We start from the raw sequence: 111,050 nt of genomic DNA, 5'->3' as shown, positions 1-111,050 counted from the left end.
TAATCATCTTGGGCTCAAAATCCTACCAAATTTCTACCCAGCTGAGGTACTCAGTTTAAGACAAAATGAGATCTAAGCTATATAGGGTAGGTATGCAGCAGTATGAGCCAGAGCCAGCAGAGCACTGATGTGTGTGATAACAAGGGATGAGTTTAATAATTTGAGCCACAGTCCAAGCAGTCTCTGCATGTCTGGGGGTCTGTGTAAGGACAGAGTGATCACAGAACAGTCTGAGTTTGAAGAGACCCACAAAGATCACATCCAACTCCTAAGTGAACAATTCATGCAGGATCAGACCCACAACCTCGGCATTATCAGCACCATGCTCTGACCAGCTGAACTCATCCCATACAGTGATTCTTCAGGCTACTAAACTCCCAGCCTCCAGCAATCTAGTTCAGGAACTTTATGACCAGGTATGCACATCCTTCTGCTTATTTTTGATACTTTGTCATTATTCACATGGCTAAAATGCAGTTTATTCTTACTTATTTTGTGAGCACAAACTTATCTCTCGTCAGGTTTGAGCCACAAATATGTCACCCACAATCATATGGTCACATCAAAGCATGTGTCTCTCATCTGACAGGCCTGAAATAACATTTTCACAAGAACTGCACTGATTTGAGTCAAATGGCAGGCATGCACAGTAAAGATGACAGCAGAATTAGATGGGCTTTTGCTAGACTTAATCTCATGGGCCCAGTTAAAACATTGCTAAAGTCACCTGGCACTAACTATATCGAGGACTACAAAAAAAGATATAATCCATTTAATGGACACACACTTTGGCTGCTGCTCCTTGCTGGAACCCACCTACATGATATCCTTGCCTCTGCTGCTACTGAAGATAAAAGCTAACTCAAGTACACATATATAGGTTACAAAGGCACTAAAATTTTGAAGCGTCAATGTGGCTCAATCCCACTTCCTAAGCAATATAGGCATTTGCAGGTGGAAATATTTCATTGAAAGCTACTGGGGCTGGGTCACGTGAGCACTTCACTGAATTTCTGTTCATACAACCAGTCTGTATGTTTCATTTTCCTTAGACACTCCATCTTTTACTGAACCTGTCCTACTTCTTTGTTGAAGTAAGCAGAAACAGTGGTTGCATATACTTGGAAGTTTGGAAACCAACAAAATATTAATCTTTCTATTAATGTCACCCTTGTTAGAGTCACTGTTAAGTCAAAGCACATGGAAGTTCAGAATGCAGAAATGTATTTTGCATGTTAATACACCAGAATTTTTCAACTCTCAATTAGTAAAGCTGATAGTGAAAATCTTTATACAATGCATGTTATTCTAACTTGTACTGCATACAATATATGTCACAAGCAATAATGCAATTATGTCTTACTTCTTTGTAGTGGCACTTGGGGACTATTTGGATTAAATATAAATTTCTTAATCACCACTTCAGTGAAAAGATTTAGCCACTGTTTTGACATGGTACAGCATATCACAAAGCATCTTGATCCTCACTTACTAGATTTACACAGCAATGTCTTGGGTAAGCAATCACAATATATAGACACCTGTTATCTTTCTTATTCAGACAGCTCCAGAGGGAAAAATTATTATACAGCGAGATTTTCAAAGGTAGAAAGGGAGTGAAGTATTCAGTTAATACTGATTTTCAGTCAGATGTCTAACTGCCTTTGTAGCTTCAGAAATTCTCTCATACATATTTAGGTAGTCCTGTGAGGAGCAGGGAGTTGGACTTGATGATGCTTTTGGGTCACTTCAAATTGAGATGGTTTATGATTCTGTGATTCCATCCTCACCTGAAACCCTGAACCATTCTGGCCAGTATCAAAAAAAGTGACATGTATCAGGGAGTTCATCAGTCTAATGACAGGGTCAGCACAGAGGTAAAAGAAGAAATAAGATGATTTCGGACTTAGCTTCAAAAAGAAAGTAATACAAGCTAACAAGACAAAGATTTTAAAGTTTTGAACATGAATTGTAACTCAGACACTGTTTTTCACCTGCTTCTTTAAACAAAAAAACATTCTCTCATCCAATCAGATGAAAAGCAATATACCCAAATCTTCCAAAGGCCATGTTATTTCCAGGCATTTTTTCCACAATAATGAATTGATCAGTACTTACCTTTGACAGTGAGAACACTGAAACTTGCAACCAAAGACAGTAATATTATTTCATAGAAGTAGATGTCATTATTTTTAGTAGCAACCACACATTAGGACTTCAATTACCAAGGAGCTTTAATTTTTTGTACCTTTTTGTAATTTTCCTCAAAATCTTACACCCTTTCAACACATTCCTAATACAATCTGCAATCATGCCCAACGTTGTTCTAAATTGGTTAGTTTGGAAGCAGACCATCTACTAGCACAAAGCACAGGACAAGTTTAACCTGAAAATATTCACCTGAAACCTCAGCAAGGGCTACAGCTTTCCCTAAGTTCTGTGAGGGAATTAGTGTCTCAGAACAGTCAATTTGTCCAAGACAACAATACACTAAAGTCCCTGCATATAAATCATTATAAAAATAGATGAAAACTGCCTCATGCCTAATAATACTCTTGTCGTTATCACAAAAGAGCTTTTTCCATAATTTTAAAGATTTGAATGAAGAAAATTTTTATAAGTTTACAGGGCATAAATATGTCCTAATCAAAGGCAGCTTGAAAGAAATCATAAAGGTTACATGAGATTTACTTAGTCTCTTCTATTAATGAAAACTTGGTTGATGAAGGTGGGAGGCACAGACATAAAACACTACAATTGTTGTAAGATTTTTGATTAATAACTGTTCTTAATTTCAATCAATAATTAGAACTAAACAGGCAAACACAAGTGAATTAAAAACTGAGTCATTATTAAGATGAGATGAATCTGTGGTCAGTGGTTTTTCATGTTTTTAACACTGACAAAGAAGAAAATACATAATACATTATAAAGTTTGCAGGTAGCAATATGTGGAGAACTGAATCATAACAAGAGCCAGTCATTTATAATAAAGAACAGATATAAAGAAAGCCAAATCACAGATCTTGAGCATCTCCTTTTTGACAGGATTAAATACTGTCTGGTGTCACACTTGTCTCTCTTTCTCCAGAGGATATCTAAGTGTCCTTCTTTTGAAGCAAAGAAAATGGAAACTCAACAGAAAAGAAAAACATTTCATAAAAGAGAAATACACGTGTTTACACTCCCAAAAGGATTGTGGAATCCTGTCTTTTTGACAGTTTCTCAAAAACAGAGAAACAAACATGCTTCTACAAGTAAAATTAGTAAAGTAGAACGTGGGATATGTTTTCCTTAAATAGCAGGAAAACAATTGAACCAACTTATTTTCCACATCTTCAGTGCAGAACAAAGAAGTGAGACAGTTTGCTGGAGGTCACAGAACACCTGACATACCCATCTATGTAGGATACTGTTGGGCAGAGTGATTACTACTATATACAGATCTAGAGGGCTCCCTGTTGTCAGGCAGATTGCTGTTGAGAATTTTAGGATGCTTAGAGTAGTTAATTAAAGAGAAGCACTGGGAGCATTGCGAGGCCATAAATTCCTCCCTCATAGCTTATGGGGCTCAGGGCTGGAACTTTCCATATGGCTGTTTTTAACTGGCATAAACTTGTTTTGACCTTAACCAGCATTTTAGACTAACACTACACAGGGCAAAGAGAGAAAAGGCAGGGAGAAGTTATTAGTCAAAGAGGCTTGAATATATATGCAATTATATATATACATATAAAATGAGAAAATCAGCACTCCTGATTTATCCACTAGTGTGTTAAAAATTCACAGCAAAGACAACATGGCATTTTATAATCTAACTCTTCTACAAGAACATAAATTAACACACATTTTACAATCAAAGCAGCAAGCACTTGAAGAACAGGTTTGTTGTATCTGTAGGTATCAAATATCATAAAACATAAATTAACGAGTCTGTAGATTATTAAATGACAGTTGAGATGCCAGCTTTCCTTTTTTTATCATGGAAGATATTCCCAGGATCTGTGACATCTGTGGTGGCTAATCCCCCATAGAGAAACTGACATTAAAAGGAATTCACACTGTGGTAAAGCCATACACCATTACAATGTTAGCTATGGGTTTCCAAAGCTCTCCTGGATTCTACGCTGCAGAGCAGAACTGGAGTGAAAACTGACAAGGTTGGTTTCCACATTTGCATTGCAAACAATAGCTTTATAAACCTGGGCTTTGAACTACCCCACTGTGGTGAAGATTTCCAACACATTTCACAGGAAAAAAGAAAGATTGCTACACACCACTGTTCTCATCTGGTGTCCTGAATGTCTTGCATTTTTCAAGAATATTTCTTTTCAATTGCTACGCGCTTCATTTTCAGGACTAATTGTAATTTTTTTAAAAGCTTGATAAAAGTGGGAAGATATCACTATGAAATACCACTGTAATCTCTCCAAACAAATGGTGTAATTGACAAATGTATAGTTATTCACAACAGCTTCTCAGAGAAAAAAAAAAATCGCTAAGAACCAAGAATGATCAAGTCAACTTTCTGTACCACCACCTCTCAGGTGGTTAAGTTTGGTCCTGCTTCTAGGCCAAAGTCATGCTCCACTGGTCTTCTATTCCTAACTTCATTCTTGTTCTTGCTTCCTCTCATAAAACCCTTCCATTCAACTACTTCTTTCATTGCATTTCTGGTAATGACAGTTTCATTACCTTTTGTCTTCTATCTTGTGCTTTTGGATTGCAAATCTTTTTTCTCTTTGTCACCTCATTCTGTCTTCATCAGAACCTTGCTGCACTAAAAGCTGTCCAGCACTCAGTGTGACCTTTCCTTTTGGATAGAAGGTTAATTTTCAATGATTCCATCATTTTTCCCAAAGGGAAGAAACCCAGAAACCACCAGACCACTTCATAAAACAGCGGTGCTTAAAGTGAAACTTCATTTGTCATTTCTCCACATCAGCTGTACTCAGCCACCTGCTTGTAAGTACCTGGGGCAGCAGCTGCAAACCAGCAACTAAACAGAGCAGGAATCAGGAAGAAAACAAGCAAGTACCCCAGAACCAGTAAAAACAGAACTGCCATGGAAACCAGCTGCATCTGCATCCAGTATTTGCCTCTGCTAGAAAGATTTGAAATAGGAAGCTATTTCTGCTCCATTACTTTTAGAAATAAAACTTCTAAAAGGGACATGACCCTTAAGGATTTTATACAAGGAACTGCAGAGCTCAAGCTCATTTACAACCCAGGACTAAGTCTTTTATAGTGTTATGGCAGTAACTCCACACATAAAAACATCAAAATACTTCATTTCTACAGCATTAATCATACTTTCGCTAGCCTTGAAACATAGCATTCTTTCATCCAAAACAGCATCCCCAAAGTAATACTACTACATATTTTAACTTTGCTGCTATGATGAGAACAGCAATTACTGACTATGCACATAGTTTCCACTTATTTAGTAAAAATTACCCACTCTTTTTAAAGTTAGTACTTTTTACTGGCTTATATGACAGCAAGTACACAAATGAGACCATGTTCACTTGTCATGTACATTTAAATCACCCATTATGTTTATCTGAATTGCAAACTCTCCCTTCATTAAATATTCATATCTCTCTAGACCTTCATTCTTTCTTCACTACAATAAATAATTTGCAATGGCTGTTGCACAATGAAGTGTATTTATATCAGGATTAAAGCATCAATAATTAGCACCAAGTATAGAGAAAAAATGTCAACAAAAAATCCAAAATAATTAAATAATTAAAATAAAGGTTCAAATTACCTCACAGGAATCACATCCAAAAAAAGGCTGAACATATGATATTCTAAAAGAATACAAACAATGTAAATAAAACAGACACAATTTTGTTCCCCCAGAAACATCTAAGAAGAAGACCCCCAGTCATTGGCTGGTAAATACTGTAACACCACCAGCTCAGTCCTAGTCTGCCTCAACAAGGTTCTGCCCCATCTCTTTAATCTGTATAAGCACAAAATGAACATATTAATTGCTCCTCAGAAATACTGGATCTGCTGGGCACAGTGACCATCTCAGGGAACTGGCGGTGCCTGAAAGCACCTGTCTCACTGCACATAAACACAACAGCAACCCCATGCAGGGCTGCACTTTCTATTTACTCTAAATTTCATTTATTTTTAACCCAGGCATATGACAGATCACACAAGCACAAATCTATGGACAAATGAAACCATCTAAGTCAAAAGCTTTGGATTTCTACTGGGAGCTGATGTAAATTACATTTTGAATCACTGAAAACACAATTAGGTAATGGTGCAGGAAAATAGTCTGAGCAATAGCAACTCAAAATATAAAAATTTGAAGCCCCACTCTGGTTTGCATTTAGATGGCAGGGTATTTTGGATAAGGACCATCTTTCTGTGGGTAATTATAACACCTAGCACGATGAGCCCTTGGCTTGTATAGTGATGAAGCATCTACCAGAGCACACATCAGACTGACAACCTTTATTTGTTATAGTCTATGTTAACTGAAGCTAAACAATAGAACTAGGGATATCAAAATCCACATGAAGATCCAACATGCTGCTAATTTGGTCCAATAATCACAAAGAACAAGAAATAGTGAATTCTAGATGATAGTGGGTAAATATAAATCCACAAAGTATATTCTCCCAACTACTAAGAGAATGTGCATCGGACAGTGAACTAAGACAATGAAATATGGAACTTCAGTTCCACTTAGAAGCAGTAGTTCCTGTATTATCAAATTTGAAATCATGTCAGATATCCTTGCCTTTATATCCAAATCTCAGCATTTCTGGAGAACCAATGGATATTATTCTCAAATATAATTAGTCAAAAAGGGGATAGCACAATCCTGACATTCCCTGTACACAAAAGCCTCCCAGTTATCTTCCCAAGGTCCTTAGGAGCATGAACAGGCATTTGAGCTCTTCAGTGGCCTTATGGATAAACTGTTGTTACACTGATGATCAGGCAGCTCTCTAGGAGGGGGAATTGACTTAGTGGTGGTCTTCTAAGCTGCCTGCAGGCTGGCAGATACTGGAGACACGTGACATTATGAGAGCAGCTCCATGGCACTTTTTTTATGGTAACAGCCAAGAAAGGCAGCCACCATTCCCAACAGCCCTAAAGTTCTAGGAGTTGGGCCAGGTGGACTGAGGTTTTCCTTCACGTTTCAATGCTAAAATCAGCCTGAAGATTTTTGGCAGTCACATCCAACTATATAAAGGCAACTTGAAGCAGCCAGAGGCAAAAAAAAAAGTAGGGCGGCTGGAAAGTCAAGGGCACAGGAAGAAAGGCATGGTAATACATCCCTGCAAGAAAGTAGGAAAGCAAATGCACTCTCTGAAACAAAGGACTAGGAACTACAAGCCAAGAATTATTTGCTGTAGTTTGATCCCAGCCATGTTTGATAAGCAGTATTATATGTATTTTCTGTGACTAAGGAACAGCTTTTATGTGTCTTCCCATATGAAAATTTCTACTTTAAGCAGAAACAGTCCATAAAACTCTGAACAAGTAATAAAGCTCTTTGGCTATTAATAGCCTACATTTATGAAGTACCAGTTGTCATCAAGAATAGTCAGTGTGCCAGTCACTCCCAGAGTCACAGGACCCATCGTTAACTGTCCAGCAAGTGGGTTATGTGAATAGTAAAGGACTCTGAAATCTACATTTGGCTAAAATAAATAGGAAAGAAGGAATATGACCAAATTCGTTATGGACAGCAGAAATTTCTACATCTCTGTTTTAGGATATGTTCTTCCTAAGTACCCACGTAAATGGCCAACAACATCTCTATGTTCTAATGCATTTAGATAATCTGTTTTAAAAGTGTGTGATTTGCCATAGCACCTGCAGTAGATGTAACACAGAATTAACCACTGAGAGGTCACTTCAGCATCTCCTTTCAGAAAAACTCTTTTATCCAAAAGACACAATTTTTTCATTCTGATAAGTCAGATATTTTAGGGACTACTCACTTAACAGTGGAATTTACCAGAATTTCCCTTTCGTGCAAACACTGACCAGTCCTGTCCTCCTATGCCTTACATTACACTGAGCTCTAAAGCAAGAGCTTCATCACAAAAACCCTTCTTTGGACATCTTCACAGCCTCTGCTTCAGGAAACGTTTGGAGCACCTGCAACTGTTCTTCTAAACTGCAGTGCTATCTTGCATTTAGATAAACTGTTTGAGTGTTTTGTATTCTTAGGGAACCACATTCCCATGTCAAAAAACCAAGATCCATCACTTCCAGTTCCATTGACCAGCAGAGTTCTATGTAACCAGTCCTCACCAATAAATATCCTTCTACACATAGGAATAATCAGTAGGACTAACCTGAGAAAGAAAGCTGATGTTATTCAAATTAACTAGAATCTGTGCTAAAATGAAAAGGAACACAACAATCCAGAAGTCCAATGTACTTGCCAACATTTTTCTCTTTTGTGTGTCCTCCGAGAATGACCCAAAAGTGAACCAGGAAACCAACATAATAGCATGAACTGAAGTTTCTTTCATCAAAAATGACCCAAAATGCCCTCCTGGAAAAAGAAAAAAAAAGAAAAAGGTGGGGGAGGAACTTGTCTTCCCACACTACTGCTAAATCTCTGGGTTAAAATCCATGCAAATCTAATGCAATGAAGAAATGTGATGAAAATGAAATTAATGTACTTTTGTACATTTGAGGATTTGGAAGAATCCCCCTTTCTTTTGAACATATAAAATGAAAAGATCCACAACACCCAGAAGGCTGTGAATAATTATTTTTACTAACAGGACTGCCAGAAATTTTTAAACACTTACTAAGCACAAGATTTCAAGATTTTAAAAAAAAATTAACTTTTAAGTTTTTTCCCCAGATTCCTTTCCTCAACAGACTTCACATAAAGAACTTATTTCAATTTTCCCCTCTATTAAAAATAGATGACATTAATAAAGCCAAAGAGGAGGCATTTCTATTCATCTAAATTCTGCAAAGAAGCATATTTATGCAGATGGATTTGGAAGCGAACAGTACATATCATTCAGAAGTGTGGTTGCAGTGCCTCAGGTTTGGCCTTCCTTGTGATGTAAACAATAAATCCAATTCTGCTGTTAACTTACTGATTGCACAGGTGCCACTCTAACAGCATATTCTCACAGCTGATACAAAATACATCTTCCTCTTATTTCTTGTGAGTTTTCAGTAGCTGAAGCTTTGTATCACTCAGTGGCAAATGAAGGCTACAGCACAGAACTCAGAATTATTTATAATGAAAGCCAACAGAGAGCTCAAATTCTTCTGTTGTTTGCACTAATCCTAAAGTAACTTGATTTCCAGAACAAAATTGAGTTTTGATTGAATTTTGTCTAAAATACTCCAGGAGTCGTGTTAACAATTAACTGTAAAAGAGTGAAATGGTCTTTTTTCCCTTGTGGGCTAAGTTATACTCTTCCAAGGAGGAAGCACTTAACTGTTTATGAACTAGAGCATTACTGAAGAGAAACAATCTATCCTCTTTTGCTCTTCTTACATGGTTATCAGCAAGTATTTCTATCAACTTGTAATCTCTAGAACATGTTGGGGTGGGCTGGGAAATCCTCAACCACCAAGGCTGACAAGGACTCAAGTACAGTAATTTCACGACTATAAGGCGCACCCTTTTGACTAAAATTTTCCCTCGAACCCGGAAGTGCACCTTATAGTCCGGTGCACCTTATCTGATGTACAAAGTTGCGAAATTTGCAAACTGGAAGTGTGAGCCGTGAGCCATGGGGGGAGCCGGAAGTGCCAGGGTAGCTGGGTGGAGGCGGACCTGGGGACCCATGGTTGCCGGTGAATGCCGCCCAGGGGGCCCGCAGCACCGCCCCTCCCAGGTCCAGGCAGTCCCGGGGCCCATGGCTGCCGGGTGAAGGCGGGCCCCGTGGCTCGCGGCACCCCTGCCAGGTACAGGCGGGCCTAGGGGCCAATGGCTGCCGGGTTGAGGTGGGACCTGGTCAGCAACGCGCGGGGTGAGCTGGGGGCAGAGCCTAACTGCAAAAAAAAAAGTGCGCCTTATAGTCCAGTGTGCCTTATATGATCTACAAAGTTGTGAATTTTGCCAACTCCCAGGGGGTGCGCCTTATAGTCCAGTGCGCCTTATGGTCATGAAATTACTGTACTTTTACCTTTTGTAAAACCTGATCTCAGTTCCCTTACACGGTAGCCAAGATGGTGGTGTAACAAAAACAGAAGGTCATCCTTGCTGCAAAGTGCCTGGAATCTCATATACACAGAATAAACTTTCTTGGTATAAGGAAAATCACAGAAAGCTTATGGTCAAAGCTGTTTCTAAAACAAAGAGGTTTCAGATTCTATTAGCAGAGTCTTTCTGACTCTAACTGATCAGGTTTAATCAGCTGTTGGCTAAAAGAGGTCATCACATCTACACCCTTGCTCCCTAATTTAGCCAAATCAAGCCAGGTGCATTTTTTCTTTGGTTATAATTGTAAAAACCATGGGTATCTAGTGTCTGTACAGCAAGACAGGCAGAACTCTGTCAGTGAACAGCTGTCAAAGAATTTCAGAAAAAAACAGTATTTAAGAACAGCCCATACAACTTCTTTACTAAAAAAATGAAATGTACTTGAAGCATATTCAAGGCAATTATTCACCTTGAAACCAGGTGAAAATACTGGGACTGTCACTGAATTTCAATGCCAAATTTACTCTAGAAAAACAACTACTCTGGTTTATTAGATTGGTTAGTGAGGTATATGAACAGGCATCCTTGATACAGTGATAAAGTTCTGACAGTCTGCAATAGCCTGGGGAGACTATTTGACACGTCATTGTGCTAAGGAAGTGCTGTACTTTTGTGAAACACTTTAATACATTGATATTGACAGGACCAGAGAGCCTAAGGTAAATAAATACTGTGTCCCTTTTGAGAGAGCTGTTTACTTCATGGTATCTTCATCCTTAATAAATGCTTAGACTCATTTTATGAGTTACAGTTTTTTCACAAAGTAAGGATTATTTTAATCACTTCAGTGAAATACACCATGACACCCCCAGGCAGGTAAAAAGGTGTTCAGGCATTGTTGAATCAGGCATCAACAAGCAGCTGTAGAACATTTGCATGTTAGTTGTGAAGACATAATCTTTATATATCCAAAGAACAGGATAAACCAAGAAATGGTGATTTATCTACCTAACAGTTTTCTTCTGTATTATTTCTGTATTTGCCTACATGAGAAACTGTAGTAAAAGCAGAAAATAATTTCAAATCAAGTAGAATAAAGCTGTTCTACTTCACATCCTTCAGTTTTTAGCAGATATTATCATTTCACAGAACAGGCTGTTACTTTTTGTTTATATTTAGTGTTATACGTCTTTCAAGATGTTGTGAGCAACGATCTAAAATAAATTAATACACTCAGCAAGAGATGAAAGAAAATAAAATAATGAAGTGGCAACATGGTGTAATACTTGTTATAAAACAAAGACTTTGTGAATCAGAGGGAGGAAAAAATCAGGTTCAGGTGAGATTTGGGGTCAGACTCTACCTGTCCTTTGATTGTTTTTTCTCAACAGACCTGAAGCCCCAGCAAATAATATGTGCTTAAGACAAGGCACCTGTATAATTGGAAATGTTCTATCCTACCCTAGCTCTCTGCCCATAGTGGGCCTCTGTGCCTTAGATCTGACATTAACTCCTCATTCCACCACTCCTTGGAAAAGCTGATAAAATATGGAGCATCTTAATGGGCTCAATGGACTACTGCGTATACTAACTTCATCTTTATTGCATAGCATATAAAAATACAAATTAAAATAGCCAAACTGTATATAGGAAATACCATTAAATTTTCTGGTATACTAAAACCATTAAGAATTTCATGCAAGAAATCTCAAAATTGCACACAAAATTGCACCTATTTCTTTCTGCTCCAACCCAAGCAATGTAAGAGCAAATATCACAGTCAACATTGCATATACAGTTCTGCATCTGAATTCTGAACCCTGGTTCTTAAAGTCAGGCTTAACTGCTATCTTGAGCTGGGAGTAGAGTTTCTAAATTAACTATTATTACTTTTGTCTGTACTTCTTCACTGTTTATCCCCAAGGCAATGTGGCAGTTTGTAGCTGGAAGGCCAAGGCAGAAAGATGTTAAAACAGCAGCTTTTGTAAATCTTAGGTAGAGTGGCTCCTACTGCTGCTCTGGAAACAGAGCAAATCAAAAATGCGACTGCAACACAGACCCAAGGAAAAGTTCTGCAGAGACTGTGAGTTAATAGTGCCCCATCATTTCTGTCTTCATTGCTGTTCTGTTAGATGCAGCAACACAGGACCGAAACACCACTTTACAGATGCTGAATACCCTTCAACTTGTCTCATCTATGTGTACTCACATCAAGCACAAAGCTCCTGAATGTCATTCCTTTTTGACCATGAGGTTGTCTTAGCAATACACCTCTGGAAAATGTTCTAGTTTTTACCATATTACCTCCTGCTGTATCAGCATTATTCCTTCCCCATGTTTTACATCACAAATTATGTCAGAATAATAATGAATCAAATCAAAACACAGAATGACAGTGTTTACCTGATGTGAACATGCTCTGAGAGTGAAATTAGACTTGCTAAAATGCACATGCATTAAACTCTCATCCTTTTTACACATCATCCAATGTTCTTAAAAATATATAAGTACATATTATGAACAATTGTCATTCAGCACAAAATGAAACCATGCTGGACTTGCTACAAGTTCAGTGTCCAACAAAAATTAACTTTTACATGTTGTGGGAACACCTCTTGCGTCATAGCTTAAGTGTTATGGACTTTTTTCTATTTTGTCATGTCCTTCCTCATCAAGCTTTTCTCAATGGTTTTCTCACAACTGTTAACAGAAGTCCAAATTTTCCAATTATCTGTGAGTTTTGTCCCCATTTGCTCCATTTACCAAGACATGCTTAGCTATGGCCTTCTTCCTAAGCAGTGTTTTCTTAAAACCTTGCTATTTTCATCCATTTCTTCCCTGAGTAAAGTAAGTCTGTGAAACAAAGTAATTTTAAGCATATTACCTGTCAGGATTTAGTCACTGCAATGTAAACATGTATTTGTCTTCTGATGGTTGCTGTGGTGAATTAAGTCAAGTAAACTCAGATCCTAGAACTTTCTAGAAACTACAATTAGACTGAAAAAAATTTAATGATCTTGCAACCTGCTGGTGAAAACTTTCCTTTAAATTACAGTCTTGTTAACTTCTCTTCCTTCACTCTAGTAAAAGCCAAATTATAAATGGGGGAAAGGAAATGAAGTAATACAAATTATACAGAGATATGTTTAAATGGTATTCATCAGTACTACAGTTAAATATCCCGAAACAATCATTCAGAGTGGTTTTTGGTGTTAACACCTTTAATCATTTTGCACATCCAGAATAGATTCTATGACATTTTTACTTCAGTTTTTTTCTTAAAAACAGCAACAAGCCAAAAAAAAAAAAAAAAGAAAAAAGTATTTCAGTAAATATTATCATAAAATATTGATTTCAATTTAAACAAAATATAAACAACCTAGCAACCTGACTGGCACACAAAACATTAAGAAAAACACTGTAAACTTTATCTTATTTCATCCTGCAATTCTTCTCAATAATGTTTGTTTATAGCAATAAAAATAAGTATTACAATGTGCTAGATAAGAATGTTTTAGGATGATTAAATAAACCTAGTCCTATTTTATCTTTAAAAAGAGATCAGACTTGCAAAGAAACACTCATTAGTAATTTGAAAACCATGTTATGCTACACTTGCATTTAATAAGGTAAGGATTTACATTTATGCAGTACCTTTTATCCCAAAGCAATTTACAATTTACAGCCAGAGATTATCACTTCATCTCCAGTGGAACTCAGCAACTGTGGAGTGTTGCTCTGTACAATTCTGGTAGGTAACAATAAATATAAGGTTTCAGTCAAATAACTGTGATTCTTATATTTATTCCTCCAATTAAATCAAACAAAAATATTGACTTATTTTTCTGAAGTTGCATTGTCCTTTTTACCCACCATCCACTTGCAAAATGAGAAACAGGTTTACAAGAAGCAGAATAACATTTGCTCATTACAGATTATCTCAAATACAGCAATATTGCTGATCCTGCAAGGATTCTGAAAGTGTCATCTAAGATATGGGTAGAGCTTCTTCCTGAACTGTTTCCTATGAACAACAGCATTTAGGAATAGCTTGGGATCAGAAACCACATTTAGATATACCTCTGATGTTCAGACATGTCAATATAGGCAATGTTTAACAGAAAAAAAAAAAAGATAGATATACAGCATTCAATATATATACAATATATAGCATTCAAAATGTAACAAGTTCAACTTTACCACTAGAATAATCATATTACCTTAAAACAAGTTGTATACTTCCATTTTCTCTTAATTTGCTCTCTGGAATACACTCTTTCCCCTTATACCCTGTAAAAACAAGGTTGAAAAATTGCTCCTTTAAAAACAAAGAAACAAAACAAAAAGAATTGAAGGCAAGAAGTTATATGACTAAAAATACATTGGTTTTAGGGTAAAAACACTGGATAGCTTAAACAAAAGATTAAATAAAATCAGGTTTGGTTTTCCTAGAAAATTTGGCATGACCATAACTATGACTGAAATTCAGGCTTTTCTGTATAGAAAAACAAGGACACAAATGAAATTCACAGAAAATATAAAATACAGATAAATGTGAAAACTCCTTTTTGTCCAATTAGCCTGTGGAACCACCTGACATTAGATATGGTGAAAAACAAAACATGAGCTTAAAATTTCAGACACCGGTGGATCATTTCATCCTCAGCATGCAAGACAAAGTCCTTCAAGAAATAAATGCCCAACATTGGGATGTAACATCTAGACCTGACCACGCCACCACACTTTTATATTGCCTAACACAACTCTACATAAAATTTCATAAAATGTTAAGTAATTTCAGAATTTGTAGTCTACTTTGGAGATGCAATGACCACAGAAGGGAAAGAAGAGTTTACAAAAGCCTACATAAAAAGTGCATTCCAGTTCCAAGATCAGATTGTGATTCTTGCCCTGGGGCCTCCAGAGGGCTTGTGGCTCAGTTGACCTTCTACCAGAGCTGGAATAAGGAAGGCACTGCAACAAGAGGCAGCTCTCTAAGAACCTGCTGGTGACAGAGCCAGAAAGATCACTGACCTGATTGATTTCATTTCACAGGATACACAAAAGTCCTGCAAGAAGTGGCCATATTGTCATTTCCATGTTTTAAATTAATAGAAAGAACAAGTAAGGCACTAATTGATCATCGACTGTGAAAAGATCTGGAGAAATACTTAAAGCAGCAAGTGAATACCCTGTCAGAATAAATCATAAAACATGCATTTCTATATATATCTCAGAGCAAATACTTCATGCAGTCTGACATGGCCATTTTGAACTGATCACACCCAGTTCTTCTCGGACACTCATGCATAAACACTTCCTACAACAACATTAATGAGCAATGACATAAGGAATTTTGGTCTAACCAAACAGACTCCATCTGAACAGTTCCATGCTTAAACCCTTAAACTCCTTTCCTATCTCCCTTAAGCAAATGGAGGTTTTTTTCTTTGAAGGTGAAAATAATTTATCATATAGCTGTCATTTAATACACTTCTTTCAGTAAACCCTCTTATTAGAAGTGTAGTATAATAAACAGAAATATAATTAGGCTACAGCAGAGCTTGTTCCTCCTCACAGACTGCATTCACCTCCCTTCCCATTCCACATCAGACTGGTTATTCACAAAAACTTTGAAAGAACTACAATTGCTTCAGAGTTTTAGTAAATCAACCCAGCCAGACAAACCTCTCACATTTTTCACTTAATTTCATTTTCTCTCCAACTGTCTCTTTCACACCTCAGCCAATCTTTTCTAAAAACTGTATTCTACCATGTGGGTTTAGAACAAAACAACACAAACCAAAACAAACCAAACAAACAAAAAAAGGCAGAAGCTTAATCCAAAAGTTCTCAGTAATTTCTAAGAGATTTATGGTTTGCACCAGGTCCTAAACATTTGGATATTGAAATAATATTATTTTGGTTACATATAATCAGTAATCTAAAGGGTCAAGTGACCTTACAGTACATTCTTTTTATGCTGCTCTCCTCCAAGCTTTCACGCAGAGAACAAAATTGCAGAGCATATCACAGGAGTTATAGAAGCACGTTACAAATTGAGTTCCCATCCACACTACATCTTTGGGTGTCAGTACCACTTGGAAGTTTCAGGAGACAGTATGTGTAGCATAAGAAGATCAGTCTGCCACCTGGCTTGTGGTCAGAAAGTTTAAAATATTCCAGCTCTAATTTACACAAAAATTGGTGGAGTGCAGAAGGTATTCCAGAAAATGTGATCCAGGATGTCATTATCCTTCAGAACAAGCATTATAAGCAGCAGATAACCATCCCTGGTGCTGTCTGTCTTCTGAGTACCAGAGTACACCTGTACCAATTGAAAGAGTCATCCTCTCCTGTGAAGGTCTCACTTCTACTACACATTCTGGATTGCCAGGAAAATGCAGCAAAACCTAAGACAAGGTCCCAAGCATGTTAGTACGTACTGGGACACTATGCTGGTTGCTTGTTCTTAACATCAGCAGCTACTACTACTTAGCATGAGAACTGCTACTTCTTTTAGTACCTAAACATGCTACAGTCATCAAGGAGAAAGCTACATCAGATCTTCAGTTTATTCAGCCCAAGCTGAAGTTGTTCTTAATTTTTATTTCTTTCTAGGTTGTAGACTAAAAAGCCAAACCAAACTCAAGCCAAATACCAGTCAAAACATCTTTATTTTTTCCTTCCTCAATCTGAAAACTTAACTGTTAGTTTAATGTTTCTGTCAAACAGGAATGGAAACTTCTTCCATTTTCCCTCAATTTTTCTTTCCCCCAGAAAAGAAAACCATGTTACCACTTCAGAACAATAGTTTGACTAACACTGACATTCCTTAGTGGACCCCATTTAGCAAAGAAACTGTTTGCTTCTGCTAGAATTTGCAGAGTGGCACTACACTGATTTTATAATCTTCATTTTTCTCCCTTAACACGAACACCAGTGCATACAACATAAAACTTAGTCTCTACACATACTGTTCTGTAGACACCATGGCATCTTTCTGAGCTCAAATACTTTCCTTAAAGAAGTTTAAACTAAAGATGACAGAAAGCTGAACCTTTAATTCTTCTTATTGCATGGAGAAATATAGATAGGCCCCACCAAAGTGCCCTTGCACACAGCACCCTCCCCTGTGGTGGTCACTGCACAAGTGTCCATGTGTTTCACCTGCACTTGCACAGGGCTCTTGTGGCCATTCCCTGTGCTTCCTGGTCACAGCCCGTGCAGCTCAAGGCACCCCCAAAGCATTGCAATGCCAGGGCTCCTGCCAGCTCCTCAGTCAGTGTACAAAATACAAACACCTGGGGAGAGGCTGCTGCACCTGTTGGGAATGTGAAGGACACCAGACCCCAGCAGATGAAAACCAAAGCTGTTACACAGTGGGGGGACGCTGGAGACCCCATGTGGCCCTCCCCCTCTTTAAATTATACATTTTCCACAGAGAACTCAGGATTTCTGAGCCGACTACAGACCATTAATAACTTAAATGCAAACACCTTCAGAAAGAGCTGAGCTAAACCCAGAATTTATCCTACAAAATCTGCTCGACTACTTGCATGAAAATAAAGGTCTTTAAAAAGTAACCATTCATGGAATGTCTTGTACTGTGCTTAATCAGATAATAAGCAAACAAAAATGGTCTATTATGTAAATTTCCTTCTCTTGAACATGACAAGTTGCTTTTCCTTTGCATATTACACCACCAAGCGGCCTAAATGCTCTTATTTTCTGTTCAGTGTGTTTCCTCTAGAGATACCACTATACAAAACAAAATTTAATTTAAAAAGATTAATTGCTACCTAAACAAAAAACAACTAACTGGAGTATAATCTAAGAGATTCAGCTGGACATTTGCTTTAAACTTTCTCATATTATAGTTTACACGTGCAAATTCAATAAAAGTACAAATTTCATCATCTTTTTTCCTCTTACAGCAACTTAAAACTTACTAGGGAAAGGTTTCTCTCCACATTATTTAGGTAATACACATATCTAATGAAGGACTGTGATATATGCCTGCCACAGGCATTTCCAGATATTTTATTCAATTTAAAACACTACAAAAGTAATTAAAATACATATTCAGGCAAAACAAATATTTAGGACTTTGACTAAAATCTGGCCAAGTGTGTGAATCAAGGAAGTTCAGAACTGGCTGGTAATATCTTTATTGAACAACCAAATCTTGCATGTATTTGAAATGAGCAGGACTACACACATGAGTGGGGGCAATGGGATCAGGCTTAGAATCATGAGTACAGTAAATTCACGAATACAAGCCGCACGGAGTATAAGCCGCATATCCGGTGTGTTGGCAACATTGATGTCTTTGTCAATAGATAAGCTGCACCCGGAATATTAACCGCACTTTAGTTCGCCGCGAACTTTCACAAAGTCGTCATTTAGTAACACAATCGCGGGATCGCCGGGGCTTACTGGCTTACTGCCGACCTCGGAAACATTGTTTCCAAGTGAAAAAAGACACACCCTTTATTTACAAGCCGAAAAAGACAGGAACAATAGTGTGGTCATTTTGCGAGCATTCCCAATGGATCCGCGTTGCCTTTAAACAGCCGCTCAGCCGTGCGGGCAGGCAGCTGAGCTCCGAGCGGAGCCACATCTCCGTGCTGGCACAGGAGCGGCCGTTGTAGCCCTCGCAGCCCACGGGGCGAGCGCCGCTCTGGCCCTCGCAGCCCCGCGGGGGGAGCGGCCGTTGTAGCCCTCGCGGCCCACGGGGCGAGCGGCCGTTGTAGCCCTCGCGGCCCGCGGGGGGAGCGGCCGTTGTAGCCCTCGCAGCCCCGCGGGGGGAGCGGCCGTTGTAGCCCTCTCCCTGCGAGCCGAGTGGCCGTTCTACCCCTCTCCCTGCGGGCTGAGCGGCTCCCCCAGCCCTCTCCCTGCGAGCCGATTGCCCGCTTCATCCCTCTCCCTGCGGGGAGAGAGGCTCCCCCAGCCCTCTCCCTGCGAGCCCAGCCAGCCCCGTAGCCGCACAAGACTGAAAACACTTTAAAAAGTACAGAGAAATATCACACACTTTTATCGAACTGCCGAGGTAACTCACCCCGATAACAACCCCCGCCTCTCAGTAACGCCGCCATCCACAGGCAGGCAATAAGCTGTTCTCTGATTGGTTCATCGTCGGAACAACGGGAAACCATGGATTTCAGACTGTTTTGGCTCGGGACTGGACCAGCATGATACTAGGTAAGGGCAGATATCACATTTTTGTCCATAGATTAGCCGCACCGGAATATTGGCCGCATTTCCGGGTTTCCACCAAAATTTTAGTCTTCTTGTTGCGGCTTGTATTCGTGAAATTACTGTAAATATAACTTGGTTACATCTCAAAAATTATCAGGTTGGATCCATCAGTTCAACCCAGAGCTCAAACTTTTCATCCTCAATTCCAGTGCCCAGTCTTATGCTGCTACCAGATGGTGTGGTTTTATCTGGAAATCCACTCCATATTTTGACAAAAAAATATATATATACATACCTATAATCTTCTGGCCTCTGCCAGTAACATCTCTCCTCCCCAAGAAAATTACCTGCAATTGCTAAGACAGACTTCAGATATAACTTGCTGCTCAGACTTCCCCAAATCTTCCATTTGACCAGGGAAAAGCAGGGATGATGGATAAATCCCATTTGTCCATCAATCTCCTCTCATGAGGATCCAGCTGAATCCTGTTTAATTTTCCCAACCTGTGCAGTGATAGCAGCCAAGAACCAAAGCAATAAATGTTTAAATTTCATGCAATTTCATGCATGTCTAGCAAAAATTTTGCTATTTTAGTCCAGAGGTGTGCAACTAGGTATTTCTTCAAGTGCACAAAATCACTTCAAAAGAGAGCTATTAGAAGAGATGCCAGCAGGATTTGGGCAAGGTCACAGGAAAGATATTTACAAAACACAGGCTTGTACAAATATACACACACACAGATCTTAGAGCATGATTCATATGAGTGCTCTATGGACAATAAGATAATCATCCCTATGACTAAATTACAACCTTGTTATGAAGTTTTTTACTGTCATAAGGACCTTGGGGTAGAAACAGATAATTGCCTATTTTCATGAGTAAATGAATTAGACACTTCAGTGCTAAAGTGAAAAAAAATAGAAAATGCATCCTAATGATGAGACTGCCTATTCAAATTAAGGGAAAAAATTCAATCTGTCACAGTGGATTTTGTCAGGACATGGAAAAAGACAATGTTCCTGTAATACTCACAGAATCCAGAAAACAGTCATATTGATCACATTTTCAGCTGTAACTGCTTTAAAAGTCATATTAATAACTCAACAATCAATAAAATGTTGGCTACATTCTTTACTTTAGCCATATGTATTCAGGTATTTTTAGAAAGGTGTATTGGAGTAAAATACTAGTTTAAAAATGAATGTCTGTCACAAAAACTTTATTCCAATGTTTCCATGTGTCACAGACTACAAACCAAACCCACTTATGAAAGACTGACAGTGACTTTAGCATCCCAGGTTTCTATATGCTTATGCATTCACCTGATTCCAATGACTTTGGCACACTCTCCTCCTGTGCTTTGCAGCAGCCTCTGCACCTTTCTGCTCTCACCAGGATCTACCTCTTCCTCCTGAAGCAGTGATTAAAGCAACAAGGTTTCACTAAGATTTTTATATCTCTGTTAACACATTAAATTTTAATGTCTATGCTAAAGAGAAACCCACAAATGACCCTGCTTATTGCATCCTTCTTCTTTTATTTGGGGAAAAACAAAAATCAAAACCACAATACAAACAAACCCAAATGAACACAAAACAAAAAAAATCAAACAAAAAAATGACCAATTTGAATAATTAGGTATTTGATGTCTAGCTAAATTAATAAACACTAATATGATCTAATGCTTTCCACAGGTTTCCATAAAAGTTCTTTACAAGATGGAAAAGGTATATATGGAAGCACTTGGACATCCTGGAAGTGTTGAAGGCTAGACTGGATGGTGCTCTGAGTCTAGTGAAAGGTATCCCTGTCCATGGCAGAGGGGGTGGAACTCGGTGGTCTTTAAAGTCCTTTCCAACCCAAACCATTCATGACTCAATGATCTATTTTAAAACATTTTCCCTGTTAGTGGCTCATACTGATAACAACACACATTATTGTCTCTCACTCTTAAATGCTAGCTGCTTTAGAAACTTGACACAGATTAAGAACATGATCCTCAGAAAACATACAATGAATTTAAATTATTCATTCTGCACATTTAACCAACAAGAATGAGACCTTGCCTTTCTAATATCAAACAGTGATAAATCTTCATAGGTTTATAAATGTTTTTTCAGACACTTTGCCCAGCTGGTATATGAAGGGTTTGAAGAGGGAAGAAATAATGGGAAAGCAGAGCTAGAGACCAGGATGGCAAAGCCAGTGTGTATTCTAGATGTGTGTGAGGAGTAAATGTTCAGAAGTATCCTTCTCTGACCCAGAGGATGCTATTGAAGGACACTCCTAGCAGCTCTCAATATTGGCCAGATCTCACATTACTCGCCTGTGTGCAATTCTCTGAGATTTTATTAAATTCAGGACAAGATTAGTCAGGAAATTTCAGAATAACAATTGAACAAATGATCTTACCATATGACATCTAAAAGAAAAAAACCTTAGAAAGTCTGCCAATCTTCTTGTGGGAACAGAGGATATAGCAACATTTTTTTCATTCTATAAAACACGTCCTTTAAATATTTACTAGTCTTGTATTTTCTACATGTGGCCACAGCCCAAGCAAAAGCCCTCTACCTCTCACTAAAGTATGCTTAAGAACATTCACTGCATATGTAATAAGAGTTTTAAAGGATCCAGATGTGAATTAGAAAAACAACTGCATCCATTATAACTGAATTTCAAACTACTGGAGTAAGACCAAGCAGGAAAGCTGTGGTTTATTCCAGAGCACCACCCACACAATTCTCTGAGTAGGATACCAAATGACAGCAATGTAACCAGCAAAATGCAAAACAAAGCTGTCACATCTGATTACACTCCCAGTGACTGAATGGACAACAGAAAAGAGATTTTCTCGATCTTCACAAGCTCTCAAAATAAACCTTGTATCGCTATACAGCCATACATATCATAAATTTCTAGTTAACAAGATTTTTTTTTCTTTTTGGCTATAAACATCACATATGATTCAACAAAGTTGAGGAATACTTACAGGATTATTGTGTGGGAATAAATTAAAGTTTCTCTTTTGAAACAGAAACAGTTTATTGTTGCACTCCAAACTTCAGTGAAGTGAAATTTCAAGATGTACTATTGAAGAGGTCTTGGCAGAAAACAATACCTACACAGTGTTTTTGAAACAGCAATGACTGCAGCTTAAGCAATAGCAAAAAATATGCTATTAACTTTGAAAGACTATACAATCAGCATCGCATTTAATTTTGAAAACCAATTGCTTGCTTTGGGAGCACTCCCAGGCAAAGGCAAATGGGCAAATTCCAACATTTCTAGGAGGTCAGAATTTCTAAGTTATTTTTGACCTGTCAGGGACAATTATATATGCTTTCCTTAGAGTTTTACCCTGATTATAAAGTATTTGCTTTTGAAACTAGTGAGCACTAGTTTAGGCACTCAGCCAGCAAGGCTCTATCCTGTCCCAGCCTGTGCAGGACAGGGACAAACATCACTGCTGCTTGTCATGGCACAGGAGAGACGTGTCCCTTGGATGGGTACAGACTCTGCATGCCTCTGCCAACCCTTCCTCGGGTAGACACATCCTCTGCTCTTCTCACAGGTACAAATTCAGGCACAGGCTCTAAAACTCCAGGAACAGCAAGCCTTTGTGCTGGACTGAGGGCCTGTGGTGAGCTGGAGCTCAGCAGCAGCAGCTGGGTCGTGGCCACATCACAGCCAAGAACCGGCAAACCTCGCAGGCCTGTCGGCATCCAGCCAGGTGCAGAGTAAACTCTGCTGTCAGGACAGGATGCCACAGCACCCTCCTGCTGCTGTCACCTTGCCCTGGCACCCACAGCCATGGCAGGGACATTCTGTGGCACCGGGGTCTGTGAACACAGCAGGACTCAGGCTGAGTACTTGGGTAATGGAGTCACCGTGCCTGGGGGTGTTGAAGGACAGACTGGATGCGGCTCTCCAGCGCCAGGGTTGACATGGTGGCGATCAGTCACAGGTGTGACTCGAGGCCTTTTCAGCCTCAAGGATTCTGTGCTCCCATGAAACCTGCCGAAGTGTCTGAAACGCAGCAGCACCCAGGATCCCTAGGGTGGGACAAGCAGCAGGGATGGGGCACAAGGGGCAGGGACATGGATTCACACTTCAGGGATGGGACATAGGGCAGGGATGGGGCACAAGGGGCAGGGATGGGGCACTTGGGCAGGGATGGGACACTTGGGCAGGGATGGGACACTAGGGCAGGGATGGGGCACAAGGGGCAGGGATGGGGCACAAGGGGCAGGGATGGGACACAAGGGCAGGGATGGGGCACAAGGGGCAGGGATGGGGCACAAGGGCAGGGATGGGGCACAAGGGGCAGGGATACAGCACAAGGGCAGGGATGGGGCACAAGGGGCAGGGATGGGGCACAAGGGGCAGGGATGGGACACAGCCCCCTCAGGCCCGGAGCAAGGGGCACCGCCGGGGAACAGCGAGGAGCCGCGGGCGGCTGCGTGAGGGGAGAGGGCACGGGAGACTGCGGGCAGGAGCGGGACAAGTGAGATTCAGACTAGATATTAGAAATAAAACATCACTATTCAGGTGGTCAGGGCTTGGAACAGGTTTCCCAGGGAGGTGGTGGTGCCCTAGAGGTGTTCAAGAGATGCGTGGATCTGGCTCAGGGTGATTTGGTTCAGGGGTTACAGCGGTAGCGCTGGCTTGACAGCGGGACTTTGTGATTTTAAAGGTCTCTTGCAGCCTAGAGAGGCGGCGCTGCCCGGGGAGAGGAGGGGGTTGCCCGCAAGGGAAAATGCCCCGAGCTCGCCTCTTACAGGCGCAGAGCGGATCGCGGACCGGGGACGGCGGCTCAGGGATGGCGGCTCGGGGTTCGCAGCTCAGGGATGATGCTCGGGGACAGAGGCCCGGGGACCGCAGCTCCCGATCCGGCCCCGCCGCCCGGCCCCGCCGCCCGGCCCCGCCGCCCGGCCCCGCCGCCCGGCCCCGCCGCCCGGCCCCGCCGCCCGGCCCCGCCGCCCGGCCCCGCCGCCCGGCCCCGCCGCCCGGCCCCGCCGCCCGGCCCCGCCGCCCGGCACTGCGCCTGCGCGAGCCCTCCAGAGCGGCAGGGGGCGCTGCCGGCCGCCGTCGCCTGCCGCGGGCCGCGCGGGGCCGGGCCGGGCTCCGCCTCAACAGCGCGGCCTCTCCCGGGCGGGCCGGGGCCATGGGGAAGAAGCACAAGAAGCACAAGTCGGACAAACATCCCTACGAGGGTGGGTCCCTACGGGGTGGGCGGGCAGAGGCCGCCGGGCAGCGCGGCCCGAAGCGGCCGCGGGCCCCCGCCCCCAGCGGCGGCCGCCCCGCCCCGCCGGGCCCAGCCGGGGCGGGCTGAGGGCTCCGCGCCGAGGCTGCGGGAGCGGGGCCCTCGCTCCGCCCGCGGGCCCGGGGTCGGGGGGTGGGCGGCGGGCTCGGCTCTGCGCCGGGGACAAGCAGCTGCAGGAACTGGAAATGAGGACATGAGGAAGAAGAGGAGCGATCGCGCGGGGTTGTTGAGGACGGGAGTATGTTTTGTTTGGTACTCACACAGCTTGTTTCTCTGCTGGTTTAAGAATACGTAGAAAAGCCGCTGAAGCTGGTGCTGAAAGTTGGTGGAAATGAAGTTGCTGAGCTCTCCACTGGAAATGCGGGACTTGATTCCAGCCTCTACGAAGACAAATCTGAACATGAAAAACACAAGGACAGAAAAAGGAAAAAGAGAAAGAAAGGAGAAAAGCAAGTTCTTGGCGAAGAAAAGGAAAAAAGAAAGAGAAGAGTTAAGTATGTGTTCGTGCTACTGAATTTTAGCAGAAAAAATGTTTTGACTTTCTCTAGGTTAACATCAAATGTCAGCAGACATAACTGTAACTTTTATCCTTAGACCGGAATGCATTCAGACGGTGTGTGAGGCATCCCTGTCCTCTTTTAAAGGATACACACCAGATAGCTGTCATATTTTCTAAAACACTATTTCAGTGATACATTGCATTGTATGGCTGAATTATTTCAGTGTCCAGCAGATGGAGACAGTACATAAAGAATACAGAATTTTTAAGCACTTACAAACTGTTCTTATTTTTTAAACGTTGTGAATTTGTTTTGAAAAATCTAGAGAGCGTTATGTGTGGTAATAATGCAGGGTTTGCAGGTGCTCTTACATTTCCATAACAATCTTTTCAGGAGGATAAAAAGAAACGAGATCGAGACCATGGAGACAGTGAGGGAGAACAGGAAATGAAGTGTCAGACCCCCGTCAGAATGGAATTGTCACCAGAGAAACCACTGACGAGCACTTTATCAAAGCAGGAGGGTAGGGGAAAAAAGAAATTTCTTTTGCTAATTCATGTTTTCTACGATTGACTTGTTTCATTTTTCTTTGTTTCTGTAGTGAGTGACTTGACATTTTGTTCCATGTCAGTGTTTTTCTCCATCCTGTGTAAAAGTTTGGATAGTTGCAGTACACTCTTTTGCAGAGTGGTATCTAGTACTTCTGTCAGAGTGAGCAGAATGTCAAGTAAGGGCAATGAGGAGGGACTTGCCATCATAATCTTTTCTTTATACTGAATTTTCAAGGTGCATCAGTTTTGTTTAGTTGTTTTCTAGTATCTTAGAAGTTTCATACCTTGTGCAGTCAGTTCTGCCTCACACCCCTTCTCCCTCCCCTTGTTTTTGGTCTAGAGGTGGAGCAGACACCACTTCAGGAAGCTCTGAATCAACTCATGAGACAGCTGCAAAGGTAATGTCCGTGCTACAGGCTTGCAGAACTGTGAAAATAACATCCAGTAAGGATGTTAAGGATTCTTTCACATAAGGCTGAGTGAAAATATTATTGCTAAATATATTCCTAAGAGTGCTGTTTTAGGAACTTAAGTGCTAGTTTAAGAAAGTGTACTTACAACTTCTCTTCAGCTTAGGCTTCTTGTGAACACCTCCAGTTTCAAGTTCATAGTAGTTGTAAAAAGCTTTCAAAACCAGGAAGATTTTGGATAATGTGATACTTTCTTTAGGGGACCTTTTGGAAGGAAGGCACAAGACATTGTAATTAACTTGCAAAGTTTCTTTTACCTTGAATTCTCCTATTTTAGCATTGTTTACTATGAAGAAGAAGTACGCACTTGGAAACTTCAACCATGTTCTCTTATTGTTTTACTATCCAAATGACTTTTGGTTAAAACAATCAAGTCTGCAGTTCTTTCAAGTAGTCTTTTTAAGTTAATCTTTCTTGACTTTCAGAGTATCTGCATCTTGTGCAAGAGTGGTTGAAAGATCTTCCCTTTAGCTGTCTCACCAGACTGAGTTTGAAACTTTGCTAGTTTTCTCTTACCTGTAAATTTTCAAGACCTAAAAATGCCTGTGTTAGTTTTGGCTCCCTTCTGTCCATACAAAAAGCAGCACTTTTGATTCTGAGCCCTGTCTCTTCCCCTTGGTAATTTCTGAGTAAGCAATGAATGACAAGAATATTTTTAAGATATATATTTCTTTTATTTTTTAATTAATTCTAATATGGTATAAGATGTCTGTGTAATCTAAAACCTTAAAAAAGTTGGGGTTTTTTTTCATCTGCTCAGGAACACAGGTGGTTATCTAAATATAGAAGTAGCTTCTGAAATACATTTGTAGTACTTTTTTGGCATATGGGTTTGCATATGAGATATTTTCAACCTTGAAAGGGAAAGATTATGCTGACACAAGCTGTTTCTCTCTTTATAGTTCTGGTTTCTTTTCAGCTTAGTTATTTCCTTTCTATTTAATTCCAAACTCAGTATGTTCTTTTTTGTAAGTTGAAACATAAAAACTGTCTTTCTTTTTCTTACAGAAAGGATCCAAGTTCTTTCTTTTCATTTCCTGTGACTGACTTTATTGCCCCTGGCTATTCCATGATCATTAAAAACCCAATGGATTTTAGTACCATGAAAGAGAAGATCAAGAACAATGGATACCAGTCCATAGAAGAATTAAAGGTAATGCTTTGAATTTTCTTCAGACTACAAAGATATATTATGCTTGATTGACTTGAAGGCTTGTGTTTTATGGGAATAGAAAGATGACAAGAGCCAGTACTTCTGCCTCAAGAAATGTTTCCTGAATTTTTGTGAGCAAATAAGTTCTGACAGTAAAAGAGAAAACACTTCTGGTTTGTAAATGTGCATCTCTGAAAGATGCAGATGGTTTCAGGTTTTGTGCAGGATTGCATGGAATCTGTCAGTTTGTCCTTCAGCCTGTTTTTTTAGATTTATTACTTTTTCCAGGCTAGTCTGGTCATGGAGTGAAGGCACCGTGAGCTTGGTCCTGTTGGCAGCAACCACTTGTCCTGGTGCTGTAGTGTGCCAATGGACTCAAGGGCCTGTTTTGAAAGCCTCCTAAAGCTTTTTAAAGATGTGGGGGCTAGTTTTGTTTTGTTTTGTTTTCTTCATCAGAAATACTCTGGTTCTTTAGTGGGCTAGATGAGGACCTGAGAGGTGTAATTAACAATTAGGCACATAGTTAATAGTATTAGTTGTATTTTCTTGCACATTCTTCTTTAGATCGCCACAACTTAAGAAGAACATTCCATTCCCTATTGTTACAGCTGTTTCTGGTTAGTTTTAAATTTTGACTTTGTAAATAGATGAGAATGTGATAAAACATATTCACTTTTAGAGTCTGCAGCAGGTATGGAAGTTTCTAGCTCACTTGAATTTAAACAAGCACACATTTCTTCATTGTAACTAAAACTTTGGGATAGTCTTTGTAATAATTTAACTTTGAGCTGCAGCTTTTCATTGTCTTTGTTATGTTGCTTCACTTTGTTTTAGTGACTGCTGATTGGCAGGAGGTGGGTTGTTGTAGCTAAGAGGGCTTCTCTTAAAACTTTAAAAACTACAAACAATACCGAACACTTTAGAATACTTTAAGGATGTTAGTTGGGTTGATAGATCCAAACAAAGTTACATGCCTATCCCTGTTTATATTTTTTAAAGAGTTCTTAAATTCATTCATTAAAAGTATTCTTCTAAGTTTTTTTTCCTAAAGCTTAAGACACCACATTTGCAACAAGAGTATCAGTATACTATGCTGTAAAATTAACTTTCATTCCAAAATTATTAATGTTTAAACAGGATAACTTCAAACTGATGTGTAATAATGCAATGATTTACAACAAACCGGACACCATTTACTACAAAGCTGCAAAAAAACTGCTGCACTCAGGGATGAAGATACTTAGCCAGGTAATAAAAAACACTAACCACAATATTAAAAATATACTGCTTCATTTTTTGATCCCTGTTTATTCTTTTGCAGGGATTCTTGAAAATTAATGAAACCTTGCTTGGTATTTGTCAAATGCTTGTATATTGGAATATAAATAGTACATTGTTTTAGTACTGCTGCCACAATGACTGCTACAGTCATTGTAGAAATAGTTGCACTTAGTATTTCACCTTCTCTGTTTATATTTGCTAGTGTAAGAAAGAAAGAACTGAAATAAAATGATTCTCTATGGATAGGTTACAAAAAGATTCCTTGGAGCAGCAAGTAAAAGGATTTTGATATTATTTAGGAGAGAATTCAGAGCCTGAAACAAAGTATAGAATTCATGGCTGACCTGCAGAAGACAAGGAAGCAGAAGGACAAGGCAGAACTGCAGCAAACTGGGGAAGAGGAAAATGGTCCTGGGAAAGACAGAGGAGAACCTATGGATGGTGACACCAAAGCATTCAAAACACCCAGCAAAGAGCACAAAAAGTGAAGTATTATCTGAGTCATTATAGGGTACACCTTTTAAATGCTATAGAAACAAGATTACTTAGTAGTCCAGTGGATGTGGATTTCTCTCTTTCTGGTACTGCTTAGACATTTTCATCTCAAGGGATCAACTCTTACATCCTCATCTACTAAAACCAAATAAGTTTAGAATAATTTATGATACAATAATTTTTGCACGTAGATAATCTTGTACTGCTCATCAACTCCATTCCTTCAATTATTTTTTTTTTAGTGTCCATTTCACAGAATTTGTATAGTTTTGGAGAAGGCTTGCAAATGTGCTTTTAAACATTTTGGTACAAAAAGCTACACAGCCAATTTCAGTTACTGTTTGTTTACATAGTAGTTGTATTTGAAACATGCAGCTACCTAGTGACAGAAAGTGTGTTTTGTGAAATACTTTTCATGTCTAGAAATACCATATATGAAGATGGTAAATATTTAGGTAAATAAATACTGGATACTAAAACCAGAGTATCTAATATACCAAGAGTACCTTAGTTTTGTAGGAAACCTTTGCAGAGATCTGTGCAGTTACTAACATAAGTCACACGCCTTCCCCAGCTCTATTAAATACAGTATATTCAATAGCACTTTTTTTTGGATTTACTTGTTTTGCCTACAAAACCAGGTGCAGAGTTGGCTAAAACAATATTGTCACAGTATCCTGTTGTGTTATTTAGCCAGTTGGTGTTCCAGCTAGTCCCTAAGTCGTGTGGGTATATTCACAGGAAGGATAAAGACCTGCTTGAAGACAAATTACGAAGCAATAGCTTGGAAAGGGAACAAGAGCAGATTGATCGGATTGTTAGGGAGTCAGGAGGCAAGTTAACCAGGCGCCTTGCAAACAGCCAGGTAAGCACTGGGGGCTTTGGTAGCTCCTTTCACTTTTCCATAAACCAAGTTTCCTTGGCTTCTTATACCAGTTGAAACCTCACATCTGCTTTTACTTTTATTGATCATTTATGTAACATCGTAAGGTTAAAAAAAAGTGCTATTTGTATGTATGCTGAATTTCATCAGCAGAGCAAGCTGAGGTAAAATTTTCATAAAGTAATAAATAGGGTAAAGGATGAATAGTAGAAAGCTCAAGAAAATAATTCTGATCTGCAAAAATCTCATAGTTCTGAAACAGACACATACCTGATCAAAGGTTATTAACGTTGCAGGAGAAGGAACTCAGTTTAGTAATACTATGCTCTTCATTTTCTACATTTTGGTCTCTTGACCTCTGCAAAAACATTAACATTTATCATAGTATTTTAATTCTTTGTGCCCATACCAATAGTAAAGTTATCTAGTGAAAGTAAAAATTTAGAGCAGCACTCACTTCTGAGTGACTGATTTCTTCTTATTCCTGCAGACCAGTTTCATTAAATGTTTTCTTAGTTTAAGGACCAGGAATTTCAAGTACTATGTAAATTAAAATATCTAATCTTATTTCAGTGTGAATTTGAAAGAAGAAAACCAGACGGTACAACAACTCTGGGCCTTCTTAATCCTGTTGACCTTGCTGCAGGAGGTAAGTTGGCACGGTTCGGGTAAGAAGCCACTTCACATACCTGGCCCTTTGCATCTTTGCAGGGGCAAATGAGCAAATCCTGGCCAAGAACTGAATGCCTCTTTCCAGTCTGATAAAGATCTGGAATGGAAAAGCTGCAGCTGAGGGATCACCTAGATGGGTCTCAGCTGTGGCTGTTGGGAGCAGATGGTGGGAGCTCTCAGTGCTGTTGCTTCTCTGGTTTGTGGAAGCTGCAAAAGAATGCTTTTGCTACTGTAGAAGAGAAAACTTTTGTTGCTGGAGAATTTCCCAGGATCCTCTTATTTCTGGTCTGTATACAGAGTGCAGTGTCTGCTGACCCAGAAGGTCACAGATGTTTTAGAATTGGGAACTGTCTGGGTCCCAGATCATTAGTATGAAGCCTTTGGATAGGAAAGCACACTTTGAGAGCCATGTCCTGTTTATTTTGAGTTTTTTCACTGTAATGAGTTTAGTCATCTTCTTATGCCTTCTCTGTTTCTGTGTTTTGATACCTTTTATTGCAGAACCAGGCTACTGCCCTGTAAAGCTGGGAATGACAGCAGGAAGGCTTCAGTCAGGAGTTAATACATTACAGGGCTTCAAAGAAGATAAAAGAAACAGGGTTACTCCAGGTAAGTGCTGATTTTTTAAAAAATACAAATCCTTCTTCTTATATAAACAGTGTTTTGATCTTGTTACCAGTGCACAACTTTGGAACAAGGATTTCTAAAGATAAAGCACATTATTATGTTTCCCTGCCCACAGCAGGGAGTTGGAACTGGATGATCTTTAAGGTCCCTTCCAACCCAAGCCATTCTATGATTCTTTGTATCTATTACACAATTAAACAGCAGATCACAGATTCCAGCTTCAGTTACACATACAAAAGGGGCAAGATATTTAACTTTTTATCTGTATTGAGAAGAGAAGCTACCAGATAGAGAAAGGTTTTTGGTAACTTTGAAAGAGCAGGGTTTGTGCCTGAAAGCCTTTTTCCATCATCAGACTGTTCATGTTGTGCTAAGGCACACAGTAGTGTTAATGACATATTTGCAAATACAAATGCATTTGGTTTAGATTTTAGTAAAAGTTGTTACACTGTGAACAGATGGTGTTCTTTGAAGGCTTGTTTTTACCTTAAGAAATACATTTCTTTAGAGTTCATTCTTGGGGATTGTTTTATAGCCACTTCTCGTTTCTCTCTGATGCATGCAAAGCAGGGTAATAATGCTATTGTTGTTATTAGTGACATACTTGAATTATGGACCCTTCAGTTCCTATGCACCAACATATGATTCAACGTTTGCCAACATAAGCAAAGAAGATTCTGACTTAATCTACTCAACATATGGGGAAGACTCTAACCAAGGATCTTCCAGGTAATGCAGCAAGCAGGATGTACGGTATAGCTCCCATGCACAGAAGCAGTTATGTGCAGCTCTTTGCAGGATGGGCTGCTTGCTGTGGAGTGATGGCCTCGCTGTCTTTAGAGCTCACAGGGGTTTTTTTGTGTAAGAAAAAATACCTCAGTAGAGAACCTGCCTCTAAAGTGAAATTAGCCAAGATGGAAGAATTTTGATGCTGCTGATTCCTAGGAGTACACTGCCTAAACTTAGATGTATTTATAAATGAGAACTCATGCTCAAAGACATAAAAAATTGAGTTGTACAAATGTTTATACAAACTGGATTTTTTCACATTAATTACTGCCTTGAATGAGATACAGCTTTGTACAAATAATTCTATTGGCTTATTGTTCTTGATTATAAAATTTCAAAGCTCTTTTTTTTTTTTTAGAATTTCACAAGGAGCAGGCATAGTGACATAAATTTTTAGGAAAGGGAAGAATACTTTAGTAATAGTGTGAATGTGAAAGGCCTATGCAAGTTTGATTTTGTGTTGATGCAACTGCCTGAGACAGTACACTTCTCCAAGTTTTCCAGTGTCCCATTCAGAATGGATTCCTCAGCTGCAGAAGGCAGGCATGATTAAGCTAACACAATCCATTTCAGTCAGATCCTGTGCTGTGCATACTGGTTTGACCTTATGTAACTTTTTTACATTAAATGTTTGATGTGAAAGTAGTTACTTAACTATATTTATTCTTTCAGTATTCAGGATTTTTTTATGAAATCCCAGGATTATCCTCTCTTAATGGCTGATAGTTTGCTTGATGTTCTAACTAAAGGAGGACATTCTAGAGCTCTCAGAGAACTGGAAATGGTAAGAGTGGATTTGTGTACTATCTGGTCTTTGGTTTCAGCACATAAGCTCTAGAGTGAGAGAAAGATGATGCTGTCAGATTGATGGGCTGCCTTTTAACTGATAGGATTGGAAAGCAAAGATCTTTGCCTCCAGTGGTAGGATTTTCTGGAAGGGAATTATTGTATTGTTAATTAGTGAATATTAACATATTCACTATGAATATGAACATAAATACAGATATAATTACCCATTCTTTGTCCATTATCCTATGCCCATTATCATTAATTCCTGTTTCAAGACCAATAAGCAGTTGTTTAAAAATGAGGTGATCATTGACAGGCTTTTTTTCCACATTCCTAGCTGCCACTGTGTAGTTCAGATGAATTAATATGTAGTTTTTCCCTTTACTTGATACTGTGCTTTTAAACTCAGACATGTGCTATGTAAAAATACTGAACAGTGACTCTTCAAATTCTTACAAGATTCCAGTCCTGTCCATGCCAAACATAACAGGAATCAAAGGGGCTCTGTTGATAACCTTAATTGACAATCTAAGAATTGTTTGAAAATCTCATCAGAACAGTTCTGTTAACTAAAAGTCTTGCTTTGAATTTCAAATCAATGCCAGTTATTGAAATAAACAGATTGTACCTTTTACTAATGGGTGATATTACCTAAATTAATAGTAGAAATAGTTCATGGACCTTTTTGCCTCAGTTCACACTTTTCCTTAGCATTACAGGTTTAGCTCTTTGCTTGTAGCCAGTAGTGGCACTGACTGTCAGGGTTTGGCCACTTACTCTTGGCAGTGTTGCATACAGAACAGAAAATATTTAGCCTCTAATAACCACCCTTCCTCTTCTTTCTGCATCCCAGTAAATAGTCTCTGATGTGACATTGCTGTGAACTTTGCAAAGAGAACTAAAACCTGAGCTGAAATTGAAAAAGTGTATTTCAGTAAACATTAATACCCCAAGAAAGACCCTAAAAAATTTATAGAATTATAACTTGCTTTACAGTGAAAGCACATTATGACAGTGCATACTTCCTCCTAGAAATGCTGCATCTTGTAAGATTTTACTTTGAATTTGAATAATATCTTTAACACCTTGAAAAATCCTTTCTTTGTTCAGCCAGTGGAGGAAGCTGAAGGCCCACAGGAAAGAAGTGATGCAATGAAAGATGTAAAGGTAAATTTTTCTGTATTAATTAACTTCTCCAACCAACCTGTCCAAGCTCGCTATATAAAATAGCCTGTACAACAGCAGTGAGACTTGGACAAGCTGCGAATCCTGTGAAAATGGTGTGTCCCTTTGGAGGCATGAGGAGAATAAGGTTCTTCAAAACATTAAGTTTTAACTGACTGTTAAGAGAACTGGAAGAAAATGTTTATGTAATTTTGTTTGTGATTGCTTGGAGCTATAGCTTTGTTTCTATCTTAATCATTTAACATGAATTTGTAATGTAAGTCTGAAAAGTTCTCACTTTATGCCGCTGTAAGCAATACATTATAGATCTCAATTAATTTCACCCAAACTTTGCTCAATTTGAGGAAGCAGTTATTGGGCCAGGGCTGCTCTCCTGAAGCATCTCTTCATTTACACCAGGGCCAGATTACTTTTCAATTTTGGCTTCAGATCATTGATAAAATTCCTTTAGGTGAGCTGAAGGAATTTTTATCTTGTTTTTTAATTGGGATGCTGGTCTTAAGTTACTACATCATTTGTGCATAGCCCCAGTGGTTTTGGCAGATGCCATTTTCTATTTGCGTATGAAATAGAATAGTAAACACTAACTGTAGGACACCAAGTTTTACAGGGTGTCTTTGCAGCTTTCCCTCTGTATGGTCACTTTGTGTTCTGATCTTCCTCAGACAATTTTATTGTTTCAAGGCTGAGTTAGTATTATCTAAATTATTACTTGCTGATTTTTTCCCCCCAGATTATGGAAATTGATATTGCTGCCAGGTTGGATGCTGCTAATAGCGACAGACTTACAGCTCTAAAAGCAGTTACAAACTTTGGCATGCCTATGGAAGAGTTTGATTCTGAGGGTGAGTCTTCTTGGTAGTCATTGGATATGCCTGTAACTCCTTTAATTTCTCAGTGCCTTGCTATCTTTTATATCATAAAGTAAGTAAATAGACTTTACTTACATCTTACTATTCAGGACTTTCTTTTCTATTTAAACAGAGGCTGAAATCTTCCAGAGGAAACTTGATGAAACAACAAAGCTGCTCAGAGAACTCCAGGATGCTCAAATGAACGACTGAGTACAAAACCACCCCCTAATATGATTTGTCTTCTGGGTCCATCGTACAGAGAAATGCACTTGGGTAAATACGCTTTTTCTGATCATCTTGCAGAATACATGAAGTCCCAACTGGTATCAACTCCAAGAAAAAAAAAAAGTCTCAAGGGCTGTAGTGCAGATTATGTGCCCTGTTAGGCCTGGAGAATTAATTCAAACATTTTTGGATATAAAGCCAGATGAAAATCTTGAACAGTAGTTACAAGTATTTCCTCTTTATTCCTAAATGTCCCTAGAACTGATTGAAGCTTCTGTATGCCATAGGGCAGACAACATCCAGTAATGCCATGAGTTTTGCAGTGTCTTTGTACAAGGGTTGCTTAGGTATTACCAAATTCTTATTGCAAGGCCAACTTTGGTCCGGATGGATCTGGTTATCAATCTGTTGAGTTACACTAATTAATATCAGTCTTACATTCTTTAGTTATTTAAACAAACCTGCTTGTCTCACAGATCAGCTACACAGCTTGTGTTAATGGCAGCCCTCTATACAGAACTGTGTGCAGAGTGCCCGTTTGGCAAGTAAAACTGACTTGTGCAATACTATTCATGGTCTAAACTAAACCACGCTGATGTGATTAGATAAATTGCCCATTATTGAAGAAATATGACCAAGGTCATACCACACCAAGTTGAAACCAGACTGAATACTATCTTTTAAAAGTTTTGGTTTTTTTAGTTTCACTATTTACAGCTTCCTTCTTGAGGGAAAACCACATTTGTAGCAACAAGAACAGTCTCTCTTTCTATCCAAAGCTTTGTGCTGATTCCCAAAATCCAGCTATTGCTAACAGCAGTGCTGTGTGGGTGCCATCAGCCCTCTCCCAGCTGCTGTGAGTGTGGCCCAAGTTTCATTAACTTACTTTTTAACTTCTGGTGTTTCCTGATGGCAGCAAGCCTTGGGCAGCAGCTGTTTCATTCCTCCTGTTCTTCTGAACCATCTCTTGCTTGTCCAGGATGTCTTGCATGGCTGCACACAGCACAACACAGCTCTTCTGGTCTAGAAACATTATTTAACTTAGTTCCCTTTGTACTAAATAATTGAACTATTTGCAGGGTGATCCAGCAAGTTGGTGTCTATATATAGCACATAAACACATCTTATCTTTCCCAGCGGAGAGAGTAACCAATAACCTGAAAGAACTCGCCCAGCAAGTGACTCCAGGGACATTGTCAGTACCTATGGAATCCGGAAAGCAATGGGAATCTCGGTTCCTTACCTGAGACAGAAGACAGCTGGGTAGATTTGACAGAGGGTGAGTATACAAAAACATCTTGTAGCATCTGTTCAGCTCAAACAAAACCACATCTGCAACTCCTTAGATTGGCTTATGGGGAACTTGCAATAGTGTGGTTCCAATTTTGAGTTCTTCTCTCCTTTTTAAATTCTGTTTCAAATGGAAAGTTGCTGTCTTTGGTCTCAGTCCCAAATGAATCTTTTGTGTGTATGGAACTTTGGTTCAGCTACATGGTTACTTTACAATCCATCTTACAGCGCTGCCAGATTTTAAGCTCGGTAATTCATTCAATTTTAGTTTTTCCATTTCGCGTGAAGTTGCAAGAGAGGAGTGAAAATTCCTCATTTGCTAAAACGAGAATGTCGTGATTCCTCTTCTCCAGGCTTTTGGCTGTGCACTCCGTTTGCTTAGTTTGGCCAGCTGTCGTGCTTTGGAATTTGACAGTGTGAGTTCAACTCACCTCATCCAGCCAAAAGCAGTGGCTGTTTCTGCTGATTAGAAGGTCTGGTCAGTGGAGTCTCAGTGCCAGACCCTGTCCTCCCCATTTGCAACATGCACAGCAAAAGAATACCCAGAGTTTAGGGTAGGGCAGGAAGTATTTCCTCTCACAAAACATAATTCACACAACAAATTTATTCAATCTGTGCTATTGGAAGTTTTCATTAAATACATTTTAACTGCAAGAGCACGATTAATTCAGGAACTCATTTTAAGGAAACTGCTTAAGAAATTTCAATTTCAAAATTATTGAGCCTTTTCCATAACATTACGCAGAGGCGTTGTAACAGAACCAGCTGAAACAGAAGATTTTCTGGGACTGTTGCAGAACAAACAGCTCCAAAGGGCTATCTGCATAAATATCAAATTACCTGAGGCATGCTCTGCTGTATATGCATGTCTTCACTTGAGCATTCTGTGGTCACTGACCTGCTATGTGTTGTAAACTTTCAGACTTGAAGAGCCTAAAAAGACCATCACTGTCCCTGAACATGAGTGTGGTGCAGTTACAGGCTGAAGATTCTGTTCAGCTTACAGCTGTTTGATTCTGTTTAAGAACCAGGTAAATGTCTTCAGGTGCACTCACCATGCGTGTTTATTGTGTATTAAACTACTTTTGTTTATTAAATTTTGGAACTGATGGCTTTTGGAGGATTTGTATTAGTTAATTCTGCTATGTAAATGCACTAAATTATTCTTTTTGCATTCTCTACTATTTTTAAGCTCCTCTGCCTCATTTAAGTTTTCCTAAATTACCAAGTGTCTGGAAAAGTCAAAGCATAATGAAAATGTGCCTATATATGGTGCAGGACTCAACCAAAAGTTTCTAGAAGCAATGTACAGACATCTCTGAGTCTGGTTAGTGCAAACGTCATTAGTGTCTGAACATGCTACTTCCCCTTTTTAAAATCACTGTGCAACTCCCATGGACATGAGGAAGAGAAATAAACTTTTTGTAAAAACTGATGCAGTGTGATGAATTAAAAAAAGCTCAGCTTTGTGAGACTTTGAATGTGGATGAATCTTCTCTTAGAAAAACCTTGCTGAGTACTTAAAGTATCCTAAAACTGGAGGGCAAGCTCAGACCCATGACCAGAAGTGAGACTAAAACCCACCTACTGTCAGCAAGTAAAAGTAGCCCTTCAGTCCATGATTCCAGAATAACCCTGGAGTCAAGAGGAATGAGCTGTAGGGTTCCAGCCATCCCTGATGTGTGCAGTGGCAGGGAACTGAACTAAGAGGTAACTTACAGAAAACAGCATTGTGAATTCCATCCTCTCCCCTCAGTCTTATGGCCAACGTCATTCTTGCTTCCTTCCTCTCTAAAAACGCTGCAGAAAGATTTAGTTTTAATCTTTCACAATTACTAAAATACATCATAAAATTTTTAACTGTTAGCCTGGGTTTTCTACAGTAGTTTCAATTGTCTCAGAAGAGTTAATAGTCACCACTGGAATTTTTTCAGTTCTAGGTAATAGCAGCTGAATTATTACTCCAGGGAATGAATTTTTCCATTACTACACAAATCATTTTCATGCTACAAGAAACAGACAAGACTCAGGGCAAATGTGCCAGCCAAGTCCTTACTGGCTCCTGCCATAGCAGCTCATTGCCCACCACTCACCTTTTAGATGGTGAAGAGCTGCCTGCCAGGGACAGAAGTATTGACATTTCTCATCAGCTGTTGAACATATGGATGTCACTCTAAGCATTTTCCACTGGCAACATTTTTTAAAAAGATAAATACCAAGTTTAATTTATGAGTAAAAACAGTCCCATTAAGTCTGCAGCACTATAAAAAATAAACCTCCTTTTCATGGGTATCTCCATCAAAATAATTGCAAAACCAGACGTTTCAAGAAGTTTTTTATTTCATAGTAAAAACAAAAGTTTGTTCTTTAAAACAGATTCCTAGTTCCAGATGTTATTAGCTCTTCAAATTAGATAGTGCCATTTTTTCCATTTAAGAAAAAAATAATGCTGCAAGGAAGATTTTGCCACCAAATTGTTTTCTCAATGTTGAGTTTCACAGTTCACTCTCGAAGGACTGCTGAAAACAATTAATAGAGTTGCTTGTTAAATTGAACTTTTTCTGTGGTTGAATATAGCTCACATATTATACAGTTCCAGTTCTGGTGAGAAGTTAGTCATCCTCTTTTTCATTACACACAGTTTCTAACTTCCCCAAGAAGGCTGTGCACAGCACACCAAGTGAGCATTCTTTTTAAACCTGCACCCAACTCCTTCCCCTTTAGAAGTTGCAGCTCTTCCTGCACTTCTGCAAATGAGGTTGAGTTGAAGTTACACCCAAACAAGTTACCAGCCTGACAGGCAACATCATGTAAACAAAAGCATTTCAAAATGCTGTTACAGACAGCAAATGTTTCATAGATAACTTACATCTACAGTCTACTAGTTCTGTGAACAGAGCACTTCAGAGCCAGCTCTATTTATAGGCATAATGCACTTTTCAAAATACATTTACGAGACAAATGGTCACTTTACCTAACATGACATCAAAGACTGCTGAAAGGAGCCTTTGACACATGCATGGTCCTGTAAAACAATAAATATCTCAAAACAAATACTTGCTGAGCACCTGTAACTACAAATACATAACATACAAAAGTAGCAAAAGCTGTTTGAAGGTTTATTCAACTACAACACTGCACTAACACAACAGCAAATATGACACTTCCCTCTTCAGCAGAGCCCATGTGTGAACCAGACAACCGCAAATGCAGGTTTTCTTACATGCTGTTTTCTGTTGGAGACCTACTACATACACAGATTTGATCTACAAAATTGACAAACTACAAGCATGATTTTAATCCACAATTGGACAATCTTTAGGTTTGTTCCTCTCTTGAAACATAGTCACTTCCTCTTCTAAAGAAATTACACAGTAATTAGAAAGCAGCAGTGATGCGCAGGACTGCTTAAACACTTGTCCAGGATGGGTTGGTACTAAATCCAGAAGCATTAGGAAATGCTGTTTGTGAGAGTAAGGCTCAACCAAACAGGTGTTGTACTCGTCACTGTGCTGTCCAGCCCTAATGTGGTATATGGGGAAAGGGGGAATCCATCCTTAGTAATGGACATGACTGGGCACAAGACGTTAGCCTGACAGACTACTACCATCTCCAGCAACAGCAAAAAGACTTAGAGATTGCAGGAAGTAAAAAATACCAGTATAGAAATTAGCAAAGGCCACTAACAGCTTAAAAGCCTTACAAACTAATTTACACCATGTCCACAATGATCTTATGAATGCTCTACTCATACTTCCAGTGTTGGGGCTCTGCTGAAGCATTTCCATTATGAATACATTTTCTCCATATATCCTTTTGTAACCTTCAAAACCAGTTTATGAAAAAAACTGCATTGCCTTTGAAAGGCAGAAACCAGCCAGTGGCTAGGCAAACTGTAAAATAAGAACAGCAAAAAGTAAAACAAACCCCACCACAGACACAGTTCTGCTTATACAGTATCTACTATTGTTTCCAATACTATCTTAGTAATTCTGTTCTTCAGCTTCCTAGCAATTCAGAACAGATTGTTTTTTCTTCCCTAATTGCCCTCAAGAACACAGCACAGAATCAGAATTCCTGCTGGGACCAGCAGCAGCAGCAGCTGCTGTCAGAGCCTGTCCCCCATGCTCCTCACCATCACTTGTACTTTCCAAAATTTAAAGTAAAAAATTTAAGATGTATCATGACAGAACAAAATGCACATGCAGATACTAACTACAGGGAAATACAAAGGAGAACATATAATATAATGTAAACATGCTGAACTAGATGAAAGTTCTTGGTCATGAGAACATCTGCATATAACACAAAGTACTGCTGTGGAGGAGGCGAGGGTGGTGGTGCCCCCATACTGTGCAATTCAGGTTTTTCCCAAAAGAGCTCAGCACAGTTACCACGTGATACACTTGAGTGTCCTTGCATTCCTCTTCCCTTATTCAGCTGTTTTCTGCTGTGAAGTCTGTTCAGCATTAAAAGCAGGAGAGGCAGTGCCCTCAGTATCACTGCACGTGTCAGGACAAACACAATACTGTAAGCAGGTGTGTGTCAAGCAGGCAATGGAATGTTTTAACATGGGAATGAGTTCTACAGTGCATCCACACCCGTTGTCACTGGAGCTGTAAAGACTCCCAGTGCAGTACGGAAAGCAACTAACTGAAAATGCTTCATGGCAATTCAGGTAAATCTTCAAATTACTTCAGGCAAAAGTAGTCTTTTTCAGACTGACAGTTGTGTATCTTCTAGGAACTTCTCAGAATTCTTCTTTATTAAAAAAAATTCTCTCATCTTGAGATGTAGAAGAGATAGGAACAGTATATACATGTTTCTAGAATAAAGTCCTTCACATAAGGAGGGAAATTCTACTTCTTCACAGAAGGGAGACAGATCTAAGTTTATTTTTATTAACTTCATTGTAGCCTCAGTTCAGTCCCATGCCTTGGAATTTGGCTGTCTCAGTGCAAACAAAGTAAGTCCTCAGTTCTCCCTTGCCTTTGACATTAATGAGTCCCCTACATTCACATGAGTATCCCAGCTCCTGTAGTATTTTGCTTGTTTCTTCTGTGACCTTTGTGTGAAAAAAATTGGAAACTTGTGAAATTCTTCTGATTATTCACATTAAAGCAAAATTCCACAACCAATTAGAAATAATGCCTTGGACACTGCAAGGCTCATAGCTTTACCTGGATCTTGCCAAGCTCCCCCGTGCTCTCCATTCGGCTGGCAACATTAACAGTGTTGCCCCAATGTCATACTGAGGCTTCCGGGCCCGATCACACCAGCAATCACTGGGCCGTGATTGATCCCTGCACAAACAAGCAGGTGTCATTACTGAGACAGGAAGGGATGTGACTTCCAGCTTCATTGTTAGCTGTAGCTTCAGGGGAAATAAAACATCCCAGAACTCTACTCTGCAGCACCTTTCTAGCAATAAGTAGCACTGTTCTATAAATATCGTACTGAGGCTAAGGGGATGTGAAGTGACTCACTCATTGCAAAACGGGAAGTCTAGGGCACAAAGCAAAATTCTTCTTCTACTTTTAATATATAGAAATGAGCATTGTAATGACAATACTGCCTTTAGTCAACAGTACCAACAGGGTACTTCACTCTTCATCTGTATCTTTAATTTTCTCCAAAAATCCAGCTGCACTCTTCCTGCTGCTCCCTCCAAGTGATGAGAAAAGCCCATGTGGGGAGGAACTTGGCCTGTCTGAAAAGCTGACCAGACAATCCTGCCTTGGCTATCTAACACCTGGACACACACCATCCTACCTCATTTGTCACTTGTCTGAGCTGAGGAGTTCACGTTCCCCACACACAGAACTCACCAACACGTAGGCGGAAGTTGTTGAAGGAATGTCGGTTGATGCCATCCAGTTTACTCATCAGGGCAATTCCATACTCCACCATAATCCCAATGTGAGCGTGCTGCCTTTCCCTGTCCTGTGCAAGTCATAACACATATCATTACAGGTTACAACACAAAAGGCTGTGTCAGGCTGCTATTCCAAAGCAGTACTAGAAGTGTTTATAAGGAGTCCACTCATCCTTGTAAGTGCAGAACTGCAGAATTTCAAAACTCCATTAAATTCAGCTGGGATGGCTATGAGGTAATAAGCGTGATATGATTAAATTTTGTAACAAATTTGTCTGTCCTTTCAGCTTTAATTTTACATATTTTGGGTATATTATTATATGCATCTTAATGTCAATACACAAACCTGCTATACTAAAAATGAGCCAGAGAAATTGGTGTTAATTCTTCTGGCTGACAGCTTCACACCTAGTGTGGCACTTGAGGATTCTCTTTCTGTGCCAGTTCTCAGGTATCACAAAAAGCCTACTGTCCAGGTCTGAGATGGCCTTTTCTTTGGCTCCCTTCTTTGACTCCCCTGTTATTAGAGCCCTTCTGTTATGCATCTAGGAATGTTAAACTATTGGAATCAAAGACAAAAATGTAAAAAGTATGCTGGGATTACAGACTGAATACCTTAATTTGGAAATAAAATGGAACCAGGAGATAAACAGTGAATTCAGCAGTAGACAATACAATTTTGTCTTTTTTTTTTTCCTGTATTTTAGGAAGTCATCCTTCATGATTTACTTTTTCATATCATGTTACATTTTGTTACTTAGAACACACCTATGCACCCACAGAGTACTGAAGGCAGATTCAGAGCCAACATACCTGGTTGTTCTCCTGCCTGGTGTAACACTGAGACCAGCTGCTGCCATGTAAGTGCTTCCAATGGTTTTTATTTTTTCAACACCACTAAATTTAGGTTTTAACAAGAGCTGTTTGAATGGAAAGAAAACAAAAACTTAAGATTTTAGTACCATATTTCAGTGTAGTATTTAATCAGAAACTTATACTATCTACCATAAGCACTCAACATCTCTAGCAATACTGTCACTCACATGAAGATTAGATTAAATACTGGAAATTAGTTTCACAGTTTTGCTCTACCCAGTCAGTCACAGGAGAAATGAAAGTACTGAAGTATTAAAATAAAGTCTTTAAATTCAGGACTTTCAAAGCATATTTCTAGTGGATTAGATGAAGTGCTTGAAAATCCAACCAGATGTGAAAATATCTTTCAAGATTGCAAGGCTGAAGTCAGAATACACTACAGCATAAAAATGGTTTTCCCCCCTCTAATGCTCACAGATCTAGTGAAACATTTATTTTGCAGTAAATATGTAATCCGGTGCATTTCTGACAGAAGCTTAATTACCTCATCAAAATCAGCAATGATTTCATTTAACAGCCTCAAGCATTCCAAGCCTTCCTTATTGACATCACATTCAGTGTAAAACACCTTAAAATCTGGTACTGATGCAAACATGACACAGACACAGTCGTAGGATTGATGGTACCAGTCCTAAAGGAAAGCAATAAACCCACAGATTGTCAGCAGCCACATTCCCCCACAGGTACTCATGATAATTGTTTGTAACCAGTAATCAAATTACAGCTTTCCTATGAGGTCAACTACATCTCTTATTGTACCAGAAACATTAACAAAGTGGATTTGCCGAAGGAAAAGCTGAGATTCCTTAAAGATATCTTAAACATTTTCATCTACTTGGACACTGTCACTCTTCTGAGACACAGCATTGTTCTCTCTAATGCTGGCAGAATGAGATTTCCTTAAAGAAAAAAAAAAAATTATTATCAATGAACTTCTCTCTGGGAGATACTATTTGCTCCTCAACTAATTTCCCCAAAAACTATGACCTAGCTTCTGGTAAAATACAGTCTTTGGAAAGCAGCAACTCTCATTTAAAATTAGAGAATTTAAATTAATTAAACTGTGCCAAACTTAAACTGTGTCCTGAAGCTGAACTACTTATTCTGAGAAAAGATTTCAGAGACTGACACTAAAAGTTTCAATTTTTTTTGAGGCCATCTGGTTACCAGGTTCTTGGGTTTACAAAGGTTTTGGAACACAAACAAGAGGCAAAGATGGCAGAAGTTTATAGTCTGTTCTTTTTCACATCATGTGCAATATATATCACAGACATCCAATTTGCTGTCCTTCACACAGGAGAGACTCAACACACCTCATTTCGTTTTTCCCCAATGAAATATGCAGCAACGTGTGCTGGAAGTACATTTTCCAGTAAAAGCCTGTTAACATTCTCCATGTTTCAAATTGTTCATGTTCTTTTTTAAACTTATTCTTCCACAGACAATCCAGTCGACAGTAATAATCAATCTGCAAAGAGATCAAATATGACAAATTAAATCCATAAAATAACTCACAGAAAAATATAGGCAATTTTCTCAGGAAGTGTAGTAGCAATAGTTTTTTCAGGGTCTTTTGAGTCTACGTAGTTATGAAAAATGTGATTGAGAGCAAAGGTCAGAAAAATATGAAGCAGCCACTAAGACCAAATGTCATTTGGTACCATCAGGTGTATTTCCCAAAAGACACTTTGGTGATATGATTATTTTTGTCTTGAATTGCTATGTTGATTTAGAATGAATACTGTTATATAGAGATAGATCAAAACTGGAAGAACCAGGAAGTTCTCACGTCTGTGATGCAAACACTGTCGACAACTAGAAAGATGTTCCCATCCTTTCACAGAAATATTTTTTCATTACTAAAAACTAATTACATACATATCTGCAAGACCCAAATATTAAGATAAAAATATATACTAATTTAGAGCACAATTTCAAGGAACAGCCATTCAGCATTTTATTTAAATCAACTTGCTGCAAGTAAAGGAAATCTGTGATTGCATTTTAAATACATACCTGTTTTGCAAGTAAAACTAGGGTTACGTAAAACAGAACCAGATATAAATTAGTCATTATCCTTGGCTCTTTGATGAAAAACCTGAAAATAAGAGACAATACAAAGTCATCTCTATGCTTTAAGAAAATCTGCAGGATGGAGGGCTGGGGTGGGAGGTGGGTGTCTATCCAGACTTGCCCCACAGTGTGTCTTCATTTGTGCCAGTGGCTGGCTGGGGATAGGTCCTGTCCTAACAACAAGAAAGGATTGCCAGCCAGCCCATCACATGGAATGATGCCTTGCACATCAGGACACACTGGGTGTTGAAACCTTGTTCAGTAGCTCTTGTAGTGAGATGCTCAAGTAAACATGGCTTTATCTTAATGGAGCCATCTTAATTTCCACCAGACTGAGTTTCAGCTCCCACCCCACCCCCTATAAAAACACAGCCAACAAAACCTTGAGGTAGGAAAAGAAACTTTCTTATTTGTGGAAGGGAAGACAATAACAAATTAAAAACCTGAATTCCTAAGACAAAGACAGCAGTTATATCATACCTGTATCTGAATCACCACTCATATTTCATAGTAAGATCAGTCTCACCACATCAATTACTTTCTACAAATGCAAATTAAATTCTCATCATATGAATGATTAAGTTCACTCAAGCTTTCTTAAGGTGTGCTGACAGGTTACAGCCCTACAAAATTTATTCTTATCTTCAGCTATGAGACTACGCTGAGGAATCTGAGAAAGACTTCAAAACTAACAGTAAAACCTTTGTATGTGATTTATCTTCAGTATTTTCAGTTTCTGCAATTAGATCAGGTAAATTGCTGTTACTTTTCAAAATACCTGCATTAGGTTAGTACGTGAAGAGTTCACCATCCTACTGACTACCAAGGTCTCACTAGCACAGCTTGAGCCTCAGACTTTTAGCAAGGTTTTTCTTTGTAACTTAACATAAGATCAACCTTACTATGCCATTAATATTCTACTCTCTAATCCTTAATGGAAGCACATTACAGAATTTGTTCAGAGAACATACACTGTTTTTAAAAAGGTAAAAAAAGGTGAGCTGTGTAATAGGATTTCCGTGTTGTTAACTTTACAGAAAGGCTTGCAGTGTCTGACTTACATGATTTTGGTATTTCATTATTCATATATTCAAAATATGTAAGTGCACAAAAATCTAACACTTCCTTAAATGAAACATTAATGGATGAGAAACTTTACAGTGCACCTGGTACTGTTGCTGTAGATGTCTTCATGCTGGAGGGTATTAAAAATGATGAGGTAGACAGTCACAGCAATGGATAGGAGGAGAACTTTGAGCTCGAAGCTCATTTGAAGAAATACCGAGCAGGCAATGAACCCCAATATACAGCAGTAAGCATAATACTGTAAAAGAGGAATGTAAAGAGCCTTTGCATTATTCAGAACTCATGTCTAGGAGACATTCAAACCACAGTAAATGCTCTGAGTTCGTGGTCACTCCAATTTAAAACAAAGAAATAGCAATCACTTAAAGCTTTATTTTTAATGGTGCTAAAAGGATGAACTTCATATTGATTTTAGTTCACTTTTTTAATTAGTTATGGTTAAACAAAAATATTTAAACAAAAAAAATCAACATAAGTAAGCAATGCCAGATAAAAACTGAAGCATTGAAAATTTATCTCTTGAAGTTTCTTAATTTAAGCAATTTATTTAAAGTTCAAGTCTAATCTAAAGTAGGTTCACAGTCCAGTGAACCAGCTCTGAACCAGCAAGTCCAGCACTCTAACCCTATTTTGACTGACATTGTAACCCAAAGCAGACACCCCATTCCCCCCTCCCACATCAGTAATGTGGAGACTGTGAACACGACCCAGCCTTAGGCACAGCTCCTTCACAAGAACTTTGATGCTAGTAAACATTATCAAGCAAGGCCACTATCCCCATCATGGAATTACTGAGCACTTTTCCAGGGGGATCCCAGCTCAGCCGGTCAGCCTGCAGCTGGCAGCACCAAACATGGTACCAAGTGTGTGGTGCAGACAGGATTGCTGCCTGCAGCCATGGGCACAGCTGTGAGGTGCTCAGCTGGCATACTTTACTCTACAGGCAGCTCCAAAATTACCTCAGCTTCTGCTCCTCAAGAATTCATGTCTCTTTATGCACAAAGCAGTTTTTCCACCTGTAATAGCACAGGCCTACCACAGAACTGTGAGATTCTTGGCTAAAAAATTAATATTTCTGATGAATTGAATGAAACCCAAACAATTTATGAGGAAACTCCTAATCAGAGCCCATATATAACACATTATACAACTCTGTCGTCCTAAAGGCATTGAGTCTACCTCCAAAAGATACAAACACCCTCCATCAAACCAAACCTCTGAAAAAGGAACTACTAGGTAGAGAGCACCAACAGGGTCTGTCAGACACTTAAGCCCTTTACTCTGTACACACTTTACTGGGACACTTACAAGTACAGCTCTCATCTTTCAGACTCAAATATTATCATCACCCTCTTCTGCTGGCTTTTTCCTTAAAGTTTTAGACCTGCTTCTAAGTCTGAAATTTCTAAAAACTGCAAAGCCATACTCTACTCAGCACAACAGCAGTTGAATAATCTTGATTTCATGATTATTTTTTCTGCTATCAGATACCTTAAAAAGCTGCCTTTTATATAGCAACAGAACCTGCCATTTGTCAGTAATACACACAACATTCAAAGATCAGGCTTAAGTAAGATGCATTCACTACTTACAGTTTCCTCTATGCAGGAATGAGTTGTGTTTCCAAAAGTCTGATTTACAAACATGCAAGAACAAAAAAATTACCATGTGAGTACAACATGCATTTCATATGTGTAACTTATCATTTGTCATAAGCACCTGAATGAAAGGCTCCTCACACAACCTGCTACTATAATTCAAAAATATGTCCATCATCTAATGGGATGGCCAGGTGACAAAAGAGCATCCCAAACATTTGGATGAACTCAAAATAGAACGCTACTTTGGCATTAAAGACATAAAAAGTGAAATAATACTTCTATGTCACTAGTAAGTGATAAATTTACACTTATAGAAATGCTAGAGAGCACCTTTCAATATGCTGAGAGACCAAAATAAACCCAAACTTATTTTTTATAATGAATATTCCAGACTTCTGAAAATCTCTAAAGGTGCACAAGAAAGCCATATATAAAAATACAAAATATCCCTTAAAACTGCCTTGGGTCATGAGCAAGTCTTCATGTACAACAATTTTTAAAAAAACCCAAACCCTATCTTTATAAATAAAAAATTTTAAAATATTGCCATCCATGTACATGATAGGAGTTGGATTTTGATGAGTCTTGTGGGTCCCTTCCAATTTGGATGTTCTATAATTCTATACCCACCATCCAAGACTTATTTCATTTTAGTCCTAGAAATTAAGATGGTACTCTACTCACACAGGTGGTAGCACTCAGGTCACTTGATCCAGTAAAGTTGGCAGGCTTGTTCTTTTCAGTAGGCTTGATTTATTGGAGGAGAGGAAAAAAAAACCACAAAACACAACACATCAATAAAACTACCATACAAACTTATTAGCAGGTAATCACTGATTTTTTTTTCTCCATGTATTTTACAAAGAGTGCTGATCTGGTTGTCTTTTCAGTGCTACTGAGTAAATTGAAATATAATGGCATCCCATGTAGTTGTGTTAAACACATATACACACACAGGCTGCAAGAAGGTTAAAATTTACTTATTTTCTAATGGGGGTAAAGTTTTACATTATGGCTGTGTTAATTTAGCAGCTATCTGGCACAAACATGTGGTTTTGTCTCACCCCCAGGTTCACAGCTGCTGTTCATGTTTTCTTTCAGGCTGTCTCTGGTGGTGGTCACATGACACCACTGTGAGTCAATTCAAGGACTAAGCCACCAGAAAAAACACTCTATGGAAGAAAATTAAGCATTTTCTGCAGTATTGCTTTCAGAATGAACTCCCCATGGAATCAGAAGAATGGCAAGGCAAAAAAACCATGGGATCAGGAGGACATCAGTTTTAGTAGCTAATTATCAGTTAGGTGGAACTGTTAACACAGAGCTTGTTTAAATAAAAAACACAGCACAGTTATTCAAATGTGCATACCCCAGGTGCAATATAATACTCAAACTAAATTTAAAAGAGAGATGCTATTTCCACCTTACTCCAGCAGTATCTATCTTCAATGCCTTTGCTTTTAAAAGAGAGTCAAGCTCTATTCTTCTCTCTCTTATCCCCATTACTACCAGTGAGTGCAAATACCACAGTGAACTGCTTAAAGTGCTGCCTGCCACTGCTAAACATTTAAAGCCACATTAAAAAACAGAAAACATTTTAGTGTTGGGGTTACAATCAAGAGCTGTTGCAAGTGCTATCTTGAAAACAAGGAAAGATGGTGTAACTAGAATTGAAGTCTATCACGTGTACTTTGAGTTTCACAAATTAGGAGCTTGTATTTTTAATGGTTTTAATTGCATCATGCACTATCCCTGTGCAAATCAACTCATGTTGCAAATCAGGCATTAGAAAAAGCAGCAAAACTGGTACTCGATGAAAAGAATGCACGAAGTTACTTAAACTGGATTTTACAATAAGTTCATCAATTAATGTGATTACTTACCAAATTAAAAATGGCTATAATGAGTAAGGCAGCTATAGTGATGGCTGCTAAAGGCAGCCTAAGTAAAGGCATTGTTTCCACCTTTTCTGAGACAGCACACAGATGGCGCAGGAGAGGCCACTGATCTGAGCAGCACTTCTGAAAACACAATTAATTCATTTCAATAACAGGGATAACACTTTGATACAGGGCAAGAAATATTTCCAAGTATAAAGCTGACCTTTTTTTCTGAAGGAGAGTGTCAAGAGCCTTTACTGGAATTCTAATTTAGAACTTTGAATCTTGTCATTCAATGTCTAAGACCTTTCCCCAACTGAAAATAGAGACAATTCTTCTTTTTTCAAAGGGGTTGAGTGCTAAAATTTTCTGAATTTATGCTTTAATAATACAGAATTATGGTCTGTTTGAAAGTTCTAGAGAAAAGTTAATAAAATGCAGTAAAAGCGTCTGTGTGGTTTTTTTTAGTTATAGAGGCTATAATGTTATATTTGGAACTACATTTTCATATTACTAAATCAAAAACCAACCCTAGCCAGTCCCCATTCTTGCCGTCCCTATATGCTCCAATTGTTGTTATAGAGAAAATATCCAGTAAAGCATATCATTTTAATGAAGGCAAGCATTATTCCATGATGCTGCACCAAAACACTCCCAGCATAAAACTCAAGTCTGATGCAACTGCAGTCCTGGAATTTTCTGTTTTCTCCACACGTTTCTACACTTGTAGAAAAAACACATGAATGGATATGCACACATTCCTCTTTCTCTACAGACATATATGCAAAAACCCACTATATACATAAATACCATGCATATATAAAATGCATACATCTAACTATACAATTAAATTAATCATAATCTTTATCCAATGTCCTGAGTGCAATTTTCGTTTTTTTTCCTTTCCCTTGGTGCTGCAATGCATTGGTGCTCCGGCACAGTGCAGGTTTGATGAGTGCAAGGAACACTCTAAAATCCCATCTCTAAAATCTCTTCCCCGTCTCCACCCTGCCCCCAGGCAGTTCTTGAACTGACGACTTTTTTTTTGGTTTTTTTTTTAAACAGTATCACTGAACTCTCCATCACTATGGGTAGTCTCTATCATTATATATTTTTAAAAAGTAATTGCATGTGTTTAATAATGCAAAGGAAAAGAACTACAAGTGCAAGTGTCCTAATTGATGTAATGGTGAATTTGGAATTCTAACAGCCATGAAATTGTTGCCAATAAATTATTCATGTCTGTAATTTTCATTACACTTCATAAAATTATTATGAAAACTGATCTTCGCTCCAGCTTATTTCAGTATTGTTCCAACACAGAGGATAACAGTATTTACAACCAAAATTACTATTAATGACAAACAAAATAAAAATACATTTAAAAACCAACCCCATGTCCTCCCTCCTACCCATCTATTCTTGCACCCAAATAATTCTGAATTACTGTGAGAATTTTCAGACATGAAAATCTGTCTGAAACCAAATCCATTTCAGGCAATGGAATCTTCTGGTAACCTGAGGTTCAAGGCTTTCATCAGCCTAAAAGACAGGCCAAGTTGCTGAAATATATCCATCCACTTTTGAAAATAGGAAGTGTATTTTTAAAAGTAAACTTACCAGACATTTATCAGCAAAGCACACAAACAAAACAAGCAAAATGATGACTGCAACGACTCCAAAGGAAATTCCCAGTTTTGCAGTTCTAAAAAGAAGAAGAAAGCACTTACAAAACCAAGTTTAAATACAATTTTTCTTCAAATAGCACTGAATAACCCTGGCATCACACAGGTTTGGTTGCTCTGTTGCACAATCACTGCTTTAAGAGATTCTGCTCCTGATGGTCTGAGCCACTGCCCTGTGCAAAAACCACATAGAAACTGCACTGCAACAGCCACGAGAAACAAACATGCCATAAACTTCAGAATTCTCCATCATCTGCTTCCTCAGAGGTGTGACAAGCCCCTCAAAGTTGCCTTCTTGCAGCTCTACAGAAAAGGATCACTGAGTACAGTTTAACCAGCTAAATCCCATTTTCTTACTGCCCAATGTCCTTACAGCCAACTGTTCTTATAAAATAGTATTTCTTACTTAATCAACCACCTCCCTGTGTGAACTAAGCAAACAAAATATTAAAAAAATATTTCTATTTTCTTTCATACTGCTATCTTGGCTCTTATGCCAGAAATGTGAATGCACTCCCTTATCATGGGGTAAATTAATATGTGTTTCTTAAATTTAACCCCTCAGGAACTCCAAAAACTTTCATGCACATGGGGTTCACTTTAGCTGTTGGTTAATTTTACTTACAAATAATGAAAATACCAGCACTTACTTTGGCATGATTAACATCTGGATCACAAATATACAGAGGAACACAAAACTGGCACACACAAAGTAACTCTTGAGTTTTAGAATAGGAATGGTGCGATACTGAAACAGAAAGAACAAAGCATTAGGGAAATTTCAGGGTGTTTTTTCTTAATTTTATTACATCCTTGAGATATAATATATACATATATATATACAAGTTTATACTGTATTATTACAAATATACCCAGGAACAAAAACAGAACAAAATAATACCACCATCAAAAAAAAAACCTATCACTTGAACATCTTTCAAGACAAACAGACCAGTCCAAAGAATAATTTCTGAATTTCCAACGTAAAGGGAAATCCAGGCAGTATTTAAATCAGCTCTCCACAGACACCCATGGTCAAAATCCTTATCAAGAAAGGACATACACAGAAGTAAACCTAAAGTGTGTGTACAGACCCACACCAGTAACTACATCCACAGCACAGTACATTTAACAGCAGTTATTCAAAGAGAAAAACTACACTGCATCTAACAAATACCAGCATTATATCTACACTGAAACAGTCACAGAAAACAAAGTGTTTTTATTATGGATGCAGAAATCTTTTCTTTTTTTCTTTCCTTCTTTAAATCTCATTACTTTTGAGGGAAGTAGTTTATTTAGAAAATTATCAAACTCCAACTAACTCCCTTATGGCAAGAATTTGACCACAGATTAGAGACAATCTCATTTAAGCCCAGAATTTGCGTTCTCAAGGAAGAATGACCAACTCAAACAACTCCTGAAATCTGCTTTCCATTAGTTACCACAAACCTCTTAGGATGTGCAGTCATCTCCAGAACCCAGCTTCAGAATGAAAAGTTTCAAATGTATTCTTGTGCTGCTCTGAAGGGCAAATCAAAGACCAAAAAGGGTTATTTTGCTCTTACCAACCTCTTTTTCAAGACCAGGTTCTGCAAAGATCAGTGAGAATCCACAGAAGTCATCTGATCTGCCACACCATGGACTGCAGAGAGAGACAGGGGTTATCAGGAGCACACAGAGCCAAGGACAGGACACAAAATCATCACTGCACTTGAGACCCCACAGCCACTCTCAACACACATCTGATGCTTCTGCAAGCTCCTTATGTTTCATAGCAGAACAAACCAGTGGTGATGTTCTTACTCATCTGACAGGCAGATCCACAACATTCACAGACAGCAACATCTGCCAGCTACACGAAAAATGTAGCTCCAAACCTTCCTGAAGTCTTAGCAATAGTAAAGTGTAGGAGCAGATGTTAGAGAGGGCTCACAGCCTCCAAAAAATTCCCCTAAATAATATCAGATTCCTATTAGGAACACCTGAGGTACAGCCTTCTAGAATTTAGATTAAATAAAGAGTTTTTCTTCTCTAATTTAGTGTTTTAGGAATTTGTTAAATATTTAAATATTGTATTTTAATTAAAACAAAACAAACAACAATAAGAAGAAAACCCAAACCACTACCATTGCCTATGTTTGTCTGCTTTTAAATGCACATGTACTGCCAAAGGAATTACCTGCCCTGACAGACCATTTGCCTTCAGTGGACCAGACACTAAAGCAACTTTATTACCCATTGTTTTGCCTTCATATGTAGATTTTTGTTCAGGACAGCACCCCACTTCATGAAACTTCTTGTTTTAATAAAGAAAATACTAAACAGCAAGACTGATCACTGGCTTCTTGCTAAATAATGCGGTAACACACTTATATTGAAATTAAACCCAAAAAGAAACTAAATAATAAACAAAGACAAAAAAAAGGCAAGACAAAAATCCTGATAACTTTTGTACATAAATTTTACATCTAGGCTTAAACTGAGAATGCAAATTAATCTCAAAGAAAAGATGAAGAATAAATTAAAGTACTGCATACGTAGTTGAACTGAGGCCTTCAATGGTTGACATCATTTCATCATAAATATCTTCCTCTATCCTTCCCTTCTGAGATGAGTTTCTGAGAATGAAATGAAGTTTGTGTGACAAACGATACTCAGAAACAAGCAAGGGATACAGGGCACACTTTTTCAGCACACAGTGGGGCAAGCTTCCAGGGAAAAGTAAAACCAGAAAGCTCCAAACTGATTTAAAAATACACCCATGAGCACTTTACTAAGCATTTCTCTAGTTACTCCAATCATGCATTTTCGTTTTAACAAACTGAGGGAATGTTCCACAAGTGAAAATCCTCATTTAACTCAGTGCTGCAGATACCATTGCATGTGACAATTCTTTATCACAGTGTAATGGCAAACATCAGCAACACCAACCAAACCCAAGTCTTTCCACTGCTCTTTAGGGCTCTCCCTTCCCAATTCCCTCCCACTCTGCTGCAGCTCAGCAAGCAAAATGGAATCTGAATGACTGGGGGACAGTAAGAGAAGAAGCTCCTTTTAGAGTCTGCCAACAATAACAAACATGAGCTGAGAAATCTTCTAAAGGCCAAAGATTTAGCTTAACCTCCCTAAGGCAGGACTACCATACACACAGTGATTAATCACCCAAATGATCACATTCTTACAGCACACTGAACTGCAAGAGGAGCACAGGAGCACAAATAAAAAAGAAAATAAGATACTTGACAAACCTATCAGAAGATCTCTGGCGCCCAGTAGAACACAAAGGTATTTCCTAAATAAAATAGGAATTAAGAATAAGTTACACACTCTTTGAATAACAAACAAATATGGGAAACAAACACCAAGAAACTGCCAAAACCATTTTTATTCAGAAATAAAAGAAATCAAGAACTATTCTCAAACAGAAATGTTTACAAAAATCAATCATTTCCAGCAATGTTTTCTGATTTAGCAAGCGAGAAGTGAGTGTTTTCTGACAAAAAAGTTCATTAGAAAATAATTAAATAGATCTTCCCTCTCATTTTTCTCTACACACCAAAGTAACTAAGCAAGCACCAGCAGAGGCAAGCAGACTGGAAACCACTTCCACACACCTGAATGGATGGATGCTTAAATTAAAATTGACTACAGCTGTGGCTCCAGGACTATACCTGAAAGCATGTATGTCTCCTACTTCCAGCTTTCAGGAAGGGGACATGGAAGGAAAAATTAGTTTTCTTTAAAATCTTGAAAACCTTAAGAATTCTTGATCTTAAAATTCTTTATTGATAAAATACAGATGCAGGGAGAGCATGTGGAGGGAATATTTCCATACATTTCAATTAAGTATTGAGATTGAGTGCATCTGTCTTTTTTTTTTTTTTTTTTTTTTTAGAAAACCACATGTACCAGGCCAGATCTCAAGATGGAACAATAATAGGAAAAAGAGATAGTTTTGCTTTGAAGATATACTATGATTATAGTATGCTAGAGAGATTGGCAGTCTGAATATGATTAAGTTCTGACAGAAAGAGCTGTTGCACAGACACCTCTCAGTTCCATGTGCACACAGAGCACCAAGGGTAGGAGCAGACATTCAGCCACAGAAGTCACACCAGCAGGAGCGGTTTGCAATTGCAGGCTGCCGATGCCCAGGTGAGAGCTGACCTTTCTGCGCCTGCCCTGGTAGCTGGAAGAGTCGCTGCTGACGCTCTCCCTGTGGCTGAGGTGGGCGAAGGGCCGGGCTGCTCCCCAGGACTCCAGGTAGCGCGTCATCCGCACGGACGCGCGCATCTTCAGCCCGTCGTTCACCCGCGTTTTGGGCAGGTGGTTGTTGGACAGGCATTGCTTGGACTAAGAGAAAGAAAACGCGCTCATGTGCAAAACAAATTCAGACAAATTACACAATACTGGAACTCTGTGCATTGAGTACTGTAAGACTATACAAATCTCGCTGATTTGTGGGCTCTGAACACATCAACAACATGTCAGCCAACCTCAATTCCTTTATCTCGTTTAATTAATGTGAGCTAAAGTAAATCACAGCACACACAACGAATTGCTTCAGCTGCCTTTACGAGACTTCACTTGCAACACTGCAACAGGCAAATTTCCAGCTTTATTTACAGTGATGCAAGGGCTCACAGGATCTTATGAACAAATTCAGTTTCCTTGCAGTCAGCAATACAGCAGGGGAAAAAGGTGCCAAATTCCTGAGCTGGGGTGTATCAAAACACTGGTTAGAAGAGCCCACAAATTACAGACTCCACATTAGATTATATCTCTGTGTCACAGGTGCTGAGTCAGGCAGTACAGAGAGGGTGCACAGCAATACCCTGCAGAGCTACAGGGAAGCTAAAACTACAGAATAAACCAAGACATCAATGACTGATTATTCTCTAACATTTCACAAGTACCTTCAAGGGAGCAGAGACCATTTTAAACATTTTTTTATTCTCATTCTGAGAATAAGTGCTGTGGGCAACCGGGTGGGGGGCTGCACCTTTGAAAAATGTAACCAAGGCAAGATTGAGTTCTTGCTAACCAAAAGTGGCTCTATGCTGTTCCTTCCTGTAGAGATATGCTACTTCCTGTAGGAAGGAAAGAAGTTTCTCATCTGCATTCTTTTTTCATTTGAAACATTTTATTCATTACCACAAGCCAATTCAAAATAGCAACACTCCAAAATACTCCAAGCTCTAACAGAGCAATCCACAGCTGCTAAACTTCACACCCTGAAAAGAAGGTGAATCTTTCAGATAGTGAGGAAGATGTCTGATGCTATTTTACAGGGAATATTTTAGCTGAAAGTGGCCACATAGTACAGGTATTCTTTCATTCCTCCATCCTCATCTTTTGACCTGGGTTTTTGATATACTTCACACAAACACAATCAAATATGTGTTTTTACTCTAAGTGGGTCACAAAAGCGGTTTCAGCATAACACTTATTACCTTCAATGTAATAGGCATGTCATAAAAAAGCAGGATGTGCTCTCAAATCCAAGCTAGTGAAGTGACTCACACTGTGCTTTAATTCTGTTCCTGAATGAAAAAGCTGCATGCACCACAGAAATCCATGTACTTATAATGCGCGTATATACTTGAATAAATATAAATATGTTTAAAAACAAATACATACCCTTGGATCGACCACTAAGTAGGTTTTGATATTCATGGATTCAAGGTAAGGATCCCTCAGGTGTCCATTCCCTTCTTCTACTTCATAAGCTTTGCCTAGGTGATTTAATGTTGCTTCAGTGATGTGCACACGGCTGAGAACGGGAGAAAGAACAAGAGACCCAAACACTCACAGAAAGGTCACATTAAGCATTTCATTTACATTTCAATGGCCACTGCTGGCATTTCTGCTTTTCAGACATCCCCTGCTTTGGCAGCCAACTGAAAAATCCTGCCAGTACTCAAAATTATATTTGCAATCTTTTACTACAGTACATCATTCATAGGAAGCACGTTAAAAACCACTTCCCATAATGAGATAGTATTGGTGTAAAATTAAATTGAAATAAGCAGGGAAACAAATGAAACAAGAAGAAATGTGATCAAAGGAGATCTGATGACTCACAAGACAGGTAGGCTCACAGACAGGTTATGAGAGCTACAGGGAAAACTCATGATGAACAAAACACAAGCAACGACTGCTTTGTGCTAGAAATGCACCAGGGTGAGGGGAGACACAAAGTTTGGGAAAAGAAAGCTGGGAAAGGTTTTTTGTTAACTCTGAGGAGAATTCTGAAAGTCTGCTTTTTCTGACTGAAACAATCCGAGGAAAAGGCAACACAGCAACAACAACAACACGTTTCTGAGGAGAGCAGCCAGTATTTTTCTGTACCTAGTCACACTTCCCCTTAAATTTTATTTCACTCAGTATCCCAAATCATGTATGTTCACATAATTTATGAGTAATATCTTGCCATATAATTTCTCAACAAGAGACAAGGGAGTTCATAAAACAGCGTTTCTTAAGTTCTGCTTTCTCATTGTTCACCTTCCCATACCTTTCTCACTTTTCTTTGGCACAGAGGAGTCCTACAATCCATGAGCTCAGGTCTGGGAAAAGGACAATTCCAGAATGGAAACTGGCAGTGCACAGCACTGCTGCCTAACTACAGAGAGCAAGGGAATCACTGTCCCGTCCACCTCTGCTCCTGAAGCTGGACATAGGTTTGCAAGAAGGCAATGTGTCCAAGACCTGAAAACTACTGGCTGTAGCTTCTAAGAAGGAAGAACAAAAACTTCCTCAGTACTTTTCTAGCCAACAGTAAGAGTTTAATTGCAGAGGGTACGTGCTTTTATTTGTTTACTGGAATTGCTACCTTGATTACACACTTTTGCAATTAAGGTGAACCTACAAGTCTGAAATTTTAAAGTTGGCTCTAAAGCATCATTTTCTTCCACAGAGACCAAGGCATTCTGGGTAACATTTGTGCCCTGAGCCTTAAAACACAGTCATGTGCTGCAGCAAGTTTCCTGTGCTTTTCCACTTACTCCAAAAAAGCAGTGCTTTTGTTCACTACCCACCATTTTGCATTTTACCAAGCTTCCTCTTCCCTCTCCCTCAAATCACACACTGCTGTGGGACATTTCCCATCCTACTGCAAACTTCTCTCCAAATTAGATGCCACTGATCTCCCAGCAATTACTAATTGCTTACTGGATTCCAGGATAAGCACACAAGCAAGAGCTGCTCTCATAGGCAAGCTGGAGCATGCACTGCTGCCCTTGCCATGCCAGGACAGAGCACTCAGCTCACTGCACCAGTTTCCTGTGCTGACAGGAGAATAACACAGGCTGAGTTTTCAGGCATTTACACCTTAGAGAGAATTGCTCCTAAGTGCATTTTTAGTTTTGGTTTTATGCTAATCCTTTCTGCCTTAGTAGTGTATTACATTGTTATGAATGTAAGTAATTTTTATAATTACAAGGGAGATGAATAAAGATACTCTGACACTGGAAAGAAAATACTTCTAAAGTTAGAAGTTTTCCTGCATCCTTTCAAAAGTTTTTAGAATTTCTTCGTTTACAGAAACTTAGATATGCTTTCTATTTTAAACAGAACTCTAGCTGTCTCCTAATGACAAAACTGCTTCCAAAGGAACAGGACTAGCTAACATTGGAATGAGGAATCCCCAAAAAATAATTTCCCTGCAGAGCACAGAAAAAATACAAGGTAACATTTGCGTAGTAAATACCCTCCCTTCAACTCTGTCAGGCTCAGTCTTCCACAAGTGGAAGGTGTTTCCTCTGGCCTTCTTTTCTGTTTCCTTTTAAACACAAGATGAGTGAGTACTACACAGCTATAGACAGAAGAAGTAATAAGGATAATGTTTCTGAATCAGCATGACAAGCTCAACCAGCTTAATTCTTTACCAGCTTATCAACTATAAACCTGACAACCATAAGGGAATAAGTGGAGTGTGCAAGATTAGGCAAAGATCCTAAACGTGACTAACAAAGTATGTTTTTGTGCTATATTCAGAGTCATATTGTTTGCTTTACCAACAAAAGAAACTTTACAACTCCGTACTCTTGTTTAATCACTCTGAATCAACACATTAAACCTTTCAGCCTGGCTGGTGGTGTAACTCTTATCCAAGCTCCAAGTAGTTTTCTTTCTGTTTCAGTCACTAATGCAACAAAGTACTTGGAAATTCATAACCCCTTATCACTAGATAAATCACTTTAATTTTTAAGTTACAAGCATATACCTAAAAGCTGTCTGAGGTACAAAAATAATATGAAAAGCTACGATGTCTGGTTAGAATAATTTACTAAACGAAACCAATTTGCACAGACTATTGTGACATAAGAAAAAAAAATCTTGGTCTGATTTGAGAATGAAAAAAGGAAAAGTCTTATAATGGCCTTTTTTAGTACAAACCACCAAAAAAAAAAAAAAAAAAAAGGGTTTCTTAGCTGAATTCTAAACCTTAAATTTAATTAGGACCGAGGAAAAGAGTATACTTTCCTCAACAAGGAAAATGTAAATGTTGGTGTTTTTGAACAACATTTACAAGCATCTTAGAAAGGCTGCAAGAAACCAACCCTTTTATCACTGAGCAGCACATGGCAAGTTATATTCCTGTTCTGCCTCAATCCTGCCATTCAGCACCACTCCCTCCCTTCATTCTGCCCATGGCAAATGCACAACAAACAACAACTCCAGACTCTCCTTGCTGGGATACTTCCCATCAGGATGCATTTTAATTTCTGAGCTGTTTGTGGAGTTTGATTGGTAGAGGTGGTGAATATAGAGCTGATATAAATCAAGTGGGACTGATCAATACATTAGCAGAAATACAGGCTAAAGACAGCTTGCCTTTGTTGACCTAAGGGGCAAATTGTTCTTTAGCTAAACTCACAGATGTAGAATTATCCCTGTGTACAGCATGGATTAACTAGGTCAACATAATGCGTGTGTTTCTCCCATGAAGAGAGAGAAGGGAATGTCAAGAAGCAGTCACCTGCCTATGAATAGAATTTTATAGCTCACTGAAAACACCATCAGAAAATCCTGACATTTTACAGCTCTACTAAGTACACATCTGTCCTGTTTCCGCCATCCATCCCCTGGTGAGGCTGTGTGTCCCGGCAGAGCTGCCCAGCCCTGCTCACCCCGGCCCGGCTCGGCTCAGCCCGGCCCTGCCCCGCTCACCCCGGCACTCCGGCGGACTCCATGCGGTTGGCCAGGGACACATCGTGTGACCACACGTCGTACTGCCACTTCCTCAGGCCGATGACCCCGCACAGCACGTTCCCGGAGTGGATCCCAACCCTCATGTTGATGTCCACGCCCGTGGCTTCTCTCACTTGCCTGCGGAGGCACCAGGGAATTAGAGATTTGTCATTTTCTCTCCTCCTTCTGTCAAAGTTTAGTCTCATCATACACTTGGTGCAAAGACGAGGCAAACTTATGATCAGAACCATGCACTTTTGAATGTTGACAACAGTATCTGTATTTTAAACAGCTTTCTGTGTAATACTTACTTTATTGCTTCACACATGTCCAGCCCCATTTTAACGCAGTTCCTGGCATGAACAGGTAAGGACACAGGCAGGCCTGAGACACAGTAGTAACAGTCTCCCAGGATTTTTATTCTCATGCATTCATTCTCCTGCAAAATTACACCAAACATTTTTAACAGGAAAGAATTAACTGCAAATAGGCTAACAGCTCCAAAGGCTCTGGTTTGAGAAAGTCAGGCTTTGTTCAGTCCTTGTTGAAACAAAGCTTACTTCTTTTTCCCCACCGCTCATAAAAGAGAACAAAAATGACCACTTAAAGCATTCCTGAAATAAAACCATCTTGTTAGTTTCTCACTTTTTTTTTTTTTTTGGAACTGTGTCCAATTGAAAAAGCTATAAATAAAATAAAACTGTCACAGAATTTACCATCTGAAGGATGAAATCGACTTAACTCTGTTTTAATCTTCATCTGAATTATGGGGAGTTTTCCCTCCATTTTTACATAGCCTTATAAGTAACAGTATGAGGTGTCATAAAACCTCCCAGCACTGAGGGAAAACTTAGAAATTCAGATGCCCAAGCTGGTAGTCATGCAGATGCAAAATGGAGTGTTTTTGTTATTTCAAACATGACTGAAGAAGAAGTTGGCACACGCTCCAGTTTGCTACTGCTAATAAAAACCCACAAATACTAAATGGCAGCAAAAAAAAAAAAATTTTCCTAACTATGCTACAGAGGATACTGCTGCCAATGATTGGCAGGAGAGAGCAAAAAGCCTCTGACACTGTCTTTTGTTAACATTTTACTGAAGAATTTTAACTACAAAGGTTACAAGCAAGCCAGGGTTAATTCTGCAAGACTGTGTAGAGTTTGACTGATGAGCAGAGATGGCTTAATTTGGGCCAGCCAATATCTCCAGCTGTTCAATCCTACCTGCTGTTGGAACACAGTTCCTAAACCAACTCCAGAATCAGCCCAAATATGTGGCACTTTCCCAAACTGAGCTGTTCTCGCTCATCAGTTAAAGCCTTTAGGGAACATCCATCATTCTCTACATCTTAATCCATCCCAGTGGCTTCTGAGCAGTGCCCCAAGTGACGAGCTCAGAGGGATCAGCAGGGAAACCCAGCCCTGGATTAGAGCTGCTGCACTTCAGCATCCAGCTCAGTGTCCAGCTTAGCCATCAATTTTTATTAGGTAAATTGGAGCTTGCAACATTTGTACATTATGGAAAAGATGACAGAATACTCTCTGGCAGAACAAAAATAGCACAAAAAGCAGGAACCGCTTCTCACAGCTCAACCACAGAATTGCAAAAGACCTTGACTCACTAAATCCAGACATTGCAATGCAATTTGCAGACAGCAGCAAGAAATTAAAATGCATCACTCAAAAGCTAGAGTTTTTTCTATTTTTTTATCTGCAAAACAGTTACAAAAACCTGACCAAATATGTCTAATCTCAGCTTCGACTTCAGCATTAAAAGAAATTTTGCCATTTGGCAGCTAAGGTGACATGGCTTACTCTGTCTTTATGGCTGCTTTACAACAATACCATTGCAATAGATATAGTATAACTTTCATTTGCCAGTACTTAAACACTTAACAGCAACTGACTTCAGATAAATGCAAAGATTAGCCACCTCATTTAGTCAAAGCATCTTAGGTTTTAATCACTGGTATGTTAAAGAACTTACTCAATTATATTCATAAGGTTTAATTACAGCAATTTCACTCATCTGCTACATTAATAATTTTGTAGTTTTCCAACTTTTTCAGACAAATTTTTAGGATTTCACAAACACAACACACAAACATGTGGGTGATACAGTCACTATAATGTGAGACATAAAAACCTGAGTTTGTGATTATAGCTCCAAAAAATTGACCTCAAGCAGCACCTGGAAGTGGTAACAATTTCTGCCAGGCTGAAGGGTCAGTATTGAGGGTATGTCTTAACAGGGACCATTTTAAACTACTCCCCATTTTTGAACTTTTTTGTAAGTATCCATTAGTAACATGAAGCTTTCTTTAGCTCACTCCTGGGCTAAAGAATTCTTTGCCTGATGCCTCTGAATTCATGAGTTTAAATGTGTATCTGAGAGTTCTCCATTTGTGGAGTCAAACCAACCTTCGAGCTGAACACAGCAAAGCTCCTCAGTGGAGTCTGTACACAGAACCTGCTGCAGCCCTGCTGCAATCACGTACCATCATCAGGCAATTTCCTAAATTATACAGATAAGCCTTCACACCCAAGAACTGGAATAACAGCAGCAACTTGCTACATTTCCCATTTTGTTTTAACATTATTTTGCCAGTTAGCTTTAAAGCAAAAGCAGTCTTGCCTTCCTGACTTCAGGACTAACACCCCGATGCCTCCTGTTGTGCAAAAAGACTTCTTTTTCCAAAGCCCTTTATCCTACAGCACAAACTGTAAACCTACCTTTGCAATCTGATCAAACTTTCCAAAGAGTTCATTCAGCATCACTACAAGTTCCTTAGGAGAGCAGTCACTGGCAAGGCGAGTGAATCCTACAATGTCTGCATAAAGAATGCTAGAAAAGAACAAAAGGAAAAAGCAGGAAAAGTGAAACATGAAGATACATCAATTCCACAGTCAGCATAACTACTGAAATGCGTTTAACAGAAAACACCTCTCTCCTCTTTGGCAAAAAGGGTTCAAGCATCTCCCCTGATTTAAAAGGCAGCACACCAGTTCAACACACATTAGCTGCCCATAACAGGAAAGAAGCTCACTTCAGTCTGAAAGTCGGCCTTTAAATTTTAATTTCACTGGACCACATATACTGATAAGAATCAGAAGTTTATATTAATACAGTTATTTCTAGGGTTTCCACTTACCTAACATTTTGGTGCCTTTTTACATATAGGCTGTGGAAGTTGTTGTCATGCATTTGCCTGTTATCATTAGTCTCCTTCAGTCGCTCAATGATTGCCAGTTTCATTTCCATAGAGATATGAGCAGGCAGGATGGATAAAAGCAAATTTTCCTTAAAAAGGGGAGGGAAGAATAATTATGCAAAATTATTACCACAGTAAGTCTGAAACTGCAGAATTCTACTGACTGCAAGAAGGCATTAAAAAAAAAAAAAAAAAGCCTTTATTCAAAAAGCTCTTGAGTAATGCATGTCAGGTTTTACAGAAGACCTTTTTACATTGCTGTTCTCCAAATTGTTGATTTCACAATTATGTTGCATGTTTTTCCTTTTGTTCCTTGTGATATAGGTGTGACATCCCTTTGTTACCACGAAACACACACACACAAAATGTCAGTATTCAGTACTGCATTTTCTGGATAAATTACATTTTATTTTATCCACTAATGTCAGTATTATGTTGGCATTGTCAGATAGAGCTTCTGTAAAAGCTTATGCTTTCTACCTAACAATCTATTCAGTATTAAAAGTATTTGTAAATTCTCAAACGCTGGAAAAGCAGCAACAGATAGAAAAGTGTCAGTTACATTCTGCTATAGCTAAACTGAAGCAATGCCACTGAAATGAAGTCTTTTGAACTGAAGGAGAAAGAGAGTCCTCCAAACCCACTTCTATTGTTTGACTATTCAGGGCACCGTTTTACGCTGGCTCTCACTCAAAAGCCCATTCTTCAAAGACGACCCTGGGCAGAAGAGGATGGCAAAAAGAGAATACTTTGAGCCAGGATGGAAGAGAAAATGTTGTGTGGAGCAGCTACAAGCAGGAACTTTTTCAGACAACATCAACAACAAGATGAACACATTGTGCAGCCAAGTGAAATGCTAAATGCTGTCCCCGGGGACCAAGTCCTTGTCCCCTTTTTCTGAATGCCCAATGCAGCTATGTGCAGGCAGCAGTGAGCTGCCAGGGTTATTTAACCAGTGCCTGCCCCAGGAAGAAATACCCTGGGATCACAGTGGGACAAGACGGTCCTTGAGCATCGAGTACTCGTTTACACAAGGCATAGGCAGCAGTTTAGATTGACCACAGAAACACCTCCTTTCCCCCAGCTACTGTTTTGGTACTAGGAGAGTCAACCCTGAAAGAACTTAAATCGACAGCCGAATCCCAGGGAATATAACACGGCCACTGGGAGGCTGACACATCACGCAATGAGGAACCCTGAACTGCAGTTCTCACATCTTTTTTACAGAGAAGGGGGTGGCAGAAAGGATACTCAGAATTGCCTAACAAATTGCAACATGGATGAAAAGAAAGCTCTTATAGACTTAAGCACACTTACACTTCAAAAAGCAAACATTTAAAAAATCAATCCCAAAACCAAAATCCTGAACACCCCTGGAAGTGAGCACATTGCCCAGGAAATGAGAGTACACTGCCTGAGTAAGGTGATCTGAGGCTTCCCTGGTGGCTGCGTGGGGAAATTCTGCCAGGGCTTCCATGCAGATTTGTCCTCCCATCTCACAAGATTAGAATCAGAGAACAGATCGCACTTAGCAGTGTGGTATTTTCTTCTTTCCAGTTTGATCAGGTCAGGCACTTTTCAGCCCCTCCTTTTTATCCTCTAACTGGTGAGCAGAGAACATGGTACATATCAGCATGTAGAGCTCTTCTTAACCCTATTTATACCAGGAACAGTGCCCCAGTTTCAGCTTCGCTATCTCTCTACAATCCTTCTTCAGTAAAATATTAATGTTGCTTGATTATTCTTTGAATACCACTGGAGTTTATAGAAATTAAAATTTAATATTTTAATATTTTCTCCTTTTAGCAAAAGAAAAATAGTTTGTGAGACAATAAAATATAAGAACAAATAGTACTTTAGAGTTCAATGCAAAAAAAAAAAAAAAAGGTGACCAAGGGAAGCATAAAAATCACTGTTAAAATTACCTCACAAGTAATTTCAGGTCATTAAGGGTATGTCATCTTAAGTTGCCTTAGGCCAATCCCAGGAACAGTTTATTCTCAGAAAAAAGGAACTAAAATGACTGGCAGTTACTTTCCCGTTACAAATACTGTGATTTTCATGTAGACAAGCCCCAGAAAAGATCTTCCTCCCTTTAACTTCCTTCTTTTGTTGCAAGTGGCACAACTTTTATTTTTGACACTAAGTGCGAATCTCAAAGATTGGATCAAGTCTTTTAACATGGATTAGTCACCAACCTTATGAATTTATACAGACTTGGGAAATGAAAACAAGCAATTCATAACATGAACTAGTTTACTCACTTGTTGCCTCTTTTCAATCTTCAGTTTCATTCGGACCTGAATGCACTTTAAGGTGTATCTGTACAAATCCCACGAACCAACCTGCATTTGGCGCTTGTGAAATGCACCCATGAAGTTGCCACAAAGGAAAATGACAGCATTGGCAAGGAGCTGCACAAGAAGAAAAATATTTACCTACTGCAGGGCAGTCATTGATAGTTCACTAACACACTTATTAGTCCCACAAAAAACAATCAATTCCAGACCATACCTCATTTCCTCTTGCCCCATCCCATAACAAATAACTGTCGCTGTTACCCAGGATGGACCTGGCAGATATAATCTAACTTTCATAGTCACAGGCAGAATAATAAAACAGAAATTCCTATGATATCATTTAACATTTATTTGCAGGAACCAGTGTTAGGCTTGTGGCAAAGCAGTGCACAAACTCCTGCATCAGCACGCCGTGTGGAGTCTGGCACGGAATGAGCTGGGGTGCTCCTTTGAACACACCCTGCTAATGAGTGTTGGGAGCCCTGACCCAGCAAGCAGCACTCCCAGGCCCTGCTGACACCCCGGGGCAGCAGTGGGCCTTTTGATCCACCCTCTGGGCAGCGCTGATGAAGGCAGGTAGACCCGCCCAAAAGAGCACAGATTGGCAAGAGTGACTCTGACTAAGCTAGACATATTTGCAACAACTTAGTTTAAAAATCAATATAACAACCCTGCTTTTTCCACTTAGGTCAGAAAAACAAAATGGACTATAGATTTTTAAAACTGCCATTTTAAAAAAAGCCCAAGGGTTTTGGGGCCCAAGCTCTAAATTCACTGCTTGAAACATCAATGTGGAATTCTGCAATTTTTCTGAATAGAATAGTTATGCCAAAGGAAAGGGTAACTTGACTAGAGTATTTCATTATGCAACCAAGTAATTTCCTTACCTGAAATGGAATGGAATCCGTATTTTCTTGAAAAGTCAGACTTACCACAGTTAAAACAACAATATGGGAGAGAGCAGAAACAACACTAATCATGACAGCACCTCTCATCCCAAAGGGTAGCATGGTATAAACTGTGAAGATTATGAACAGAAAGAATGGCACCTTTGGAAAGATAAAGGAAAAAAAAGAATCACATGTTATTAGGTGAATCCCAAAAATCACTACAGAAATAGGAGCAAAGTAGTAGGATTCTTGCTCAATTTCAGGCTGAACAATTAGATATTGATGTTTCAAAACACAGTTAAAACCATAAGGACAGTGGTAGTTCTAAGAGTTTTGAGGGATTAACAGCTATAGGTTCATAGACAAGATGGGTTAACATGACATATCACCTCTAATTTTTTCACTTATCCTTGCCCTTTATCCTGAACTTAGCCTTTACAGATGGAGAAGCACTTTGGATGCACTTTGTACTCACAGGAACAGTGTGCTGCAAGGCTTGCAATATTGAATAGAATCAGATTTCTCACCTGCTGGAAGATATTTTTCTAATTTTAACATCACCCAGCCACATGTTTGCTTCGTGTTTGATAAAAACCAAAAATCCAACAAATACTTCCTGGTCCTCCCACAAGAGAATAACCTTTATTACCACTAACCATGCATTTAGCCACACAGATTTTATAAAATGCAGAACTAAACTGCTCCAGATCAGTGGGAAGGTGTGTAAAACTTGTAACAATTGTTAGCTTACATATATATGGAAACTAACAACCCTGATCAGAGATTCCCAGCTCAGTTCCATCTCATCACAGCAACTAAATTTGTGCCATTCCAGACAAGACAAGACTTCCTTCGAGGAAGTTTCAGGGTCCAAGTCTTAAATATTTTCCCAGAATAGATAGTTTGACTGGGACAACAATAATCAGACAAACAGGCAAGTAAAAGTCTTCATTCAACAAAAAAAAATTTCCATGTATATCTTACTATTTTAGCTGGAGTAAAAACATTTTCTCAGCCACATTTGCAACCCCCATCACACAACGTTCAGAATGCTGTGTGATAGATTTATAAGCACAAGCAAAGGATGGACAAGTAAAGGCCATACCTGCATTTCAACAATAGCTTTAATTAGTGATAATTCATAACTTGAGGTGAAAGTCTGAAATAAATCTAGCCACTTTTCACAGTAGGGTGTCCTTATGTTTTAGACTTAAAATCAATATGAATGAATTATTGCCACATGATGTCACCATGTTGGCTTGCAGCACTGAAAGTAGCAAAACCAAATCTTGCTTTGCTACATATTTGCATTCATAGTTAAGAACAATACATTTGGGGGGGTTTCCAAGGTAATAGGCACTTTCTTAAGTTAAAAAATACTGAACAGTACTCTAAATGTACAGTTCTGGATCCAGGCCATAATGCAAATCAGATTTTGATCGTTTAGCTGATAATTTATATCTTTCTTTATTCAAATAAAGAAGGGAAGGGGCAGAGTCATTTTTATTTCATTAAAACTCTTCTGCTTGCATTATGAGATCTTAGGAGGAGTTTCCTACAAATTATGATATTTTTGACTTCATGAAATCACCCATCTTCTGATCAGAGATAGCAAGCAAAGAAGTTTAGCCACACCCAGCAATGCCAGGATGTGTCATTAATCCTTATTGTTCACTTCACCTCTCCTACTAACTTAAAAACCTGCTCCCTAAGGCACACCCAGCTCTGGAGTTGTGTATACTTTTCTCGAACACCACTTTGACCCAAATAAATTAACAAAGCAAGTATTTTTAACAAAAAAAATTGCTCATAGATGAATTCACAGTAATTAAGATTTTGTAAAAGTCCTAAATAAAAATCCAATCCAATTACAACTTAAAGATACAATTCCCACATAGGTTGATGCAATTATCCAATTTTTCCACTGAAATGTATTTTCACTATAATATAGGATACCAACTAAAATTTCCTGCAATAAATCAGTAAAGCCAATTTTAAAAGTTAACCTAAACTCTCAGAAGAGTTATTACGCAGTTATAACACACTGAAAGAGCAAAGCACACAAACACATTCATACAAACACATCCACAGCTGACCACCACGTGTGTGTCAGTACCTGAATGAATACAACATACACACCTGTTCCCACAGCTGACAATCACTTCCTTGTTCAAAAAGGGACACGTATCCCACAGTGAGGAAGCAGATCCAAATCATCACTCCAAACAAGGACAGCCACCTCCGAAACAAGGACTCCATGCACAGCAGCAAGTACATGACTGCGAACACGGCCAGGGCAGCGCACACGGCGATGATGAAGGCAAGGTGGGAACGTGCTTCCTGCAAAAGCAAAACAAAGGGTTACAGCTGGCCCCAATGCCTCATTTAGAAAAATGAAAAATGCATCTATACTGCCCTGGAAACAACTTGTTTAAGTTATTTAAGGTTAACTTATTTTAAAGTAGACTAGCTGTGACAGCACAAACACTTTCTGAAATTCCCACATACAGAAATAATATAATAAATACTATTACAGATACTCATTCTACCCAAGTTCCACCATTATTATTTTCCAAACTAGCTCACAAGGCAAACCTCAAACCACTAAGTTCTAATTATACTGCATCTATAATGCAGATATACCCAAAGAGATGAATTTAGAGTTCAAACTTTGCTAAAGAGGAGTGTACAGTGCTCTGAGTTTTACAGAAGATAAATTGTTCAAAATAGTGCTGCTACTTTTTTCCCTTCTGAAGAAGTAAAAGGTAAAAGGGATGCATTTGCAATTGGTAAGATTTGATTTGCTACTAAAGAGAGACTTGAAGACCCTTTATCATGAAGCACAGTGTTTGGAAAGCAGTATTAGAAGGTAATGAAGGATTATAACAGTTACTTTACCACTTATTTTACAACATCATCTTTAAATAAACTCCTCTTCTTACCAGCTGTCAGCTGGGCTTGTACAATAGCAAATTACTTTACAGAAAATCAAATTACACTACATAACAAAAAATCCTTTAAGCTGCATCTTTTCTATAACTATAGGATCACTGCTCTTTGCTAACTAAATATTGATTCCACTGATCACCCATTGTACTGGGAGGTTCCTGTTGTCTTTTTATTAAGAAAAAAAAAGAGAAAAAAAAATAAAGGAAACTAACATCTACAAATCTTTTAAGAAAAAAATCACCTCAGGAATAACCTGATGAAAAAGCAAGTCATCACCATAATATTTTATATTTCTTCGATTACTCTTAAAAATATGAGAAATGCAGGACATTTTAACTTATGTTCTTGTTTCTTCCTTGGCCCTTTTAGTACTTACTATCATAGCTAGCATTCAATACAGATTAGGATTTGTTCCTTATGTATAGAAAGGAAAACAATCCTTATAGTAACTGTCCATGTGCCTGATGACCATCTCCTCTCTTCCCATCCTTTCAAAAACATACACAGAATTACACGCACAGTTACTTGATATCTTTCAGCACTGCAACTTTGATACCATGGGGCTCAAAATAATATATAGTCAAAAATATTTAATGTACTGTCAGAGCGACTCCTTATCATGTCTGAAAACACTGAACACACACAAAAGAAGTTTACTCACAGCAGTAACAAAAAAGATGATAATTAGAGTAGTCCAGAAGAGGATGGCAATGAAGAGCAGCAGCAGCAGGAGGGGATGCTGCTGGCTGGTGTAGCGGTACTTCTCGTAGAGCGGGTCTGATATCCTGCAGTCATCGCTCTCATTGAAGAAGTATTTCCCTTTAGCTGGCATCTTCTCCCAGGCTGGCTGCTATTTCTCTCAGTTCCCAGTGCACACAATGACACAGCTGAAGCCACTGCTTCAAAGAGAAGTTTTGTCGTTTCGCCGCTGCCTCTGTGATCTTCAGGCACACTGAGTAACCCACGTTCTCTGGTTTTACTTCTCATGAGCATTAACTTCAGATTTCCAAGGCAATCGAAAGCAAGAATTAGCCTCCCTAAAACCACAGGCAATTCATCATCAGCTCTAAGCATGAAGCTCCAGATCAACTTGCATTGGTGCAGAAAGACCTTTTTGGCATGAGGTTTTTTTAATTATTACTTTGCAAGCGTCTAACTCTTTTCCATAAGCTTGAATCTCACTTCCTGGGATGAATCCTGCAGAGAGACAGGATCAGTAAATTCATAGTTAATCATACACAATGTTCTCCAAGCAGGAGGGAATAAAAATAGTTGATTCCTTAAACTTTCCTTGAACTTTCTACCTGCATGCTCTGACCAGTGAGCAGAAGCTGTGTGCTGCAGTGGGTGGGAGCCTCGTGCGTGGGCAGTGGTGCCCAGCAGCACTCGCCAAGGACTGCTCTGCTCACCTTGCTCTGGCAACTCAAACATTTTCATAAACAAATCTACCACATGGGGTTTTTTTTCCTTTTGAGCAAATGACACAGCTTCTGTAAGCGTGCTGTGTAACTGAATGCTCACAACTCTTTGGAAGTCATGTGCATCTGTGTGTGTGCGCGTATACAACTTTTAATCACAACACACATAGCATTCTTTCTCAAAACATGCACCTTAAAAATTAAGAAATCCTCTTTTATTCATTTCACATTTTAATTAAAAAATAGAAAAATGAGAAAAGAATACAGCTGTCCAAGCTAAAATTAGTTAAACTTTTTTTTAAAAGATACTTAACATTAAGTTCTGTATATTTCATTCCACTCTAAGTAATACTGTTTCCAAGGCAATACATGTGTTCTGCTAACAATGAACATTAAGGAATAAACTGTATCATTAATTTCTAATGACCAGTGTTTTTCAAATAGGTTCATTAATATAGTTCATTCAATGTCAAGAGCCATAAAAAGGAAGCACAGTGATGTGATGGAGGGAAGCACGAAAAACAGGATTTCATAAATCTTATTAAAACTTGATAACAGGACCACAGCTTCTTTGCCACTTGACTGCCGTCACCATGGTGCCCAAGGTCACTGCTCCAGGGAGAAAGAACCCACTAAAACATACTTTTTTTTTTTCCCCCTCAGAAAAGCCAAATCCCAGCCAGTTACTTTCAAAAACCAAATGCTTAGCTGCACACACACATTCAGACTACTTTCACACTAAAAGCAGGAAAAATTTTCAGAAACCATACTGAGCAATTCTGCCTCTGGTAATAGAGCCAAACACTAACATACTATCCAATTATTAATGAGCAAGCAGGCAAAACCAGCTTTATCAACAGTGAGACTAGACCAAAAAAAAAAAAAAGTTTACTTTTGCAAAATGAGAAACTAGAATTTGTTTCCCAGAATATATCACAAAGATGGATTAATCAAAAAAAAAGACCATATTGCATCACTCTTATCCAGTAACACTCAGAATAAACTGACATACATATTAACATATTAATATGCATATATGTGTAATAAGGAAATAAAATTGAATCCTTGCCATTTATATTTAATGGTATACCTAAATGTCTCACCTGTACTGGTATTACTGAGCTTTTCATCATAATTCAAGTCCTTCCACTTTTCACTTTAAAAAATTATTTTGGTACTCCTATCATTTGCACATGCATAATAATGCTCTTGAAGTGTGAATCTCAGAAACCACTGACACTCAAAGGAGAGATGAAGAAGAAATTGAAACATTTGCATCATGTTTTACTGGGTTTTCCAAGTCAAAGGTAACTCCACAATTATTTCGCTTGGGCACAAACCAGTTTTTTCCTGAAGAAGATACTCTCAGAAGGTGTGCACAGGGGCAAGTATTTCAATCTGAATTTGTCTTTCAGTAACAAAGACAACACACTCCAGACTGGGAAGGTTTGGCCTCTGATTCATCAGAGAGGCAGAAAGCTCATGAAACAGCCTGAGGAATTCCTTTATCATGGGGCTGGGGGTGCAGGAGCTCACTCTGCCTGATGTGAACGACTGTGTGAAAAGATGACAGGCTTGCTGTCCCAATTCCTTCTGAAGTGTATTTCAGAACAAAAACAATTAAGATCTTCTTTAATATACTTGCAGAAATATGATTTTGATGGTCATTTTTATGATATAGGGGTATTTTGAGAGGGACTTTTATTTTTCCAATTAGCAGAATCAATTTTCAAAAAATAACTATTAATTGCTAAGCAGCAATGCACTCACAATTATGTGGAACAAATTATCCTGTCTTGGGCTACTTAATATTAAAATCCAGGAAGAATTATTTCACAGTTTGCTTTCTGTAACTTCTCCTGACTATGTCAATGAAAGAACAGTACCAAGGACAATTCTACAAGATTATACTCTGTGGTTGTGGTTCAGTTATATGATGCTCCAAAAATGAAATATGGGTGCAGTGTCAGCTTGGAACTATCTCTGAATATTATTGAAGAGTTTTACAGGACATCAAATTGAAGAGACATGTCTTTGCAATAGTCTAACCCATTTTAATAAAAAAGAGATTGCTATCTCATTGATTTGCTTCTTCCTGGTTGATCTTCATAGATAACCACTGCAAGTAATTATGAATGGCCCCTGGGTCATACAATTTTCTTCTCAAAACTCTACTAGGTAAAGAAACTCCCCAGCAGTGCTTTACTGATTTACCAAGAATCCATAATGCACTGCATAAATGCTATTTCAAGATGAATAATTCAACTCCGAATTAGTTTCAATTTGCATCCCTTGTCCCACTCCCACTACCACCTCCGTTTTTAAGTCCCCACTTTTTATGTCTTTCCTCTTTTGAATTTTTTACCACAATGATCTGGAAACACAGAAGGTAGATTTGAGAGAGAGAAAAAGATTCTGTCATGGATGGTATCACACACTAGAAAAAGGATCAACTCAACATGCTCCTGTCTATATGTTTAAGGATCCTGTGAGCACTGTGCACCACAGCATCACTTTTACTTTTTTTGGTCATTTTTTCTTGAAGATTTGTTGTTATGATACACCAAGAGAGGTGTAACCCTGAAACAGCAAAAGGCCACAAAAACCAAAGAACACTCCCAGAAGCACCAGAGGCAAACACACGAAGCCAAATGGGGACTGGATCTGGACTGTTGCCATAAAGCCATGGAGTTCTGATCAGTAGCTTATCAAGAAAAAGCCTCATTTCTTTAGAAGCCTTCATTGTGTTTGGACGAAAAAGAGAAGGAACTGTCACCCAGAAAAGGACATATGAGAAACAACCCTGGCAGTGTGAGTTAGAAACTGCACTGAGAAGCTACAGGAACAGCCACCAAACACACTAATATGATTTTGTCAAATCAGTGTGAGCTTCATAGCCATTTGCAAGCCAATTAACATGAAGAATTTTTGCCCAATGAACATGTAAGAACACTGGACACATGATCGGTATAAAAAGAACCTTCCAGAACATGAATCAAAACACCTATTACCTTCCAAATCTATTGTGCTTCAAGCCAGGATGTGCTCAGATTCAGCACCAGAACCTCTTCCAGGTAAGTACTCAGCCAGACCTGACAAAAGAACAGCGACCTTGCACCTGCAAGCAAAAAAAGACAACATGTCTATCTCCCACAAAGCTGGGACACGTTGTTCTATGCTTTCCTTCCCATAGATGAGAATTTTCAAACACTATTAAAACTCTCCTACTGACACATCAATAGAATTTTGTCACAAAAAAACATGAAAGCAAATATTTCATTAGTCTACTAGGCTTGGACTGAAGCTCTTTTGTTCTCCCAAGCTAGTTAAAACTGTCCACCATGCTTTGTGTCAATCCACCAGGTTTTCCTAAGACCTGGCCTGGACTCAACAGCTGCAGAATAGCTATGGCCCGTACAGAGCCTGCAGACACCAAGTGTTTTAAAGAAACCAGACCAAGGTGTTGATGCACGGGGTCATTTCAGCCTCTTTCTCCCCAGAAGCTGTCTGCATGGAGCAGTGTGAGGGTAGATGGAGAGGGATAAACGGGGGAGCAGCCAAGACATGCAGAGAGCAGAGCACAAAGTCACTCATGGCAGGGAGCTCTCTGGAGCTCTGGCACTAAGAGCAGTCTCCCCCCAGCAATGCACACAACAGAAAGAATGATGTGCTACCTGATACTGAAGTCAGAGTGGTAACAAGAAAACAGCTCTTGGGATGGCTTCCCTCACTCTGCATCTGCAGAGCATGAGAGTTTCCAGGTGCTAGCTCACTCACAGGCAGGGGAGTGGGCCTGGCAAACCTGCACCCTCCTGCCCACCCTCTCACTCACAAACCAGGATGGACAGCCAGCCAGTGATCACATCCTATTCCCCTTCTTTTGGGAAAATTACTCACAGCAGCTCCTGACCAAGTTAAAGCTTTCCAAACTGAATCCAAGTGTGTCGTGGTCCTGTTCTTAATTTCAAAGCTCCTGATATATTCACAAGCGAACACAGCCACAGTAACCACCTGGATAATTTATAAAGTAATTTTTCTCTTAGTTATTCATTTGCCAAGAACTCAAGACTTGATCACTCAGAGCTGCCTGGTTACCAAAGAGCAGTGTCTGAAATATTAAAAGAAACCCTAATAGCAAGAACCAAATGAATCAATAGAAATTGCTTTATTCCTCTCAATAACTTCTGTATAAAAGCAAGCAGAACCCTTTTTTTCATCTTTAACTACTACAGCACCAGACAGTACAGTTTTGACTTCCATTCCATCTTTTGTTTCACACAAATAACAACAGTGTTTCTGAAATTACTTTAGCAATTTCCATGAAAAGAATGATTGCTGACTGTAATTACCCATTAGCAGATATTAAAAGAGAATCAGGCATCTATAAACATGCAATAGAATAATTGAAGGAGATTAGTGGATGATTTATGAATCTCAAGGAAAAATAATCTCCAGTCTAGTGGACTACACAACTAATTCAGTCTAGGAAATGAACTTTAGCAATCCAAACATACATCACAGGAAATACCATTCATGTTAAAGACAACACTTCTTCCTTTTAAACTTTGCTTTCAAATGCTAGCGTGCAGCCACCTTAGGTTCTTCTACTCATACAAAGCAACTGAGTGGAGAACAGGTATACTTTTAATGATCTCTGCTAGCATTGAGTTTCTTTACAAAGGTGAAGCTTTTTTATACATATTTTGAAATTTTTCATGTGAAATTTCACCTTCCTTAATTACATTCAATAATTAAATTGTTGAAGGGCTCCTTCTGCAATACAAAAAAAACCCCCTTACTTACATTCACCTCCCATTTTCTCACAAAAAGTGAGCATACCCATGTCAACACATCAGCACTCAGAACTGTATTTACATTAAAAAGCCAAATCAATACCACAAGTAGTCTGTCATTCAGAAAAATCCGACCCCTTGACATGTCAAAGCAATCAGTGACACTACATCACTAAGCCATGGAAATGATAGTGCTAGATGTTCTGCAAAGAAAGCATTGAAACTGAACTTTTTAATTCACATTCTTATTTCAGTACATTGCCTCTTCTCATAATGTTTGCTCTCCAATACTTTTTAAAGTAGCAATAAGTAACGAGCGTTTAATTTGGAAACAGTTCTTCAGTCTCTTGTACAAGTGTGCAATAACAGAGGCTGTGGTTTCACAAGCACCAGCAGGCAGCCCTGACCAGCCAAAGGACCAAAGGAAAAGGTCTCACCCACTCAGAGCCCCCATCCTGTACCAGGTACCTGCACCAGGCTCCTGCTGGGCTCTGCAGGGTCCACTCACCCAATACAGCAGGGAAAGCCAGTTCTGGCAGGTCACTTCCCTGTCAGGGCAGGGAGTGCAGCAGGTAGCAGAGGTACAGATGAGCTCCACAACTGGCCTGGGGTTTGGAAAGGAAAAATAAACTACAAGTAGGAAAGCAAGCACAGCAGTGAGCTGTAAACTCACTCATCACTTCTCACAAGTCCACAGCCTAAGGAAGGGAATATCAAGAATATCACTGCTAAAGCTGGGGGCAGGGGAAGGGTGTTTGTTGCTAATTTTTAAATACTACTATTATTACAGGATGTGCTTTGAAGAAAAACATTACAGTCACAGAAAGAAATCTCTGCACTACTAATCCAGGTGGGACAGAAAATGGTGACAGAATATGGTTCAGAAAACAGACTGGTGATTTAAGACAAGCTCACGAACTAAGACAACAAAAAAAGAAAAAAAGAGTCCATACAACCAGACTGATGTAACTGAACTGCACGGGAGAGTTTACTACTGTTTTAAGGCACTTTTTATTGTGAAAACACGTAATGATTCAGCCAACAAATCTATTAAGCCTTATAATTAAGTGCTGGGTCTGGCTCAGCAGGGTGGGGGAGGAAGCAGTCCTTTTATAACACTGGTTTTCATAAGCAGTAAACTCCAGGGTGTAAAAAGATACATCACACCAGAAGGGAACTGAGCTGTGCTTTGCATCTTTCAAAACCAAGGTGTGTGATTATTTCTTGACATCCCAACCCCTGTCACATCTTCCAGATAGATTTTCTGACTTTAGCTGATTTAAAATTGAACTTACCACTGCAAAAGTCAATATCCCCCTTACACTTTCAGTTTTCAGATCTATTTAAAATTCATGTCTTTGAACACAGTGTCCTCAGAAGCCAGGATAGCTTTTCACTGAGTAATTTCAGTTTAGTTATATGAAAAGCAGAGTGCTTGGGCTGTTATGGAAAGTACTAAAACCTGCAATATTATGTAGAGCTATATAAACTGCAGGAAAAAACCCTGCAACACAGAGCATTAAACTTCAACATCATGGGGAAAAATATTTTCAGCTAAGACAGGAATTGGGACAGAGTCTTTTTGTGTCTAAGCACCAATAATTTAGACAAGAATATCCCTGATTTTCACAGAAATTAAAACTCCTGACATTTTCAGAGCATCTGTTTTTAAGGAAAAAAAATCAAAACCATCACACTAGGTAATATTAATCCTTTACTGAAATCAGCAATAAAACAAAAATTCAAGAAAGGTGTGTTTGAAAAGTCTTTTCTTTATCTTTTTCAGGCATTATCTCATTTAGGTTACAGAATTACAGCAAATAGCAAACAAAGAGCTCAGGCTGACAATTTTTCTAAGCTCAATATAATCAATTACACCTAGAATAAATTCTCTGTCACCTGTATTGCAGTATTTTGAATATGCCTCAGTTAATCTATTTCAATAAAGCAGTCAGAGTACCGGGGTGTAACTGGACTCTTCTATGACTACACACAACAAAAGAAGTGCAAAAAGTAAAAAATTACAAAAAATTTAAAACTCACTGTGAACAAGAGTGTAATAGGCATCACACATTGCTCTCAATTTTTCCTGTCTCACACAATTATTTAAGGGGAATGTGCAGTTCAACATAGAAATGAGTCTTGCTCACCTCTAGGGTAAATAGTGTATTTGCACAGAGCAGGTGCAATGACAATATGGCATTGACAAGGCAGGAAAAAGATAACACCTGCCCTGAGTAAGATAAGAAATCACCTCCCATTTCAGTCAAGTATATCTAAAACCACTAAAACAGAGGAGACTCCTCTCTCTCCTACCTACAATATTCCCACCCCACTGAAGTGAACAGAAATACAAACTGGCATCTGAAATTCAAACAATGCATTGATATCAACAACTTCAGTTTCCTAGATTTTTTGTCCCAGCCTCTAATTTTTACAGAGCCAGGTTTTTCTTTTTTTTAATGATTTTGTCAAACATGGTTGTTTCTGCTTACTCAACTCTTCCCTAAGCAATCTCACTTTGGAAGTAAAACTCAGCCCAAGGCCAAGAGATGGACACAGAAAGAATGTAACTGTGCATCAGTACCTGGAGCAGTGCACTGCAGGGTGGTATTGCAGCACAAATATTTTTGTTAATAAAATGCCCTTTACGAAAGCAAAGTCTTTGTACTATTTAAGGAAGAACGGGAAAGGTAAGGAGACAGATTAAATCCAATCCCCCTTTATTTAATGACTAGTACTTCAAGACTAATCAAATACCTGCTTTAAAAATCTTATTTCTCTATACTATTCATTACAGGGGAATTTTAACGTTCCCCAAACTAACCATGCAACATTTGTTACACCACCACATCCGTACTTCACAGCCAAAAAAACTAAAACTAACACTTGCAATAAGGAAGTTCCCTCCCTTGGAGGTTAAATATTAAAAACACCACCAAAGAGACAGAAATTTCTGACAGAAGGATTGTTTCTAGAATCATACCCAACCTCAGGACATAAAGCTGTCAAACACACACAATTCTTTTTCAAAAGTTTTCCAAAATGTAATACCAGGTTTCGCAAAGGTCCTTTGTGGAGTCATTCTGAAAAAAAAATAATGACAGGACTGAAAACCTCAGAAATCTTCGATTTTCAGTCTCACTTGATAGCAACACACTAAAAAATTGTTAGGAGCTGTACATGTATTTTTCACTGATCCACACAAAGGGCCACAGGACCCAAACATTCACAAGTGCCTAGGTAAGCTACTTGGGATCACAAAGAGGGAACCATGCAGAAGAAGGGAGAGCTTTCCAGTGACAACCAACATGCCTCATGGAATTTTGTTTCCAGACTAAGTTTTGATTGTCTACTAAGATACTAAAACGTCTGAACACAGATCTAATCACTATCACTCTTCTTGTTTCATCTTATCTTTCCTCTTACCATTTCCAAAGCTTTGTTTGACAGTCAGCCCTGTCAAACAGTTTCCAATGCCAGGAAGCCACTGGAAACTTGCACCATGCAAAGCACTGACTCACCAGGCGAAATGTGGTATCTCACCTGGCACAGCTTAAACAGACACTTTTAAATTCTCCTGAAGCAGCTCTATCCTTTGGATTTGCTGATACTAAAGCCAGTTAATGAGTATTAAAGGAGAACTAGTTAATTCCAAACCTGAAATAATACCACAGACAGCAAATCTTCAGGACGTGGCAAAAGTCACTTCTCAAAGCAGCTTGCAGTTACTGCCTCACAGCCGCATGAGGTTTACAGAAGAACCTTCCAAACTGAGGCATCACCAACAGCCAAGTGAAAATCACAGTGCTCAGCACCCAGCCAGCCCCCAGGGCTGGGTGTGCACCCACCACAGCAGCACGGAGAGAGCACTTCTTACCTGGACTGCAGTGCTGAGCTGTGCACAGCAGATTACTCCAGGCTTTTATTTACTGGGACCACTGATAAGAAACACATGCTTCTTGTTTGGTTACCATTACAGACCACAGGATTCATAGGCAAAATCTGCATTTCTCCACTCCACTCTGTTCAGTCATTTTGAAATTCCTGCAGGAGAGTGAGCACAGCCCACTCAGGTTAAATCCTTGACACTAAATTTTTTGATGCACCACACATAGGAACCTGCAACAAGACAGGGAATCTTTATTCCAAGGACCACTGTGGCATTAATAATGCTCTATTTCTTCCCCTCGTAGTTCTACTCAATCTCCATCATACATTTTACGAACCTCTACTCAGACAATCAGTAAAAGAAAAAAGTGTTTAACTGAACTTTGACATGCTGCAGCATGAATGTAACCTCATTGAAACAATCATAGATGGAAATGTCTGAGAAGAAGGCTCCAGACTGATAAGGGGCATTGTCTTCATGATAACTGATCCCAATGCTTTTTGAACAAGGCCTGCATGACAGCAAAGGGCATTCTGCTAAAAATAGGATACGAATGTTTTACTAACTTTCACAGCATTATAGATAATGAAAGCCCAACCTTTTCAATAATTTTTGTTACACATAAGACCAAATATCATCAAGTTTAAAAAAATACACTCCAAAAAGGGTAACCTAAATTAAAAAATATGTAATTTGAAACAACTTAAAATATTGAAGATCAGCAAATACGACAATATGGCAGGAAAACAGTTGGGAAAAAACTCCAAAAGTACAGCAACAAAGCATTCCTTACCTGGACCTTGTAACTCTGGATAAAGACTCATCTACTGCTAGTGTGGAAATTAAGAGATTCTGACACTAAGTTTGCTTGTCTTGGAGTACAAATGGGCAGAAGTGCATATCCCTAGGATGCTGTGAACAGACAATTATGTCTCCAGTTAGGCAGATGATGACAAGACATGGTTAGGTACCATCCTAGAACCCAGTGCACCAGCTATCTAGTAGGAGAATTTGTATCACACGTAACAGCTCCTGGCTTTGTCTCACTCTCTTCCAGCTTTATCCTCTTCACATGCATTCTGGGAACAGCTCTTCAGTGAGAAGATGCCAAAGAAGTTCCACACCTCAGCAGAGTACCAGGCACTGGCAGGAGCCGGTTCCTCACTGTTCCTTGTTGGAATCCAGTGCACACTCAGCAGGGGCACGAACCAAGAATAGGAGTAAATGGTCACACAACAATGTTGAAACAACGACCCAAATTGGGGCCCAGAGCAGGAAATCAGAATTAAGATGGCACTGAGGAACCTGATTCAAGTTAAACAGCTGTGCTGGGAAGAGACAGCATCAGCATCTACTTTGCTGCTCACCCCAAAACTCTGTCACCAGGAACTCATTTTGGAAAGCAGAAGGCAAGGTAGACTGCCAAATAATCTGGCATAAAATCAGAGTGGATGCAAAGTATTTTATCACAAGAAATAAAGTAAATTCATTGCCATTTTCTGTTAACTTTTTGCTAAAATACAGAAACTACTTGAACCACCACTCAAAACAGGCACTCCAATCTGTCACAGTAGGTTAAATGTCCAGCTTATACTTCAGTCCTGGGACAGCTGTGGCCATTTCCATTAGATTTTGGGCGGGAGTTAGCTGTACCTAGCCAAGCCCTACATGCATCAGCATTCATAAAACTTGGGTGAAAGCTGGAAAAGAGTCTTATGAAAAAGGTCAAAACCCTGACAAAGGCTTTTGGCAGCCTTGGAGAGAGATGAGAGAAAAAGCCACAAGATATCTCAGAGAGTTCATCTGAAGAGGCAGATATGAATCTGCTGTGTCTGTGCATGCGTAAAAGCAGATAAAAATAAGACTTTGTTAAACCTGTTACATGTTCAATTTGGAATGCCTAAATAAGCTGCTGCTTTACTTTCACTGTGTTATGTACCCAGTATTAAGGATGAGTCGCTGATAATCACAAGAGATGCCTCATGTTCCTTTGAAATGGACCAGTGTCATCTGGAGAGCAGCACATGAGGAGGATGTTGAATAGTTAAAGCATCCCAGAAATATCATGATGCCTTTTGGAAAAATAAACTGTGGCAGTTTTTAAAGTCACCCCATGTTTATGAAGGTGCTTAGTTATAGCAATTTATACTTATAACCACATTAGAGAATTACAATGCAATGTAGAGAATTACAATGCAATGTAGAGAATTAATGTAATGACTATACCAAGCTGACAAAGTTTCACTGACTTTTAGGTTTTTTAATTTTTTAAAGCTACGCCTAAAATCATAGTTTTGTCCAGAGCCCTTGATAAACAGTTGTATGCAAGATTTCTTTTAGTTACAGAGGGATGAAGGTGCTGCTCCCTAAAAGTGTCCTGGGGATCAGGTCCTAGGGACAGTATATTCCTGTCCTACACAGACATTATAAACAAAATGAATGCACAGGAGAAGTACTTCACATTAAAATGTAAAGGGAAGGGAGTTAAAAAAGAAAAAGGTTCTCTCTGTATTTGTAACTGAAGTTCCTCAGAGGCACAGAGACCAGTCTGCTGATAAGCAGCAAGTTTCCGGCAGTAAAGTGATACACAAAGTACTTGGAGCCAATTTTTGATCTGCAAGACAGACAAGCCTCTTTGCATTCAACACTAACCACAGGCGCCTATTTCCCTAGCAACAGCTTGTGGGGCGCTTTCATTTTGACTGAGGAACATTTAACCAGTTACATTATGAGCCCTGCACCTTGCTGCTACAGCAGCAGTAGTTTTTCACACCTACCAAATTGTTATTTGTGTGGTACAGAGCTGCTGGATCAATGCTGCACCTGCAGCACAGATTTGCTTTATCGTGTTTTGATGGTTTGGGGTTTTTTTTCATTTTTTTAACTACCTCAACCTTATCAAGCTAAAACTGGTCAAAAGTGAAAAAAAAACCCAAAACCTTAAAGTATTAAAAAAAGGTAACTCAGTTACTTAGTAACACCCCTGTTTATTTTCCAATGTTTCCTTTGTTTTAAGTTTGGACTATTAGAGAGCACACAGAAGTACACAACAGTTGTGTATGTAACAAGTACAGTCCTTGATTAATTTTCGACTTAATTCAACCAAACGAGACAGAAAATGTACCAAACTAATGATGCAACATCAACTATTCACCATCAGATAAAATGGCATAATGAGATTTATAAAAAAAGATTGAAGTGACAAAAATTGAGAAATTACAATCTAGGAACTAACCACTCAAAACTAAGAAACTGCAATATCCTTCAATAAAAATGTAATTGAACTATACTTATCCATCCTGAGTTTATCTTCAGATGTTAAGGAAGGAAACAACAAATTTTCATGAACACTATGCTCCAACAAAATACAAACTACTAATGGACATAAGCCATAGCCTGAAGATCCAACCTGCTGGTAGTTCTTAAAGATAACCATGATTCAAAGACCTCATTTTCTGCACAGAACTCCAAGAAGAAAGCCAGCAGTTCCACACAAGGAAAGTGTAAACCCATGCTATGAAGCACATCAGGAGCAGATGTGGAAAGAGCAACCAAACACAGTTCTCTGGTCAATTCTTCCCTGGTAGATCAGGGAGCTCCTGTGGAAGCACAAATCACCCATTTAATTAGGGTGAGCTGTTCAAAATTCTGATTACTTCCAACTCTCACTGGAGTTGTTCAGCACAGTTTAAGAGCAGGCCTGAGAGTCAACTATTGCCAAAAGCCCAAGAACATTATTTCAACAACCACATCCTGTGGCTAAATCACAATAAATTCCAGAGCTATTTTTCTCCCTTGTAATCCCATATTTCCATCTTGTGAACACACAAATTCTCAAAACCTTCTGAAGTCCTTAGCCCCTGTATGAGAAGGACAACTAATGTGTTAAAAGAACTCAAATAAATTTCTTTTGTCCCTCCTATGGATTTTCTGCTGACAGATTCCATGTGTGTCGTATTCTCTTTCTTCTCTCCTAAAGGAACTGACCTAACACAAATATCCACCCACAAAAGGTGCCAGCAAAATAAGTGAATACTCACAAGACATTTCAGGAATACAGTAGTCCCAAGCTTATTAGACACATAATTTTGGACTATACCAATTCATTACAGTAAACATCTTTGTTGGCACTTAAATCTTTTGCTGGATTTTATTCTCATCCATCCAGAAACATGTAATTCCTGGAGGAGAATGTCTGTTCAGCTGTGGCAGGAAGCATAATGCTGGGCTTTAAATATCCCATAAAATAATAATGAAATTATTGGTAATAGCATTATGTTTTCAAAAATAAATATATAATTAGATAAGAATGCATGATGTTAAGGACAGCACAACGCCCGTGCTTCAGCTCCCACTGACAGACATGGTGCTTACAAAAACAACACAGCAATCAGGGCTGCAAATTCACTTACAGAAATGAGGGGGGATCTTTTACCGCCAGTTTTTCAGCAGTAAATGGAATCAGCATCTCTGAGCAACGGCGTGACAATGATATCAGGAGGTTCCTTTCATTCCTTTCACATGGCTGAAACACCACCAGTGCTTCTGAGGTGCAGTGGAAGCTGACACCACTGCCATCACTTCCTTATTGCTGAGCTGCAGCTCTGCACCTGCCTGAGCAGCAAAGCTGGCACACCAGGGGAGGGCCCGCGTGCAGAACAGGAGGTGTCTGGGATGTGCTCCACTGCAAACAACATCTTCAGCAGCCAGTGCAAACATACTCATAAATCACCATCCTCACTACACATAAAGTTTAGGTCAGTTTAATGAACACAAACAGGAAGTTTTGCTGTTCCTTTTAGAGAAATAAACCCACAGATCCCAGCTCTGGCTCCACAACAGGGCGTCTACAGTAACATTTGCTCAACAAGTTTCTCATCCTCTTCCCTTTTCCTCCCCACCACTTATTCCAACCTTGTTGCCACACCATTCTTTCAGTATGTGCATGTCACTGTCTCTAGGACTACAGATGAACTCAGAAATAACCACTTGTCTCTCTTAGGTTTTGTTTCTCTTTGCCCAGGAGGCAGACAGGATCAGTGATGGTGTGCAGCAGCTTTGAGGGCAGCTCAGCCAGCACAGCTGAGAGCAGTTGGCTGCAGAGCAGAGGCAGAACAACGAGGTGACAGCAGGAATGTGCTCCTTAACCTAAAAACGCTGCTGCAGCCGTCATAGGGAGGAACTGTGCTCCCACATGTGCCTCAAGACGAGGAACAGTTCAGAGAGATGCTATGCAAGAGCCAGGAACAGAAGAGATCAGCTTCTCAGGGGAAAACTGACCTCTCAATGCCTTTAGCACTAAGCAAGTAGACAGGGAGGTCTGAAATTCTCTATTTTAACATATGACAAAAGCCACCAACAGTTCAGTTATGCACAGTCTGTGACCTGCAGGAAATATTTGAGACTGTAAAGAACAGGGACAGATAAATATATGCAAGCAGGGAAGACTCACCCCAGTCAGATTGGCTCACCCAACCTCTGAAAACTGAATGAGGAGATCCAAGATGCTTTCCCAGAGCGGGGAGGAGAGTTGTAATTGCATCATTTTTCTAGATGAGCAGTGTCAATGATTTTGGCTCTGAGTCAGTCCCGAGCCCGTCAATGCCCTGTGGAGGTCCCTGGGGCACTGTGCTATTAGAAGTGATGACTTTCACAACAGGCTGCTGAGCAGGATCCAAACACAAATACACTTATGAAAGAAAGGAGAACTGCTACTTTATTTTTCAGTAAGAGCAAGAACACACTGCCTGTACTTTGGGTAACTTCCAGCAGCCAAATTATTGTTAATGTCCAGAATGCTTTCCACTTCTGTCTGGGAGCTTCCAGAATGAGTAAGACCTTATGTACTCTTATTTCTACCAACACTTCACAAAATGAAAAGCCAGAAATAAATCAGACTTGCTAGAATCACCCTGTGACACCACTCACATCTTCTGACTGCCAGGTTTATGCTTCCACCAGCAAACACACTTCAAGTTTACTACCTAAAAATCCAGTCAATTCACGCAGAGAAAAAAAAAGGTGCTCTTCCCTTCCAACTTACAATTTTTGCATGGCAAGTTATACACCAAAAGAATCTGTATTTAATAGCAGGAAATAGGAGAGGAAGAATTAAGGGACTTTACAGATAAAAAACTATTTGAAAAGTTTAGCTCACTCTTTTAGACAGAAGGGAATTAAGCACACAAACTGAAAAGACACAAATCCTTTGTGACCAATTTGCAGCTTCTAATATGTTTTTTGTCTTGCACACCTTTCAGAGGCTAATCTCCAAACCAAGTATTTTTTATATTTGACTAGCAGCCTCAAACTCAGCCATATGAGTTTACAGTGAGAAAGAAAAAACCAAACATTTGCATTTGTAGAGTGTTTCTGATGTAACAATCTGCAAATATTTACAAATCCAAACCCCACACACTAACACTTCATTCATTTCTGTTGGTTTTAAATTAATTTCAACAAACAAAGCAGAAACCACTGAATTACAATATAATGCACAATATGACAAACCCCATGTTCACATTAATCACTGAGTCAGCCCACTGTATCCAGGAACGAACATCCAAGTGTTTCAGGATAAGGAAAATCGTAAGTTAAATGCAACCCTTCAGTGACCTTACCCATGCACAAAACAGGCAAATCTACATTTCTAGGTACTCTATGTATTACACACAGACATAAAAATGCTGTAATGTTCATTTAAATCATAAAGCACTGGTTTACATCCAAACTTCTACTGTTTTATCACCATGCTAAGCCTAAGCATATGGACCAGAAGAAGGAAGGGAAGCAATAAAATGTGAGTGAAAATGTCTGGTAGGTATTTTTATTTAAATCCATTCCTTAAAATGACTGTTAGCAATTACTGTATTCAGGCACATATATATTGGACTACATCAATAATTTCATCACTGTCTATTTGCTAAATGTACCTATAAGCATATATAAGCACAAAGAAACTCCAGATGGTAAGGTAAGTTGAAATTAATTATAAGCAAGCAGTCAAAACTTAGGTCTCAAAACACTAACTGCTCCACAGCATTTTCACAAACACACTGGAAGTGTTAAGTGACAAGCATAGAAAAAGGCTTCCTATGTCTTTCACACAAGCTCCCAACTTTAGGTGGAGTTTAAAAAAAGGTATGTGGGGGAGACAGCAGATCTGCAAGAAATGTACAAAAGTTCAAGTGACGTTCAAGGAAAATCAGTGGGGTAAAAGAAAAAACTGTCCCATTGTGAAATGTACTGGACACTGTCAGCTGCAGACGTCAAGCACAAACTAAGAAAGCATTAAGACAAGCTTTTATATTTAGTCACTAGGTAATGTCTAACTGTGATGAACATGGAAACCAACATTCACTGAACTTTCCACCCAAAACCACTGACTTATGAAATGCTGATTTCCTAGACAGGATGAGAAAGAAAAGAAGTAAAATAAAGTAGAATCAAAGCTGCATATCAAACAACCTACATATAAGAGAGATTTTACACGTACTATGAATACTAGATGTCCACTTTATCAACATCATGGCTGAAATAAATCTGTACTGTGCATAAAGCAAGGACTCAAATCAACCACAATAAACAAAACCTAAGATTCTGTAGAAAAATATATTCATGACAGCAAATATAATAAGTAATACATCAAATTTTCTATGTGGTGTTAGATTTTATCAATTTCCTTTAACATTTCCTCATTCGGTTGAGATGGATCTGGACATTAGCACAAAACTGTGTTTCCCAGGGGATGCTGAGCGACCTCCCCAGGGCAGATACAGACCAGACACGAGTGGGGCTCCCCCCTTGCAGCCAGAGAGCAGCACTGGCTCCTCCTCTGAGCCCTTGAGTGACTGTCCCAGTTTGCCCTGGTTTTATGACCCCACAGAAAGAATCAAGAGGAGGTCAGTCTGAGGAACAGAGATGATTCAGTGAATGACGCATCAAGGAACTCAGGCTGCGGGTCAAGAAATCACAAAAAATAGGCAGATTCTCACTCTGGCAGAAGTCAAACAAAAGAACAGCCAGGAAGCTCATCAATAAAGGCAGATATTTGTGTCAGTACTCTGACTTTGAACAGGCAGTATGTCTAGTTCTGGCCAGAAATTAGTCTCTTGCACAAACAAGCTACAGTACAAACCCAAGGTAACTGCATCAATACAAAACCCCATGGCACAGTCCAGGAACAGAGCATATACTCTTCCCCATATATTTCCTCAACGAATATGCTTGAAATTATTGGGAAACATTTGTAAAAAACTAAAGGTCCTAAGAAATGTTTTAAAGTCTGCTGACTTCTCCATTAAGACTGGAAGGAAGATATAAGAATATTCAAGCCCACTGACACAGCATTAGTGTTTTATCAGACTATTAATGTTAGCAGACCCTGAATCACAAAATTGTGTTTTAAACAAAGCTTTTAGCATTTGACTGTAGAGAAAACTTACCTTGGGCCAAAAGATGATAAAAATTTGTAAGAGAAGCGAGAAGGCAGCAACCAGTTCTGAAAGGCTTCTTTCTTTTTGTAAACAATTCATAACCAAAAGCTATGTTTGGCAATACTGCAAGGAAGATGCAGTAACCCCTCAGGTTACTATCATGTTATTATAAAAAGGCTTTTTTATAAAGAGAAAGGGCAGATGAATAAAATTCACTGTTGCCTATGTTCCATGCTGTTAGCTATATAGCAACATAGAAAGGAATTAACAATGAATAGTTTATAGGAATACAAGCAATCATCCCAAGCAGGTTAGAACTAGAGAAAACTACATCTTGAGATCATTCTGACTCAGGCTTTTCTTCCAATAAAAAGGCACAAAATACAGTTTGCATGGTACAAATGATCTGTCCAAATTATCAAATTACCCTTAAAGATTTTTTAACGGCTAGTTAAAGAAAACTATCTACCTAGTTACGCAAACAAATTATCAGCAGATCAATTAAAACATGAGGATTAATAGCACGTAAAATTTCCCATGGTAACTGCCAATGTACAAACTGACAGCTTCCTGTAAAGAAAAGCAGAATAATTTGTCTCACATTTACCTTATGTTGGATAGCACTACACAGGTAATAACTAAGGCATTTTAACTTGCCCCCGACAACATTTTGTGCAGCCACCCTCTTAGGTTATTGTCTAGAAACTTGTGTGGCCATAATTACCACATTGCTCCCCTAGTGTAAGAATAAACATTTATGTCAGAAGATATTTGTGCAGCCTGTGTGCACTGCTCAGGAGGGGAGGAAGCTCTGCTATCAAAAGCAGCTCTCCTCTGTAATCACTAATTCCTCGTGGCTGTCACAGGAGCCATCACATATCTGAAGTTTTCCTGGACATTACTAAAGCTCTTTACACATAACAGCCCTTCATGTGACAAGGGGAGACGGGAAGGGCTGGCTGGATGGCACTGCACTGAGGAAGAAGCAGCACTCAGCCTCCTCTGCTGAATAAGACACCAACAAAGCTCATCCACAATCACCTGGCTGTTCCCTAGCAAAACAGGTGGTTCGTGCATTTAAAAACCAGTTTTTCAGGTCTGAACTCAAATTGTATGGTAACCATGCAACAGACCACCCAAGGGTCTGTGACTGGCCAGAGGGTCACACAGCAGCACAGGGAACAGGAATCAAAGGCTGCTTGGATCCTTCTCACAGAGCAAAGAAAAGCCCATGCTGGGGGTGTCGAGTTCAGGAACAGCAATATGGGAACCCTGGGAAGCATTGACCAAATCCTAAAGAACACTTCAAAGAAGAAAGATTCAATGAACAGCATGCTGTATAGTTTGTTTTGCACTAACCAGCAATCACTAGCATCACCTGGAAAACTTCTTTAAAAATTCCCCCCACTATTAGCTCTGTGTCTTTTTGATTGTCAGCTATCTCATGCCTCTACGAGTAAAGTATTTCTAGGTCATGGGGCTCCAGGAATGTTTGTTTACTTCAAAAAGACAGTCAGAGCTGATGTTAATGTCCAGGGCATCTGTTCCCAAGGTCCAGGCTCAGTGAGTGGGTGCAGAGAGCCAGCACCCAGAATCCTGAGGTGCTTAAAGCACTTGCATATAGGGTGAACACAAATACAGCTGGTTGGTGTCTTGCAAAGAAGGCACAAATGAGATGATACCATCACTAACCTGCATACAAAAAGAGAACTTATTAAAATTCAACCAGGAGGCTGGAAAGAGGAGTGGAGTTGTTCCCCACTCAGAACCGGCACAATTCCCCTGCTCACTGCCAGGCCACTGCTCTGACAGCACAGTTCAGGTTACAGCAATTAAAAAGTATTTCTGGACAACCTGATTAACCAATGTGTTAAGCAGCTGCTTCAGAACTGCTTTTAAAATGCACCAAGTATCCAGAAGACATACACTGCCTTCTCCCTTCTGGTATCTCCAGAGTCCCCTCCCATCAATGTCACTAACCCAAGCCTGACTCTGGATCAGGGCAAGTTCTTCCCAAGCCCACTGTAGTATCATTATGTAACAATAACACAATATAATTAGGTCTCCTGTGCCTGCAACCCACTTCTGTGAGGGCAGTGCACAGTTAAAGAAATCCTTCCTACTCCCCCTGATCTCACTTTTTTCGCCTCTTGAAAACCCTTCAGTTTCTAATGAAAACATTTTAATAGCATGAAAAAACTGCCATAATTGTTTCATGGCTTTCCAATTCCCAGAGTTCCCATACTTTCTGCAACCAACACTCCTCAGACCTACCAACTAGTAAGTTGGTTGTTTGGGAGTTTTTTTGGCCACTGCTTCTTAAAAAATGGCTGTGTAAATGCACAGTCACAAAGAATGATGCCATTCAGAAAGATAAAAAGAAATAAGCACAATATTTTGGATTCTGTGGCCTTCAGAACTGATGTTTTGGTTAGTTTTCTTCATTTATACCAAGAGATGTTTATGTATCTTTACATAAACACGTTTCTATTGGCAGCAGAGAACTCCAGGAGAAGCCTAACCATGAACAATGCAGTTTAAAACAAGTACAGGAGAATCTATTTTGAAATACAACTGCCTGCATAAAAGTAGGACAGAAATTAATTCAACATGTAAAACAAGTGTTTAAATGCTACTCTGATAAACCAGTTTAGCTACAACTAGATCCAAATTCCCTGCGTAAACATGCTTGACAAATGGTTATGGAATACAGAATTAATAAAAGAGCAATTATTTCTTGCTTAAATATGTCCAGAATTTTGAAAAGCAAAACTTCCCCCTTTTTACTCCCAATACACTATTCATGAATGGCAATTTAATCTCCTTTATCTAACAACATCATTAAATAATTGGTCTGCACCTGACCAAAAGCAATTAACACCCACATGCAGCTCTGCTCAGACTGACAACCTGTGTCACTGAATCATGTTCTACAACTCCACAAGTGAGCTCTGAACATGCAAGCAATCAACACATCAGCTCGCTGGGGGAAATAAAACAGCCCGTGTGGAATTTCACCTTTTGCAGCACTGTAAAAACTGTATCAAACTGTTTTTACCAAGTAACTACACTGGGGTTTTACTATTTGAAACCTAAACATGGTGTTCACACTGTTATCAAATCAAGTTCTCACTTTTTCAGAGCAACTCCTAGCTTTGAGTATCTTCCCACGTGACATTGCACAGTCTCAAGAAAACCACAATATAATATCAACTCAACTGCTGCTGTAGTGCTGCAAAGCATCTTCTGCCTTATTCTAAAACTGCAGCACCCTCAGGGAAGAGGGAATGGAGGGCTTGTAATTGTTACAATTAGCAATCTAAAAATAAAAAGTAAAAACTACTAAATTCAAAACAGGATACTTCTCAGGAACTTGACAAAAAATAGATGATTTTTAAAAAGTACTACAGTGAAATATTTTTGTGTTGATTTCCCGCTGTACAAATAAAACAGAAGAACAGAGCTCACTCTTAAGAAATACTGAAATTGGGATAACAATTCAACTAGCAATACCTCCAACCAAAACAGAGGTCACTTTTCCAGCATGTTTCAGAAGTATAATTTACTACCTGGATAACCAGGAGCCAAATTTTACAGTACAGCCACCACTGATGAGGAGGGAGTTGTCCCTGCCTGTCTCTCTAGAAGTTCAACAATGTGTTCTGACAACTTCCTCTAGCCTGGTTGTTCTGTTCCTACAGAGGAAAAAAAAAATCATACTTAAAAAATGCTTATCCTATGAATAAAACCTATGTTTTGTCCATTTAGCTTCATGAATCATCTCTGCAGCAGGTCAGATGAGCACCAGTGCTGACTTGAGGGCGGGGTGGAAGCACGGGGGCAGGAAGTGAACAGAGCTGCTGCCTTTTAGTGACAGCTGCTCCTTGAGCCAGCTTAGCTGCACCATAAAAATCACAGCTTTCAGTGTGCTTACTTCTGTGCTCATATTCTAAGCCATATATTTCTAGGAAAATACCACTTTTTTAATCCAAACATCATGAGTCGTTATTACATTATAACAAGTGAGCAGAAAGGGATTTAAAGTTCCCAGGATGTTCCCAAAAGAGGGTGTGCCCTCCTGTATATACACAAGACCTTGCTGGGGAAAAAAGGAAAAGTCGTTAAATTCATTAACAAGGTGGATACTTTGTAACAGAGAAAAATTGGGCCAAAAAACCCCAAAACTCAATCTGTTCACAAGAATACAAAGTGACTAGTAGCCATGTAAAATCTGGAAGAGGATAAATTTTAAACTCAAACCTGAATTCCTGATTAAAATTATCAGGAATGCCTGAATATATTTAACACATTTTCTGGTACATTAGTTTATTCCAAGAAACATATATCTCACAAATTTATAAATGTTTGTTTCCTTGGCATCGAAATACCTGTCATCTTCATGGCTGAAACTGCCAGTAAAGGAGGAGCAGAAGGTCAGGCAGAGTGTCAGGAGTGAGATCAGTAGCGGTACCCCAACTTCCTTTCAAATGAGAAAATTGAAACCAAAATTCTCTTGTGCTACTGTGACTTATTTTTTTTATTTATTCCCACATGCACTCAGTAGCAATAACAGGGAATAAGAGAAAGACACACAGAAAAGCTTCAGTACAAAGTTCATCCTCTCTCAACTTGATCCAGTCTGGGGTTTTCCCCGCAGCTGACAGTCTGAGCTTGTTTGAGCAAGCAGGTCCAGGCTGAAACACCACAGCAGATGGGCTCAGGTTGACGTGAGCCAGATGCTAAGAATATCTGGTATTTAAGTGATCAGGGCTTTATTGCCTATTTCCATTCATTTCAGCTGAGTTTGAATAAACCTCAGTGAGCTCAGTCTGTCCCAGTCCACCTTTGTGAGCTCCTTCCCAGCTGCACTCCTTGCCCAGCCCTTCCACGTGTTCTGTCATCCTACTGGAACGTTTGTTCCCTCACCACTTCGGTTACTTGGATGGAAAACAGTATTCAAGTAAGAATTAGTCACTGCTAGGTGTTTTGATCAACTAGTTCTTTCAAAGAACCCCCAGAATTAATATATATTTTTATATAAATAAAGCAGAAAATGTCCCAGACTGGACATTAAATAAGTAAATATTGACTAAAATCCAGGGTATATTATAAATGAAGAGCATCCTACTGCAAAATTTTATTCTACTCCCTGAAATGCTAACTTATCATTATCAGTCATAAAAAAAAACTCATAGAGTGAAAAGTAACAACCCAAACCCAAAATTATACAATCACAGGTAAACTATTTCTACGTTTGTCCACCTATAAAACACTTTCTGTGGTGTCTCCTTCCTTGAAATAAAGCACACAGACTTAAGACCTGACAACTTTATTGAAGCCCTTTAAAACATTTTTGTATTGATTCTGAGACTATGCTTGTGGCTTTGTAACAAGCCATATACAAGGCAGCATTATTAAAAAAAATAAATTTACTGCTCTTCTTGCTGAACATGTCAAAAAAATGCATTGCTTTTGTTGTGGGCTGAATGACAACTTGCATTGCATTGCAGTACTTGTCTGTGCATCCCACAGAGCAGGTGGTGGGATAAAGCCCCATCACTGCCTTAAGTGATGCAGGACACTGGGGAATGAGGTTGGAAATCACCTCCCTCACTGCACTTGGCCAGAAGGCCCCAGCAGCAGCCTGAGCAGAGCAAACACAGACGCTGCAGTGAACAGCACACACGCAGCACTCGAGGGAGAGCTGCCAGAAACAGCCTGCTCTGCTCAAAGAAAGTCGTCCTCTTCCTCTGACTTAACACCAGTTGCAGTCATGGTAATCTTTGTTATTTCTGTTTTTAACTAGAATCATTGCTTATTCACTTTAGTTTTGTGCCCTGAGACAGAAGTTAAACACACCCTGTTGGTTCCTTCTCTCTAATTACCAACCAGAAGCTACTTTTAATGCTGAAAAGAGGATTACAGAACAGCTGTTAAGAGAGGAACGTTTTGGCCATTAGCTGTGAAGGAAGCTCTTAGAATAAAAGATATAAAGCCCTGCTGTCACAGGAGAGCCAGCTTTGACTTTGTTTCTTCTTTAAAGCACCAAAAGACTTGAAGCCTTGGCTTGGTTTTTACAGCAGCTTGACTGCTACAGAGGAGGAGGTTTGTTTATTTTTTGTAAAAGTGCTACTGAAAAGACACCACACAGAACAAAGCTGTTTGAAGGGCACACTTTGACACACATCATAATTCCAAGGTACTGAGGTAAAAAGAAAAGGAACAGCAGCCACAGGTTCTACTTAAATTCCGCTATTTATCTTTGAGTAACCTAGACAAAATCATTCCACTTTTTACATTTTTACACCCTCATTTCATTAACTGAAGAGGTAACATTCAGGAGTAGACAGCCTGCACGTGATGTGCAGGAAATATCATTACAGCATAGCTATGCTATCATATGTTATTATTAAGCAAAGAAAAACACTTCCAAAGGAAAGATGCAATGTATGGCTGTCCTCCTGCCTGCATATATGGACTACCCTGCTGCTCAGCACCACAAGACAGAGCCTGCATTCTATTTGAGGAGCCTCAGGAAGACAGGATGGTGTTAGAGGTGAAAGACAAACAACAACAGTTATTTAAAGTGATTTCCAAGAATCTGGAGATAACAATAATGATTTTTATTATAAGAGTGCTGTAAAACTCCTAATTTTTAAGACAGCATTTTTTTCCAGATGAAAATGTTCTGTTTTTGTAAGAGTATGAAAAAAAAATCTAAGATCTATGTCTTTACTATTCTCAAAATGAAAAATATAAAACTCATTATTTTTGCAAACACAAGACAGACTCTTCCTGAAGTCCGCTGTAATGGCCTGAGGAAGAAATTGCACTTCCTTATTGTAAAACAAGATGATTTAACTGCACAGCGCTTACAAACTATTTCACACTGTAACATCCTGTCAGTTTAGCAAATAATCATCTTGAAACTTTGCAGGTGCTAGTTTAATAGATTATCTCCCTCTTAATGCAGTATTCAGCCTTGGAAATAACAGGTTAGCTCCTCAAATGGTGCTTTAGAGAGACTGCACTTCACAACTGTAATACTGACCGGGTTTTATTGGGGAAGGAAAGAGATCTTTGGCTCAAGCAGGTCACGGCTTTCACCCGAAAAGCCGTGTTGGTTTAAGGAAGGTCTGGAACTCTTTGACAGCGCCCATGGCACCCACAGCACATCTCATTCCTGCCCAGCTGCTCCCACACACCTCAGCCCCAGCCTGACTCCCGAGGACAGTAAAACACTCCTCGATATACCCTAAACAGCAGGTATTTCTATATAGAAAAATCCCAAATGACATCGCAATGAGTCATTGCAACAGAAGCTTTGCAGATGCTGAGTTATTCTACTAATCTGAATCAAATCCAGGTAGTCTGGATCCTTTTTCAGAAAGATAAGATATAGCTTCAACACAAACTATAAGACTGAGGGAAACAATAACTGGGTGAAGTATTTCACCCTGTATTTTACAGACTTTATAATAAAGTTAAAATCTGAACAAGTAATTTTAATAAATTCTGAAACATTAAACCCAAGTCAAAAGTGTAACACAAGAATAAATCTAAGTTTTCAATTTAGAGATTTTATTGTAACTCCATGGGGAATACTGTCTTTTTCTAGTTTGTTAATCTAAGAGCAACTGGCAACTACACAAACATCCACCTTAACAGAAAACAGGGATCATCATTCCTGGGCTTACACCTTAAACTAATTAGCTCTCAACCAGCACCTGCTCTTTCACTGAGCACAAGCCGTGAGGGCAGAAATACCCACGTACATTAGGGAATGAAGTCTCTCCCTTGTTTACTCTTAATTGTGCTGACATTAGCTTCATTAAGAAAAATACAAGAAGTTTAATGGCTGCTTTGCAAGAACCCCCAATGACCCTAATTGCTGTCACTAATGGCTTCTGGAAGCAAAATTAACATGCTGTAATGGTCATTAGAAATCTGTATTGGCTTACTGTTTTCAGAGAGGTATTGCACTTACCCCTCAGTCTCTGTTCCGCACTTTTGGATGGGGGGGAACTGTCAAGGTGTGGTAAATACTGTTTTTAATGTCACCCACTCCAATGAAGACTTTTTTCAGAAATATTTCATTCAGTACAAACACAAACATACCATGAGTGCATGGTATCACTAGTTGTACCATACACCTCAATACATTCTTTTTCCCCTTACAGGGGATCATAGAAATCCTTCCACATCAGGACTTAAGCATTTGAAAGATCAGGACACCTAAAGCAAAAAATGTATTTACTTTTGACCTAGACACAAGCATTAAACCTCCTGGAATTTTTCTCTTGCTTTCCTGGAATCCTGCATGCTTAAAAGCGGTATTGGAAATTTTTCTTATTAATCTTCAAAATATATAATAGCTACAGAATTTCTTCATAATAATTTTCCTTTTTAGATATAAAGAGGTAAACAAGTTAATTTCTTTATTTTTTTCTTTTTTTGAGGTGAGTTCCTTTTAGAAGTTCCCAGGTACTTCTTTTTCTATTAAAAAAACCAACCAAACAAAAACCCACCACCCCTTGAACCCCTCTATCATGAATCTCAGCAGAAAGCAGTAAGGTCACTAAAGCAGGTACACTTACAGCCTATTTCCTACTATGGAGAAATTTTCATATTACAGTGCCCAGATGCTTTATTTCCTGTAATAAATCTCAACCACTTCAGACTCAAATCCAAAGTTTTTAGGTACATTTGTGTGGATTTTCCCCACCTTGTATTTGCACAGCACTTAGCATGATCTTGGGCCACAACCAAGTGTGTCAGGCTCTCAGTAACACAAATAAAATATAACACATCTGACAGGAGGACTTCCATGCTGAACCAAATTCAAACATTACACTGCATATTTCCTTTGCATGTCCAAAAAGGGTTTCAAAGTGTCTCTGCCCAGTTCTCAGCACTTGTGCTGACCACATCCTTACTGCTGATGGGAGAAGTCTCAGGCCTAACAGAGCAGAGTACAGTCCGGGTGGCTGGTGATGACATGCCCCTGTCCCAGGATATCCTTCACCTGCCACTGGCAAACATCACATCCCAGCAACAGTGATCCAACTCTGTGCTACATGTTTTACAGTGCTTTAACCCCTTTATTAACACTTGTTATAAAAATGCCAAAACACATCCCATGGAGACTAGAAATAATTCACCTATTCAGCAGTAAAACAAGGTACAAACCAAACTTCTGCAAAAAGACGGAAACCGAACTTGTGCTGATATTCTGAGCTCCCACTGGTATTTAAACACCTCCTTCAGCAGTTTAGAGCCCTACTGTGTTAAAAAAGTGCAATCCAAATAGAATCTGAAATACCCTCCACTAAAAACAAGCCAGCACTTAGTATGTGACGCAAAAGACACCTCCAAACTTCTCCATTCATGTGCCAATACTCAGGCTCGCAGCTTTACCAAATCCGCCTTTTCTGAGCGAAATAAACTTGGAGAAAACGTTTATGGGCCTCAACGTTTGTTCGCCGTTCCCAAGTGTATCAACTGGTGTCACACGAGGTAGTAAATAAGCATTATACGGGAAACCTATCGAGCCTTCCACTCTCCACGTCGCGGCCCGCGCAGCGCGACCCCCGAGCCCTCACCCTGCGGGGACATCGCCCCTCCCGCGGCGGTCTCACCTGCGGCCGGCGGAGCAGCAGCGGGCAGCGGGTCGGGGCTGGGGCTGGGGCTGGGAGAAGGCTCTGCTCCTCCTCCTCCTCCTCCTCCTGCCGCCCGAGGTGTCTCTGGGGCCCGCGGAGCCTCCCTGGCGCGGCGAGGGCGGGACCGCGGCGGCATCGCCCCTCCTGCCTCTGCTTGTGCTCCTGCCCCTGCCCCTGCCTCTGCTCTGCGCGCGGAACGCCGCCGGCACCTCCAGGGGACCGCGCGAGGGGCTCCCCCCCGTCGTGAGGGGCTCCCCCTCATTTCTGCCCCGCCCCGCGTCTGGGGGCCCCGTCCCGCACAGGTCGGAGGGTCCGCGTGTCCCCCCGGCAGCGATCACGCTGTACGGCGACGGAAACAAATTGCTGTCCGAGACGCTGAAAAATACAAAAGTTTACGGGCAGCTTTTTTTTACATCTGGCCGCTGCTGTGGTGGCTCTGGCAGGGCTCGCACCCTGGTCACGGCCAGGCTGCGGCCGGGGGCAAGGGACCTGAGCAGGCTGCACCTGAGGAACCCGCCGGCGGCTGCTATTGCCCCACAGCACCGGGCTGCCACTGCCCCACAGTGCTGGGCTGCCACTACCCCACAGCACCGGGCTGTCATTGCCCCACAGCACCGGGCTGCCATTGCCCCACGGGCTGGGCCTCCATTGCCCCACAGGCCGGGCTGCCACTGCCCCACAGTGCTGGCCTGTCATTGCCCCACAGTGCTGGGCTATCATTGCCCCACAGCAGCGGGCTGCCATTGCCCCACGGGCTGGGCCTCCATTGCCCCACAGCACCGGGCTGCCATTGCCCCACAGTGCTGGGCTATCATTGCCCCACAGCACCGGGCTGCCATTGCCCCACGGGCTGGGCCTCCATTGCCCCACAGCACCGGGCTGTCATTGCCCCACAGCACCGGGCTGCCACTGCCCCACAGCACCGGGCTGCCACTGCCCCACGGGCTGGGCCTCCATTGCCCCGCGGGCTGGGCCTCCATTGCCCCACAGTGCTGGGCTGTCATTGTCCCACAGCACTGGGTCTCCATTGCCCCTCGGGCTGGGATCCCCAGGCTGCTCCCCTGGAGTCTCACTGGGCTGGCAGCAATTCCTCAGAGCATCAAGCATCCAACATATGGCCACTAATTCAGACGGAGCCTGGCTCTACCACGCATCAAGTCCGGTGCAAAGCTCACTGGAAGCAGCAGAAAGAAATGCTGATTTCCATGGATTTTTGGATTAAGCTTATCTGGTGAGCTGTTAGTCACTGGCAACCGCACACAGCCCATGGCAGGCAGGTGTGTGCCTGGCTACCTGCAGCGACAGCCACATGTTAGTCATCCATGGACGTACCATTACTGCAATAACACCTTAGTAACTAAATACAATTTGTATTTGTGTCCTGCCAGCCAGCTGGTGCTCTCCCCTCTCCGTAGGCCCGAGTGATGTGCTTCAATTGACTCCCAGAGGGAGCAGCAGCTCAGCACACATCACAAGCACGACAGCTTTCTGTGACTGAGCTCCTGTTCCAACATTGCCAGGAAAATAGGAAAGGCTGTGTTGTCTGAGACTGCCCAGCCGTTAGGATGATTTCAGGCTGAATTTTGGAAAGGAATTTAAATCCAGTTTCAGCAATGTGAGGCAATAGATAAGGAATACAGCTGGAGAAATGGTTACGTACCTGAGGCACAGGACTGCACAGGAGGTGAGCTGGACTCTGCTCCTCTGAACCCTGCCCTGCAACACTTTCATGTGCAGTCTTGGCAAACCTAATCACACCTTGGCCTTCCCGTTCCTGTTTTGGACATAGTGTCCAAAAGCACTCGGAATTATAGGAGCATTCAGATAGAAGTAGTGCACAGGCTGTTCAGACCATTTCTTAGGGGAGAGGAGAAAGACCTTCCAGTAAAATGATTGTTAAAAAGAATTGTCTTCACTGAAAGTTGGATTAGATAACAAGATTTACAAAACTGCAGGAAATGGAAAATACATTGTTCTGCTGAGATCATAAATGGAGTTGTTTCAGAACAGATGGATTCAATTTATCACTTCATCAAAATTTTGTGGACCTTCCGAGTACACAGATTGCTTAATATCATTTCTGTATACTCACAAAAAGTATTTGCTATCCCAGAGTAAGATCTAAAATTCCTGCATGATTCAACACGACTGACACTGTAGGGGCTTTTTAATGGCAGCAGCTCCAAAGCATTCCAAGTGCTTTATGTGCACTGTTGTGCAGATTCCTCTTCAAGTATCAGCAGTTACTGTAACACATTTTTAGGGGGGAAAAAAAAAGAGTAAAAGAAAGAAAAAACCCCCAAAATATGGAAATTAATATCCAGTTCACTGCCTCCTGCATATGTTACATACAGACTTCCCCGTTCTTTTTTCTGCTGCTGAGGTTTCTCTCGGCGCCGGCAGCTGAAGCACAGCCAGGGCTGGTTCTCAGAAGCAGATGCTACCACCCCTTACTGGAGAGCACCTGGCACTGCTGGGAGCCTGCTCAACATCACCACCCAAGCACAAGGTTCTGTCCTGGCTGAGGAAAGTGACAGCATTTCACCTGAGATTATTAGAGGCTTATCTTTTTGCCCCTGTAAATTAATCCAAAATAAATTTCCTATGCATATATGGTAGCTACAAATGTCAGATACTGTGGAAACTCTGAAAGTTTTGTTCACAGACAAGCAACCATTATTTTTTTCAAGCTCTTGCTTAGAAAAATATCCAACAGCTCTACGATGATATGTACATATTGAGTGTATCAAGTCAGAGTATTAAACACACAAATTTAATCTTTCTCAAGATTGAACTGGATAACTATATCATAAATGGTTTTAGAGATTTTGTTAAAATGCAACACATTTACTGACAAAAATCTAATAAAATAAAATCTTTAGTTTTCTGTGTAAGTTATTTGTAGATAGAATGTTTAAAACAAATGTAGTTGCAAAGTAGTTACAGAGCATTACAGGAGTCTGCTTTGTAAAATTCAGATGTGTGCTTCAATGTAAATTGCCAAAGTACCCAGGGGCATGAATCATTATGAGACAGAGAGAGATCACCATTTTTAAAAGAAGCAGAGAAAGAAAAACATAGTAAACTTGAAGTATAATTGTCATGTGAGGGGTTTACATTTTTCTCTTAGTAAGTCACTGTGGGTTGAATCTGCCTTCAGATTGTGCATGCTTATACTATACATAAGTAATAAAGGGAATGACAGCATTTGAGTCTAAATAATTTTATTTGCAAAATGTTTCAACACTCAGTGGTTCCCATAAATGAGTCAGTTCGGACTCATAGTGGTTTCTGACCAAACAAATATGTGACAAAAGCAAATCAGAAATAATTCATAACCTCAGAAAATATTATTTTAAACCTTTAGGGAAAATCTGAAAATTGATATAGAGCAGGCTCTTTTGTGGGTTAGACATTACATAAAGTATCACAATATGTCAAGTTGTACTTGTAAAAGTAGCAGGTAGATTTTTAATATATTCACTCATTTTAAATATTCCTTTGATGTCCTGCAACACCACAGCATGAAGGGTAGCATGCTTTACCGTGCTGCCTTTTTGTAGTTCCTCAAGTACCCAGCAACAGTGACCAAGACAACCACAATTTCTGCTTTTTGTCACTAGTTTCATGATTCTGATTCAGAAAGACAGAAATAAGATGTTGTTTTTAATGAACTCTACAGTAGGAAGTATTTATTAGAATATTGTTTGGTTGTTTGCTTTGGATGAGATTTAGCATCTATTTACCAGTGGGCATCCGCACACACTCCACTCTCTTTGGCCACTGATCAATTTAGAGAATGAGACAAACAACTTGAGTAAATTATTTGCTATTTCCTGTAAAGATATCTAATAATAGAACAATCCCAACATGCTAGGCACGATGTACTTAGGAAGGATGTGGTAAGACATTATTTTGAGCTACTACATTGCTGTCACCCTCATTTACAGGGCAATATTAGAATCAATTGCTGAAGACCACCAGGTTTATGCTGCTAAATGCAGGAGCATCTCACTGCATCAGCCTGGCCAAAGAGAAGGCAGAGTTTCACTGCTGTTACATGGTTGGTATTTTTGGCTCTGGGCTCAATTGAGCAAACTCTGGGAAATATTTTGCTACTTTCTGTAAACAGAGCAATAGACGTCATATATGTTTCTCTGGCGACATTAAAAGCTGTTCAGGTATCTTATCCTATTTGTTATTTGTTTTAAAGTTGCCAAAGACTCTTAGCTGACTTGGAAAGACAATCATGCTTTCTAGCATTCCAGACTTCATTAAAGTTAGTGGGACAACAAAAATTTCTCCAAAGAAAACTTCAAACTCACAGCACTGGGAAATGATAATTAGGGAAGATACCAAGAGTGCAAAAATGGGTGTGGCTGAGGACCTTATGCAGTTTCCTAGAGGAGCTGAAGGAGTTAGGAATACAAGTCCCACCACTTGCAGCTCCAGAATCTGGGCTAGGAAGTTTTGTTTGAATTCTTAGATTAACAACCAAAAAACCACCTGCATCTCCTCTCCTGTTCATGCTTGAGATTCTATCTCCAGAACAAGAAAATGCATTACTCCTTGAAAAATCAGTGCCTGGTTAATTGCTTAACCTTTTACCTGTACTTGCAGGTGTGATTTGTACTGAACCAAGGGCTATAGATCAGCCTGGGCTTTAAATCTTTCTGTATACTCAAGCTGACCTGTTATAAAATGGAACATTTTCTTCTAGAAACTTAATTACTCTCAACAATGACAAATGATCCGGTCTTTGGCTTCCTAGAAAACTGTTAGATAGTCTTTATTGAGGAGTCACTCTTTTTATTAATTGGTAAGTTACACAAGAAAGGAAAATAAATGAAAAAAGGCCATTTCTCTATTAGGTGCCCTTACGCTGCAGGTGGAGTTTGTCACAAAATGGAAAATGTTATTGATTGAAAGAACACAGAAAAGAACAGATCGTTTTATGTTCACAGTAAATGATGAAACTATTTAGCTAACTGTTTTCAATTTGCACTTTCAGTATCTCTGCATTAATATAACTTTGATACTGGAAAGAAAAGAAGAATACTTTGGAAAAATCAGTAAGGAACAAATGGACCAGGCATATTATTAGGAGAAAATGCTCTTACGTAAATTGGAATACAATTGTAGAACACAAAGTTCTAAAAAAATCCACTTGGAAACATGGATTTACTGAATAAAAAAAACCAAAAAAAACAACCAAAAATCCACACAACCCTGTTATAAATCAATTTTATAAGTGTGTGGACAAACTTCATCTGATTAAATCAATGTAGCCTTATTATAATGAAACCAGTGAAGTAAAAATTATTTCTATTACCTGAGGATGTAGCCTTTCATATTATCTCACTGAGCTTACAGAAGTAGCTTACTTCTTGAAGATTAGTTTATTTAGATCACAATGGGGATTTTAAAAGAGAAAATACAAAGCAAAAACATAATCCTCCCTTTATTTTCCTTTATGCTGAGAAATGGAGTGTGTTTTACTCCAAGTAGTTGGTATTTTCAAACAAACCAATATAATAACTGCCACAGACCTGAGAGGGACTAAGGTGGAAAATACTTGACTTTCTTACTATCCTGAAATTGCAGAGTCCTGCTTGCTATCAGTGAAATCAGTGGAAGAACTCCACTTAAATTCAACAAAACCAGGGTGTGGTAGTTCTTAGACTAAGGCAAAAGAGTAACCTCAAATTTCCTACAGCAAAGGTTTCTCTCCTTTGCAATAAAATCTTAGAATTTATTGATATAGTAACATTAAAATTATGTTCATACTGCATCTTCACTACATTTGTTTTCAGTACAACACAATATTAACTGAAATCAGCTGGACAGTGATTAATTTCATGAGGTAAGGATTGTCTGGTGCTTTATCATGTCCACATGACAATTGGTTGTACTAGCATTACAATATATATTTTTTAATGTGGATAGACTACTGAACAGAGAAGAAAACCTGGCTAGCTTTTAACAGGGCTGTATCCAAAATGGACATGCTCTGTTCTTTAAAAATGATCCATGCAGCTCATAAATTTAATCTCAAGCAAGGCCAGCAGCCAGTTTGGGATACAGGACAGCTGTGATGTGCTATGCAGGCCAGATGAGGCACAACAGTAGGAAAAGCCTGTGAAAACTGAGACACTGATGAAGATGCTAAAGAAGAAATAAAATACATAACTTTCTAATGATGACATCCAAGAAATAAACATCAGTCCTAATTTATGCCCTTTTAGTGCTCCACCAGCTCCCCACAATTGTTTATTACAGTTTTCCCTCACTAAGCAGCACCAGAACATTAAGACCCTCACAAATGTACAAATACAGTAATTACAGTTCACAACTGCTGGACAGGATTTTATGTCTAAGTGTGATAATTAGAAAAATAATTACATAATACAAAAACTATAGAATGTTATTGTTTTCTATACCTTTTACTTTAAAAATAGTCTTCTGAAATTGTAACTTAAAATATCACTTTATTCAATAGAAATATAGTGCAGTAAAGCATTTGAAGATTTAGGTGTTCTTTTGGTTTGTTTTTTAAAAATCAGACTGTCCACACAAGGTGAAGTTACCAGACCAGTACTCACTGTAACTGCAAAGGTTGGATTCCTTCTTTTTCACATCAATGCCTCAGGTTCCAGATTCCCAGTGTCTGTATTTGCCTGTACTCTCCAAAAGTTTGTTCTGCTTCTGACAGAACATCCTGGGACTTAGGTCTGAAGAGCTCAGCAGTGCTGACTTGTTACAAAGCCCTTGGTGCAGGACAGCGGGTCCAGGGCAGTGTGGTCTGTGCCCGAGCCAAAGCTGCCCCTGTGCCCAGCAGGAGGGCAGGGCAGCCTCTTTCTTGGAGCCAGTGCTGCTTTTACTCCCTTGGCTTTTCACCCTACTAACATTGTGCCAATCATTTTTTGCAACAAATTTCAGTTTTCTCAGTTCTACCCTTAGATTTGTGGGATTCTGTGGGTAGTTGCCACTACCTGAGGTGCCAAAAAAAAAACATTATAAAGCAGAAGGCTTCAAACTACCTTCTGTAGTTGGAGTTGGTGGCTTAGACTCTGCACAGAAGCAATTCAGTAGGTGGCACACACTGCAGGTCAGACACACTTGGAATCATCAGCAATTATGCTTTATGACATTACCTTGATGGATAAAAGTTGGTAGCATAACATTGGGTTAGTAAGACACTTTGGGATGAAAACAATCTTACAGAAATAAGTACATTATTTTATAAGCTATTCCTCCCATGCGCCATGACAAATTTTGAAAAGGAAAAGCAAACATGCATTGAAGACAATATGAAAGATTTTTACCTGCTGTTGGGTTAGCCATTGATTTTTCTGACTGAGAATGTCTTTTTGTAGTTACTGATTACCAGGCAACCACAAAGGAGCTTGATTCAAGATCCACTATAGTGAAGAGGGAAAAAACCCCAACCCAGCCTTAATCAGTCTCCTACTTATTGTAAGAATGAACAACAGTCCTGTTTGGAAATAGGTCACAGGAGGAGGGAAAGGCAAACAGCAACCATTAATGCACATTTCACCTAAACCACATCATGTTATTTTTGTAAGAAAAATATTTCTTCACACTCCTGGCGCAATAATGTGTTGTGTACAGATCAGCAAGATGTATTTGTTTGGGGATTTTGGTTTTTTTAAGATGGGAACTTTAAGCTCAGAACAGATATTTTTGTGTTACATTGGCAGGCAGCATAAATGAGCAATTTGAACCAGGATTATTTTCAGACTTTACTGTCACCAAATCAAGCACAACAAATGAACTTTAGACCTGGGAAAATGCAGCTGAGTGCAGATTGGTTTCACTAACAGCTATTCAGAAGCATTTGATTGCTTAATGATCTTTAAGCTCAAGAGTCAAACATTGCTTCATACATAAGCAAAAGTCGTTTTATGTACCCGCACAAGAGCATTTTATTTATTTTAAACAAGCAAAGCACTCACCAAATCTGCACTCATGGTTCCTCAGATTTCTCTATCACCATACAAATGCATTCTTTACAAGCCAGTTCTTGCATACAGTCAAGTGGTTTTTTCTGGCAGAGTTTAGCACAATGGGAAAGCAGGACTTCATCATACAGAAAAACAAAAAAAATCAGCCTCACATCCCAACATTAGATTGTCAAATAATTTACACAGAAACTAGTTTCAAATATGGATATGTGAGGGCTAAGGGGACATATTCCTACTTCAGGCTGCTTAATCAAAGGGTTTTTGGTCTATTTTCCTTTAAAGAGCAGCTGTAGCAGCAGGAAATACCCTTCTTAAAGCACTAAAGATCTGCATCCGCTTTGTTCTTCACTATAATCTGTTGGACAGCATTTGATAAATGTCACATTTAGCACCAAAAAACAAAGGGTGGGCTCAGAGTTGAAAAAGGATTAGGAAAGTCAATGCAGCAAGTTTGAAATGTCAAGAGCTATTTAGACCTCCTACAGAACAGGGACAACAAGAGATTCACCAAGAGAGGTCCTTCAGTATCCCCAGGAAATGCCTGAGCAAAGGGACCACCAGAAACCCCACAGCACCTCACTTCCACCCATCCTGGAGGCAGAAGGATAGCATTACTCCAAAAGGCTTTTATGCAGAGGATACCTAAGATTTTTTATCTTCCCTTACTTATAGGCGTACTTAAATGATTTTCAGGATCCCATCAGCTTTTAACAATTAACCTACAGCAAAATAAAATTCACATTCTTTTTCTTGCCCAGTTTCATCCATATCCTGCACTCCTACAGGAAGGAGCAAATGGGAACAGGCATCTCTGAGCCAAGAAAAGGCCCATGGAACAGAGGGCCAAGATGCCCAGCAAAGGCACCACACTTCTCTCTTACGAGGTTTTGGAGTCCACAGATTAATGAAATCATCATGGTGGGCCAACCACTCAATATACAAAGAATTCAAATCAAAACTTTTCAAAAACAACTGATCTAAATTTTAGAGTTATCTGAAATGCACATTAATTTTATCTAGCACTACCATGCCCAAGTAACAAGAGCCCAAGAGCCACTTTCTGGCTCTTTCCCTTCTATTTTCTTTTCAAGCAGGTATTTGACAGAAAGTTTGAGCTAATAAAGACTCAATAAAGCCATTTCAATTTTAATTCCCATGTTACTCAGGACATTAAGTAACTTGCAAAGGGGTTTTTGCTGTTGGATATTTCTTTCCCTGGGGTCAGCTCAAACCTCGTAACAATCAACTTTGAAGGTTAGTTCATTAGGCTTTAGAGCAAATTACTGCAGGGAAGAGCCTAAGAGTACTACAACCATGAAGAAATTAAGCACCACGAGAACAGCAAAGCTGTTTTCGACCTGTAGATGAAATCATAAATAATGTATCTGTCAGAACTGCTAGCAAATAACCCCTGGAAATACAGTCAAGACACACATTTAGGTCACTGCTCCCAGAAAACATTTTTGAGGAAAACTTTGGAAACCCTACAAACTGAGTAGAATACAAAGCTCTCAAAATCTGCACTTTCAAGACAGTTTTAAGACATACTAAACTTGATTCTTAGAAAATTATTTTGCATTGTTAAGCAAAAGAATCAAGTTCTAGGAATCAGCAAAATAATAACTTTTTGCCCTTTAACAGTAGCTGGAATATTTCATTTATTTTTTGCTACAGCCTCTAAATAGGTAAACATACTCCCTTCTTGAGTAATTACACACTTTATCTCCTATGGATTTTACTGTTTAGGAAATAAAGTTGGAGTCTTAATATTCCATTTTAAGATCTATCATGAGTTTAAACATCCATCAAGATGTCAAATGGCTGGATTTATTTACAATACTTTTTCCAGGTAAGACTATTTCTGACCAGGTGCTCACATTATAATTAGGATATACTCATAATGACTCCAGACATAAAATAGAAAAGGTCTGTTTTGAAGGTACAGTAATTTCACGATTACAAGCCGCACTGAGTATAAGCCGCACTTCCGGGTGCCAGCAACTTTTCATTCTTTGTCCATACATAAGCTGCACTGATTATAAGCCACACATTGCAATACAGAGTGTGATAAAAGGTATCTGTTCTATCACCATCTGTTGAGGGTGGGGGCAGTAATCCTTATCTCCACGGCAGATATTCTGCTCATGGGCCATCCATTGAAACCAGGCGGGGCATTGTTCTTTATCTTTTCACAACCCATCCTTCCTCCAGCCAGTCATTTTCTGCTAATGGCCATTGAGTCCCACTGTGGGACTGATAAAATTACTGCATCCCATTGGGAGTTGCTCCAGCCAGGGGGAAGAGCCCAGCATTTCTTACCATTTAATGGGACTGCTACCAACACCCTGCCTGATGGGGCGTCAGGTTGTACTCTGACTTTGTCAGGGTTTGGAGTTTGTTTCTTTGTAGTACTGTATTTCTATTTTAATTTCCCTAGAAAAGAACTGTTATTCCTAATTCCCACATCTTTGCTTAAAAGCCCCTTGATTTCAAAATTATAATAATTTGGAGGGAGGGGTTTACATTCTCCATTTCAAAGAGAAGCTCCTGCCTTTCTCAGCAGACACCTGTCCTCCAAACTAAAACAGCAACTTTTCGTTCTTTGTCCATATATAAGCCACAGCTGATTAGAAGCCGCACTTCGGGTTCGGACCAAAATTTTAGTCAAAATGGTGCGGCTTATAATCGTGAAATTACTGTACATAAAAAAAGTTGCCACCAGCCACTGGACTACAATTATTTTCTGAAGATTTAGTTATAGGAAAACAAGCTTGTTTATGTCTCATAAACAGGAAAATTTACTTGTATTTCAGCTTCTTTTCTGCCATAAGGGAGAAAGATTGTCAATTAACAAATGTAGATTTTTAAGTATAAACACCATTTGATCTATTTTTTTTCAGTTAAAAGATTCTCAGCAAATCAATTTAATGCCAAACAGGAAGATATGCAAACATTTCAGCTTATTTATGTATTTCCAATGCTCTGTGGTGGACTACCAGAGGGAAAACTACCAGAACTTGCAGTATGTGCACATCTCCCAGGGAAGGACAAGAAGAACACAGTTCAGTAACATCAGCTGTGCTTCAGGAACTGCTGAACATGGATTTTAGCTGGAAGGAAATCCAATTAACTCTTGCATAGTTCTACACAACCCCCTCTGAGCACAGCAGCTTTGAGCAGCTGCTGTCCTGCAGCTGCACCATCACTCCAAAGACAATTTCAGAAGACACAGAAAATGGATCCTCCCGTAAGTTTCCGTATTTGAGGATGAAAATTAAACAAAAATCATACATTAAGAAATCTTTACACATGTATTATCTTTCATTTATTCTCAGGCTTACAGAATTCTCCAGCTTTCCTGACAGGAAAACCAGCAGACCAGGGCCACCTGAACAAAATCAGCTTCCAAACTGCAGGCAGAGGGGCCCAGGACTCAGCTGGGGAAGGACCCCAGTACTTTGAAAAATGATACTTGAGAACTCTTTCCACAGTGCTGTGAAGGGAAACACAGGGTGTCAAGAATGGTGATAAACTGCAGTAGTTAGATTAAACATTTATTTTTTTCATATATTCACAAAATCTTCACAAAAGTATTGAAACTCAAAAAGGAATTAGACTTGAGTCAAATACAGAGATGAAATGTACAAGACAAATGAGCAGGCAAACTAAAAGGTCTTGAAAGTATTTTACTTCAGATTGAAAAACGAACAGTTCAACTGTTCCGTTTAAATAAAGTTTTGCAAGATATACAGTATTTTATGAATACAATGCTGGTCATTTGAGGCAATGTAAAATACCTCAATTTTTCCTTCATGCTTTTTTTTTTTCCTTTTTTTTTTCTTTTTTTTTTTTTCTTTTAGAAAGATACTGTTTACCAAAAAGAAACTTGAGCAGTCCAGGAAAAGCTATTTTCCATTAAATTTATGAAAACCATAAATTGAGGCAAACCTAAGATTCCCAATGGAATCAAGATTATCTTCCCGCTACCACCACCTTAAAATTATCACATGCTTATTGGAACACTAATATCTGCACCCTAGGAGTACATTTGCTTTCAACAATGAGGGTGATTCTTTTAAAAACACTTCAGTGTGGTAAATGCGATACAGATCTTTGCAAGTATTAAGTTTTGGAACAGTTTTGCTAATAGCAGCTAACAATACTGGATTAATATAATTTATAAATAATTGTTCCCTAAGCGGTGAACATAAGTCTACACATTCACAATAATCTAAAACAAAATAAATAGTGACTATGCATAATGTGGTACAACTTTTACTAGTTTCTATGAAGAAAAGCTGAACATCTTGATAAAATTATCTGATCAAATTAAAATATGACTCTAAAAATTTTTTAAAAATTGTCAAATTAACATCACTTAAGCTTAGTGTTGGAGTAAGTGTTATGACTTTCTGTATTTTTGGAATATATATATATACATTTTCCTTTTTGAAGTAAAACACTTTGACACATTGAAAATGTTTATTCATTTAAGTGATGACATTGGTTCTGGTCTCATTTTACTTTAAAAAATCATTGCACTCATTAGTGCCCATAAAGGTCAGGTTGGTCTGTAGTATTCTGTAAATGCATATAAAAAGAGTTTCTCAAAGCTAACAGTACTTTTTATAAAAGCATCATCTCAGAACTGCTGCATTTAATGCAGCCACATACACCAAGTACAGACTTTCCTCTTGACAGAAATATGTGAAAGTAAATGCCACTTAACTCTCTACCACTGAAGTGTCCCAACTCCTGTTCCAAACTATGCCTGTGAGTGCAATTTTCCACTTCATTCACGTTCATGGCATCAGAGGTACTGCAACCTAGACTTGTGATTGACTGAA

At 39.4% G+C, this 111,050-nt stretch overlaps 2 protein-coding genes across 2 annotated transcripts; one reads left to right on the top strand and one right to left on the bottom strand.

The window, feature by feature from the left end:
• Positions 1-24,472: 24,472 nt before the first annotated feature.
• BRD7 (bromodomain containing 7) lies at positions 24,473-37,832 on the top strand. Its single transcript, XM_033069459.1, is given in 20 exon segments — positions 24,473-24,583; positions 24,920-25,128; positions 25,527-25,656; positions 26,025-26,082; positions 27,163-27,307; positions 28,445-28,555; positions 28,888-29,072; positions 29,825-29,948; positions 30,540-30,615; positions 31,140-31,247; positions 31,862-31,994; positions 32,727-32,838; positions 33,954-34,010; positions 34,762-34,873; positions 35,013-35,075; positions 35,078-35,155; positions 36,245-36,292; positions 36,295-36,345; positions 36,348-36,390; positions 37,320-37,832. Coding segments are annotated over 20 exon segments (1,956 nt in total). The 5' UTR covers positions 24,473-24,534; the 3' UTR covers positions 37,384-37,832.
• Positions 37,833-39,897: 2,065 nt separating this feature from the next.
• Positions 39,898-98,274, bottom strand: ADCY7 (adenylate cyclase 7). The gene is given in 31 exon segments (XM_033069458.1): positions 39,898-41,462; positions 41,578-41,642; positions 41,645-41,662; positions 41,665-41,700; positions 42,226-42,340; positions 43,086-43,099; positions 43,102-43,192; positions 43,633-43,779; positions 44,462-44,547; positions 44,550-44,616; positions 45,165-45,246; positions 46,388-46,545; positions 47,900-47,938; positions 48,593-48,655; positions 49,792-49,929; positions 51,409-51,493; positions 52,124-52,221; positions 53,046-53,118; positions 54,014-54,094; positions 54,725-54,768; positions 55,644-55,829; positions 57,117-57,249; positions 60,651-60,809; positions 60,983-61,110; positions 63,404-63,515; positions 63,823-63,971; positions 66,147-66,296; positions 67,070-67,231; positions 69,212-69,412; positions 70,683-71,218; positions 98,198-98,274. Coding segments are annotated over 30 exon segments (3,198 nt in total). The 5' UTR covers positions 70,854-71,218; positions 98,198-98,274; the 3' UTR covers positions 39,898-41,315.
• Between the last annotated feature and the right edge of the window lie 12,776 nt (positions 98,275-111,050).

The sequence above is a fragment of the Catharus ustulatus genome, chromosome 11 (assembly GCF_009819885.2).
Source record: "Catharus ustulatus isolate bCatUst1 chromosome 11, bCatUst1.pri.v2, whole genome shotgun sequence".
Lineage (NCBI taxonomy): Eukaryota > Metazoa > Chordata > Aves > Passeriformes > Turdidae > Catharus > Catharus ustulatus.
The sequence above is the reverse complement of the archived record's forward strand: the minus strand, read 5'-3'. Positions and strand labels throughout refer to the sequence as shown.